This window comes from Silene latifolia, chromosome 2 (assembly GCF_048544455.1).
Source record: "Silene latifolia isolate original U9 population chromosome 2, ASM4854445v1, whole genome shotgun sequence".
Classification (NCBI taxonomy): domain Eukaryota; kingdom Viridiplantae; phylum Streptophyta; class Magnoliopsida; order Caryophyllales; family Caryophyllaceae; genus Silene; species Silene latifolia.
The window spans coordinates 185,593,690-185,737,119 of record NC_133527.1 but is presented as its reverse complement, the minus strand read 5'-3'; the positions used below and the strand labels follow the sequence as shown (position 1 = coordinate 185,737,119).

Below are 143,430 nucleotides of genomic sequence, written 5' to 3'. Positions count from 1 at the left end.
AAAATTGAAAAAAACCTAAGCCATCAGCCTTCCTCCGGCACCCATCCCTGACCACCCTAACTACCCCTCCCTCAGCCCCATTGGCCATTCCCCCTTGCTAAACCCAGCGCCGCCGATTCGTCGACCGCACCTCCTTCTACATCTCCCGCGCATCTACCCTACTCCACTCCCCAATTCCTGCGCATCGAACCTGTGGTATACGGGCTCGATTCGTTGCCGGTGGTAACCGTCACCGTCATTGTCGTGCGTCGAACCCACCACTGTCCCAGCCCTTGCAAGCTGACTTAACTCCCTCTCCAGTCCCCGCGTGTCAAGCCGGTGGTGGTTTGCGGCCTAGAGGTTATTGGCCCTAAGTCATCGTCACTGGTGAATCATTTGGGACCGCTCAGTCGTCGGTGTCCTGTTGGCCGCGATGTCGCCGGTGTACTGTGGGCCTGCGCTGTTGTCGGTGGTCAGTGGCCCTACGTTTTTTGCCATCGCACTGCTAGTTTATCTCTCTCTCTCTCTCTCTTCTAAATTATTCTGGTATTGTGTGTTTGAATGGGAGGGGTAAAGTCGGGAAAGTCGGGAAATTTCTGCGGGATTTAGTAAAAGTATGTGTAGGAAATAGCATATCCCTTTAACAATACATATAGTAATTTCTAAATCAGTTTTTCAAACGTGTGTATTAAAAGACACGCGATAAAAAGTCATTTAAGTAAATATTTTTAAGATTTTTTCATAAGAAATTGAAAGATACTCATTGTTACCATCTCTTTATGTGGGAAAACAAATGTCATTATGAAAGAGCAAAGGACCATGGAGGACATTGGAGGTTATAAATTTTCAAACATACACCACCACATCCTAAAAGGGCGATAATGCAAACTCGTACTCCCTCCCATCCAGACCAAAGGTTACAGTTGCTTTATCACACTTGTCGAGACACGTTTTGTAACGTGCATATCTTTAGTTACACATTATTAAAAATTATAAAAATTTGATATTCTTATAAAGATTAATTTATAAATCAAACAAGATCTCACATGACTATATTTTGTCTTATAGATTAAGAATAATATCAAAGATTCCCTACGACCATGAATAGTGCCAAAAAGCAACTGTAACCTTTGGTCTGGATGGGAGGAAGTATCTGCCTAATTTACCAACCAACTCATTACATCATAATTTTTTTCGATATTTTTTTCAATAAAATGTAGTTTAATCACTATAAATTTTAAAAAAAAATCATTAAATCTTTCTAATTTAAGATTTTCAACAAAAAAATTATTAAAAAAACTCTATAAATAATCATAATGATTTTTTTTTTTTAATAATTAGTGGGTGAGCGGATATGAGATGGATATGACTCACATATGACGCAAAATCCACCCCTATCCCACCAGTCCACCACCCACGGCGTGTGGGGTTTTTATACCAATGCCCGCCAAGTGTGACGATCCGCACACTTGAACCCTTAGATTTATTTATACTTATGTAATTTCATTTCCCTTGTACATTTGTAGTAAGTATTTTCTTAGTAGTTTTAGAATAGGTTTCCATAAATAGGTATATCGCTATTCTGAACTAAACTTGTAAATTCAATGTTTCCTGCTAACCAGACCAAACTATCAAATTTGCCTCTTTGAGAGGTGCTAGTCAATGAAAAACCGCTTCTCATCCAAAAGCTTGTTGTTGCTTGTTGCTTGCTTTCAATAATCGTATTGCTTACTTTTATTGCTTTCGTGTTCCGGACTTGATAATCGTGACTATGATTCCCGACACACACCGACCCGAGACCCGAGTATCGTGCTAGTGGGCGATCCCTCACTAGTACGAAGATCCTTGTCGCTTGCATCTTGCCTTGAGACGGGCAAGGGTGCGCGCCACGGTCCGACAAAAGTAGCGGACCGTGACATTTGGTATCAGAGCCCGGTCTTCGGACGGGTTTCTGCAAGCCGCATTTGTTCATCGATATCGAGAAAATGGGCGAAACAATCGAGGACCGAGTGGATGCCTTAGAGGACACAATCGATGTCAAGCTTCCCAAACTCGAGGACATCGTTATGCGGATGGCTGCGAGCCTTGATGAGTTGCAAAAGACGGTTTGTGACCTTGAGACGAAGGTGGACGGGATGGACACCCGCATCCAAGCGATCAGTGGTGCGATCCCCGACGATCGGGAGGAAGAGATCAATCATCTGCATCGAAAGGTCGAGATGTTAGAGAACACTTGCGCCACGCTCGTGAAAGCGGTGACCAATGACGGGAAATCTGTGGGGAGCCATAAGGTGAAGGCACCTCCACCTCGTGCCTACGATGGGGCGAGGGATTCGAAAGCGGTCGATAACTTTATCTTCGATATGGAGCAATACTTCCGAGTAAGTGGGCTCGACGAAGACGCGGAAGTTGTCACGGCAAGTATGTATCTAGTCGACGATGCCAAGATGTGGTGGAGGGCTAGGTACAAGGAAATCGATGCGGGCACGATTACGGTAACATCGTGGGCCGACTTCAAGAGGATCTTGAAGGATCACTTCTACCCCGAGAACACGGAGTTTGTTGCTCGGAAGAAGTTGAAGGAAATCAAGCACACCAAATCAATCCGAGATTATGTGAGGGAATTCTCTGCATGCATGCTCGAGATTACCGAAATGTCCGAGACGGATAGGACATTCGAATTCATTGATGGGTTGAAGAGGTGGGCACAACAGGAGGTCATGAGGCAGAACCCCAAAACTCTGTCTTCGGCCATATCAGCTGCGGAGCGCCTGCTCGACTTTCACGGGGAGCGAGAGGCACCAAGAGTGGTGACACCAACGGGGAATACCGGTGCGCGTCACGAGTGGGTACAATGGACAAAGGCCACAAAAAATGCCATTTCGGTTGGGAACGGTCGATTCCGCTCGCAAGGAAGTCAAGCCCAATCGGCGAGCACTACAAACTCGCCCTCAAGCTCGTCTTCGAAGGTGGGAAACTCTCTCTGCGCTCCACAACGAAGAGACCGTTCGCGTGTTTTGTGTGCAAGGGTCCTCACAAGATGGCCGATTGTCCGAACCAAGCGGAGTTCAATGCCATGTTCAAGAAGATGCCGAAAGGGGCTCAAGAACGTCTTGATGGGGCGTTGGCCGACTATCACCAAGAGTGTAACGAAGACTCGAGTGATGGTGAAGACCAACCACAGATGGGCTCACTCCAACGGATCAACGCGATGGGGAAATACGAAGAGTCCTCCGCCAAGAAATCCAACGGGCTCATGTACGTGGACTTGATGGTGAATGGGAAGAAAGCACGAGCCTTGATCGACTCGGGCGCCTCCCATAACTTTGTTACGAAAGAGGAAGCGGATCGGTTGGGGCTAGTTCTGCGGGATGCTAACAGCTGCCTGAAGCCGGTCAATGGGAAAATGAGACGCGTCCAAGGAGTGGCTAAGAAGGTCGCGGTCCAAGTGGGTGAGTGGGCAGGGGAGCTCGACTTCACCACCGTTCCGCTGGATGACTTCAAGTTAGTACTCGGGATGCGCTTCTTTCGAAGGCATTGGTGGTATTGAAACCGAGTGACGGATCAATGCTACTAATGGGGTCTATCGTAGTGAATACGGTAGACAGCGACGAAGACAAGGGGCAGCATCGAATTTCGGCTATGAGGGTGATCACGACGCCGAAACAAGGGATGCGACCTTGGAGAATGCCTAAAGGTTCGGTGGAGCCAAGGGCGAACAAGACCCAGGCTAACTACGATGCTAAGTGGCCTGGGGGACGAAAGAAGAGTCTAGCCCTCACCGAGGAGTAGACAATGAGGGCCGAGATGCCCAAAGAAGTAGGCCTCGTACCATCAGGGGGCCGCGTCGATGTGCTGAATCGACGTCCTGGTTTGCGGGTCGGTCGACCCAAGAGATAAGGCCTCGTACCATCGAGGGCCACGTCGATGTCTTTGAATCGACGTCCTGGTTTGCGGGTCGGTCGACCCAAGAGATAAGGCCTCGTACCATCGGGGGCCGCGTCGATGTCTGTCGAATCGACGTTACGGTTTGCGGGTCGGTCGACCCAAGAGAAAAGGCCTCGTACCATCGGGGGCCGCGCCAAAATGCCGATTCGGCGTCCGGAGAACTCACTTACCCTCGAATGCGAGTGCGAAGTGGTGATGGACAAGGTGAAGGTGCGATGGAGCAAGCACCTTGAACGATCTCGTAAAATTTCCGCTCGAGCAACGAGGACGTGGACTTTCCAGAATGATCAGAGGCGAGTGATAAACTTGGAGGACATGATGTTCGGGAGTCTCGCCGTCAAGGAAATGCACTCTATTCTTGAAGGGACGATGAATCCGATCATGGTGTGGACCGAGAAGTATCTACAAGCCGGACTCAAGAGAAAGCCAAACCACAATGCGGCATGGACGGCCACACTCACCGAGGATGTCTCATCAAGCGCCGTTCGAGATTTTTGTGTTGCCGAGGGCGGCAACAGATTAGGTGGGGGAGAGTGTGACAATCCGCACACTTGAACCCTTAGATTTATTTATACTTATGTAATTTCATTTCCCTTGTACATTTGTAGTAAGTATTTTCTTAGTAGTTTTAGAATAGGTTTCCATAAATAGGTATATCGCTATTCTGAACTAAACTTGTAAATTCAATGTTTCCTGCTACCAGGACCAAACTATCAAATTTGCCTCTTTGAGAGGTGCTAGTCAATGAAAAACCGCTTCTCATCCAAAAGCTTGTTGTTGCTTGTTGCTTGCTTTCAATAATCGTATTGCTTACTTTTATTGCTTTCGTGTGCCGGACTTGATAATCGTGACTATGATTCCCGACACACACCGACCCGAGACCCGAGTATCGTGCTAGTGGGCGATCCCTCACTAGTACGAAGATCCTTGTCGCTTGCATCTTGCCTTGAGACGGGCAAGGGTGCGCGCCACGGTCCGGCAAAAGTAGCGGACCGTGACACCAAGGCACCACCTACTCACAAGAGCTCTATTCATTACCTTGTAGTATAACTTCTTATTGTGTGCTCTCAGAATGACACACCTTAACAAATCCGTTCTTACCTTTTGAAAAATTATTAGCACTAAAAATTCGAAAGCCCAATCAAATTCAACAAATCAATTAACCTTCAGTCGTTCCTTCTTCAACAATTTGCCGCCAAAAATTCAACAACTCTCACTTTAAAAACTACACTCCTTAATTTCTCTCTAACCCCACTTCTTCATTGTTCTGCGTAATATCTTCATTAATCAACAATGGCGGAGACATTATCATCATCAACATCTTTATCAGATGATGAACAATCTCTCGTTTCTCTTTCCGACGATGAGGATTTCGCCGTCGAAGAAGTACAAGACGGCGGTGTAATTGATGTTGATGAAGATTTATCGTCGCAAGAAGAGAACAAATCACAAAATGTCGCCTCTTTAGTTAGGTAATGTTTGATTATTCTCTAATTTAGTCGATTTTTCAACTTTTCTAGGGTTTTCAGATAAAATTGATTGATTCGTTCTAACCTAACATTGTGAATTTTCGGTGTATCTAACAATTAACCAATTATTAGCTGTAATTTAGCTGTTAGAGGCTGATTATGATTGTTTTCTAGGTAATTGTTTGGTTTAATTAGGTTTTGCGCTAGTGATTAGCAATTATTTGAATTTGATTTGGAAGCTTGGGAAATGAACGATGATGCAAATGTTTCTCTAGGAATGTGATTTTTGGTACGAGACATTTTGCTAAGATGTCTTTCCGGATTTGTGTTTGATATCAGGAAAAATTGTGGATTTTTGCCTAAATTTAGGCGGAAATCAAATTCTAGGGTTTAATTAAGAATGTTTAATACATTGAAGAGCTTGCTTCAGTCCCGTTACTCGTCAAGTTGTCTGGCTTGATTGGAGAGATACTGTTTTTTGGGAGTGTTTCTGAGCTATTCTTAACTTGTACTGTATCCATCTATTTAAGTGAGGTTTGTGATGAAGGCGACTAACGAGGAATAATCTTGCTTGTTAGTCTTCTTTCAAAAGCAAGCGTTAGGGGTCTTGTTGTTTTCCTTGATAGTTGTTGCTTGTACGAACAAGCAAAATTGTTGAGATGGAACTTTAATATATTAAGCGGTTATACAAAGAGCATTTTGCTAGCAGCTATGCTAAGTTGATATTTTTGCCCTTTGTTTGGATGGGGAATTTGAAGGGAAAGGGACGGGAATAATTTCCTTTGTTTTGTTAGTAAATTTGAGTTGGAAGGGAATGTAAATGGATCTTCCTGTTTCCCTCCTACACAACAAATTAAGTTCCTTCCAATATAGGAAATACAGATTTGGAAGGTAAATGAGATTGTTCCATTGTCCCTCTCTTTCCCTCTATTTTACATCCAAACAAAGAGCTAGCAAACAAGTTTTGTACTAGATGGTCTTATGGTAGCACATGGAGAGATTTTCAGGATTTGGGATGAGTTCACTTTAAAAGCCCACCCCTTAACATTAAGGGTCCGTTTGGATTGAAGGGATTGGAGAGAAGGGGAGGGGAGAGAAAGGGAGGGATTTAATTTCCTTTGTTTGGATAAAAAATATGGGAGAAAGGAAATGGAAGGGGAGAAAAATGAGAGGACTTATTTTCCCTCCTATAGAACAAACTATAATCTTTCCAAGGGTGGTAAGATTTGGAAAGAAAACGTTATTTGGACTCTAATTATACCACCAGCATCCTTCAATCCTCCATCCATTCTTCATCTCCCTCCTTCCTCCCCTTCCACTTCCCTTCATAATTTTTGTTATCCAAACACCCACATCCCATTTGCCCTCCCCTTCTCTCCCCTCCCTTCACCTCCCCTCACCACCCCTCCCCTCCCCTTCCCTCCTAAAATTGTATCCAAACGGACCCTAAATCCTTGTCTTAGAAGAACGGTCTTACTATGTTTTTGCCTTACAGCAATTAGTCTGATTATTGACTCTGTTCGCAGAGGAGACCTTGTTGTGAGACGACAGTCATTGCTTCCACGGGTTCTTTCAGTATCAGAAGGGGCAGCAGTGGCAAGAAAACCATTCAAACCACCATTTGCTAAAGACTTCAGCACTAGCACTGTGGAGCAACTCCAAGCACGGCTTTTGGCTCGGAAGAGGTTTGTCCCATGGGGCTCAGCAAGTCCGTTTGTGGTTCAGGTTCCAGAAATGAATACTTTGGAGCTCTCTACAGTGGACGAGAAAGATCAGCCCAAGGAAAATGTACCATTACCAACTGGTATTGAGCCGTTGATTTTATGGCAATCTGATGAGTTGTTGCAAGGCGCTGCATCTTCTTGCCTGGCGCTGATAATGGTTGATGACTTGCTTGTTCGTTTCCTTCGACCACATCAAAGGTATACATTCAAACCTATAACATTTTCTGGTAGCCATGAGCTATCTTAGTCAGCATATACTAAATGATAGTTTATTACGAGTTAGCATTGTTTATCACGTTCCATCACGTTAATATTTTTAGAAGTTTGCTAACACAATTGCAGTTTGAATAGGTGAGAGAGAATACGAGAGAGATTTTTCATTTTTTATTACTATTTTTTTTTTATGTTTTGTAAGGAGCAGCATGTTGAACCTTTGTTATTCATTTTGACAGAGAGGGTGTGCAGTTCATGTTTGAATGCGTCTCTGGATTGCAAAGTGCAGCTGGTATTCATGGATGCATTTTGGCAGATGATATGGGGTACGCATCTTACTTTTACCAAGGTAATGAACTTCTTATGTCAGTCCTATTAAATTCGTTTTCGCTGTTGAATGAACCCTTTTGCAGTTTGGGAAAGACTCTTCAGTCAATCACTTTGCTTTACACTCTTCTTCGCCAAGGATTTGATGGAAAACCAATGGTTAATAAAGCAATTATCGTCACTCCTACAAGTCTTGTGAGTAATTGGGAGGCAGAAATAAAAAAGTGGGTTGGGGACAGGGTTCAGTTAATTGCCCTATGTGAAAGTAGTCGAGATGAAGTTGTATCCGGAATTGACAGATTCATAAATCCACGCAGCAAAATACAGGTAAAACTTAATGCGGATGTTTGCATTATGTGATTGACATATGTTCTGAATACTTCCGATAACTATATATTGTTTCAGGTACTTATAGTTTCATATGAAACGTTTAGAATCCATGCTCCAAAATTCAGCCAAAGTGGATCTTGTGATCTTGTCATATGTGATGAAGCCCACAGGCTTAAGAATGACCAGACAATAACGAACAAGGTAAGTGGACATATGAATGGCAATCAGTGCTAGCCTTTTTAATGACTATAAAATACTTATTCTGATTCGTATTCGAATGTCTTGTCACACTAGGCATTAGCGTCACTGGAATGTAAGCGCCGCATCTTGCTGTCAGGTACACCCATGCAGGTAAGGCATTTTTCTGATGATTCCGTAGTCCATACCTATTCCGTGCTTAGTCTTTCCCCTTTTTCCTCTTAACACTTTGTCATGGCATGCCTTTTTTACCTGCAGAATGACCTTGAAGAGTTTTATGCTATGGTAAACTTCACCAATCCAGGAATTTTAGGCAATGCAGGTCATTTTCGACGGTATTATGAGGTGTGCTTCCCATCTGATTATATCTTTGGCCAAGAGTCAATAGCTTTTGTAGTTGCAATGTGCATTTACTTGTTTTGAAATTACCAGTGATTAGTTTTGAGTCATTTCATCGAGATATTCTCAATTCAATATAGTGTAAGTGCACTATTGCCTTTTTTTAACTAGGTGATTATATCCTTTTTTTCCCCCTATATCTCACCATCTTAAGTTTCCCATTTGGTTATTGGAAGAATCTGGCAACAGTTGGTAATGTTTACAAAGTAATTGCATCTGTCTAGTCCAGTTGTCCCCTGATCGCATTCGCCTGGCCCAAGGATATTTACTTCACATATGTTTTCTTTCATTGTTTGATAAAATGTTGGCCCCGCAACTTTAATTTTAGTTATCCTACGAATGTAATATGTTTTTGATGTTCTATAATGAAGATGCCAATTCTATCTGGACGGGAACCCTCTGCTACCGAGGACCAAAAAAATCTCGGGATGAAACGATCAGAGGAGTTGAGTGCCAAAGTAAATCAGGTGTGTATATTCTCTCAAAAGAAATGCTATCACATAAATAGCCTGGTTCGCGGTTCTAAGAGCCGCTCACTGTCCAGCATATGCAAGCACCTGTTACCTACATAACTACATGTCAAAACTCAAGTCGTGCTAATCTTCAGTTAAGCTAGCCAAAGCTTCGAAGAATAAACTTTTGGTGCTGATGTGCTTCTTTTATCTTCAGTTTATACTAAGGAGGACGAATGCATTGCTATCAAATCACCTACCACCAAAGGTATTATGATTCCCCAATCTGGCTAAGGACTTAAAATATGTTGCAGAATGACCTTTGTATGATATAGTGATATGGCTGTCACAGATTGTTGAAGTTGTCTGTTGCAAACTGACTCCGTTGCAGTCGGAACTTTACAATCATTTTATACAGTCAAAAAATGTGGGTGATCTTTCTTCATATTTGTATACTGCTGAGTGCATTATTTTCAGGTTACTGGTTCATAGAACAAATAGTTTTTTTCTCCTGTTTCAGGTTAAAAGGGTGTTAAATGAACAAGCAAAGCATTCAAAAATTTTAGCATACATTACAGCTCTGAAGAAGCTCTGTAATCACCCAAAGGTACGTTTGTAGTATGTAGAATAAGTAAAATGCGAATTTTTTAGCACATGACTAAGGTAATTGTTGTACATTGAAAACCCAGTACTCTAGTAATGCTGGTGAAAGCTGTTTGTATAAATGTTAGGGAGAATCTGTCCTGCTAAGTTGTCCACATGACAGTCTTAATCCAATGATATATCATACTTTTATCTCTATTGAGGCTTGACTCCAATATTTTAATTATGTTGATCGAAATTGAAGCTTATCACCTATTCAGTGCTTCAATTACACAATGGCCTCTCACCCTTCTATAGCGAGCGCGATGTAGGAAGTTGGGTATGACACTATGACCGTTTACGAGATTGTTCAGTGTTCACAGTTTCTATTTACATGGAACTATTTCAGAGAAAAAGTGGCAGTGGAATGTATCTGATTTCCTGAGTGTTATACCTATGTGTCAGCTGGTATTTCTTATTTGCCTTGAGGCTTGTTTGCTGGCTTGTACTGCGTGGGGATATTTGAATGAGGAAGTTCAATGTTCAGATTATGTTTTATTGGGAGTTCACAATAAATTCATTTGCTCAAGTTGGTAATAGAAAGAATCACACCTGATTTGAAGTTCAGGGTTTAATGTGCTACCAACTTCAGAGAGTCACACAACTGTTTCAGGCCATCCTATCATATGAATGTATCTAGCAAACCTCAAGCACATTTCTACTAGCTGGACATCCTTCCATTTTTTTTTGTTGAATATTAGGAAGATATTTTGCAGTCTAATAAGACAAGTATAAGTTGATCAATAGAAAATTAGCAATGATGTCAGTATTTGTTTAAGCATATCTTAGAATAAGCTCTCTGTATAGTGTATACTGATAAATGACCAGCTCATGAAAATTTATTGGAAAGTTACAAATGTTCGATAGGATGGCCAAGTTTCATTTCAATGGAGCTATAAGTCGCTATTGTTTGTCTTTGGAATATGATAGAATTATGTATAACGGCACATTAAACTATTTGCGATTCTTGTATTGTCAAATGTCAATCTGTTTTTTGCAATTCTTGACACAATTTTTTCATTTTTGCTCATCCGTGAAGAAGCTTTGTGTGCAAGAATCAACATAAGAGTAATGTAGCTACATCGGCATAGGTGAGAGTCTTAAGGGATTGGGTAGGGACAATAGGGTAGTATTGTTGTTCGTAGTTGCTCTTTCATGGACACATTTTACTTAATCATGGTCTTTTTCTCATAATATTTCCATAGAATACCCTTTCCTTGAAAAAAAAAAAATCTCTCTAATCCTTCCCCAAAACCTCATCAAATTCCCCCACATTATAATTATGGATCTCAAATCTCATATTAACCAACAAATACATAAATTTTGTTTAAGTCAAGTTGATTTACGTGTTATTACTTTCATTAGAGTGTTAATTTTTTCCAATTAGGGTTTGTAGGAAGGGATGGTGGTGACGCAGGGGAGGGGATGGTAGGGGGTCGTGGCTGGTGGTCGGTGGTGGTCCGGTGCAACAGTCTGATCTTGATCCATTGAGGGCGCCGCAGTGGGGAATTCATGGGGGAATCATTGAAAATATCGTATGAAATTCCCAGAATTAAGTGGGATTCATTTTCATTGTTCGTCATTGAATGGAATTCATTTAGTCATAAGATATCGTATTTCGGAGCTATGATTCATGCCATACAACTTTCTGAATCAGTGATTGCCAAAAAAAAATTTGGATGTGGTGGATACTGATGATAGACATAAATTCAACATGATGATAACTTTTTTGAAAGGGAAAAGAGGGAAAGTCTAAGTTTAGTGAGAATAATATGTAAAACAAATAAGAGGGGTAATATTGGAAAACATGTACATGATTGAGTAAATCATGTACATGAAAGAGCATAACCCGTGTTGTTTTATCTTGCTTGAGAGAATGGCCAAAAAATGGTGGCTACTTGAACACTCATCTTCACCGAGACATGGCTAAGAGATTCTCTGTTTTCTTTCTCCTCTTTCTCACGACATGGTACTTGTTGTTGCAGCTCATATATGATACCATGAAGGGTGGAAATTCAGGGATATCAGGCTTCGAGGACTGCATGCGATTTTTTCCCCCTGAAGTTTTCTCAGGGAGGTAAGATCATTACATGTTTCATGGCTTTGTTTCCTTCTTTTTTATTAGTATGAATTTTATATTAGAGACCCATCAATTGTGCTCCCAGGTCTGGTGTATGGACCGGCGGTGATGGCATCTGGGTCGAATTATCAGGAAAAATGCATGTTTTAGCACGTTTACTAGCTCAGCTACGACAAAAGACTGATGATAGAATTGTTCTGGTCTCAAACTATACTCAGGTGATCGCTTTTGTTTATAGACAGCCTAAGTCGAGTGTCTGATTCACAATGGTTGGGTTTGCATGCAATGTAATTTATCACTGTTCTGCCTGGATCATTTTTTGTCAATAATTAATTGCTTTTTGATGGCCTAGTGCATATGTGCTTGGCACAAAACCTAGTTTCCCTTGTGTCTCCTCCATTTCCTGCTTTTTTTTTGATGAATTCTATTTAACTGATCATCGAGCTATGTTTCAGACACTTGACCTCTTTGCTCAACTCTGTCGTGAGAGAAGATATCCATTTTTGAGACTTGATGGGGCCACATCTATCAGCAAACGGCAAAAGCTCGTCAATTGTTTTAATGATCCTTCAAAGGTTCGTGTCCCTTAGACCTTTTATTTTCTGTAATATGGCATCATTTTCTAAATAATGCCTTGCAGGACGAGTTTGCCTTTCTCTTGAGCAGTAAAGCTGGTGGTTGTGGACTAAATTTGATAGGTGGAAATCGCCTGGTCTTGTTTGATCCTGACTGGAACCCTGCCAATGATAAACAAGTAACTTCTTAGATATTTAATCGTTAGTTTCATTCAAATTTGCTTAGTATCACTTGTCCAGATGTCCTGGGTCTGACTTAGATGCATTGTACGCTGCTTTTGAAGGCTGCTGCAAGAGTTTGGAGGGATGGTCAAAAGAAGAGAGTATACATATACAGATTTCTCAGTACAGGAACCATTGAAGAGAAGGTTGTGATTTGATCTATCATTATGTCATCTTTAAGCACTACATTGTAGGACATTAAAAACTTACCATGTAAAAACCAAGTATTGGGTGATACGATATATGAGTTTTAAAACAATGCAATATGCTGCGCACTTGCGCAGGGGATTTTGACATATTGGCTTAGTATTTTATTTTCCAAGTAAAATTCCACTGCTGTATTCTGTGATATTCCTAGTGATAGAACTTTTTCCATTCTTTCGTATGTGAAGGTGTACCAGCGTCAGATGTCAAAAGAAGGGTTACAGAAAGTTCTTCAACAAGAGCAAACCGACTATAATAAGGTATTTCAGTTTACTTGGGTATAAATTCAGTTTTTCCCCCTTTAAATATTCTTTTTTTGGCTATTTGTGTGGTTAGTCTATTGACAATTTTAAGTTCAGGGCAACTTTTTCTCGATGGAAGATTTACGTGATTTGTTTACATACCGTGCCGATGTGAGGTAATTGCTTATATGCTAATTGTCAAGAGGTATCCATACTTAGTTCCGCTTCTGTGAAGTTTTTTGAGTTCTAGTCTTTTATCTTATACAGTTCTGAGATCCATGAAAAGATGAACTGTATCCGTTGTACAAAGAACGATATCTCAGGAGATGCCTTGGGTGCAAGCAAGATAGAAGCCTATGAAGCTGGATCGTCTGAAGAATGTGAAATGTCATATCAAAATGATGCTGATATTGGTGGATTTGCCGAAATGTCTGGGTGCTTCCATAGCTTAAAGTATTCGGAAAGACAGGTGATTTTTTTATCATATAAAATAGTACTCCATTTTTTCCATTCAGCCCCCCCATCCAAATTTCCCCCTGCGAAAATGACAAATGTGACTAAATGGAAAAAAGATGAAAGGGGCAACCAGCTTAGGGGTTGTTAATAATCTGGCCGGGAACTTATTCTTAGGTTGGCATTCCTCTTGAGGAGGATTTACTCAACTGGGGTCATCATTTCAAACCTACTTCAGTGCCGGATGTGCTTTTTCAGGATTCAGCTGGTGATGATGTAAGTGTACTATTCTAACTTTTAATTACAGCATACTTTATTGGTGTCCGGTTATATGCGGTCTGAGTATAGAAATTTTACGCTCTTAGAAGTTGAATTGTATCTCTCTTATAAACATACTGTTCCAGCCTTCCGCATTTAATCCTCCGTCCATTGGAATCAGTTCATATAGACTTCAACTCAGATTTTATTTTCCAATGTCCACGCTTTTGCACGAGATCAAGTAATGTACCCAAAAATGGTTAAAGGGATACAAAAAAGATTAGCAAATTGGGTGTATTTTGATAGCAACAGTATGATAAAGCAATGGCATAAAGATTTGCTACTACAGAACTGTTGCTATAACAATACCCAGTGCTGCAAAGGTAAGGAGGGATCAGACGTACATAGCCTTCTATTTTAGAAACACAAATTTTGCTTCTGGATGATCTATAATGAGATTCGCTTGTCATTGAATCGCATGCATTGTAGAGAACACCAGAACAATCCTCTTTGTCTGCTAGTGATGAAAGGAGATTAAAAATTAAAACTAGAGAACACAATGAGCAAGCAAAATTGGGAGCTTATGCTTTGCAGAACATAATATAACAGTGTTGTCTTTTTACCCATCTGCTTGTGCAGGTTACATTTGTATTTACAAACCAAATAGACGGAAAACTCGTTCCAATCGAATCAATGCGCCCAAAGAAGCCTGATATTAAGGCCGCGGGGCCATCATACCAAATATCATCACTCCACGGAACTTCTCTGCGTACCCCAGAAGCAACACCTACCAAATCGCTGAGAGGTTCTCTAAGGGACGTGACTAATTTATCTTGGAGACCTAAGATCTCTTTCAAAAAGCAGCTACCTCTGAAAAGATCATATCCCTCTGTGCAACGTGATCATGTGGCAAGCTAACAACTCTTCATAATCGCAATTGGAATTCAGAGGTGCAGTGACCACTGACAAAGAACTTTTACTTTGTGTATTGGTCTGTTAAATCAACGTGTGCTAATTTGTATATTATTCCCTTTATAAGGGAGATATCTAGTGTTACAGGCTCTTCTATGAACGTCACGAGTCATGCCTGCTTCATATACATTCGCGAGGAACAAGGTCGTTCTCGGCTTGGGCTCAGATGGTTTTACATTTGTAGAGGATTTTATGTACTCGTGATGAACTTTGGAGAGCTGTACGCCTAAAGCATGAAAGCTGAGCATAAACTGGTAAATTCCTCCACCATCTGCACATTGTAAGAGTCTGCATTACGGCTGGCATTATGAATTACTTACACAATTGAATGCAAAAAAATTAGGTTAGATCTACTGATGAGAGTTTGAGACCCCAGATGAATTCGAAGGTTAAGTTGTAAATTTACTTCCAAAAACCTTAACGCCTACCCATATCATACTATAGAACCGTTTTACACAAGACTAGTACAAGAGTGCTGTTCGCTGTCTATCACAAGAAATACTAACAATTCACACATAAGTCGGTGGGTTTCATTTAGGACAAGATGGGCTTTCTATAAACACGCCTTCCCGGCTTTTCCTGACAGTAGTCAAAAACTCAAAATGTTTAGAGTGTTATAATGATTGTTCATGAATTGATCAACTAGCTACCATGTTTATTAGCAAGATATATTTATTTTGGCATTCCAGTTTCATTTGCTTCCTATGATGTTTTGTTTGGTTGTTATTTCCATTTACTCTTACGGTTTCGGATATTACGAAATCAGGTCAGGACAGCATAGCACAAAATATTCCAGAAATAATGACAGTCAAATTCCAATGACCAAATTCATGGGTTTTCACCTTATATGTTTTGGTCATTGGTCATGACTTATGATCTAGAAAGCTGAAAAATCAAGTGTTTGGGAGATAATATGAAATCTTGACAAATCTAATGGAATATATACAAACCTAGCTAGTTTATTGACAACAAAATGTGTCATTTACAAGAATGGCAATATAGCATATGATGCTATACAATAGTCTATTTCCCATGTTTGACAACATGATAATCTTAATTTAATGATACGTGAACTATAAGAACACAAATATGTGCTACATTTAGCATTTAGATGCACTATAGAGTGAGCTAGCAAAAGTATGTTGTGGAAGTCTCCTCTTAGTCTACTTCTTGGAGATAACGTACATTGATGAAAGACACAATCCTTATCCTTCCGCACCAATCCTTATGCAGCTTAGTTTAGTTCAGTTTAGCTTCATTTAGTTCATTTCAGCTCATCTGTTCATAAGTTAACTCTTACTTCAGTTGTATTTAGTTTAATTCAGTTCAGCTCATTTGTTTATAAGCTAGCTCTTACTCAGTTTTATTCCGTTCAACTCTTCAATTCAATTTAGTTCAGCTCTTATTAGATGAAACAAAAAAACAAGGCCTTAATGTAGCCTATTCTCTTAAAATGATAAAATAGGTTTGAACAAAGAATATATTTAGTCTAAGCTTTATTGCTTCCTCAAAAGTAGCCATATGTATTATTGTAACATATTCTGTGAAATGTACTACCCAAAAAAAAAAGGAACTTAGATTGAACAAGTGGATCAACTCCTCTGAAAGCACCACAGATTTTACAAATAAAAAGTTATGTTATCTGAAAAAAATCTTAGTTTGTTACTATACTTTATTCTTAAATGATTTTTGGTCCTGAACTATTGCGAAGTTCTCTCCTCAAATTCTCTTTTCACCTTGTGACCTCAATATGCTCAGAATAAAATGGTTTTGGTACTCGACTGTATACGTGTCTTATACTTTGAAAGCGCAAATATCATCTAGTTTAGTTGCGAAAGTTATTCGGCGATGGTATAAAAATCCCGAGTTTAAAACTCCTCAGCATTAAACCGTCTTTATAACTCTCTTAAGCTAAACAATGAAGTAGATGTTTAGCTGACCAATTTAATTCTGAACATTAATGATAATTGATAGGGCGTCACCAGGTGATACTCAATCTCGATACCACCCTTTCACTGTTTCACATGCTCTTATATAGGCCCATCATTTTAGTGGTCCCCCTATATATTACATGTGAGAGAGTAATACCGAGATTAAATACCACCGGGTGATACATCTCATTTTCCCTCTTTTCATATATAGCCATCACAAAATGATCAGTTACATGTATACCCTCTTACGATACTATGTGAGATAACCATCTCAATCAAAAGTTTAATCTGATGGTTAGAGCTCAATTAATTAATGAGGTCTTCATTGTGACGATAAGTCCCAATTATCAGGGAAAATAATGGTATGACAGTAAAGCAACAATTATCCACATTGTTAAAATTCCATAGTCAAGTCACTATAAATAGGCATAGTCCCAACTCTAAGAAAACATACAAAAACATCCTACAAAAAATAAAAAACACAAAACAGAGAAAACGTAAAAAGACATGGATTCACAAAACAAACGTAGAGGTTTCATAAAAGGGAAGCTAATCGCCTTCTCTAAAACTCAAAAATCTCCAAAAAGTGTCGAAAACACGAGGCCAAACCCGAATCCCTCCATTACTTATCTGGTGGATCATCAAGATGTGCAACCTCAAACAAGGCAAAACGTAGCATTCTTTGTACCAGACTATGGGTACAAATACGGTCCGGGTCATGGGTATGATAGCTACTTCAGTACATTTGCTGATGAAAATGTAAACATGAAAGCTACACTGTACATATCTTCTGTTCGAGAACGGTTTATCTCGAATGATCATTAGTAAGTTAGTTAGTTTGTTAATTACTGAGAAGTTCACTACTATCATAAGTTCTCTAAGCTAGAATTATTGTCTTAACTCTTAACTTATCATTTGAATAGTTCTGCTCCAATTTAATTACATGGTTTGGAGTTATAATTGTATGTATATGGTGGTGTGTGTACAACTATGTTAAGAAATTGTCTCAATCGTCTAAGACTTTGTTAAAGTAATTTCTACGTTTGTCATATTATATATGAACGTGAATTCCATCTTGTTATTTCGACTTGATACATATCCCGTTTTTATAACAATTTTTTTTAAAAAAAAAACCGTCTTTATGATACCTACAAAAGTACAAAGGATTCCATTTTTTTTTAATGAAATCCAAAACCATTTACAAGTAAATCAAGAAGCATAAATAGCCATGTTCGACACTTCAATTTAGTAACAGTTTTTGAGTTCATATCATAATTCATAAATATGTGTTGTGTACTCCTAGTTAGTTATAAAGGAAATCATGATAGAGTGATCGATTTTGTAAATCTGCACTCGAAGATTGAAACTTCAGAGAGCTTGTATCGCGTCTCACTATGTCACGTCCAACACTTGCAGTTGAGTTGAAGTAAAACCCTAGTTCTTATCTAGAGCTCCCATCAATAATGTTGGTGAAGTTGTGGAACTTAATTCAAATATTCCATGGAGCTAACATACGTATAAATGCAGGTAGTACGTATTTGACTTTATTCTTTGACAGTAAAATGATGAGAATAAGGCTAAAAGAATCTAGGCTACGTATAAGGATTTGAGAGGGATCTAAGAAATATTATTCTTAGAATTTTCCGACATGAATACATTTTAGTCGACTGTAGACAAAATTTTAATTTTTAATTATTTGAAGAAATACTGAAATATACGTATATCTTAGTTTGTACCTTGTACCTTGTACCTACGTGCATTGACTATATTATGACGGAATTTCCTTCGCGTATTGGAAATAAGTAACTTCCCTTGCATATACGGGTAGCAATTATCGAATCCCAAAAGATATAGAATACATCTAGGTAGGAAGTAAACTCTTAACCGATTGAAGGATTGAACACATAACCTTTTACCTTATCTCAAACAAGGATGTAGTCGTAAGGGTTAAGTACTAGCGAGTGATTGCCCTCTAGCACTCTTCAAAGGGCCACCAATATGGTGTCGGAATCCTAATATGGTTCTCATTGTCAATGTTCGGTACATGAGAGCAATAAAAGAAACAATGTCAACAATTAAGTTCAGCAAAATTAAGTTCAGATATGTTTTCTAAAAGCCTGTAAATTCTTTAAAAACGTCACGACCAATAATTCAGCATACAAGAATTAACCTTAGCTTATAAATTACAAGTGTCCCTACTATTTTAGGCTTTTAGCTCCTTAGCTTAGTTAGTTACAATGGATCCAAGGAAATGGATAGAACAACATATATTTGGATTTTGGAACAACAATAATATACCAAGGACGGGGCAGCATAAGAGCATCTTACTAGCTTACATTTGTCACATCAATTGTTAAGCTACAATAATTTTAAGCTACAATTTACTCTAATGGTTTAGTCAGCTTACTAATAGCTTGATTGTACCCATTTAACACACTTATTTATTTATTTATTCAATTTTCAAATTTTCGACATAAAATTAAAACTTTATTAATATGACCACTATTTTCCTATGAAAAATTCTAAGGTCCACCGGGTGTATAATAATATCGTACACCTTAACCAATAAGATGCCTTAGTTTTTGTTTTGGTAGGGTGTATGATGACATGCTACACCCGGTGTACCTAAGAATTTCTCATTCTCCTATTGGATACATTTATGTAGTGGGTCCATTTAAGCAAGTAGCTCCATGAAGCTACTAGCTCAAATTTTTTTGAGCAAAGCTAATTTATTTGGTTAACTCCAATAGTTAAGCTACCAGCTTACAATTTTATAAAATTGCAAGCAAGTTCTCAAGTTAAACCATTGGAGATGATCTAATGTGTTCGTTCTTAAAAAGTTGAAGTAGAATCACTTAAACTTCAAGTCCCATTATTATATGAATAAAGGACCATAGGCATCACACTCCTTTTTATCTAACACTTGTCCTTAAAAGGCAGTAAGGTCCTCACAACCTCAACTCTTTTACTTCATAAAATACTCTTTACAATTAAAAAATCCAATATAGGTAAAAAAAAAATACTCGATACATGAACATTTGTACAGAATTTATTTACCTTGCCAAAATTGAATATTGGGTAGTTCTAGGAAGAAGAATCCCTAATATTTTCTCTGGTAAAGTCATTTATTTAACTTTAATCAAGAAAATCTCATACTCCGTACATTCATACAAAGAATAGAAAAAGTAAACAAGTACTGGGGCTGAAGAAATATTTGTCTAAATTTACTTGTGATATTCTAGCCCCAAATTTCAAAAAATAGTTAAAATTACCGATTTTTGTTATTCCAAAATTTTTAAATATGGACCTTAGAAAATATATAAAATAATATGAGTAAAATTCGCTACCTCAAAATTTTATTTCTAGGTTCGCCCCTTATAATCCGTGTTATTATTCCAATATTTATAAAAAAAGGTAACATGATGCAAGATTAGAAGGCTAAGAATAGCTAAACAAGACGACAAGATAAAGTGAAGTAGGAGGGTAAATTGTGAAAAAATCAAGTTAGATCGAAGGATGCTAAATAAAGAGATTCGAATATAAATAAATTAGACCCATTATATTGCTTTACAAAATTCTTCATATAATGCATGCAGAACGTAAACCCTAGTTGTGGACGTCGACCTATACTATTCGCTACCACATCTTTCTTTTGCCAATCCTTTTTTCGCAAGTCTATGTGAATATCTGATAAGTGATACCGATAATTAAACTTATATAGGTATTCACAGAAATTTGCGAAAGAGGACTTTACCCACAATTTAAAGTCAGTAAAATAGAACTTTTTAAATACTACGGAGTAATTTCTAACTTATTTTCACCTTGTTGAGTTGTTATACTACCAAGTAGCCCTTGTAAAATTCAACGGGAGAGTAAAAGTGACAGTAATTTTGAACATTAGATAGCTTCTATAGTTCTATATTAGACTTTGTTTAAAAAGAAACCTAAATTATTTTCGCAATACACATTTTACTCCTTATAGTACTTTTTGCACCCATGACCCATCTTTCCATTTCTTTACCCTTGACTAAAAATCATCAAACTTAATTCTCTCTTCCTTCTCTCTATTGTTAAATCCTTAACTTCTTTTAACTCCTTTTAAATTCTTCAATTATGTATGATTATTCGATTATAGAGCATGTATTTAATTCATTAATCCATTATTAATAATTAAACTGGCTATTTATTAAATTTTTTTATCTTTTTAATTAGGGTTTATATTCAAATTAATTGGGAATGTCCCTATTCACTTTGCAAGATATTCTAGTTTTCATTTACTTGAAAACCTACTTTCCAAGAGATAGGTGTAACCTTCAAATTATCACTTCCCCTCAAAGGCACAAACCAATTTCACTCTCGCACTTGCAGCAAGGAGAGCAGCGTAAATGCGTAATACGGAGTACTTAGTTTAATTAGTTTTTGTTTTCTCTTTTTTTTTTCAATGAAGTATGTAGACAATGTAGTAATGGGTTAGATTTATTTTTCAAGGTAGCATATAATCGTATTATAAATTCAATAGATGCGTTTGTAAAAATAATTTATCAATACTGTAGATGTATTTGTGAAAATTAATTTTCAATGAAATACATATTTTATTAATGCAGTACATAATTTATCAATGGTGAATTGGTGTGCTTAATTGGAGAGAATACATTAGAGAGAGATTAGAGAGAAAATAAAAAGGGAAATGAAAAGGGTATAATTGTCAACAGTGTATTGTACTCCCTCCATTCAACTCCAAATGGTAGGTTTCTCTTTTGTACACTATTCACAAGTAAGAAGAATCTTCTCATTTTCTCCCAATATATAAGATAAAATATATTCATGCGGGATCTTGTTTTATTCGTCTTTAGGAGTACATTAAAAATATCAATTTTTTATAATTTTTAAAACAGTGTAGTTAAAGATATTTACGGTATATAACGTGCGTTGACAAACGTGAAAAAAAAATGTACCATTTGGAGTTGAATGAAGGGAGTAATAAGTAAAATGTCTACTGCAAACAACACCCAAAAAAAAAGTAAAAGTAAATATTCAGGGAAATGGAAGGAGTGGGTAAGGATGAGTGTAATTGTTTTCTTGTTGAAAGATATGTCATCCCCTGCTACTAAGAGAATAAAAATTCTCTTAGTTTTCCCGCCTAAAGAAACTTCTTAATTGGGCCTATTTTTCTGGATACTACTAACACAACAAGATTTGATGAATTGTAAATTGTGTACCTTATACGTAGCCCACTTTTTCTATCTCATCTATCAAAGTAAAAGTTATTAATAGCCCATAATTTTGGACTCTACAAGTTATATTATAAGCTAGATGAGTGAACTTGATTTCGTATAAATTTAAATTTATATTATATTTATATGTTATCTCTTTTGTAAGAAATCATCATTATTTATTATGTAAATTTTTGTCTTAGTAATATGGACTATTTTTTGAAGGATGTAAAAACACTTATGTATTTTCTATTAGAAATAAAAAAATGAAAACATTATTTTAATAATTCGTAAATTGTCTTTTTCGACGCGAGGAATAGTTTTTACTGCTTTTCGTTTAAAGGTCAATACGCTTTTTAATAAAATTATACAACTAACTTAATAATTGTGGTATTAATGTCATACATTAGTTGCATGTAACGGTATAAAATTATTGTGTTATTTTTAATAGTAAAAAAATAACTTAACTTAAAATGTCTTCTTATGGTAGTAAACTTTTTTTTCAACCTCTTATTAATATTATAGAACATAATGTATATACTGCCATTGTAAAAGTTATTTTTTTCTAAATTTGCCATTGTAAACTTTTTGTTTCTATTACTGCCACTATGAAATTGAAATTGTTTCATCTATTACCATCGCTTACAATATTGACCTGCTATAGCAGGTAAATATACATTTTCTTTTTTTTTTCTTTTTTTTGTAAATAATATTGTTTCATTTATTTACATTTACATGTCTAATCTAATTACGTCTAATATTCGCCAATCTAATAGTTGTGTACCTTTCAAATTATTTATTTTATCAAACGCATGTCTTCTGATTATTTTGAAAAATATTATTTGACTATCAAAAGTATTAAAAAGATAATAACTGAATCACGTTATAATACATTGTAAAAAAAAAAAAAAAAACTAAATTCAAAACAAAATTCGATATTTTAAAAGATATTAACCAAGTATGATTTAATTTTCATCAATTTGATATTCATTTTAACGGTTTGTCTACTATGTTTTTCTTTTGTTTGGAACCGTAAGCGAGTTAACATTCAAGAACATGAAAAAAAAATGAATTTTTTCCATTATTCTGTCTTTTATTTTAGGGTTTTTCTATGTGATACTCTTGTGTTTTGTTTTTACTAATCAGAAGTTATGCGTTTGATGCGATAAATAATTTGAAAGGTACGCAAAAAATAAATTGTAAGCACTTCAGTATTCTCGAAAAATAATCATTTGATAGAAAATGTTAAAGTATAAAAATACTATTAACTTGAGACTCGATCTAATATTACTATGGAACTCCATCAAAAATTGGAGAGCATACTAAGTAATTATATTTTGCAAAAAAAAAAAAAAAAAAAAAAAAAACACAAATTAGATTGAGTCGTAGATGTAAAGCAATAAATTAAATGAAATAATAGTATTTAGATAAATTAAGAAGAAGTAAATAGAAAAGTAAGTTTAATTAGTATAGCAGGTTAGTAATTTAAGCAATGGCAATAGATGAAACAATTTCAAATATATAGTGGCAGTAATAGAAACAAAAAGTTTACAATGGCAAATTTAGAAAAAAATATCTTTTACAATGGCAGTGTATGCTTTTATCTCTAATATTATATTTAGTAGATTATAACATTAAATTAAAGGTATACTTCATTTATGCAAATAATTTAATTGATAATATCTCTTTATAAAATAAATCTAAAAAGTACCGTACTATAGCACGGGAACTACACTAGTAAGATACTAATCATGAATTTAGGCTTCAGACAGAGTTGGCAAAGTTATATTGGACACATCAGATGACCGATACCGGTTAAAATGGGCCTAATTAGGTAAGGCTAAGCTGAGATATGAAATTGGATAACTCGAACTAATTGTAAATTAATTTGGCATTACCTAGACCTGACCCGAAACTTGCTAAACCATACTTGACCTAGTTTGAAATTATTCTCAATCTTGAAATGTATCCAATCCGAGTGTCCCCAAACTAACCCCAATTCCGGTCACAGAATCAAGTAAATTACCGACAAAATCAAAACGCGAAAATGTAGCGGCTGTTATGCAGTTTTATTGGGCCAGGCCGGTTTTTAATTGAAGCCCAAAATCAGAATGAAAAAAGCCCAATTGTATGATTTGCACAATTGCACCGGAAAAGAGCGCCAAAAGTAGATAGTTATTGCGTTTTACGACAACATAATGACCTCTATCGCTCTCTGTGATTTTCTTCTTGTTATTTATCTCACTTTTTATTTTACTCTATTAATTAATACTGTAATACACTTATCATTCATCATTCATCATTCACAAAATATTCTGTTTACGATGACATATAGTGATATAGCCATATAAGGACATTCTACTATGACAACATACTATACGAGAGCAGATTTTCTATTTCGTTTTGTGTCTCATTATTCCTTCTTGTGACACATCATTAGTTTAATAGAAATTATTAATTCATAAGAATAATCCAAACTATTACCCATCTTCTAATAATAATCCGAACTCTATTTTAACTCACAATAAACCTAAGTTTAACTATCCTTACCTCAAAATAAACCAGGTCATTTTTTACCTATAATACCAAGTAAACCACCGGTAATTCTATTGGTTTTTTCAAACCTCCTCCCTCTTTCATCAACAACCTCCCACTTTATGATGTTCATTAGCCTTTCCCAGAAAATATTGACGTAACCCTGGAATTATAACACCAAAAAACAAAAGGAAGTGTCTTAAATCTAATGATTCTCTTTAAAAGATTGGATTTTAAAGCAAATCAAGAACTTGGGTTGGCAGTGACTTTTTTGTAAATTTAGAATAATAAAGGATGAGGGGGAAGAACCTAATCAAATGAGGGATTCATTGTAGTAATTAATACCAACGCACAATTTATCCTCAATTTGTGATATGAAGAACGCAATCGAATGAGGGACTACTTGTCGGTTTTACTTTCCAGTAATATTGTCTTATTAAAAATGTACTTGTTCTCATCAGATCTCAATTGTGGAGGAGGTTTTTATTCTGGTGGGGTGGCTAATTGTGGAAGTGCGCAGGCTTTGAAGGAGAGAAAGAAGAGAGTAATTCATGTCTGAAGAGGCTTTTATTTTGGTTTCGAAACCGACGACCAACACATCCACCCACTATTGCGGATGAGGAAGAGGAGTGGAGGGCTGGTAGTGGAAGCAAGTGGAGATGAGGTCGAGAAAGAGTGTTATGGTGGCGGCAGCGGTGGTGGTCTGTTGAGGTGATAATCGAGTGAGAGGTGGTTGATGAGCTCGGGAAGCCGAAGGTCTGGTGACAATGGTTGGGTGAATTATAGAGGCATTGAAACTGGTGTTTGGTGGGATAGGGTAATTGTTAAAATGATTTTTTTTTTTTTACATAATGTGACCTAGTTAACAGGTAGCAGGTCATTCAGTGCATTATTAGAAGGTGAAGTTAATAGTTCGGTTTATTATGAGATTAAATGTAGTTGGGATTATTATAAGAAGACCACCCATAGGATGGATTATTCTAATTAAATAACCCTTTTTATTATGTGATTGATGATATGTCATAAGAATAAGATAAAGACAGGTTGATAGGAGATATGATAAAAAAGTGGGACAGAAAATCTCTATACAAGATTGTTTTAATTCATCAATCTTAAATGTAAGCATTAATTTAGGTAACAATTAGTCGCCTTATAACCGGATATATGCGTCTAATGTAAATCACAACCAAGAAGTCGATTGTATAAAGGTAACGACTTAGCCACACCGATCACAACCAAACACCCTGCATAGACATTAGACAGTGCAACAACATAGCTTCTGTTGGATTTAGAGTAATTGGGTTTTAGTTTAGTGAGTTTTGGTTTGTTATAAAAAGGATATATGGTCAGGAGTGCGTGGCTGTTTGTGTCTTTTGGGTCGTTTTTGGTGATCCCTCATTTTCCCCCACCATTTGGACCTGGTTGGTTTGTGTCGGTTGTGTGTGACGTATGAGCGGTTTTTGTTGTTTCCTCCGGTTCGTGGTGAGTCTTTGTCTATGGTGAGTCTTTGATATCTTGGGCTCTTACTTGGGGTGAATCATTGGATCGTGTCGAAATAAGCATAGTGTGGAGTTGGTGGTCTTACAGTGGTGGTTTTCTTTCTCATGAAAGGACTTTGTTGGAATGTAAGGGGTTTAAATAACCCTCTTGCTCCTACGATTGCGAAGACTAGAGCAATTCTTTCTAGTTCTTATTTTGATTTTTTGTTTTTAGCTGAAACAAAGTGTAATGTAGAATTAGTTGATCCTATCTTTCGTTCTTTTGGGTTCTCTCAGAGTTTTGGTGTAGATGCTCACGAAACCAAAGGAGACCTCTGGTTTGGTTTTAGATCTGATGCTCAGTTTGAGTGTATTTTTGCTTGTCAAAATTTCATTATCATCAAAGTCAAGCAATGCAATGATAACTTTTGGTACTTGTGCCTTATTTATGGCGAACCAGACACTCATAAGCGAGAAGCTGTGTGGAATAATCTGAGTCAATGGATCCGCTCTTTTGAAAACCCTTTCCTTCTTATAGGGGACTTTAACCAAGTTGACTATCAAGAAGATAAATGGGGAGGTAGTAAAGGTAGGATCCCAGGAGCCTCATGTTATAATAAATGGAAGGCTGGGCATTTTTTGATGGATATTCCGTATAAGGGGCCAAGATTTACATGGTGTAACAAGAGGGAAGATCACAGTATAGTGTTGGAACGGCTTGATAAAGGCTATGGATCGTGGGATTGGAATGATATTTTTCCGAATTCTGGTATTACTCATCTTCTTATTCAAGTTTCAGATCATGCGCCTATCATCTTTGAAACAGATTTAATTACTTGTAATGGTAGAAGACCTTATCGTATGGAGGCTTGGAACCTGGATTATGAGGAATGTATTCGCTTGGTACATAACGAATGGACTGAGCCTGTCTTAGGCGCTGCCACCGTCAGAATGATACGTAAGTTATCAAGAGCTAGAAATTGTATGCGTCTTTTGTCTATTTCCAAGAGGAAAGAATGGAATAAGAAATGGAGTGATTTTGATGACAATTTGGTTGAAGGTGTAATACTCCGTATTTATAAGTCTTTGGGTACTCTATCGAGTAGGCCTTACTCTGTCGAGTAAGGGTAAGTTGCGTTTTAGAAAAGTTTCTGACCTGTTGGGTACTCGATCGAGTAGCTGGGATACTCGATCGAGTAAGGGGGTACTCGATCGAGTACCTTGGGTACTCGATCGAGTAGCTGGTTTTACGGGGAGTTTTCTCGGGTTTTGTTAATTATGCGATTAAGGTATTTAAGCTTTGTCGTCATTATTCTAAATCACTTTTGCAAAACCTAAATTACTGTTTAAGAGAGAAAGCAAGCAAGTTCTTCATCCTAATCGCATTATTAGCAATACCCGGAGTTTGGAAGGTCAGTTCTTAGCGTTGATTATACCGTTGAGTTCCTTGCGTCGAGGGTAAGATCTATGTACCCTTTTTATTGTCTTTCCTTTGATTTGGTTAAACCCTAATTTAGAGATTTGGGGGTTTTATGTGTAGTATGTGATTTGGTAGCCTTTATGTGTTGTATGATAGGAGGAGGGTTCATAGAGGAAGCTTTTGATTCAAAAGAGAGACCGTCGATTGTGTGCTTACCGGTAGGATTTCTACTCGGTATTAGTCCCATAATGGGATATTGGTTGATATATTGTGTTTGGTTGTTTGATATAGTAATTGTATTGTGATTGTGGTTGTGATCGTTGTTTGTGGTTCTCGAGGCGTGTCCTCGGCTGAGTGGGGTCACTTGCGGGAGTGGCTTCACGCCCTAGTTTCGCCTTCATGGAACCCGCCGCGAAGGGATGTGCACATTAATGGACGGGGTTATCGCTCACTATGTGGAGCGGGGATTTGGTGGGTACGGCTGCGGTCCCCCATCGGGCGGGTCCGGTCCAAAGGGGACGATCGATGATTGAGATGATTGGATTTGGCGTGATTGTGTGTGTGTGACAGTTAAGCTGTCTGTTTATCTTATTGTTGCTATGTATATAAATTGTGTGATTAGTACTGACCCCGTTTAAATGTTTTAAAAACTGTGGTGATCCATTCGGGGTGGTGAGCGATTTAGCTTGGTATATCTTGGATACGCGTGGGATCTAGCTGGGGATGGAGTCATCACATATCAGAGTCTTTAGTCTTCCGCTGTGTTTGTTAGGACATTTCCTTTCAGTTGGTTTATAGTTTGAGAGCAGTTGTATTTTGCTTACAGTTGGTTTTGTTATGTAATCATTTAACTTGTTTAATAAAGTATGTTTCTTCATTGTCTTATGATTATCATGCCTCGGGTAACCGAGATAGTAGCATCTTTATACCTGAGTGGTCCTGGTAAGGCACTTGGAGTATGGGGTGTTACAAATGGTATCAGAGAGACGATCCTGAAACCTGTAACCAATGAATCCAATGAATATAAGGAGTCAATTAAAATGAACCTGGGGTAAAGGTTGTAGGAGCTAATGCAAAAGCTTGGGAGACGTCCTGAAGTCGCAAACTCGCCCTACAATTTTGAACCGGTCACATGGGGGTAGTATGTCAAGGTCGTATGTGTTGCTTGTTAGCTTGTATGTGAATGTGATGATATATGTTGTAATTGTTGGATGTTTGGAGTAGAAGATCGAGTTTGTGAATGAAAGGTTGGTGAAGTATATAGAACTGTTGTTGATTGAAAGCATGTTGCATGATAGTTGGTTTACATGTTGGTTGGAATCGTTGGAAAAGTATATGAGAATGATGAATGATATGGTAGAAAAAGAAAGTAGTTCGTATATGATGATGTGTGATGAATAATGATGTTGCAGGACGAATGATTTATAATGAGGCAATCCTAATAACATGTGGTTAGGGGGTGTGATAAGATTTGTTTTCGTAGTTTTGTTTGCGTAGAGCTATATATTAAGTTCGTATAATTGTCTACTATCGTATCATATGCGCTTGTTAGATGAAGTATGTGATTGAACTAGATGAATTGATTGGAAAAGATGAAGTGGCAATTTCGTAAGGATATGAATTTCTTGATTATGGAAGTGTTTATGTGATGAGGTGGATTTGTAATGTTGTTGTATTAGCAACATGGAAATAGGATTTGTAGTGTATGGGTGTGGTTTGTGTTATGAAAAGTTATGAAAGTTTAAAACATGCGGGTAATACATGATTGAAAGTTGAATGTTATATGAGCATGATAGATGGTAATGTTTGGCTTTTGGTAAGTAGTAACATGAAGAATAGAGGTTCAATGATATGTGTTTTGTATAACGAATTGGATGAAAAGCATGATGGTTGTTTATAACGTGGCACTTGATAACACGAAGTAGATTATTTTGTTGATTGTATGAGGAGTCGCGCAGATTTGAATGCGTAGTTGTAATCATAATATTGAAATAATAATGAATGCATAGTACGTTGGGGTATGTGAGATAACATGCGGGTAGTATTCACGAGTCTGCATGTCTCGATCGAGTGGGTTTGATTCGATCGAGTGGGTATTTGTCGTTATTTTGACCAGAATCGTGATTTTGAGCACTCGATCGAGTACATCGGGCACTCGATCGAGTAGCCGGGCTACTCGGTCGAGTAAGTTAGAGATCAGAAGGTCTGTTTGGGTTCTGGAGTCGGGGCACTCGATCGAGCATGTTGGGCACTCGATCGAGTAGCCTCAACTCGATCGAGTAGGTTCCGTACTCGATCGAGTGGGGTCCGTGCAGTCATATGCGTGTTTCAGGTCATATGTTTATCTTTTGACATTCGTTGCATATTATGTTTAATTCAAAGGTGTTGTATTACTTCTTTATGCATTGTTTTACGTATGTGTTGGTCCTGAAGCGTAAGTTACCCAATCTTATGATGTAAAGAGTGGCACTTATGATGAGTATGAGTTCGGTGGGGAGGACATGAGTTATATGTGATTATGATAGATGGTGGAAAAAGAAAAGGAAGATTGGTATAGTTTATTGAGGCATGGCGCACGTTTTGCGAGACGGGATGAGTGATATGATTGGGTGTTGAGTAATGTAAAAGTAAGTGAATATGGGCAAGGGATGATGTGAGTATAATGAACGTGAGAATAAAAAAGATTGGAAGTAAGGATGTAGATAGTGGCAGCTTGAGATGTGTAAAGAATTATGGAGAGAAATGGTTAGGAGTCGTGTGGGTTATGGATATATGTAGTGAAAGTTCGTTTAAAGAGGTTGAGAAGAGTAATATATAGTAAACTTTGTGGAGACATGTCGCGAGGTGTATTTGTAGACATGGGTGAGTTTGGGAGGTTTGGTTTATTAAAAGATGAAACTACTGTGTGATTTCCTTGGGTAATTAACGGTATTAAATGAATTCTGATTTCTAGAGATGTAAAAAGGGAGATGCAATTGTTTGAACATTAAACGTTGGTTCTATGGATAGAGTAGTGGCAAGTGTGAGTGATAGCATAATAAGAGAAGATCCATGGTAAGAAAGAGTGAGATGATGTCGGTAGAAAAAAAAAAAAATGGAATTTGAGTTTTGGAGCAGCGAAGGGGTAACTGGATTTCTAAAGAGTTAGCTAGAAGGAATAAGGAGTTGAACTATTAATTGGTATTATCGAGTGTAAAGAGAAAAGAAGGATAAAAGTAAGCTGGGGAAAATGTTCACCGGAGCTAGGTGATATAAAGGTAAGGAATCATCGAAATGTGTGATAGTATCACGAGGATGTTAGCTAAAGGTTATATAGGAGTTTCAGGACAACATGATTGATAATGAGTTTCGAGAAATTAAGGGAGTAAGAAGTTGGTGTAGTATTGGCACGATACGAGATATTTGGTGGAGAGTTGGATGACAATACAAATAAGATGGTATTGGAAATAATGTTGAGGTAATTTTGTGGATGGGTTTGATGTTCGTTATTTGGAATGTTAACCAAAAATAGGAGAGAAACCATGTTATTTTGATATGAGTGTAAGAGGTTTGATATACGAGCAGTGGTGGCATGGTGGTGTTACCACTAGTGGTTAAGATTGATGGTATATTAGAAAGGTAGCAATTCTAAAGAGGTTGATTTGGTAGGGACCTGATTGTTGTCTATGATTGTGAGAGGGTATAAGATGTGGTTAGATGAGGCGGATGCTATTAGTTGAATAGTAAAGGTATGGTTATATTTGGCAGGAAGTGATGGTTGTGCGAATGGGGGAATATGTTATGAGGGGCATATGAGTTAAACTCGAGCGGCAGGTAACCTTTATCGAGTGGTAACTTACGTGGTCATGATTGACTAGTTGGTTGTGATTACGGGTCTATGTTATGTGTAAATGTTTGTGTGAGGTTCTGACCTCACAAGAAGTGGTATGGTGTGATAATTATAAAGTTGTTTTATGAATGTTCGGTAATATATATATGTTGGGCACGATAATTTAATCGAACGATATCCAAAAAGGTAATAATTTGATTGATTTGACATGGCTAGTTATAATTTTATGTGTATTGATACACTACTACAAATCCAGGCAACTACAACGCCCCTTTAACAACTATTATTCACGAAAATCACAATAGACGTTGTAGAATGTATGGCGCGAATTTTACTAAAATAAATTACAACGGGTATGGTTATAAAAACCGTTGTTATTAGTTTTAACAACGGGTCACACATGCACAACCGTTGTTAATAATTTGGCGCAAAATTGGCGCAAAGTTAGTGAAAAGTAATCACAACGGTTATTTTTGAAACCCGTTGTTAAAACTTATTTAACGACGGGTGTTTTTTACAACCGTTGTTAAAACATATTTCACAACGGTTGTTGTTTAATAACCGTTGTCAATACCTTCCATACTATAAACCACACAAACAAAGTCTCTGCGACCACAAAACACAACCCTTAATACACAAACACAAACACAGCAGACAAACAAACACAAAACACACACTCTCTTTCTCTCTTTCTCTCTTTCTCATCGTCGCTTTATCTTCTCGCCGTCACTTTGTTGATTTCATCGTCTATTACGTTCTGTATTTATCGGTAAATCTCGCCACCCTTTTTAGTTTCATCGTCATTATTTTCTTTTTCTATTTATTTCTTTTGCATGTATGTATTTTTATCGACCATTATGTTATTTGTTTAAGTATTGTTCGCATAATTAGTTAGTAAAACAATGAAGAAGCAAGATGAAGAAGTAAGATAAACATAATTAATATATATATATATATATTTATAAATACATAAATTAAAAAAAAAATTACATATGTAAAAATGCAATTCTTATATTTTCATAGAGGATCTTATTCCGCTCTATCGTATCCGTCCTCTCCTCCTTGGCTATTTGGAGGTTCCGTTCAGCATTGCTATATCGTCATATAGCCGCAATCGCCTTTGCTCCCGTCAAGCCATCTTCTTTGGCGTGCTTGATGCGGATCGAGCATCTGCAAGGTAGCTCCTGAAACTTTCCTCAATATGGAGGAACCGGCGGATGAAGTTGTTGTTGTTCTCGATCATGGTAAGAGTCTTAAAGATGAAATCATTCATTTTGTTGGAGTTTTTTGAGTTTGTTTTGAAAGATTAAGTAGAGTTTGTTTTAGCAGTTAGGGTTTGGAGATGAATATATTGAGATAATAGAAATGTTAGTTGAGATAATGCAATGTATTTATACTAAGCAATGTGTGGGTTGAGTTGCTTTTTAATTAATATATATGTTAGGAAGTTGTGCCATAATCATCATCATATCTCTCAATAATGCTGCTACAAATCTTATTACTAACCCTTCTCATTCCATATTATCCGTTCATATGTACAGTGATGTCAGTAATAATGCATGCATCGGAATTCTAACGGGCCGTAATTATGCATGCATCTAGTAATATTTAATTTAATTTTTTTTTATTTTTTAAGAACAAACAACAACGGTATTTACAAACAACCCGTTGTCTTTAGTTATAACAACGGTTTTGTATATTAAAACCCGTTGTTATAACTTTCCCCCCAAAATTGAGTCACACTTTCCACAACGGGTTTTTATACATAAAACCGTGGTTAATAGTTTTAACAACGGTTTCCTTAAGTAAACCAACCGTTGTTAAAACCTTCTACAACGGACGCTTTAACAACGTCCGCTTTTTTATATAACAACGGTTTTTGACCGTTGTTATAGCCTGTATCTGTAGTAGTGATAACACATGTGTATTCCGTGAAATGGTAGAGATGATGTTCATGAGATGCTTATCTGTTTATCCATATAATATGTTGCGTGGTGATTTAATAAAGTGGATTTGAGTAAGTTTTTCTTGTCTGAGAAGTTATGCTGAGTCAGTGTTTATGGGAATGGTATGCAGTTGAGATGTCTATCGGTGTGGTTGTGGTGCCTCGGGTGGTGATCCGGGCACGGTACATAGTGCTGTGATGCGGGTATTTTCGCACTACGGTGTAGCTGTTGGTGGCGGTGTTGTGATGCCGTCACCGGTTGTGGTGGAGTAGGCGGGATGATTATGATTCGAGCTTCGAAAGTACATACCAGTTATACATAGATTGTTGTTTTGTTTGATGTTGCTCCCTGCGAGTTTCTGTTTGTGCAGATAGACAGTTGTCTTGTTTATTGATGTTTTCTTTACCAGGTTAAGTTGGGAATGAGGTAGAGTATGATATGAAATAGAGTTGTGTATGTTTTCGTTGTTGTCATGGTATAGTGATATTCTGTTGATGGGACACGGTTGTGAGAGGTTATTACTGATAATTTTGATCTTGTTTTCAGATGAGACATCGGTAGACATGGTAATGGAAAATGATTCGTGGAACATGTGTTGTAATGATCTGAAAGCGGCAGGTAGTTCATAATCTTTTGTTGAGACAGTGAGTGTAGGGTGTTGGGGGAATTAGTGTCATGTTAAGTTGTGTATGAGTTTTGCGGTAATGAAAGAAATAACTTGAGGATCTAGTGTGCGTGTACGTAACGAGTGCGGATCGTGAGTTATGCTTTTGGGAGATAGGTGTCTTACATAGAGAGGTATGTTGTTTGGCAGTAATAATGAAGAGTGGGTATGGTGATTTGCTACGAGTCTATGGTATAGGTTAGGTGCTATGCCGAATGAGTTGAGGAATGAGAAATGTTTATGTATGGGAGCCTTGGATATAAGAATGGTGAGTGTTCGGTTTATAGACGGTTATCTTCGACATGTGGTGGTACAGAGTGTAATGAGATATAGATATGGTTTGGTATTAGTGAGTTACAAGGACGTAACATTTGTCTTAAGAGGAGTAGGATGCGATAAAACAGATTTTGATGGTTGTACATATGGTAATATATTCGGAAGTTGAGTCTTGATGTAGAATAAAAGATCGATTCGTTTTAGGGGTGATTTTATTAAAGGTCATGACCGTGCTTGTAGTAGCGTGATGTTTAGGAGTGTGAGAATATTTCACTAGTGTTGACAGTTGGATGATGAGGTTACGAGTGTGAGTAAACTTCGAGGACGAAGTTCCTTTTAAGGGTGGTAGAATGTAACATTCCGTTTGATGTCTATGAGTGTCTTGATTTTGGATTTGATAGTGGATGATATTATGGAGCTAGCAGTGTTAGTGGATGGTGGTTGGTTATGTATGAAGTTGGTGTCGTGAGAGATATATATGTGGTGGATACGATATCGTGAGTCATGTTAAGGAAGTAAACATAGTTGGTGGAGTGGGTGTTAAGAGTTCATGTTTTATGTTTGGTCGAGTTTTTGAGTTCTTACTTATGTTGTTGTGTCTTGGTCGAGTTAGTATGGTTGTTTTTAGAGTATGGGTTGAACTTCGGGGATGAAGTTCTTTTTAAGGAGGGAAGACTGTAATACTTCGTATTTATAAGTCTTTGGGTACTCTATCGAGTAGGCCTTACTCTGTCGAGTAAGGGTAAGTTGCGTTTTAGAAAAGTTTCTGACCTTTTGGGTACTCGATCGAGTAGCTGGGATACTCGATCGAGTAAGGGGGTACTCGATCGAGTACCTTGGGTACTCGATCGAGTAGCTGGTTTTACGGGGAGTTTTCTCGGGTTTTGTTAATTATGCGATTAAGGTATTTAAGCTTTGTCGTCATTATTCTAAATCACTTTTGCAAAACCTAAATTACTGTTTAAGAGAGAAAGCAAGCAAGTTCTTCATCCTAATCGCATTATTAGCAATACCCGGAGTTTGGAAGGTCAGTTCTTAGCGTTGATTATACCGTTGAGTTCCTTGCGTCGAGGGTAAGATCTATAAACCCTTTTTATTGTCTTTCCTTTGATTTGGTTAAACCCTAATTTAGAGATTTGGGGGTTTTATGTGTAGTATGTGATTTGGTAGCCTTTATGTGTTGTATGATAGGAGGAGGGTTCATAGAGGAAGCTTTTGATTCAAAGAGAGAGACCGTCTGATTGTGTGCTTACCAGGTAGGATTTCCTACTCAGTATTAGTCCCATAATGGGATATTGGTTGATATATTGTGTTTGGTTGTTTGATATAGTAATTGTATTGTGATTGTGGTTGTGATCGTTGTTTGTGGTTCTCGAGGCGTGTCCTCGGCTGAGTGGGGTCACTTGCGGGAGTGGCTTCACGCCCTAGTTTCGCCTTCTGTGGAACCCGCCGCAGAAGGGATGTGCACATTAATGGACAGGGTTATCGCTCACTATGTGGAGCGGGGATTTGGTGGGTACGGCTGCGGTCCCCCACCGGGCGGGTCGGTCCAAAGAACGATCGATGATTGAGATGATTGGATTTGGCGTGATTGTGTGTGTGTGATAGTTAAGCTGTCTGTTTATCTTATTGTTGCTATGTATATAAATTGTGTGATTAGTACTGACCCCGTTTAAATGTTTTAAAAACTATGGTGATCCATTCGGGGGTGGTGAGCAGTTGCTTGGCAGGTATATCTTGGATACGCGTGGGATCTAGCTGGCGATGGAGTCATCACATATCAGAGTCTTTAGTCTTCCGCTGTGTTTGTTAGCACAGTTCCTTTCAGTTGGTTTATAGTTTGAGATCATTTGTATTTTGCTTACAGTTGGTTTTGTTATGTAATCATTTAACTTGTTTAATAAAGTATGTTTCTTCATTGTCTTATGATTATCATGCCTCGGGTAACCGAGATGGTAGCATCTTTATACCTGAGTGGTCCTGGTAAGGCACTTGGAGTATGGGGGTGTTACAGAAGGGCTCCATGAAATTGAGACGAAGGGAGTTACTCGAACTTTCACCACTGCATTTGCTAGTCAAGTGGAGTATGCTAAAGTCTCGGCTAAATATTGGAAACAGAGGGCCAAGATGAAATGGAACACCGAGGGAGATATATGCTCCAAGTACCTCTTTAATTGGGTTAAGGGTAGGGCAGGCAGGAACTACGTTGCTGGGATTAAAATGAATAATGGGGAGTGGAATTTTGAGAGGGAGGGAATTAAGGGATTATTTGTCCAATTCTACTCTAGACTCTTTCAAGAAGGAGCAAATCAGATCACTTTTGATGAGTACCGCCCTACTGTGAAAAATTTGTTTAGTATTAATAAAGAGTTCCTTTCTCCTGATGACAGAGATGCACTTTGCATTCGTTTTACCCCTAAGGAGGTTCGTACGGCTGTGTTTAAACTTGGTCCGTTAAAATCTCCGGGACCTGATGGTATTCCTGCTATCTTCTTCCATAAGTGTTGGCATTTTATTAAGCATGATGTTGTTGGGACTGTCTTGGCTATCCTCAATGGTAATAGCTCACCGGAATTTCTGAATAAGACTTTCTTAGTTCTTATCCCGAAATCTAGTGCCCCTGAAACAGTTGATAACTTCCGACCGATTAGCTTATGCAATGTTATAATGAAAGTCATTACTAGATGTATCACTAACCGATTGAAAAAGTACATGGGAAAGCTAGTGGGTGACTTTCAAAATGCTTTTGTTCCTGAGAGGAATATTGGTGATAATATTTTAATTACAAATGAAATATTACACAAAATTTCTTCATCTAGAAGTGGTAGGATGGGTAGGATGGCCTTTAAAGCTGACATGAGTAAAGCCTATGATCGGTTGGACTCGAACTTTATCAGAGGCACCCTTATCTTGATGGGATTCCCTCCTAATTTCATTCAGCTGATTATGAAGTGTATCACGACGGTATCTTATGAAATTCTGGTAAATGGAGTTCCTTCAAGACGTATCCACCCGAGTTGCGGCCTTCGTCAGGGCGATCCTCTTTCCCCTTATATTTTTGTTATGTACACGGAAATTATCTCGTTAAACATTCTACGTATGGAGAAGGAGGGGATTTTACGAGGAATAAAGATCAGCAGAAATAGTATCCCTATCTCCCATATGCTTTTTGCGGATGATTCTATGTTTTTTATTGAAGGTAATTCTAAGAGTTGCAAAAGCCTTGACAAAGTTATTGTTGGGTTCCTTATGTTGATGATAACATGCCCATTTGATTTGTGTTATCTTAGTTTACCTTTTCAGGATTAATGATGTAATCAAGCTTGGATTAAGAAGTGTTGAAGTTGTTATTTATCCCATTGTATTTAGTCAAGTGTCATCTAATGTACAAGCAAGAAAGTAGAGTATACTAGAGTAATAGAAACAGTCCAGACGACTGTTGCTTTCACACGCAAACAGCTGTTTGGATTATGCCACAACTCGTAAAAACTTGAAGCTCCCTTTTTATCTTTCAAAAGCTTCTCACGTGACCCATATCTTTCAAAGATAAAAAAATCAGATTTTTATTAAAGAGATGGTCTTCATTAAAGAGTGGTTTGATTTATTATTTTCAAAATGTTTCCTCTTTATGCAAATTCAATCCTTTGGTCTTTAAGAAAACAAGAAATGCTTTTTGCCATATTTGTGTTTACTTGTCATCATGTGACTTGTCTCACATCCTTTGTTTTCTGATTTTGCATGAGCATTTAAGGTTATCTTTCAAACCTTCTTTCTCTATTCTTACCTTTGCAAAAGACCCCTTTTTGGTGCAAGCTTTGGGTGGTTGCTATTTCCCTTCACATGTGAGGTCTTTGACCCTTCAAAACCCTAGCAACTCCTTCACTCACCTCCTCTATATAAACCGTGTCCCTCTTCATTAAATCCTCAAGACTTTTCTGAAATAATTCTTCCATCTTTGCAAACTAATTTTAAGAGCTTAAAATCGTGTTCTATTTGCAAAATCCCTTAAAAGTCTTCAAGTGTCTTCAAGTTTCTACAATGTGGCTAGCTCTTTTTTTTCTATACTAAACTCTCTTGCTTATGAATTGTTGATCTTGTAAAAGTTGTCCACCTCTATTCTTTGTTAAGAATGTGTTAGTGGAAACTTGATCCTATAACATTCTAAGTGTGTTAGTAGAGTTTAGGACGGAGTAGTCTTTAACTCTTGGCAATCGGAGTAGATTGCGAGTTGGCGTGTCATAAGAACGGAGTAGTTCTTGTACTAGCTTTGCAACCGGAGTAGGTTGACGTCTTTTATTACAAGGGTCTTTTAGTTGTCGGAGTAGATCACTAAAGGAAAGTAATAAAATGGTAGATTGGACGTAGGCACTTGAGTTTCTTGCCGAACCAATTCAAAAATCTCGTGTTCATTGTTTTTACTTTATTTCCGCTGCTTTTTACTTTGTTTGTTTTGTTTTGCTTTGCTTAACCTTAGAAGTAATGATTCATCATATCTTTATCGCATTTGGTCTGCAGTAATATTCCACAAACTGAGACAAATAGATACAGTCAGAACGATTGTTGCTTTCATACTTCAGCAAACATTCATCGTGATACTTGTTCAATCTTTCAATATTATTCAAAGTATCCTCTCATCTCTTTTGTTCTCGTAACTCACTTTAATTCAATAACGTTGAAGTTATAATTTTTTAAAAAAAGAGTACCTAATTCACCCCCTCCCCCTCTTAGGTACTTGAATCCATAAACTCAACAATTGGTATCAGAGCCTCGTGCTCTTGATCGAGGCTAACCGCCTTAGAGTTTGATTCGTGGGTAATGGATTCCGAGAAACACTCCAAGATCCCGGTCTTTACCGGTTCGAATTTTGGATGGTGGAAACTCAAAATGGAACATTACATCAAAAGTATCGATTATCAATGTTGGAACATCATCCAAAATGGACCTCTTGCCATTGAGGAAACCGATATTCTTAACGGTTTCACCAAGACAAAAGAGGAAAGAAATTACAATGAGAACGACTTCAAGCTTGCCGAAAAGAATTCCAAAGCAATGTCGATTCTTCAACGTTGTGTTGGTGAGGGGAAGTTAGTCGAATCTCCGGTGTCCTACTAAGGCAAAATCTATTTGGGATTCCCTTGTACTTGCATATGAAGGAACGTCCCAAGTAAGAAAACACCGTATTGACCTTCTCATGCAACAATATGAAATGTTTAGAATGTCAAAGGACGAGTCTTTAAATAGTTTCTCTTCACGTTTTTCTTGCATTATTAATGAGCTTCAAAGTCTAGGAAGGAATTTCGAGTCCGAGGACATTATTCGAAAAATCCTTCGTAGTCTAACCCCTAAATGGCAACCGAAAGTCACCGCCATAGAGGAAGCTAAAGACTTATCAACCCTATCTCTTCATGAACTAATGGGATCACTAATGGCTCACGAGTTTAACCTCGATAAGCACTCTAGTGAGTCATCAAAGGGAAAGAGTCTCGCCCTCACATCTTCTCCAAGTGATGAAGAAGATGAGGAGGAAGACGAGTTTGCTATGTTCACAAGGAACTTAGCCGGGTTGGTCAATGGACAAGGTAACAAAAGGTTCACTAATAATTACTCGAAAAAACGCTTTCCTAAGAAACGACCCACTTCCACCGTGGGATGCTTTAAATGTGGTGATAAAACTCATCAAATTAAAGAATGTCCCAAGTGGGAAGAAATCAAATCTAAGGAAAGAAGAGAAAAGGTTAAAAAGGACTATAAACATAGAGTCATAAGTGCTATATGGGGAATGTCCGACTCCGAGGAAGATGAGGAACTCATCGAGGAGGAACTTGAGGCTAAAATGTGTCTTGCAAATCATGGTAAAGAAAAAGTCTCAAAAAACCCAAAACTTGAACACTTAAGATGCCTCACGGCTAACCCCGACGATTCTGACTCCGATTCCGACAACGAGGTAAATCATCTAAAGGCCAAGGCTAGAACTTACTCCAAAGAGAAAGTATGTAAGCTTCTTGACCAACTTTTTGATAAATGTCGGTCTCAAACTAATAAGCTTGATATAATGCAAAATGAGATTGAGAAAATTGCTCAAGAGAACTTTAATCTGAAAAATGAACTAAAAGCAACAGATCATGCATTCTGTCACTTCGAGGCATATAATGAAGTCAAAAGAGTCAACAAGTTAAACAAACATTTGACTAAAGAACTAGAGCGTCTTAGGTTGACCCCCACGGACGTCTCTGACCTTGAAAATGTCAACACAACTTTGGTGATGCAAGTTTCCCAACTAACCAAGGAACGTGATGATCTTTTGAAGGTCAAAGATGATCTTGAAAATGAGATCTATGACCTTGTAGTTGAAGTTGTAGACTTAAGAGAAACAGTATCTAAGACTGTTGCTTCTGACCACGATTTAGACAAGTTTAAAAGAAAGAGTGAATGGTTGGAAAATGAAAATGAGTGTCTTAAGAGTGAGGTTGTCTGTCTCAAGAATGAAATAGAAGATCTCCATGATAGGCTTACTTTCTTTCAAAAAGGTATGCCCGAGTGTAGCACTTCTAGATCTTCTCCTCACCATAGATCCGATGAAGTCGTTGATCTAAGCAAGAGACTTGACGAGATAACATCTAAATATGAAGAGTCCAAAGAAAGAATCATTTATCTCGTGTCTAAACTCAACAATCACACCCATGACTTCATTGTTGAGAAAAGATTGTCAATAGAAAGTGATAACGATGATGAACTCAAAAGAGAAAAAGAAAAGAATTTGCATCTACTCTCACGTGTCAAAGACTTGACTAATGAACTTGTTAATGCTAAGAACATCACTGAAAAATGGGAAGGAAGTCAAACCGTGTTGAACTTCCTCACGAATCAAACCGAGAAATGTGATAAAGTTGCTGGTTTGGGGTTCAAATGGAACAGTCGACCGATCACGTTGCATCCGTCGCCTAAAAACGATTTTAGAGGAAGGAAGTATGTAGGTCTTCCCGAATACATCATTTGCAATTATTGTGGTGACAATGGTCATGTTTTTAATGGATGTACAAAACGATTTGATGACATTGACAAGAACACCAAAACATTAAAAGAAATGAACATTAAGAAAGACACCACAAGTTATGTTGATCACAAAAAGGGACCCAAATTCATTTGGGTTCCTAAACTCAAAAACTAATCTTGTGTAGGGCTTGGTGAGAGGCGGCCGCAATTGGTACTTGGATAGTGGATGCTCTCGTCACATGACGGGTGATAGAAGCCAATTCCTCTCACTTAAAGCGTATGATGGTGGCACGGTAAGGTTTGGTGACAACAAGAAAGGTGAAGTAATTGGTATTGGAAAAGTTGGTAAGTCATCCTTACTTTGTGTCGAAAATGTGCGGCTTGTCAAAGGTTTGAAACATAATCTCCTTAGCATTTCTCAACTTTGTGATAAGGGTAATGTTGTTGAATTTCGTGCCAACATGTGTCGAATTTTTGATGCCACCACTAATGATCTAATACTCGAAGGAAGACGTGTCAAAGATGTTTACTTAACTAATTTGAACTCTCTATCCGGTCACACCATGTCTTTCATGAGTGTAATGAACAATGATCCTTGGTTATGGCATAAAAGGTTTGGTCATGTTAGTACAAAAACTCTTAATACCCTTAAAAGACTTGACTTAGTTGAAGGCATTCCTAATATAAAGTTTGATTTTGATAAAGTATGTGATGAATGTGCTAGAGGTAAACATGTTAAAAGTTCCTTTAAATCCAAAAGAATTATGAGTACATCTCAACCTTTGCAACTCTTACATATCGACTTATGTGGTCCAATGAGAACTAGAAGTAGAGGTGGTAGTCGTTATGTGTGTGTCATTGTTGATGATTACTCTAGGTTTGTTTGGGCACTCTTCCTAAGCTCTAAGGATGAGACATTTGATGAGTTTCTAATTTGGTTAAAGAAAATTCAAAATAAACTTGGTTTAAAACTTGTTTCAATGAGAACCGATCATGGAACCGAATTCGAAAACTCATCATTTGGTGCTTATTGTGATGACAATGGTGTAGACCATAACTTCTCGGCTCCTAGAACCCCACAACAAAATGGTGTGGTTGAAAGGATGAATAGAACCCTTGAAGGAATGGCTAGAACAATGTTATTAACTAGTAAGTTGCCTAAGAACTTTTGGGCCGAAGCGGTAAATACCGCTTGCTACATTCATAATCGTGTCATGATAAGGAGTATATTAAATAAAACTCCCTATGAATCGTTACGTGGAAGAAAACCCAACATTTCATATTTTAGATGTTTTGGAAGCAAATGCTTTGTTCACAACAATGGTAAAAACAACTTGGGTAAGTTCGATCCACGTAGTGATGAAGGAGTATTTATTGGGTACTCCGATCATAGCAAGGCCTATAAAGTTTACAATAAATGAACCTTGTTAATTGAAGAAAGCATCCATGTCATTTTTGATGAATCTAGTGTGCTTGGACAGGTACAAAACATGGATGATGATGATGAGGACGAGGATGATGAGTTTGAGATTGGCCTTGTTCGAAAAGACTTCGTGTTCACGGATGAAGAAGCTCCCAACACCGAATTGCAACAGACACGAGACTGTCACCTTCAAAGGAGAGCAAAGAACTCGGGGGAACACGTAGTACTTCTGATTCCTCTTTGGAAGCAACAGACCCAACGACTGTTGCATCCACCTCCAGAACTGAAGTAACCCAAAACAGTGAGGATGAAGAACCTTCCAGGCCAATAGAAACATCCACTGGATCGATCTTTGTTGAGGGGGAACAAGAAACCATTGTTCCAAAGAAGTGGAAACATCAAAGCTCTCATCCACTCACTAATCTCACAAGTGATCTCAACTCGGGAATTCGAACAAGATCATCCGTCAACAATCTTGCTCACCTCAATGAGTATTGTGCCCATAATGCCTTCCTATCTCAAATTGAGCCTTTAAATGTAACAGTCGCCTTGACTGATGCAGATTGGGTGCTCGCCATGCAAGATGAGCTCAATCAATTCAAAAGAAATGAGGTATGGCACTTAGTCCCTAGACCGCCTAATCGTACCGTCATTGGTACTAGGTGGGTCTTTCGCAACAAGCTTGATGACTCGGGAGAAATTGTAAGGAACAAGGCTAGACTAGTGGTGCAAGGTTATAACCAACAAGAGGGTATTGATTACGATGAAACCTATGCACCAGTAGCTAGACTTGAGGCCATATGATTGCTTATAGCTTTTGCGGCTCACAAAGGCATTAAACTCTTCCAAATGGATGTCAAAACCGCTTTCTTAAATAGATATTTGGAAGAAGATGTCTTTGTAGAGCAACCACCGGGTTTTGAGAACAATGATTTGCCTAACCATGTTTTCAAATTAGACAAGGCTCTTTATGGTTTAAAACAAGCACCAAGATGTTGGTATGATAGATTGTCTAAATTTCTTATTGAAAATGGTTTTAAAAGAGGCTCCGTTGACAAAACATTGTTCTTGAAGCAACGATCAACCTGTTGGTTGTACAAGTATATGTTGATGACATTATATTTGGTGCAACAAATGAACTCCTTTACTTATACTTTTCGGAACTAATGAAATCGGAGTTTGAAATGAGCATGATGGGTGAGCTAGGATTCTTCCTTGGGCTCCAAATTAAGCAATCAAAGGATGGAATCATGATCCATCAACAAAAGTATATTAAGGAAATGCTTAAGAAATTTGGGATGACTAATGGTAAGCCTCATGATACACCTATGGTAGCCGGGTCCAAATTGGACAAAGATGAACTCGGTAAGAATGTTAGTGATAAGGTGTATAGAGGTATGATAGGCTCACTTCTTTACTTGACCGCAAGTCATCCCGACATTCTCTTTAGTGTTTGTTTATGTGCTAGGTTTCAAGCAAATCCGAAAGAATCACATTTCAAAGCCGTTAAACGAATTCTTCGGTATTTGATTGGAACACAAAATCTTTACCTATGGTACCCCTTATATTGTCCTTTTGATCTTATAGGTTTTTCGGATGCGGACTATGCGGGGTGCACGGTGGATAGAAAGAGTACCTCCGGAATTGCGACGTTCTTGGGTCCTTGCTTGACTTCTTGGGCCTCAAAGAAACAAAACACGGCAGCTCTTTCTACGGCCGAAAGTGAGTACGTTAGCGCGGCACATTGTTGTTCTCAACTCCTTTGGGTAAAACAACAACTCTTGGATTTTGGTATTATTTTTGACTCCATTCCTTTAATGTGTGATAATACGAGTGCAATAAATATTTCCAAAAATCCTATTCAACACTCTAAAACCAAACATATTGATATTCGTCACCATTTTATTCGTGATCATGTGGAAAAAGGGCATATTAAACTTATCTTTTGCAAAACCGAAAATCAAATTGCCGATATTTTTACTAAGCCACTTGCAAGAGAACATTTTGAGAAATTTAGACTAGAAATTGGGTTAATTAATAGCTTGTGATTTTTAGTGTGAGTTTTACAAAATTCCTTAATTGACGAAATTAAAATTGGATATATGTTATTAAGTGTTCTAAGTGCATTGACATCATGTTTAGACCAAAAATTGACACCGTATTTGTGAGTCGGTAATCACTCAACCTCATATCTAAATTTACGTTTATTATATGCTACCTTGCGTTCTTTTATTTCGAGTGAGTAAATTTGTCTAGTTGGGCCAACCACCTCACTCACCTCATTAAATGGGCCATTAACTACCCCAACACTCTTTCTCTCCTACCCGTCCAAACTCACTACCCAAGTCCATCTCTTCATCTCACTAAACTCACCATATCACCTACCCTAACCCACCATGGTAAAAACATCCCTTAACACAATTATACCCATTAAACCCACAAAAATTACCTCACCACCTGTCACATCAAATCCTCCAACCTCAACAACTCCAACCATGACTCCAGTTAAAACATCCTATGCATTCCCACCTCAAACCTCAAACACGACCCCTTCAACAAACCCAGATCCATCAAACCCTCAACCAACACCTAACCCCACTGACCCTCCATCATCCGACGACATTCCCATCTCCACAATGGTAGGACGGCGCACACGTGGTGGTCGGAAGAAAAGCTCTTCTGTTCCAAGCTCTTCCACTGAACCGGTATTGGTAAATATTGAAGATGTTGAAGAAGAAACCGAGTTTGATTTGAATGAGAATCCCTCTAAGTCCGGCGAGTCTGACCCGACTCCGGCGAAAAAGAACAACAAAAGAAAAGAAAAAGCCTCTTCCTCCCAATTACCCCCAATTTCAGAAACTCTCGAGCAAAGTAATGTTGATAACCCCATTGTTGATGCTCCAATTGAAAATCCAAGTGAACCTCCTCAGAAAAAATCGAAACCATTAAAGAAAAAGCTTGTATACCTTTCTCCCTCCGATCCGGTCTCCCTAACCTCGAAATGGGATTTGGCCATCGTTTGGGATCACCTTGAAAGTATTGACCTCCCTACTTCCATTTACAAAAATTGTGAGAGGTTAATGAACATCAAAGCAATTCACTCTCCTCGGGTTTACAACCAAACATGGTTTGAGCCGCCTGCATTTCATCCTGTCCGAGACATGGTCTTAGCTCAAGGTTGGGAAAAATTATTGGAAAAACGTGAGCCGGTCTTTGTGAGCGAAGTGATTCAGTTCTTTGCAACGGTACGGGTTGATAAATCTGGTGAATTTGTTACGGCTAAGGTGAACGGTAAGCCTCTAAAACTGACTCAATCTGATTTTGCTACCGCCCTTGATATTCCAGTCGGAGGTTTTGATAAACTCCCTTCCGAAACTTGGGTTGCTTTACCTTATGCCTCACCCCTTAATATTGCTCAAACCGTGTGTCCCAAAACGGTTTCTCCTGGACCCGTGAGCAACACCCAAATACCCCCTCCTCTCCGCATCATTTTTAATATGCTTTGTCGCTCTATTTATCCCTCGGGTGATAGGGGAAAACTCACCATAGCCCAACAATACTTAATCTATCATATTGCTACCCATAAGAAGGTGAACCTAGTCGGGTTAATGTTTAAACGTTTTCAACTCATTTCGACCAAGCTTCGTCGACCTTCTTCTAGCTTGATTCACTTACCCTATGGAATGTGGTTATCGGTTGTGCTCAAGGCACAAGGGGTGTTAGTGAATACTAGCTTGGGTTCGTTGGATATGTGTGATGTTATGAGTGATGGGCAAATGGGGAAGATGCTTATCAAAATTGAAAATGATGAATTAATTTCTGTGAAAATTAAGAAGGACCCGGAGGTTGGGTCTTCAAGTCAAGTGAATACGGGTGGTATGCGGGAAGTGCTTAATGCCGTGGCTGAGTTGGGTGCGTGGCTTAAGGAAGATGCTCGTCAAAGGGACTTGGCAATCTCGGCCCTTGCTTCTACTATGGACCTCATCCGTGGTGAGGTGGATATCATTTCCACCCTTGTGTCTACAAAAGAAGTTGGCGATGATGCTCATGTGGATGATGACCCGTTGGGTAGTGGCTCGGATGGTGAACAAGCCTCCTCTCCTTAGCCTTTCCCTTTCCTCTCGGCCTATTAACCTTTACCCGTACCCCTTCATTTTGTTCCACCTTGGTTGTGCCCCTCTAAAACAATATTTTCTTTGCTTGTTTTTTTGACAATTGGTGGTGTATTTTAAACCTTGTTTAGCTATGTTGAACTTTGGTTAGCTTATGCTTAATCCTTGTTTATGTTGACTTTGTTACCTTGTCACAATTCCTTGTGTCTTTTTGTGTTTTCTTATGAAATATCTGCACTCTAATGCTTGTGACATCCCTATCCGTTTGATGATGTCAAGAGGGGGAAAAGGTAAACTCATGCTTTAAATCTCTTTGCTTATTGATTAAACTAATGGCTTGTTTAACCTTCTTAGCTTGATTCTTGTTTGGGGCAATGTAAAATTGTCACGATAGTTTGATTCTAGCTGTAACACCCCGGTTTATAAAAGAAGTCCTCGTCAAGACATTCTCTAATAAAACGGATTGTTACCATCTCGGTTTCCCGAGGTAGTGAATAACAAATTAAACTCCAAGGCAATTTATATAATATTTTAACTTAATTATTACAAATCCTCTTTTCAACTCAAATTACAAGAACTGACATAAATAAAAGTGAAAGTCTTCTAGATGATGATCTAGCTACTAAGTCGTCTGATCCAATGTCTCACGCCCATCCAGCTCCCGTTCTATCTCTTAAACCTGTCAAGTCTGCTCCCCATAAAACGGTTCATCACAGGTGTTCACGAATACACAGGGTCAACCACGAGGTTGAGTAGGGAAAACAATAAAACAATAAAATATGATATGCATGATACTCCGTCACCTCCATCTCCATCTCAACTCATCACACACAACTCATACCCCGGAACGCCCAGCCATACCGATCCCCGGTAGACTATATATCGACCGAAACCGATCCGCCACTCAACAATGAGGACACCAGGGCAAGTCCTGCAGAACCCGCCTGGGCCTTATCACAACATCACATCGTATCTCAACATCGTCACTACCACATCATCCTCCAACTCTAATGCATATGAAATGCTCAACAAAATTAATGCAATGCAATATGTATATAAATCAACTGAATCGATAAATCATAAAGTCATGCCAGTTACCCGATGTTGTGATATCATACTCAATACGATCAAATCAGTCAATCACCTTTCCGAATATAAATGATAACGTAAATCAACAACCAGGAATCAAGTCAACACAATTCAACTATGACGATAATAGGACAAGTGTATTTCCCTACCTCAAAGTGCCGCAATTCCAATTAAGCGATTAAGAAATCCGAAATAAAGCAACGAATCTGATTATCGATCCTTCACGAATCCGTCACCTAAAACAATTATAATATTTATAATTACTAACTACTAAATATAGAAATCTCCCAAAATAGAAACTTTCCCGATATAGTAACTTTCCACTTTAACCAGTCCCGACTCAAAATCCATCTCTAATTATTTTAATCAACTCGGGAATTAAATAAATTTTTTAATTGACTCGGGAATAAATTAAATGACTAATGTGATAATAAAATATTAAACGAATTAAACGTTTTAAGAAAACTCGAATCAAACATAAAACAATTCGACAACCCGACTTAAACCCGTCTTTAATTAATTAACAACTCGGAATTAAATTAATTAATTAAGCATGCGATAACTTAACGGATTCTAAAGATTAAACAATGACAAAAACCCGATTCAATCACTAAAGTAACCCGTCATCAACACCGGCCCTTCACACGCGCACACACCCCTCACGCACCACCTACACCACCACGACAACCACCTGACCTGCTGCCCACTTCGTCCCCACCACCAACCACCGACCCCAAGGTGGTCGATCGCCGCCGAGTCGACCGTGGCCTTCTTTTGGCCTGGTTCCACGACGTGCCTCACCAAACACCTCCTTTTCTCTCCCGACCACCACCGCAACCAACAACTACCACCGCCAACTCACCACCTGTCCCGCTCTCCGTCAACCCGTGAACCCGGACGCTACAAAGACCACCGTTTCGACCTCCCCCTAGTCCACGGTGGTGCCACCCAAATCCTAACCACCTAAACTCGCCTTTGAACAACATACATAACCCGTTTGTTACACCCCCAGTCACTGCCGCCTATTTCAGCCACCACCACCACCTAAAGCCACCATAACCACCACCAAAAGGGGCGACTCAGACCACCCATTACTAATACCCCGACACCAACCACCCATATCCCCTCCCTAAGACACGAAATTACAACCAACAACCCACGACATAAACGAAACAGAGGAACAAGGGGTTGAGTTCTTACCTTTACCGCCACCAAAACAGCCACCTATAGCCGCCTATGAACGTCGACAAGCTTCCCTAGCTCTTCCTTGCTGCGTGGTACCTACTCACGGTCACTCACTCTCTTTCTCTATGCGGGAAGGCTGCCATTTCACCGAGGAAAGGAGGGAGGCGGGTTGAGGTGTGAGAAATGAGGGAGGCGGGTTGAGGAGGGGCGATTAGGGTAGTGTACCATTAGGGTTAGGGTTATTAGGGTTTAGGGTTAATTGGGCTTTAGGTTTAATGGGCTGAACATATATTGGGCCAACTTAAATGGGTCAGTTCACAATTCGTATTTCTTATAAAACCGTCACAATTAACTTATATCGATACAACGCGGTTAAATAACTTAACGAAATTATCGACTCAATATTAATTCGACTTAATTAACAATATAATCTGTATAATAAATAATATTTAATAATATCCGTTTAAATTATTATATAAAAAATACGGGTATTACAGTCTTCCCCCTTAAAATGAACTTCGTCCCGAAGTTCGCTCCCGTACCCAAACCTCAGAAGGGTATTGCATATCGTACATACGGACGTCACGCGTTTCTAACACGGTTAACACACACTTTTGACACATCAATTAGACATAACAAATACGAAATGTTACATTCTGCCCTCCTAAAAATAAACTTCGTCCCGAAGTTTAACTCATCATTACTTAACCAACTAATTATAATTAATAACTACCTGAGAACACAATTGTATAACAACTAAATAATCACCTGAGAACACCGTCATCTTCCATCTAAATCCCGATCTCAAACTCAAGTAACTCAATAATCATGGTCTCACTGGACCGCAAACGTAACTCGGCACAAAGGCCCCACAACTCATAACTCAATACGAGTAGTTTAATTATACTCTCCTTTTTCACATCAACCAATCTAATGTATAGGAACCAAAACATATAGAACTCATTTGCATAGGTACCCCACAACTAACATCAACTTGATCAAACTACAATCTACAAACAAGTGCAATTTAAGCATTAAGATTTTACAATCCTACCCAACTAAAAACATGGTTACGTCCTCGTAACCTTCATTATTATAACAAAAGTTCTCAAACTATCGCTATCGATCAAAGAGAATAAAAGATTCACAACTCACGTTCAAGTTAACTAATCCTTACCAAAGACAACCAATATATAAACTCTCTCAAGGAGCTACCGTTACCAAGAAAAATCATTAGTAATTATTTATTTTACCAATCATTGAAATCTCGTACGTTAGAAACATAGGGGATCAATCACATAAGAAAAGAATTAGGGTCAAAACTTAATAAATCGATTTATGAAAATTTATAACCTAATAGGTCCATCGACTTTCCTTTACATAATTGTACGATTTAGGTCAAGACACGAATCCTTGATAAAATGAAGACAACCAACCTTCGCAGACTTATCGTCCCAAAGAATATTTTTAGTCCTTATAACAAAGGGTTTGGGATTTATTCACGAATGACGAATGCACATTGATTGGCAAATTTTATAAACTTATTGGTCTAGTCAACCAACGATTAAACAAATGATATTGGAAAGTTAACATGCAAGACTATCATACATAAAATTTCGTTCTTGGTGTAATTATATTTAGACCAACACCAGCCCAACACCATGACATAAAAGATTAGATGTATTTAACTATACCAATTTTACAATATTCATTACATGTTATATATCAACCTACCATGTTAACACATAACTCCTTTAAATCACCACATTCATTTCCCGTTCGGACATTCGTAACTAACCACAACCCACTGATTCACTACATGAACGAATAACATGACTAAATTATCCCGCTACTTATGACTCCGTTATAGTTTCATTCCTCCAGACTAGCAATTATCATGGAACCATACAATCAGATATTGGCTGGAAATCTCATCCCGAATTTATACTCATACGACAAAATTTAACTTTGTTTTCAAAACTTTTACTTTCATACTGGACGGTGAATAAATTTCTTAACATAAATCTTATAACAGGGCCGTCATAGAATCCATTTACAGCTTACTACGAAACTCAAAATCAGATAAACTTAATTCAATTCCTTCAAACAAACAAGTTTAGGTGTTGACTCATATATCGTAATTTACAGGTTCATCTTATTCATTTCAAATCCTATCTTTACTAATGAACGACTATTACTTCCACATCGATTTTAGTTGCACTTCTTTACTCGCTTATATTCATGGCTCAATTAAGCGTAACTTTAACGACTATCCTTTAAACCGACGCGTATCATGTGAATCATCAAAGGGTTATCCCATTATAATATTGCCAACATAGTTATCATAAACAATCTTTATTAGAATATAATTGATAGTGATGACTCGAGAATATAGATATGCTAAATGTCGTATTATATCAAACAGTTTCCTTTATATCATGCTCCTACAATTGCAAGAATCCCTTTAGTATTTTATGACGATATAATGATGAACATATCCACTAAGAATTAACAACACTGTTTATTATCATGTCCTAGGTTTAGGTCCACTGAAATAGATTAATGCAATGTAAGTAATAAATATACTTTAGGCACACCGACTCACATAAAAGGCATTAGAACTCAAATGACATCCTACACGTGTGAACATTTAGACACAATCATTACTACCATCCATGTGTAAATATTTAAACATAATTATTATAATATTCATGCGAGTATATTTAGAACAATCAATTAACTTTTAACGCCATCAACTTACGAAAATATGACACTATGGTTTTATGTTTATATATATATATATCCGACCACCATGCAATACCATGAACAAACCAGACTTATTACAACATGCCAAATGTATATAACGTATGCAAACAACTGGACTCTTATAAACATTTCACCCGTTATGAAATATTGTTATATGGATGTCCATATCTTGGAATATTCTAGAGTGTATTATTTTATGGAAACCCTACCTCATTGTATATGTATATATACCCCCTCATAATGGAATAAGAATACAGTTTTGTCTCCCTTACTTTCGCTCTAACTCCTCTCTACAATTCTCTCTAATTCTCTCCCCTATTTATTTCACAACACGTTATCAGCACCAGTCTCTAACCATCCTTATTATTATTTCTACATCGGATATGACTTACTTATTATTATCTCGTACAATCAATTAGATCTGATAATCTGGAGGTTCATATCAGATCTCATTATTTCATTCCGCTAATTGAGGTATGTTTCCGTTATACTATATTGTTTTTATATTGTTATGATAATAATCTGTTAAACCTACCAACTTTTCGTTACTCAGGGACCGTCTCACGATTAAATCTATTATTTATTTTTACTAGTAGACAATAGATATATTATTAATCCAACGTGTATAGCAGTGGTAGTAAAGTCACAAACGTTTGATTGTTTACTATTGATTTTCAATTTTTATACTGTATATTTTTCGCATGGTTGAATAGTTGGTGTAAATACTACTTTTGGATTTGATCAAATCTAGAATTCAAATTTATTCGTAACTATATTTTTTTTTGTGAACTTGAAATTCTATACATCTAATAAAGAAGGACATATCATATATTTTGGACCCGAAGTTCCAAAGATTTATTTTATAAAGATGAGAAGATATGTCCATATTATAACTTTGGCCTGAAGTTCAAAGTTTTAAAGGTGTGTAATAATTTAACACCGTCTCATCAGTACAATATTTTCATATTGTATAAGTGTAAGTGGCCAGAAGTCCACGTCTATGAGTATATGAACCGCTGTTCAATTTAAAGCGGTCTTTGTGAAAAGGCAAATTTATTTGCGAATTGATACTTGTTCACCTGAAAAAGTTGAAAAAGTTGAACAGTATAATGAGATATGAAATTTCCGTCTGTAGGAGAGATCAGGAATATGGCGTTATGATAAGCCTAATATTGCGGCCTTAATTGAGCCTAATAATGTGGCATTTGATAAGACAAGTAAATAAGCCTTAATTGAGCTTAATAATGTGGCCTTATTGAGCCAAATTTGTTCATTGAAAGAAATGACAATATCGCATAAAAGTGAATATCTCATGAAAAAGTCGTTTGAGACTCATATAGACTGGAAATTCGATATGAGAAAGGAAAGAAAAATATATACAAATGGAAATTTTAATAAGCTCATTATGCCCCCAAGTTAGTATTTACAGAGATACATAAGTTTGATGTCCGTTTAGCCGAAGGTAATTAGTGTATGTAGAATAAATTGGTGTCAATTTGGCTGAGTCTGTACGTATAAATAATTGCTTAGTGTGTACCTAAAACAAATTAGTGTACTTAGTTGAAACAACCTTAAGGTACGTACATTTTTTTTCTCTCTTTCACTGTGCAGTGTGATAACCACATCAATATAAAGTTGTTATTAATCCAAAATTTCGATTTTTTTTTACAGTTAAATATTGCTATAGAACTTATTTTTTTTGTATTACAATTAACTTTTCTATAAAGTCAACCTATCTATAAAAGTCAACTTCAATTAGTGTATATCACTGTATGTTGTCTATGTTATCATTAATGTGTGGCAAGTGTTATATATCACATGTCTTACTTTTGGTTAACTGTTTTGGTTTAATTAATTGCGTGCTCTTCATAGCGGTCAATTGAAAATTTGTCATTTAGCCCATACACAATATTGTATATTATCTTTTATAAATGTGGCGCATTATATAAGTTGTATTAAATGTATTGCATATTTAATATTTCATTGTCAATGTCTAATATGGAAACGTTATTATTATTATTATTATTGAAAGAAAAGAAATTCATGTTCCCTGAATGAATATTAATAAGTCTTGCCTAAATATTGAGACACATGTTGTGTCCAATGTCACATCATTTATCTGGCCGGATTCTTAGAAAGTTGACATGAAATAATTCAGATGTGACATAGTAAGGCCATCCGGGTTCTTATTATACCCGTTTTGATAAACCTGAAGTTTATCCTGAGGAAAACATAAGTGCTGAAAACTCTCTCGTGTAAATTTATTAAAGGCAAGACATTACACAGAGACTGAGTATATATATTTGATATTGGAGATCACATTTTGATTATTATATGAAATCGTTGATCTCCCGAATTTGGCATTATGGTTCAGCACTTGAAAAACCAACTGCATAAGACAATTAAGGTGGATATAATGATCTATTGCCCTTTAAATCTATCTGGTATAGATAGTTTTTACCACCTTAGGGGGAGAATGATAAGGAAAAGCTGGTAAAAAACAAACATTTATATCATCCCCGACTGAACCTGAAGTTCAGTGGTTTGTTTTCAATATGAAATACATCAAAGTAGAGGTTCATGGAATTAGAAATTATGGTATTCATTTGGTTATGAAGATGTATTATGATACCAGTTTTATCACCTTATCAAAATGTGATATGTTACATTAAAATCTATGATTTAATTATAGACAGTTTCGCCCTATATGTGGTATAGCGAGCTATACATTAGTCATAGAAAAATATGTAATGAAAAATTAGATTCTTGCCAAATTGAACAATAAAGCACACGTGAAATATAGTGTGAGAGTCATATCGGTTCACATATTTCTAGTAATAAGAAAATGGCAAGTTATGGCAGTTGGTACTCCTATGGAGTAAAGAAATTTGGATGTCCTGAAAGTGACATAAATATCTGAATGATAATAGATGGCCTATATGGAAACGGAATGGTACCATATCTATTCAGATATCACTGATCAGTACTGACAATATCACGAGATGTTAAAATTATATCGATATATTTAAGGAACCGATATGCATTTGCGCGCGGAGTTTAATGGACTAGAAAATGGGGATTTTATATTTAAGTCCATAATTGATTGTCGACATATAATCATGATTATAAATGAGCTCATGGACTAGATGTCCAGTTATTGACTTGAAGTCAATTTAAATTATGAATATTGGAAAAGGAAACTGTACAGTTTGCATTATCGAGTCATCATCATGTGCATTTAGAGATTATGTTCATCATTTGCATCTTAGTTTTAATATATATACATTATTGCATTGTTTTATTTTGTTGTTTAGAATAATTTACATATCATATGCATGCACATGTTTCATAATATATAATTTTGAATGGATAATGATGGAAAGGAGAAATATATTTTACTCCTATGAAGATATCTCCCTGTAGGAGCCTCTTATAAATGATCATCAATTTTTAATGGTTGATCATTTGAGTTATTGAAAACTCATGATATATAAACCTCTACTATACGATTGAAAGATATCGTGATTAATTCCAAAATGGAACATCAAAACTCCTATAGAGTTTATTTGAAAAGTTATTGTCTCAACCTGAAGTTTGAGATATTGAATGAGCTTTTTGCTAAGCATGTGAAATTAGTTTATGGTCCAAAAAGTACCAGAACGATTAGAATAATGTAGTGAAAATCTACAATGGAAAATGTCAATCCATACATATATGGTTTAGCAAAGAAAATCGCTCAAAAGTATTGGATGTTTTATTCAATAATTATCGGATTGATTCTCCTTAAGATAAGGAATTAAGGAATGATGGCTACACTCTTTTTCCCTTTGACTAGGTTTTTTTTTTATCCCAACGGGTTTTTCCTAGCAAGGTTTTTAACGAGGTAGCACTATAAGCGCATTATTACGCTATAGTCATGATTGTCATTATTGTTGCGATGACAATTATTTTGGGCATATAATGTTATGTCATATATTGAGGAGAAACTCCATCATAACTATAGAGATATTATTTGAAATGAAGATTCAAGAGTTATTATGAAATGATCATATCCAGATTGTGACTTCGGATGAAATATGATGATTGAAGTTATCCAGAATTTCTACAAATTGAAGATATCAAGTTATCAACGAAGATAAATTATATTTCAACAATCGAGAAGTTATATCAAAGCATGGATCATTTCAAGATACATCAAGTTATGTAATTATCAGGGGGAGTTGACACGCGCTGTACTCTTTTTCCTTATCTATGGTTTTGTCCCACTGGGTTTTCCATGGAAAGGTTTTAACGAGGCAGCTATTATTATGCGTGTTTGAAGATTATTGTACTATTTTCCTTTCTAGCATTTTTCCCGTAGGGTTTTTCTAGTAAGGTTTTTAACGAGGAATCTTTTTCAGTAATGGACATCCAAGGGGGAGTGTTATGAAATATTGTTATATGGATGTCCATATCTTGGAATATTCTAGAGTGTATTATTTTATGGAAACCCTACCTCATTGTATATGTATATATACCCCCTCATAATGGAATAAGAATACAGTTTTGTCTCCCTTACTTTCGCTCTAACTCCTCTCTACAATTCTCTCTAATTCTCTCCCCTATTTATTTCACAACATCACCCTTGATTAAAATCAAATTAAACTATCCAATTTTACTCATACTATCATGCCAACCATGTTATCAACTAAGTTTTAAATTTTTGTCACTTGTTAAGATACATAATTACTGAACATGCGTGCTACTATCGCCATATGAAACATTATAAATTTACATTACTAAAGCTCATGAATTAACCAAACAATTGTGTGACACAATTGTTTGGTTAATTGGGCTTTAGGTTTAAAGCACAGGAATTAAATTTTTAACGAATTTTACAACTCAGTTGGTCCAACAAACATGTGACAGCAATTGGTCCAAAACTTGGGTCAGTTTGCAAAACTTATTATTTAATATAGAGACATCAAGATTTTTCGTGGCTTATCACTTTGAAATCATATGCGAATTTTATGATCGATGGAGTTGGAATTATGCGAAAATTAATTATACCATTTAAATGAGGATTTTTTTACGAAATCGTTGGTCAAACATCACTGCACAGGGACTTCCTAACCACAGCTCACTAAAGTATTTATTACTCCTAATCCGTATATCATATAAGCATGAAACAAACGCCAAACGATCACTAACTCCCAAGACTATCTCTCATCAAATTTTCATCCATAGGCAATAAACAGAAAAGAGATGGTAGTAAGGTCAATTAAAGAGTAACATCAACCAAAACAAGTTTTTATCACTAAGTCATTCATTTTCTATGGTTCAAATTCTTACAATTATACTATCGATACTAATCTATCCTAACTTAAATCTCACACTGTACAATTCGTGACATCTACTCCATAGAATCCCTTCGCATCTCGATCTACTCATTATATCTAAATCACGATTGCGATGACTAAAGATATGAAATTCTATCGTGTTTCTTATTACTAACACAATACTATACTAGCATGGCTTTGGGATCACATAACCGCATATTACTAGACCTAATAGTATTATCAGCACATCATTCATACAAAATACTTACCGTAGCGTTGTCCTGCATAATGGTTAGATTATATGGGCCTCAAAGTATACATCAACTCGATTATGCAAGAATCAATGTATCAATCGATTAATACTTAGGTAATGATATATGAATTTCCTGTTCATCCTCAAGCAACTTTTCTACCCTTTCTCTCATATACACTCGGGGTTTCCGGTTCAACCGAGAGGACCGTTCGGTGTGAGGGGGCCCCTAACTCATACCTTACCTTAGTGTGCTCCTAACGCTTCTATCCCGGGTTCATTTTATTTAGACACATCCTAGGTTCATTGGGCTCATTGGTTTAGGCCTGAGGATCGTTCGCTCTGATACCACTTTGTAACACCCCGGTTTATAAAAGAAGTCCTCGTCAAGACATTCTCTAATAAAACGGATTGTTACCATCTCGGTTTCCCGAGGTAGTGAATAACAAATTAAACTCCAAGGCAATTTATATAATATTTTAACTTAATTATTACAAATCCTCTTTTCAACTCAAATTACAAGAACTGACATAAATAAAAGTGAAAGTCTTCTAGATGATGATCTAGCTACTAAGTCGTCTGATCCAATGTCTCACGCCCATCAAGCTCCCGTCCTATCTCTTAAACCCGTCAAGTCTGCTCCCCATAAAACGGTTCATCACAGGTGTTCACGAATACACACGGTCAACCACGAGGTTGAGTAGGGAAAACAATAAAACAATAAAATATGATATGCATGATACTCCGTCACCTCCATCTCCATCTCAACTCATCACACACAACTCATACCCCGGACGCCCAACCATACCGATCCCCTAGACTATATATCGACCGAAACCGATCTGCCACTCAATAACAATGAGGACACCAGGGCAAGTCCTGCAGAACCCGCCTGGGCCTTATCACAACATCACATCGTATCTCAACATCGTCACTACCACATCATCCTCCAACTCTAATGCATATGAAATGCTCAACAAGAATTAATGCAATGCAATATGTATATAAATCACCGAACGATAAATCATAAAGTCATGCCGCTTACCCGATGTTGTGATATCATACTCAATACGATCAAATCAGTCAATCACCTTTCCGAATATAAATGATAACGTAAATCAACAACCAGGAATCAAGTCAACACAATTCAACTATGACGATAATAGGACAAGTGTATTTCCCTACCTCAAAGTGCCAACAATTCCAATTAAGCGATTAAGAAATCCGAGAAATAAAGCAACGAATCTGATTATCGATCCTTCACGAATCCGTCACCTAAAACAATTATAATATTTATAATTACTAACTACTAAATATAGAAATCTCCCAAAATAGAAACTTTCCCGATATAGTAACTTTCCACTTTAACCAGTCCCGACTCAAAATCCATCTCTAATTATTTTAATCAACTCGGGAATTAAATAAATTTTTTAATTGACTCGGGAATAAATTAAATGACTAATGTGATAATAAAATATTAAACGAATTAAACGTTTTAAGAAAACTCGAATCAAACATAAAACAATTCGACAACCCGACTTAAACCCGTCTTTAATTAATTAACAACTCGGAATTAAATTAATTAATTAAGCATGCGATAACTTAACGGATTCTAAAGATTAAACAATGACAAAAACCCGATTCAATCACTAAAGTAACCCGTCATCAACACCGGCCCTTCACACGCGCACACACCCCTCACGCACCACCTACACCACCACGACAACCACCTGACCTGCTGCCCACTTCGTCCCCACCACCAACCACCGACCCCAAGGTGGTCGACTGCCGCCGGCGAGTCAGACCGTGGCCTTCTTTTGGCCTGGTTCCACGACGTGCCTCACCAAACACCTCCTTTTCTCTCCTGACCACCACCGCAACCAACAACTACCACCTGCCAACTCACCACTGTCCTGCTCTCCGTCAACCCGTGAACCCAGACGCCACAGCACCACCGTTTCGACCTCCCCCTAGTCCACGGTGGTGCCACCCAAATCCTAACCACCTAAACTCGCCTGAACAACATACATAACCCGTTTGTTACACCCCCCCACACCGCGCCTATTTCACCACCACCACCACCTAAAGCCACCATAACCACCACCAAAAGGGGCGACTCAGACCACCCATTACTAATACCCCGACACCAACCACCCATATCCCCTCCCTAAGACACGAAATTACAACCAACAACCCACGACATAAACGAAACAGAGGAACAAGGGGTTGAGTTCTTACCTTTACCGCCACCAAAACAGCCACCTATAGCCGCCTATGAACGTCGACAAGCTTCCCTAGCTCTTCCTTGCTGCGTGGTCCCTACTCACGGTCACTCACTCTCTTTCTCTATGCGGGAAGGCTGCCATTTCAGCTGAGGAAAGGAGGGAGGCGGGTTGAGGGTGTGAGAAATGAGGGAGGCGGGTTGAGGGAGGCTGATTAGGGTAGTGTACCATTAGGGTTAGGGTTATTAGGGTTTAGGGTTAATTGGGCTTTAGGTTTAATGGGCTGAACATATATTGGGCCAACTTAAATGGGTCAGTTCACAATTCGTATTTCTTATAAAACCGTCACAATTAACTTATATCGATACAATGCGGTTAAATAACTTAACGAAATTATCGACTCAATATTAATTCGACTTAATTAACAATATAATATGTATAATAAATAATATTTAATAATATCCGTTTAAATTATTATATAAAAAATACGGGGTATTACACTAGCTTTTGCCCTTGGTAAGGTAATATTGTCCCTTCTCTATCATTTGATCTTGCTTGCTTAAAAATCTTGAATCAAGGTGTTTACATTGCTTATTCATTCGTTTGGGGCTTGTCATCATCAAAGGGGGAATTTGTTGGGTTCCTTATGTTGATGATAACATGCCCATTTGATTTGTGTTATCTTAGTTTACCTTTTCAGGATTAATGATGTAATCAAGCTTGGATTAAGAAGTGTTGAAGTTGTTATTAATCCCATTGTATTTAGTCAAGTGTCATCTAATGTACAAGCAAGAAAGTAGAGTATACTAGAGTAATAGAAACAGTCCAGACGACTGTTGCTTTCACACGCAAACAGCTGTTTGGATTATGCCACAACTCGTAAAAACTTGAAGCTCCCTTTTTATCTTTCAAAAGCTTCTCACGTGACCCATATCTTTCAAAGATAAAAAAATCAGATTTTTATTAAAGAGATGGTCTTCATTAAAGAGTGGTTTGATTTATTATTTTCAAAATGTTTCCTCTTTATGCAAATTCAATCCTTTGGTCTTTAAGAAAACAAGAAATGCTTTTTGCCATATTTGTGTTTACTTGTCATCATGTGACTTGTCTCACATCCTTTGTTTTCTGATTTTGCATGAGCATTTAAGGTTATCTTTCAAACCTTCTTTCTCTATTCTTACCTTTGCAAAAGACCCCTTTTTGGTGCAAGCTTTGGGTGGTTGCTATTTCCCTTCACATGTGAGGTCTTTGACCCTTCAAAACCCTAGCAACCCCTTCACTCACCTCCTCTATATAAACCGTGTCCCTCTTCATTAAATCCTCAAGACTTTTCTGAAATAATTCTTCCATCTTTGCAAACTAATTTTAAGAGCTTAAAATCGTGTTCTATTTGCAAAATCCCTTAAAAGTCTTCAAGTGTCTTCAAGTTTCTACAGTCGTGGCTACTGTTGCTTTTCTATACTAAACTCTCTTGCTTATGAATTATTGATCTTGTAAAAGTTGTCCACTTCTATTCTTTGTTGAGAATGTGTTAGTGGAAACTTGATCCTATAACATTCTAAGTGTGTTAGTAGAGTTTAGGACGGAGTAGTCTTTAACTCTTGGCAATCGGAGTAGATTGCGAGTTGGCGTGTCATAAGAACGGAGTAGTTCTTGTACTAGCTTTGCAACCGGAGTAGGTTGGCGTCTTTTATTACAAGGGTCTTTTAGTTGTCGGAGTAGATCACTAAAGGAAAGTAATAAAATGGTAGATTGGACGTAGGCACTTGAGTTTCTTGCCGAACCAATTCAAAAATCTCGTGTTCATTGTTTTTACTTTATTTCCGCTGCTTTTTACTTTGTTTGTTTTGTTTTGCTTTGCTTAACCTTAGAAGTAACAGTTCATCATACTGTCGCATTTGGTCTGCAGTAATATTCCACAAACTGAGACAAATAGATACAGTCAGAACGATTGTTGCTTTCATACTTCAGCAAACATTCATCGTGATACTTGTTCAATCTTTCAATATTATTCAAAGTATCCTCTCATCTCTTTTGTTCTCGTAACTCACTTTAATTCAATAAAGTTGAAGTTATAATTTTTTTAAAAAAAGAGTACCTAATTCACCCCCTCCCCCTCTTAGGTACTTGAATCCATAAACTCAACAGTTATTAAGGGTTATTGTCATGCCCCCGGCCAGGTTATTAATGATAATAAGTCCTCTATGATGTTAAGTTCAAGCTCTAATCTGTCCTTTGCTCGAAAATGCTTGAAAACCTTCAACATTCCGTGTGGCACTAATTTGGGATCTTACTTGGGTATTCCTACGGACGTGGGACTCTCAGGTGGGAATAAAAGTAAAAGGGAAATTTTTGAGTTTATCATTGATAAGGTTAGGAAGCGTTTATCTTCATGGAATTGCATTCTTCTATCGCCGGCGGGTAGATTGGCTTTGATTTCTTCTGTCTTGTCCTCCCTCTCAGTTTACTTTCTATCGGTATTCAAAATACCGGTAAGTGTGACAAAAAGATTCGATGCTATTTTGTCACATTTTTGGTGGGCGGGTCATAAGAAATCTCCCTCTATTAGCTGGTGTAGTAGGCTTTTCCTAAGTCAACCCAAAAGGAATGGTGGTCTGGGTATTAGACGTATGAAGGAGTTCAATCAAGCACTTCTAGCAAAGTTAGGATGGAGAATGATCACTCACCCAGATTCTATTCTCTGTAAGTCTATTGGTGCTAAATATGGCCTAAAGTGGCGGGATGGTGATCTGCTTTTTAACGATGGCAAGAGTAATTCTTCGTGGGGATGGAAAGGTATTGTTTGGGGCCTTCAACTCATCAAACCTCATTTAGCGTGGAACTTCTCCCCATTTTCTGACCTTGTTGTTTGGAATACTAAATGGGTTCATGGAACGGTGCCGAGACCACGATGTGTTGAGCTTCTTACTGATTCACCCAACTTGTGTAATTTGAGAATCAAAGATCTTATTTGTAACAGCAACAGTTGGGACTATAGACTTGTGTCTATGTCTTTTGATGAAACTTCCACTAAGGACATTCTTGCTATTCCAATTCGATGCTCTGATGGCAGCGACAACTTCTATTGGTCTGCCTCGTCATCTGGGAATTACTCAGTTAATATTGGCTATCACATTGCTCTTCAAAATTTATGGAACATTTCAGCTTCCCCGAAGGACCGATCAAGAGTTCCTGCTACATGTATGGGTGTTTTTCAAAAAATCCTTTGGAACCTGCCAGGGCCGAAAAGATGGATCATTCTCTTATGGAAACTTCTCACGGAATCGTTGCCCACTGGGGAAGGATTCCTAAGGAGGGGCTTTGATGGTCCTTTTACTTGTGTGCTTTGTGATTCACAAGAAACGGAATCACCGGACCACCTGTTCCGGGACTGTTCTTTTGCTAACAGAGTTTGGGCTGGAAGTCTCCTGGGGATTAGGGCACATCATGGGATAATTTGAGTCTTCGGTCTTGGGTTTGCAATTGGCTCTCTGTTCTTTTTAAGACTGATAATAAGCTTGAGGCTTGTCTCTCCTTTTTGTGTACCTTTTGGACTATTTGGGTGGTAAGGTGCAGAAAGATTTTTGATAGTACCGAGTACTCCCCTATTGGTGCTATCTTACTTTATCAAGACTCTCTTAACTTAGCTCTTTCTGCTGAAGATGGGAAACCGGGGTTCATAGCTTTCCAAACATCGATGGAGGAGGACTTGACTAATCTTAGGAATGAAGTACCCTTTCCTCTGATTCAGATCGAGTTCTGTGAGTTGCTCTCAGTCTCATATTTATGTGGATGCGGCGTGGTCTAAGGAGTTTGCTGCTGGGTTTGGCGGATGCTTCCTTTTTTATAATGATATTGTTTCTGAATTCTGTATCAAAGGAATGGCTGAGAATGCTGAACAAGCGGAAGCTTTGGCAATTAGGGAAGCCTTAAAGTGGGCGCTCTCGCGCAACATCCTCCATATTAACATTTTCTCTGATTGTTTACAGGTTCTTGCCCAAGTCCTACGGTTCTCTCAACTCAAACATTGGACAAGGAACACTATTGACGATATAACCGATCTAGCGGCAAACTTTCATTGTATTTCTTTTGCTTATATTCCTAGAATTTGTAATAAAGCCGCTCATAGGATAGCTAAGCGTGCCATTAATATGTAGGTCTCGTTAACCCGACAAAAAAACATAAGTTATGACTTGAGTAGACTCCATAAAAGTTAAGTCACTACTTACATGTACAAGTACTCCGTATTACTTACACACGGACCATCAATATCAATCTGATCGATTTGAATTAATTACTCAGTACTTGTACCTAATTAAGCTCAACTACAACAATTCAGCCTGGACCCGTCTATTAATACACTAAGTCTTTCTAACAATATCCGTCTTAAGATGAACAAGTTAAATACTTAAATATGGTCTCATTTGTATATACAGCACAAACAGTTTGTAGTGTTTAGGTATTCTCATTTTGGCGGAGTCAAGATAAGGGGGGGGGGGGGGAGGGGACGCCAAATCTCGTGAAATGAAAACGAGTAATTTTATAAAGCAAATTTGAAAACAGCTCAAAAATTTAACTAAAAACTTCGGATTTTTTCAACTTCAGCGGGGGCGCCCGCACTTGACCATTTTAAGATTATTAAAAGGAATATTGTCATCGTGGTCAATTTTATTTCTGTTTCACTTCTTTAGGTGTCTCGATGATTTCTTTACGTTTTCATTTTAGGAATATAAAAGTCAATTTTTTGTCTCTTGTGTATGTTACTTATTCCCTTTTTATTTTTCTTATTTCTTAATACTTCTTCGTCATTGTATCACAAGTAAATGCTGATAATAGATCGAACTGAATTAATAGTACGAAGAATAAAAAAAAGCACTTAAAACAGCAAATTATGTGGATGGGACCCGATATAACATGAATAATGAGACATTTAGCTTTGCACTTAAAATTTTATTTCTAGGTTCACCCCTGATTATAATTCGTGTTATTCCGAATATTTTAAAAAAGGGTAACATGATGCAAGAATAGAAGGCTAAGAATAACTAAACAAGACGACAAGATAAAGTAAAGTAGGAGGGTAAATTGTGAAAAAACAAGTTAGAAGGATGCTAGCTAAATAAAGAGATTCGAATATAAATAAATTTGACCCATTATATTGCTTTACAAAATACTTCATATAATGCATGCAGAACGTAAATCCTAGTTGTGGACGTCGACCACTACTACCACTACCACATTTTTCTTTTGCCAAGCCTTTTTTCGGAATATCCGTTTATAGCTAAAAACGGGTCAAATAGCTTGAAAATGGTGATATTTTTAGCCCCATCATCCACTTGCATTGTTGCTTGTCCTATTAGAAATGTGGTATTGTATTTAGCCGTCTTTTTTTTTTTACGAGAAAAAGGAGGCCGAAGCCGATTATATAGCTATGGATCGAGTAACACTCATTCCTTGAACATCCCAAGCCATCACGTATTGTATTTGGCCCGTCTTTAGTTATAGACGGATATGTGCCGTCTATAATGAGATTTTGTGATTTACGAAAGGGGACTTTACATACAGCAAATTGAAGTCTGTAAAATGGAACTTTTTTAAATACTACATACGGAGTAACTACTAATTTATTTTCACCTTGTTGAGCTGTTATACTACCAAATAACCCTTGTGAAACTCAACAGGAGATAAAGAGTGACAGTAATTTTGTACATTAGATAGCTTCTATATTAGACTTAGATAAAAAAAAGAAAAAAAAAAAGAATTTAGGGAAATAAAAGGAGTATGTAATTGCAATTTGCAAAGCGTCTTGAAAGATAACTTCAGCTCACAAATGAGAAATTTTCTTGTTGAAAAATACTCTCTTTATTCAACTTCACACTATCACTTTTATTTTTCATGTTTACTAATGCGTATTTTATGCGCTAAATATCGTTAACTACGTATTTGTAAAAAATATAAAAGTTAGATATTTTTAATGTACTTGTAAAGAGGAATCAAACAAGATTCCACATGAATATATTTCCACTTTATGTATTAAGAGAAAATTAAAATTGAATACTTAATTGTGAATATTGTACAAAATAGAAGTGCTAGTGTGGAGTTAAATTGAGGAAGTACCTCATAGCATACCAATCATGAATTTAGGCTTCAGATAGAGTTACAGTTAAGTCATACTAGTTTTAAGCCCATGCAAATTTACACGGTTTGCTTATTTAGCTACTGTTATTATTAGAATTGACAAAATAGAAAAATATCAAAATTTAAATATACAAAATATAGTGTAAAAACCAATCATGTACATCAATACTATATATTAAATCCAGAAACCAAGGGACTTCAATGTAATTAAAGAAAGTTATACAAATTAATTATATTGTATAGTTTTAAATCAATAGCACCGTGTGATGGACCCGATTAAGGGATCTCAATGCAAATATTATATAGTTTGAGTTAAAATTAAATTATATAGAAGCTTGGTAATTTTCCTAAACATATCAGTTTCCTTAAAATAAAATAATTAATTAAGATGGTCAATTTGTAGGAGGCTAAAAGAAAAAAGATGTCTGGTAATTTTCCTAATATTTATAGAAGACTAGAAGATGGTCAATTTCCTAAAAATAAAATAATTAATTAGTATAAACATGCACACTTATGGTATTAATTATTATCATCATAAAATTATATATTAAATTTAAAATCTATGCAATTTTATTAAAATTTATAGTTTATTAGATGTATACAAATGTTAATTATTTAACCTACAAAAATATAATAAGTAGGTTATAAATAATTCAAGTTAAATTCCATAATATATAATATTGCATAATTCTTTCAATTTGATTTAATGCATATATGTAATATCTTTATATAAATATATAATTCTCTTAAAATTGCATGCCTAAGTAGTAAAAATAATTTCGTCAGTAAAGAAAAGAATTATAGTAACATTGGATATAGTTATATAATAGTAATCACTCATTTGAATAGTAAAAGTAACAATATTATCAACGAGATTAGTGAGAGTGGTAGAAACAACAACGGAAGTAGTGAAATAATCAATATTAATGCAGCAATAGTGAAAGTAACAATAATTAGGGCGGGAGTAATGAAATTATCAATACTAATGCGGCAGTAGTACAGTAACAATAATTACGGCGGGAGTAGTGAAAGTAACAATGATTACGGGCAAGTAGTGAAATGTTATTACTATTATTTCATTAATAAGAGTAAATATTAATAGCGGGAGTAGTGAATTTGTCTCAAAATTTAGTTCATCGTAATTTTAGGATATGTTATAAAAAAAAAGCTGATTTTCGCAGTACGCGTTTTACTCATCTCAGTACGCGGTTGACAATTATACCCCTCTCAGTTCTCTTGTCATTTTCCCTCTCTAATCTCTCTCTAATATATTCTCTAATTTCAAATATCCATTCCCCCAATTTCACAAATAATTATGTACTGCGTTGATAAACTCAAACGATTATATATTGTGTTGATAAATTATGTAATTCGTTCATAAATTAATTCAAGCTTTGTGCGTACTACATTCACAGAAAAACATTGAGTAAAAAGAACAGACAAATCAAAGACATTGCAATACATTACATTGAGAAAAAGAAATGCAACAATTTACTATGTTGACCAAGAACACTACATACAGATAACAGACCTACAATACATTGAAATAAAGGAGATGCAATAATGTTCAGTCCTACGTTCTATGGACTACGCCAGCCAAGTGAACTAACACCACAACTATCGTCAAACTTCCCCTCCGTTGTGCCTTAACACTGCTCCTCCGTTTACCAACGTAAAACAAACACCATAAACCACCACCCTCCATCACCACGGTTACTACCGTCTCCGATGGACCACCATCAAACGTCACCGTCGACGCCATATGCTGAACCCTAATTAAATTTTGGGTATCTATCTAAATCCGACGAGTCAATTAAATTATTAATATCGGATTTAATGATTTAAATACCTGTTAAGCATTCGAATAATACGTTCATAATTGAAGTTTTGAAGAATTTAAGGAGATTGAAAAGGTTGAGGTTTTAACAGTAGAATTATAGTAAAGAGAAGGTAGGGAGAATTAGGTTTGATGTGTTTCTTAGTTAAGGGTAGCAAATGGAAAATTTGGTGTAAAAAGTACTATAATGGGTAAAAATCGTACTGCGAAAATAAACTACGATTATTAATTGCTTTGTTATGGAAATTTAAAATTGTAATTAATTAGGAGTTAAGTTTGAGAAAAGGAGTTAATAGTGGCTTCATAAATTACACCGTTTAAAGTAACAATTAACATGGGAAATATAGTTGTCAAGAGAAAAGGCATTTAATGAGGGATTAATGGTGTAGAAAAACCCTATTTTCTCATGCATTTTTTTAGTATGGTGTAGCAATTGCCACACTAAGCTATAACGTGGGTCCGCCCCTGAATCTATCCAAAGTTTAATTTGCTCTTCGTATGGCAATATTTGTCGTCAGTTATCAAAAGTAATTCATTATGATAAAGTAGATGAAACCGTTTTTTTCTAAAACAACTTATAAAACAAATGGTTAGAAAAACAAATATACTATATGGTTTGTATAATTCCTATAAATCATTTCTATAAATTTAGGGATCATATGAGTGTAACAATAAAATGATAGAAAAGTAATTAAATAAGGTTAAAGAACATGGATATCCAACACACACACACAAATTAATCCTAAAAAGAAGCAACCAATCAGAACAGCCTAAATAACTCGGCTTTTATACGATTTAGATTTAAACTAGTATGGATCCCGCGCATACATGCGCGGTATTCATAGATCTTTTACTTACTTTATAATGTATTATTTAAGATTTAAAATTGACGTATTATTAATTTTTCATATTTTAATATGAGGATAAAAAATTGAAATGGAAAATTAATTAAAAGAATTAAGTAAATTCATGAAATGTATATTTTAATGAAATTTTTCATCACAAACTAATGATTTCAATTTATAAATTATCTCAAATAATTTTAAAGTTTTTTTTTTGTCAAGAAATTAATAATATAAGTTCCTAATTTTTTTATACGAACTAAATACTCGTACTTGGTAAAAAAAATTATGCGAAACTAATAATATCAAATTTTTCGGTTTTTCATATACGAATTTTAAATTTATACCAGTTTTGTTTTATTTTTAAATTAAAAGATTATAATTTAATTAAAAAAAATTATAATATTGTATTGTATTTAGCTCAAAGACCAATGAAATGCAAGTGAATGTCTAACAAAGTAATATAATATTAACATTTCGTCCACTTGCACACTACCTTTTACATATAAAACTTATCAAAAGTAGAAATAGATAACAATTCACTGATACATCTTAAAATGAAAATAGATAACAAATGACCGAGACGGATAGAGTATATCTTAACTAAAAGATAATAATTTAATGAAGCCCAAAGCCCAATATAGAGCAACTCATTTAGGCGGGAAAACTTGAGAATCTCTTATTCTTTTAGTTTAAGGGGATTGGACACATCAGACCAAATGACTGATACCGGTTAAAATTAACCTGATTAAATAAGGTTAAGCTGAGATATGAAATTGGATAACTCGAACTAATTCTAAATTGATTTGACGTTACCTAGACCCGACGCGAACCTTGCTAAACCGTACTTGACCTAGTTTGAAATTATTCTCAATCTTGAAATTTACCCAATCCGAGTGTCCCCAAACTAACCGCAATCCCGGTCACATAATCAAGTAAATTATCGACAAAATCAAAACGCGAAAATGTAGCGGCTATTATGCAGTTTTATTGGGCCAGGCCGGTTTTTAATTGAAGCCCAAAAGCAGAATGAAAAAAGCCCAATTGTATGATTTGCACAATTTTGCACCGTAAAAGAGCGCGAAAAGTAGATAGTTATTGCGTGTTACGACAACATAATGACCTACATGATTTTCTTCTTGTTATTTATCTCACTTTTTATTTTACTCTATTAATATACTGTAATACACTTATCATTCATCATTCACAAAATATTCTGTTTACGATGACATATAGCCATATAGGGACACGAGAGCGAATTCTCTGTCTCGTTTTGTGTTTCATTATTCCTTCTTATGACACATCATTAGTTTAATAGAAATTATTACCATTTTTATTATGCGATGGATGATGTATCGTAAGATAAAGACAGTGGGATAGGAGATATGACACAAAAGTGGGACAGAAAATCTCTATACACGATTGATTTAATTCAATCTTAAATGTAAGCATTACTTTAGGTAATAATTAGTCTTCTCATAGCCGGATATATCGATTTAAAGTAAAAGACGAGTCAAATATGCTTAAAGTGGTGACATTTTTTTGCCCCATCATACAACTTATTGTTTGTCTTATGCTTAAAGTGGGTGAATATTTGACCCGTCTATAACTATAGACGGATATCTCGCGTTTAGTTAAAAGGCAAGTCTAACATTCCATTTTGTCTTCATTAATAATGGCTTTTCGCGATCTAGCTGATTGTGAACCTAAGCTTCACCGTTGGGTTGTACAATTCTTATGTTAATAAGAATTGAATTAATTACTCAGTACTTGTACAGTTGTACCTAATTAGATGTGTGCAAATTCTTGTTTGTGACGGCATATATCTGTCACTCTTGAGTGACGGATACCATTTTACCTCACAAAGTATCCACTTTTTCTCTCTCTGCAACACTATTTATGTGGTCCTCTTTCTCCACTAACCCATTTTGTTACCATTTTATCTCACAAAATATCCGCCACAAATGATAACCCGTCACAAGGGAGACCAATTGTTAGATGTGCGCCTGTGGCTGTGGCCTGTGCTCACAAAAGTTAGTTCTGCACTTCTTCTATGAAAACTGAAAAGGGAACACTAAACAGGTAAAAAGAATGGAGAATAGAAATAAGTCAATAACTAAAATACAATACTCCGCACATGATACATGATGTATACAGTATACTCTGTAATAATCTGTATATGGTTGGTGTACACGAAAGAAAATTACGAAAAAGACGCACATATTTTCATAATTGAATGCTCATCCGTACTAGACTACTTTCATGTACAAGTAAGTAACTAAGTACTCCTATTACTTATACACGGATCATCAATATCAATCTGATCGATTTGAATTAATTACTCAGTACTTTTACCTAATTAAGCTCAACTACAACAATTCAGTGTGGACCCGTCTATTAATATACTTAGGGTGTGTTTAAATTGAGGAATTTGGAGGGAAAGGGAGGTGAGAGAATTAGAAGGATGAGAAATTCATTATTTGGTTAGCAAGATGAAGGTAGAGAGATTTGGAGGGGAGGAAAATTAGATCCCTCCATTTTCCTCTTACAAGGCAAATTATTTCCCCACCAACATAGGCAAGATTTAGAGGGAAAATCATCTCCTCTATTCTCCCTTCCCTCCCCTCCCCTTCCTTTCTCTTCCCTCCTTCCCCCTCCCCTTCCTTTCCCTCCTTTTTTTCTATCCAAACAAGGCCTAAGGGTGTATTTGAATAGTAAAAATGGAGGGAAAGGAAAAGAAGGGGGATGGAGCGGAGGGAAAGGGAGAGAAGGGAAGGGGAGGGAGAATGAAGAGGTGGAGTTTTCCCTCCAAATCTTGCCTATATTGGAGGGGAAACATTTTCGCTTGGAGGAAGGAAATGGACGGATCCATTATCCTTCCCCTCCAAATCCCTCCACCCCTATTTTGTTATCCAAACAATGGATATTGCCTCCTTCCAAATCCCTCCCCTTTCTTTCCTTCCAAATCCTTCTATCCAAACAAGGCCTAAGTCTTTCTAACCATATCTGTCTTAAGATGAACATGTTAAATACTTAAATATGGTCTCATTTGTGTATACAGCAAATCTCAGCGGGGGCGAACAAGTAATTTTATAAAGCAAATTTGAAAACAGCTCGAAAATTTAACTAAAAACTTCGGATTTTTTCAACTTCAGCGAGAGCGCCCGTCCCTGCTAGCCTCCCTCCCCCTTGCTCCACTACCGCACTTGACCGTTTTAAGATTATTAAAACGAATATTGTCATCCAAAACAAGAAATTGTGTGCTAATAACCTGATTTAAAAGCGAACTTTTAATTAATCCATCTTGGTCAACTTTATTTCTGTTTTACTTATTTAGATATCTCGATCATTTCTTTACATTTTCGTCTTAAGTATTTCATATAAAAGTCAATTTTTCTTCTCGTGTTCATGTTATTTCTTCACTTCTTTTGTTTTTCTTAATTCTTTTCTCGTCATTGTGTCACAAGTAAACGTTGATAACAGATCGGACCAGATAGTATTACAAAGAATAAAAAAAAGCACTTAAAACAGCAAATTATGTCTATGGGACCCTATATAACATGAATAATGAGACATTTAGCTTTGCTCTTTCTTCTTTGACAACGGTTAATGCATCACAGTTTGCATAATTTGGAGGATGCATCCTTTTCATACTTGACCTTTTGTGACCATCGCAACGGGCATACGACAATCTAATCAGCCAATTTGTTGTTATTACCAACGATCATGTTGTTATACTCATTCCATTAATTTTGTTTTCATATGAACGAACTAGAATCATGAGTTCATTATAAATTTGGAGGTAAAATCGCCCTCATAATTTTATTGTTTAGAGGTTATATATGCAAATTTAAAACGGGGTTAAATACTCTAAATAAGATAAATTTAAAATGTCGGAATATTAGCAAAAAATATCGTCTTATATATATATAAATGAAATGTTATTTAACATATTTATGTTCTTCTTAAAATAGACTAATTGACCCACCCTTAGTTAGGTATTTAGGTCCCTTCTATTCAAAAGATTGTTTTTATTTATCTTTTTGCAATTTTCGATGTGATATTGTGACATATTTTTATTTACCTACGTATATAATTATTTTTATTGAAAATAGCATCTTATGAATTAAAAAAAATTAGAACGATGTAAGCATTTAAATATTATATTATATTTTCTTACATTTTCCAAAATATTTATGAGCAAAATAATGAGTAAGTCTTTTGACATAGGAGGTTGTATTTGTGTTGCATATGGATGAAAGAAGGTAAACTATATTGGGACTAGGGTCTTAGCGAGCTGAGCCGAGCTCGAGCTTGGCCTTACTCGACTTGTCTCAAGAACCAAAACTCAGGTTCGAGCAAATCTCGAGCTAGCTTACTCGATCTTGAAAAATATGTGCTCGTTATTAAGTTTGAGAGCTTTAATGCAAGCTCGAGCTCAAATCGAGCCTATATATAATTGCTAATTTTTTGATTTTTTCCTTCCGATATTTTTAATAAGAAGGCTCGAAGGTTATATGTAAAAATATTTGGCAAATCAATGAGACGTTTGATATGTGTGATACAAATATATAATCATAATAAAATATTTTTAGAACATATGAGCAATATCTTATCTAACCACACAAGTTCAAGCCGCTCGCGAGCTTTTCGAGTCGAGCCAGTGCTTGCTCGACTTAACTCGTTAAGCTCTCAAGTCGAGCACGATCCCGAGTCGAGCTCGCACGAGCCAAGCCTTGACCGAGCCGATCTCAAGTTTCTCGCGAGCTGTCTCGTCTCATTAATAACCCTATTTGGGACAAGACGGTTACAAACCTATAAATACCCTTATAGATAGACTCATTGACCTGGACAACAGTGCAGGCCAGCAGCTGACCCATACTAGCCGTCCCACCCATCGAGCCTCACCCCTCCTCAATCCGCCAGCCCGCAAAAATCACGATCTCCATTGAGTTCGGCTCAAATTGTGAATGGTATAGTAGCCCGACCTGCAAAAACCCGAGCCCGCATGGCCTGCTTTGGTCACCATACTCACCAACCCCATGTCTATCTGGAACGTTCAAAGCCATGAGACCTCCGACCGGTCCCTAACCCGCACACCTCTAGCTAGTGGTGTCGGCTCAGGCTCATTCCCTTCCAAACTGACCCGCTCCCTAGCCCGGACCACTGTCCAGGTCAAGCACAAACACATAAGTACGAAACCATAGTTTGAGTTGCTCGCGATCTCTTCGAGCCAAGCCAACATAGCTCATCTTAACTCGTTAAATTCTCTAACCGAGCTAGAATTCAAGTCAAACTTTAATCGAGTCGAACTCATATTACTCACATACTGTCTTGTCGTATTATCACCCCGAATTATCACTGATTAAAATTGGATACTAGACAATCCAATCACAAGAAAGGACCCCCAAATCACCCAAATACCAAAGCCACATAGCTCATTGTAACATTGTAAACAACACTAAAAAACCAATATAAAAATGCCACACAAAAACTTTTTTCAAGGTATATGAAGACCAAAGTGGTATAAATGGGGACCTTGATAATGAAAGATATTGAACGCATGACAAAAAGAAGCAAATAACCGCCCCACTTCTAATAACAACATTTCCACTCTCTTCTTTCTCCCAATTTCTTCCCTTTTCACTCTCACAGTCTCACTAAAACTTCACTCTGTAATCTGCACTTATTTATTGCACATAAGTCAGAAATCATAACCACCACCATTATATTTTTTAATTTATCCAAATTTATTAAAAATCCGTCACAAAGAATAAAAAACGTAAATAAATGATTGAGATTTGAGACGGAGGGAGTATTTTTAATCTCCTTTTAATCCCTTCACATTCTACCCTTTTCCTTCTTTCACAAATCTCCACAAAACCCTCACATTTTCTCACAAAGTTGCCTCCTTTTTCTACCAAATCTTACTCATTTTTCATGGGGTTTGCTTCTTTCTACTCCTTGACTGCTTAATAATGGTGGGCATTGCTTCTTTTTAACTAATTTCACCAAAGTTTCATTTTTTTTTTGCTAATTTAAATAAATGGGGTTGAAGAAGGAGAAGAATGAGCTTAATTTTATTCATATATTGTTTTTATTAGCATCATTTGTTTGTATAATATTGTGCCAAGATGAAGACACTGGTGTTTATATTGTTACTCTTAAGCAAGCTCCAGCTGCTCATTTCTACTTTACCCAGCTCACCAAAAAACACCCTTCTAAGAACACTAGTTTAAGCACTTTTCATAATCCAAGGTACATTCTTCTCTTATGTTTTTACTCGTTCTGTCTCAATTATTTGTTTACCTCTTTTATTCTGTGTGACGGGTATTTTTATTAAAGTTAAGCAAATAATTGAAACGAAGGGGTATATGTTTCTTCAATTTGGTTACTCCCTAGTCCCTATGGCTCATTCATTTGTTTATGTTCTATATTATGTATGACGGGTATTTTAATCAAAGGTAAACAAATGATTTAGACTGTAATGTGGTCAGAGCCTCGGTCTAAACTTCTAGGATAAGTATCTATCTATTTCTGGTTAAGTTTAGTTGCATGATTTTGTAATTGGAAATGATTTAGTAGTATAGTTTCTTTATTTAGTGTGAATTATTGTAGTGCATTGGATCCACTTACCTAAATTGGGTTAATTATATGGATTTTGGTCCAAATGTGTATGTTGGTATGATGTAGTCTTCATTAAGTAGTTATTTTGTTGGATTTTTGCGAGAATTAATCATTTTAAGGTGATTAATTTCATGATTTTTTTTTGGGTTTTATAATTGCTTTAATTTTTATTAGGAGTTTGATGATAATTTGGTTGGAATGATGAATCCAACGGTAATAAACATATTTCTTGTCTGTATTACACCTCGTGAAGAAACTTGATTTTGGAGTACTAGCTTTCATTGATTATTTTGTGGATTTATTTGATTTTTTTATATTTGGTAGTTTTGTGTCTCATTCATGAGAAACCTAGGCTTGCCCTCTTTTACTAATTTGTCATTTTTCGCGTAAATGAATTGATGGATTTGTTTTTGGCTTGTTAGAGTTATGCACCTGATGTTCATGTTCTGAAATCTGAATCAAACTTTCGTCGTATTTGTGCTTCGCGTTTGTCATGATTGACCTTCTAATGGTTTTATGATGCTTATGAGGTGTATATAATTTATCTGGCCGTAAATGTTCAATCTTTCAGAAATGTCTCAAGATCGGATCCTCACTATGGTTCATATGTCGCGAGAGTCCATGATTCTTTGTTGAAGAAGGTGTTGAAAGGGCAAAAATATCTAAAATTGTACAGTTATCACTACTTGATCAATGGTTTTGCTGTTCTTGTTACGCCCGGGCAGGTACTTACACTTACCCATGTTCTGTCATGAGTTTCTACATACTCTTTAATTATGATTTTGAGTTTTATTGGACAACTTTTCCTGTTTCACTTTAGGTTTAGAATGAATGTGTTCCTAACATTGCTTTTTCTTTATCGTTTTTTTCCACAAATTCTACTTCTTGTATCCGCTTTTAAGGATTTTGTTGTGACACATCGAGTTGCTATATTATTTTTTTTTGCCTATGTTCATAGTGCTTATCAGTATAATTTATTGAAGTTGAGGATTTGCAAAGTTTACGATTTCTTGTGCTGATTCAAGTGCTTCCGTCTATTTAGTTAAGGTATATCATGAACAAATTTGACTCGGTGAACTACTCTTGTGTCAGAAGGAACTGTAGTATAACAGAGGCAATGCAAATTTTAATATTTTGGTGAGCTAACTAGTGACGAATATTCTAGGGAGGCGTAGTTGTACCCATACTCTTTTGTAATGTACTCCGCAGTATTTTAAATAGACAGCTAGATTCCAAGAGAAAGAACAGAAATCAAATGCAAGTATGCGACTCTAATAAATTTTCATCAGGGTACTATTAATATGAGTTTTAAAGAAATCTGTCTTGTTTATATCGTGGAACTTGCCTTTTCTCCTTCCGTTCAGGAGGCTGCTGTCTTCATATCAAGGAAGTAAACTTCAATACTTAATGATTTTAGTCTCTGATTTTCAGCACATTATATTTGTTGTACATAAGAGCTTGTAATTATCTGATAAACTCAATATGTCGATATGAAGGCATCCAGGCTTTCAGGAAGAAAAGAAGTGGCAAATGTGGTACTAGACTACTCTGTTAGGACCACCACTACACACACTCCTCAATTTCTAGGACTGCCTCAAGGGGCATGGCCTCTGGAAGGAGGATTTGATTCTGCTGGAGAAGGGATAGTGATTGGGTTTATAGACACGGGGATAGATCCAACACACCCCAGCTTCTCTGATAATCTGGACAAGAATGCATACCCAGTTCCACAACATTTCTCGGGTATATGTGAGGTTACTAGGGATTTTCCGTCAGGTTCTTGCAACAGAAAGCTTGTTGGAGCTAGGCATTTTGCGGCATCGGCAATAACAAGAGGGATATTTAATGCTAGTCAGGACTATGCATCTCCGTTTGATGGTGATGGACATGGGACGTAAGTTAATTCTTCTTGATGATGTGTTCAAGACTTGAGGTCTTTTCCTTGCTAGTTTACACATACAGTCATACAGATGTACATGTGGTTGGCTGAATGTAAATTTATCTGAAAATTTTGGCACATTATATAACATCATGGACTAGTTCTAGTTTGGTTTACTGAGGCATGTGTTGAAGCCACATTAAGAATCACTAGTTATGAATGACAAGTTAAAACTTAAGATTTCACCGTGGTGATTAATTAGTAAACAATGCCTGGTATTGAACTTTTGGCTGGGGAAAAACTTGTATTATTACTTTATTCAGGACTCTTGGTGTCTTTTTATTCCAGAGGTCAAGTATCCTCTTTTGGCACTTCTTTTCAACACGCGGTAGCATTTTTATATATGCACGAAGGAGCCTAAACAAATTATTACTATCAATTTTTTATCCTGAAAAATAATTGTGTAAACTCTAAAGCCTGAAACTTTTGATGAGACATATTTGGCAATGATTTATGGGTTAATATACAGTCATATTTATTGCTGCCCGTAGATAATATACAGAAGTAGCATAAAACCATTACATTTTTTAACCAGATGATCTGGGTCTTGTTAAGATTAATTTCGATCTTTAAGTTTGGATGGTATATTCTTTTCTGTCAACTTGTGTGGGTCCTTTTGTTGTTTTTGCAAAATCTGTGTTGAGTTAAATCATCAAATTTTCGAATAAATAGAATGAATGGTGTTTGACAAGTCTATTTTCCTGATCTTGAGACTTGTCTAAAATCTAAATCTTTCTTGACAGACATACGGCTTCGATAGCATCAGGAAACCATGGAATACCGGTTTGTGTAGCTGGACAGCTCTTTGGTAATGCAAGTGGAATGGCTCCTCGCTCACAGTAATGCATCTGAACTCATTATATTTTTATCAAGATAATGTTTTATACCTCTGCTTGATTACTTGCCAACAAAGAGGTTCTCCATCACTTATTTTTTGAAATCATGGCATTGTCACCTTACTCCTATCATTTCAAAATGCCTAGTCACCAGTTAAGCCGATTGTAGTGAATTAGTGAAAACAACTTTTCTGTGCCTGCATGCAAGAAAAGTTTGTGGAAGTAGAGTGCTGCTATCCAGTTTTTTGCTGTCAGTCAGTTCAACTTGGACGTATTTTGTTATGCATCCAGATATAATCAAACTGCGGAGAAACAAGCTTCATGTTATTTATTTATCTAAAGCCTTATTTGTTATGTCAACCCTTGTGCTCACAAATTCCACTTAAATATCCTTATTGCTGATAAAACACCATTTAGTTCATCTTGAGGTGCTTCTAAGTTACTTAAAATCTTCAATATTTGGTACAAGTACCAATCCTTATCTCTGTCAAAAGCATTCTGACTTTTCAGTTTGTTAACATTTATTTAGATGTTATTCTGGGTTGCTGTGGCTAATGTTTGCTTTGTGACTCTTGTAGTCGTTTATGGACTTGGGAACATCGTTTGGCCAATTTCAAAACTTCTCGTGCTTTACTTTGTTGTGATCGTGCATAGTCCGTATTCTGTTTCTGTGTGTACTTATAATGTTGTGTTTGTACTAATTTATTTTACTATGCTTCAGCATTGCAGTATACAAGGCATTATACAAGAGTTTTGGGGGCTTTGCTGCGGATGTAGTTGCAGCCATAGACCAGGTAATGGTCACTTTATATCTGTTGAGAACCCAAAGCAAAATGTGCATTACATTCACTGAGTCATCAACGGGAGGATGGGTCAGTTACTAGCTAGCTAGTCTAAGTATTATTCCCTCCTTTCACTTGAATTCACGGCATTTGCTTTTGAACCAATTTCTTAGGAGAAGAAAAATAGCCGAGAGAAGAATGAGGACCACACCCACATCAGTCACATGGGAGCGTGTTTGTGGGTTATGTCTTACCCAAAGTCGAATCTATGTAAATTGATTTGAAGTGAATCCAAATGATTAAAGGAGTAATTGTTATTTTTTTTTTTTGCATGAAGAGGGAGTAATTGTTAATTAGACAATCAAACTGTATATTTGACCGCATCTTTTTCATCTGGTTGTTTCTACTCTTTCTGTCTCTTCTTTCCCAGCTTCTCTATGAGACTCTGAAAGCATTTTCTGCTAGATGCTGCCGTGTATAATCATTGATGTCTTGCTCAACTTGATGCTTATTGTCAGTCAGTTCTGAAGTTCACTAAAAATAATCAATTCTTGTTTTTCGGGTCCTTCCTCTTTAAAAATAATTTTATCAAGATTTTATAGCAAAAGAAAGTGAATGTTGTATATTCATTTACACAGGCAGCCCAAGACGGTGTTGACATCATAAGCTTATCAATTACTCCCAATAGGCGTCCTCCCGGAGTAGCTACATTTTTCAACCCTATAGATATGGCGTTATTGACAGCTGTAAAGGCTGGCATATTTGTTGTCCAAGCAGCTGGAAACACTGGTCCAGGTCCCGGAAGTGTCTCTTCCTTCAGTCCATGGATCTTCACTGTGGGGGCTGCTTCCCACGACAGGGTCTATAATAACTCAATATGTCTTGGCAATAATTTGAACATATCTGGTGTTGGACTTGCACGTAAGTCTTTGAAAGATTTCCATTTGCTTTGCTTGTCTAGTTTTGCAAATTAGGCTTTTCCTTTTTTCGACGTTGTGGGTAAGGTAGGATTACAAGGCACTAGACTCGTTCTTTCTGCCTCGTTCTAATTATCTTATTATGCCTCGTTCTAATTGTCTTATTATGCCTCGTTCTTTCTAAAAATAAGATTTTACTTTTTACCATGCTTGTGAACTGTAAATAAATATTTATTAGGTTTTCTATTTTTTGTTCTTGTTTGTCCAACAGCGGGATCAAATGATACTGCTTATACTCTGGTCTCTGCTACACATGCTTTATCCAATGACACTGCTGCTAAAGATGACATGTACCTTGGAGAATGCCAAGACGCCAGTCTTTTGAACCAGGATCTTATTGCAGGAAACCTTTTGATCTGTAGCTATTCCGTACGTTTTGTGCTCGGAGTTTCCACCATCAAACAGGCACTAGAGACGGCCAAGAACCTTAGTGCAGCTGGAGTTGTGTTTTACATGGACCCTTTTGTAATAGGGTTTCAGCTAAATCCTACTCCTATGGATATACCTGGAATCATTATTCCATCAGCAAACGACTCTAAGGTGAAGCATTTTTTTTTTCAGGAGGGTGGGATTCCAAGGGAAGTTTTAGGATAGAAGAGAAAAACACGCTACCAGTCATAAATGTTCACATCCAACTCAGTAATGATTCTAGCATATGACTGGTCATTAGCTAAAACACGCTGCCAGTTGATGTTTACTTGTTTATTGTTGTGTCTTCTACCCATACAAGATTAACCCTGTGCCTTGAGGGCTCCCTTCCTTGGTGAGGTAGGGGGACGATGTATGCAACCTTAACCCTATGCTTAAAAAGAGGTGGTTTCGTAATGAAGATTGTGTCGCTATTTGCATTGACTGACTGCTAATTCTGGCCATCCTTATTATTACTTTTTATTTTGTTTTACAGGTTTTTCTTCAATATTACAATTCGTCTTTGTTGAGGGATCCAATCACAAATAATATTGTAAAATTTGGAGCAGTAGCTAGCATTACTGGTGGAGTAAAGCCAAGTTACACTGCCTCTGCTCCGAAAGTAATGTATTACTCTGCTCGAGGTCCAGATCCAGAGGATAACTCTCTGAATGCTGCAGACATACTAAAACCAAACGTGGTTGCTCCTGGAAATTCAATTTGGGCTGCTTGGAGTTCACTTGGCACTCAATCTATCGAATTCCAAGGTACATGTTTGTTAACATGCTGACAATCTTACTCCTTCACTCGTGAATTTCAACCATTAACACCCGCAATGAAATGTAAATTTTACAGGTGAGGAGTTTGCCATGATGTCTGGAACAAGCATGGCTGCTCCTCATATTGCAGGGCTGGCAGCTTTAATAAAAAAGAAATTCCCGGGTTTCAGTCCAGCAGCTATCGCATCTGCTCTTTCGACTACAGCATCACTTCGTGATAAGAATGGCGGGCCCATAATGGCCCAACGTGCGTATTCTAATCCAGATGTGAATCAATCTCCTGCAACTCCATTTGACATGGGAAGTGGGTTCGTGAATGCTACCGCAGCTCTTGACCCTGGACTCATTTTTGATACAAGTATGTTAAAAACTTTTTTGTTTTGATATTGGTTTCGGTTTCTGGATGCTTCATCAATGGATGAAGGCGGTGAAGCAAGATTTGTAGGAACTTGCATAGTTTTGCTCCTATATCTTTTTCGAATTTTTTTAAAAAAGCAAAGTCAATGTTAAATTCACCAACCTGAGAGCAGCTGTTATGTAAGGTTTGTTTCTTTGTTATATAAATAAGTAGTCGTAGATGTGAGGTATGTCTCCTTTAGGTTTTAGAAGGGTGGGGGATCAAAGGAAGATCACGTATCCTGTGTCAGATTTGTGATACGGAATTACGGAGTACTTAATGAGTGGTCCTTCCCTTCTGATTGTATCCTGAATTCCTGGTTTGTGGTGGCTGGCCTAGATTTTCAGAAAAAGGCTTCTACTTTAGTCAGAATAGAGAGGCAGTTCTGGCTGACCATTAACCGAAAATGGTTAGACCATCCGCGATATCATGAAAGAAACCGCAGATGGTGTAAAAGCCATTTTGACCCAAGTCCATCAACCTAATGAATAATAATCCTTTTGCTCCATCCGTAATGCACAACGCATGTGCGTAGTGCATTTAATTTGGGTTTTTAGGTGAACTATATTGTCGATAATTTGATACCTGTCTCATCACATCTATTTCTTTCTCCCGCCTTTTTTTGTTGCTCTTTTGTGGAATTTGACGAGTATTTTAATTTTGCCAATGCAGGCTATGATGACTACTTCTCATTCCTTTGTGGCATCAATGGGTCAGCTCCAGTGGTTTTAAACTACACAAGTCAAAGTTGCGGAGTTTCTACCCTCGATGGCCCTGACTTGAATTTACCGTCTATTACATTGGGGAAACTTAACCAGACGAGATCAGTCAATCGAACTGTTTTAAACATTGGTCCAAACGAGACCTTTGCTGTTGGTTGGAGCGCTCCTTATGGTGTTTCCGTGAAAGTTTCCCCTACACGCTTCTTCATTACAACCGGAGATAGGCAGGTTCTGACTGTTCATTTAAATGCTACTCTGAACAATACTGCCGCTACCTATGGCAGGATAGGGCTTTTCGGGGATCAAGGTCATATAGTAAACATCCCCATATCAGTCGTCTTAAAGAGAACTTACAATGCAAGTTACTGAGCACCAATTGAGAATGGTGCTTTCGGAATCTAATGCTTGACTGCTGATCTATTTTTTTGATTCAATACATGTAAAGTTTGGATTCTGGTTAGAATGTAGATAATCGCGTGTATAATAACAGGTAAAGAAGTGAATCTGTTTGTTACCGAGTAATTTCTATGTTGTATCTTAAGCTCATCTAATCGATTTGAAATACCAAATTTGGGTGTTACAGTAGACTAATTATTGCTAGCTAAAGTACTCTGAGGAATTTATTCAACATACATTATTTTTCGACATAAAGTTAGGACGAATTTTAAGGGCTAGTTCGAGTTCCTGGAGCGTTCTCTATCAGTTTGGCCGATGGTTCAGGGAAAACAGGTGGTATGTTTCCTGAAGTCACTGTTGTGGCTGGTAGAGTGGGCGTTGAAGGAAAGGCGGGATCTGAAGGTTGTGAAGGGAAAGCCGGCACTGAAGGGACGGTGGGCCCTATTGGCTCAGAGGGCACTGAAATCTCTGAAGGCAGTGAAGAGAAGGCGGGTCCTGATGGTTCAGAGGGCACTGAAGAAAAGGTGGGTCCTGATGGCTCAGAGGGCACTGCAGTCTCTGTTGGCATTGAAGAGAAGGCGGGCCCTGAAGGCGTAGAGGGCACTGCAGGCATGGAAGGCATAGACGGCATAGTTGGCATACTAGGCATGCTAGGGAATGGAAAAAGGGGAAGAAAGTGAGGCGGAACAACTGGTTCTTGATAAATCGGGAAGGGATTATGAATAGCCGGTATTGTCCAACCCGGTTTTCCCATTAGTGGGAGGTGGGCTGTTGCTTGGTATGCCATGGTGGCGGAAATTATTATTAGAACAACGAAGAAAGCTGAGTCGTTAACAAAAAGACGATTTGCGCAAGCCATTGTATGTATGTGAAGGAGATAGTGAAGTTTTGATGAAGTGGGTTTAGAGGTGAAGAGGGTTTAAATAGTGTTTTAGAGAATGATTAATGATTTAATTACACATTGCATGCATGGTAGCTCTAATTCAGACCTAATGCCAAAAATTGAGGTTTGATTTGCATGTTGGTTGTGTAATAGTCAGAAGTTAAGTAAAGACTTGAGAGAGTTCATATGTTGTGATTTTGACCAGTCATTAGACGAGGTGAATACTATGAAGTGAGATCGTTTGTGTGACTTTTATTTTAAGTAATTTCATGGCACTTGTTATTTTTGGGTTGTACCGAGTTGGATTCGAAATGGTGTACAAACATGTTTGGTTCGTGACTCGTATTGTTACACGACTTTAACATTTTAATTTAAATAGAATCAAAAGAATAAGAAAATTGACCCTCTTATTAGTGGCGTCTCACATAGTCACACTACACGAGAACGGCCTAAAAAAGCTAAAAAATCACCTACTATGAGCATGTTAAGGTTTTATATGAAGTTTATGCTTAAGCTCATGAATGAAAATACTCAGACGATTTTCAAAGAAAAAGGGAAATTAGTTTTCAACAAGGATCAAATTTGAGATCTACAAGTCACAAAGACTCCTCAGTCCTCACTAGTTGAATCACTAAGCACATATGCGTTTGAACTTTGATGTAAATTACACGTTTTTTTAAAAGAGCGATGCGGTGGTGAGGGGTTTTGAGCGTGGGGGAATGGATCTTGTGGAGGCGTTGAACGAGAGTGCTGCGGAGTTACAGGCCTGGAAACGTGTAAGCATCGGCAAAATTGTGAAGTCTATAGCGTCGAAGAGGAGCCATATTGCGAGACTTAATGAGGGTGGTCGGTCTATTGAGGAGGTGCGTAGGAGGCGGAAATTGGTGAAGGAAGTTGCTGATTTGTGTCGGCAGGAGGAGCAGTTTTGGAGGCAAAGATCACGGGCTTTGTGGCTTAAAGATGGGGATAAGAACACGAGTTTCTTCCACAAACAAGCGGGCGTGGCGAAGAATTTCATTAGTAAACTAGTGGATGATGAGGGAGTGGTACGAAATGGGGATGAAGCTGTCTCAAGAGTTGCGACGAGCTACTTCACTGAGCTCTTTACGGCTTCACCTCAGCGTGATTTTGATGGGATTTTTGAGGGCTTGGAGGGGCGGGTAACGGAGGAAATGAATCTACAGCTGTCGCGAAGTTATAGCGAAGAGGACGTGATCGAAGCCCTAAATCAGATGCACCCCCTCAAGGCTCCTGGACCGGATGGTATGAATTGTCTCTTCTATCAGACATATTGGCATGTGGTGGGACCGTTAGTTACGAGTACGGTGTTGAGCGTCTTGAATGGAGCACCAATGCCGTCCGCTCTTAACCATACTCATATTGTTTTGATCCCAAAGAAGAAGGCGCCCGACAAAATTCGTGATTTCAGGCCGATTAGTTTATGCAATGTGGTGTATAAGTTGATTGCGAAAATTCTTGCTAACCGGCTCAAATTATTTTTAAATGATATTGTGTCGGAGAATCAAAGTGCTTTTACACACGGACGGCTTATCACGGATAATGTCTTTGATCGCTTTTGAGATGTTTCATTTTATGAAGAATTCGAGACATAAGGAGGGGCATATGGCGGTTAAGTTAGACATGGCAAAGGCATATGATCGGGTCGAATGGGATTTCTTGGAGCAAATTGTTTCGGGTTATGGGGTTCCATGAAGGATGGGTGGGGAGAGTAATGACATGTGTTACGACGGTCTCTTCAAATTGTCCTTATAAATGGTAATGTGAAGGAGGTTTTCCGGCCGGCAAAGACGGGTTGAGACAAGGTGACCCACTATCCCCATATTTATTTATCTTATGTGCGGAGGCCTTGTCTAATTTGATGCGTAGAGCGGTCGTGGCGGGATCACTTCATGGGTTGCGGGTTGCAAAGACACGGGCCCGGTTATCTCGCATTTATTATTTGCCGATGATAGCATTTTCTTCGTTAAAGCGAGTGAGGATGAGGCAGTCGAGGTAAGGAATATTTTGGAGCGCTATGAAGTGGCTTCGGGCGGAAGGTCAATTTGGATAAGACGACAGTTTCCTTTAGCCGTGGGGTCTCGGAGGAGAGGAAGAATAGCATTGCCGTGAGATTGGGTGTCCGTGTTGTGGAGGAACAAGAACGTTACCTTGGTTTACCAACTGTTGTGGGAAGGTCGAAGAAGCCAATCACGGATATTGTTCGCAATAAGCTCTATAAACGTTTGCAAGGGTGGCGTGGGAAAATATTGTCTAAGGCGGGTAAGGAGGTTCTTATAAAGGCGGTTGCCAATTCACTCCCTACCTATGTGATGAGTGTGTTTAAACTCCCTGCTTCTTTTTGCGATGAACTTAGAGCGATTGTGTCGAGGTTTTGGTGGGGTCAAGAGGAGGGTAAGAAGAAGAAGATCTCATGGGTGTCATGGAAACGCATGTGTACACCGAAATGCATGGGGGTATGGGTTTCCGGGATTTCAATGCTTGAACAGGGCTCTGGGGAAGCAAGCTTGGCGGTTGTTGATGGAACCGGAGGGGCTTGTGGGCTCGGGTTATGCGTGGTAAGTATTATGGAGAGGGTGGTTTCCTAGCTGCGGGGTGTGGCAATAACCCGAGCTATACGTGGCGTGGGATTTTAGGAGCTCGGGATGTGGTGATGCGAGGCTTGCGTCGGTGTATTGGTAATGGGCAAGGTACTATGGTGTGGAGGGATGCGTGGATAGGAGGCACTCAGACTGGGAAGGTCCTTTCACCGCGGCTTGAAGGAAGGGAGGAGATGAGGGTGGCGGAGCTGATGACGGATGATGGGAGGGCTTGGAATATGGAAAAATTGGAGGAGTGTTTGTTGCCTTTTGAGCAGGAGCGAGTTTCTAACATCCGGTTGGGTCGGCAGGGGTATGAGGATTCGTGGTATTGGAGCTTGGAAAGGGATGGCGAGTACACGGTTCGTTCGGCTTATAAGCTGCTCGTAGGGGAGGATGTGGAGACTATGGAGACCTCGGATTGGGAGAAGAGCAAATGGCTTTGGAATAATTTGTGGAAGGTCCAAGTGTGGCCCCGGATCAAGCTATTCTTTTGGCAATTGTGCAACGACGCTCTAGCTACAAAGGTAAACTTACATAATCGAGTCGGTCATGATGATGTCTTGTGTCCGTTGTGTCAGTGTCATGTCGAGTCGGGTCTTCATTTGTTTCGGGATTGTGGGGTAACAAGGGGTGTGTGGGAGGAGGTAGAGCTGCTGGGTGAAGAGGGACGGGGAGCTAGCACGGTGCGAGATTGGGTGGAGGGGTGTTGGCGTGAGTTAGGGAAGAGGGAGTACGGGTTTATGATGGTCTTGTTGGGCGGTATGGGAGGCGAGGAATAGGGTTGTTTTTGAGGGAGGACGGGTTGAGGTGGCTGAGGTGGTGAAAAGAATACATCGAGTCGTGGAGGAGATAGAAGGGGAGTTGATGGTGCGGACTACGAGGAGTGGTGGGCAGCAGCTGGTTGAGGGGATGTCGGGGGGCGGCTGGAAAGGTCCTGATACGGGATGGGTGAAGCTTAATGTCGACGCGGGAGTGAAGGATGGCGTGGGTGTGGGCATTGGAGCTGTATGCCGTGACAGTGAAGGGAAGGTGCTTTGGGGCATGGCGCATAGTCGGAGGGAAGTGTGGGAGGTACATGTGGCGGAAGCTGTTGCAATCTTGGAAGGACTAGAGCTCGCGGTGGAGAAGGGTCATGACCGGATCGTGGTGGAAAGTGACTGCTCGCAAGTGATCGAAGCTTTGAGACAACGCAAGAAGGGCCGTAGTTTGTTTTCTTTTATTATTAACGATATTTTACGTTTGTGTATTTCTTTCATTTCTGTTTCTTGGTCTTTTACGAGTAGGCGGAACAATGCGGTGGCTCATGAGTTAGCACATGTAGCGCCGGTAGGGTCTGGTAGAATTGTTTGGGTCGATAAGCTACCTGAGCTTGTTGATCGGCTTATTAATTCGAATTAATGCATGTACCCAGTTGGGTTTCAAAAAAAAAAAAAAAAAAAAAGAGCGATGCAAATTATAAGCCCGGTTTGTAAACATTGTCGACGTTTTAGTAAATATCGTCGACGTTTTAATTTCAAAAGACGATAATGCCCTTTGTACATTTACACTCATTTATTTCTCTAGACACTTTTCTCTCAAATTCTACTAAAAATCAACTACATTTCGATCTCCCATCTGCATTAAACCAATTAAAAAATGTTAGAAATTAACGCACATTGACCAGAAAACTTAAATAATTTTAAAAAATCGGCAAATAAACGTATTAAACACGGTTTAAAAAAAAAATTAGCTCATGGACTAAATGTTGAGATTCAACAATCGACTATGGACCAAACATGAAAACCCAACATTGGTCATGGTCAAAACGTGGGAATCCAAAGTTTGGCCATGGTGAACTTTTTTTTTTTTTTTTTTTTTTTTTGAAAAAAAAAATTGTTCACCATGGCCAAACGTGGGAATAACGTTGGATTCCCACGTTTGGACCATGGCAAACGTTGGTTTCCAACGTTTGGTCCATGGCTGAACGTTGGATCTCAATGTTTGGTCCATGGTTCAACCTTGGGGGCACAAATCTCGGATTTGCGCAGAAAAATCGCAATGTTTGCTATTACTAAGTCAATACGTGACGTAAATCAATTATCGAATAGATTTTAACGGTGCGCAAAAAAAATAAAAATTACCAAATAATGTAGCTATTAAGTTGTTTAAGTACCGGTGATTCAGGATCCGTCATGTTACTTAATCTTGTTAATTGTTTTTTTTTTTTTTTTTTTTTTTTTTTTTAAAAAAAATTTAGTTGATTTTTAGTAGAATTTGAGAGGAAATTTTTTAGAGAGAGAAAGTGGTGTGTGAGTGCAAGGGTAGTATCGTCTTTTTTTTTTTAAAAACGTCGTCAATATTTACTAAAACGTCGTCGATGAAAATCAGCTCTCATGATGTAAGTTACAACCGGCACATTTGCTTACTTGATCAGTAGTTTTTTCTTTCTCAAATTACCAATTTCGCGTAAAATTTACTTTTGTGCATAATTTTTATTCATTAAAAAAAAAAATCAATTATTCAACTCTTCTTCTAAACTTTTGATTTCTTTCCACTTCTATATTTTTTGGGTGCTGATTTTCGCAGTACACATTTTAGTCATTGCAGTACGCTTTTGACCATAATACCCTTCTCATTTCTCCAAACAAAATGTACTACATTGAAAGGAAAAAAAAAAAATCAACACCACCAGGCAACCACCATCACCTCCACCGGACCCACCTATCCTCTACCATTACCAGCCGCCGCCCACACACATGCCACAGCCGTCGCTCAACTCCTCGGAACCCTACCGTGACATCCACGCCCAACCGCCGCTCAAATTCCCCTCACACCCTGACCCACCGCGACTTGACTCATCACCACCCCTTGACTCGCGCAATTCAGACCTCTTACCCACCGTGACCCGCATCCCCTACCTCAGTCTCCCACCACCAGCGTCGTTCCTTCACCCGCCCCCATTGCCGGCACCACCACCAACCACTACTATCAAACCCTAAATCGAAAACCCAAAAAATTGATTATAAAACAAAAAACTTCTAAAATTATTAAAATAAAACCATAAATTTGTTCTCTAGTTTGCAATTGACAAATTAAACACCTTTTTACATTCAAAATTTCATCTACTATTGAAGAAATTGATTGAATTGAGAGATTGAATAAATAAGAATTGAAAAGGAGAGGTTTGGTGTTGTTTTTTGGTAGAAGGGTATGAAATGGAAATTTCGGTGTGAAATGTACTGAAATGAGTAAAATTTGTACTACGAAAATAAATTGCGTATTTTTTTTAGGGTAATGATAAATACAACCCACTGGGTTGTATTTAAGAAACCAAAAGAGGAAATAAATTCTTGATATATGCATTAAATGTATTGGTTAATGTGTAATTTAGTTCTTAATTCCTAAATTAATACCAAAATTAGTAGATATTTAATGCCTAAATACAACCTAGCATTACCCTTTTTTTTAACCTTAGAAAATAAAAACCTTGAATCCCAAGTAACCCAAAATTCATAACAGACACATTGGCGCCTAACGATATATACCGCCTATTTTTTAACCGTCTTAACAATTCACCGCCTTTCCCCCTTTTGTTCTCTATATATTCAATTTTCTTCCAACAATTACCTAAAATTAAACTTCCGTGCTTCAATTCCCCAATTTTTTCTTACATCAATTACCCGATTTTACTCCTACTCGATTAATTCGTCTACTTGAAACCCTAATTTCTGATTTTAACTAAAATTAACATGGATAAATTAGCCCTTCCATTAAAGAAGCGCCCCGTTAATAATCTAATTTGTTCCCAAGTTGAGGATGAAGAAAATCAGGATTGTGTCGGGTTTGTTTCGACAAGTATAAGCAAGAAAATCATCCCGATATTTAACCCTGAATCGAGCCACATTAATCTTCAACTCTATCCTCCCAAGAAAAGATTTCGTCGTGTTGAGATTCTTTATGTTGATCGTCACCACCAGGGAAAAGATATTGAGACTGACTTCCAGTTCCGTTTGGTTATATTAACTCGACTCGGAAATTTGAGGAGATCTTGAAGCATCAAAAATATCTTCTTGTTTATAAAGATTGTAGTTGTTTAGTTAATTTGTACTTAATTAATTTTGGAACTGAACAAATTTGTAATATAATTGAAATTATAGTGTTGATTGATTATTTAGTCTTTGTGATATATTGTTCAATTTTGTCTAACATGAAATATACGGAAAGTAACTCGTTACAGATTTGAAATATGATGGAATAAAACAAACGGATTCACTTATCGAATATGGGATTAGATACAGATATTAAAATTACTCGAATTCAGATATCTCTGTTATAAAGAAGGGTTATTTGATGGGAATAATCCCAACTATTACCGACCTGCTCAAAGTAATCCATACTATTCATAATCCCATATTAATCTAACGTATTCCTTCATTTAACTTTTATCGCCTTAAGTGAAGGGCAACCTATTGAGCAGGTTACTCCTTCATCTTTAAGTCACTTTAACCCTTCGCCCTTCTATTACTCTTCATCTCCATCGCCATTCACCTCCATTGTTCATTCTTCACTGTTCTTCATCATCCAGTATTTCTTTCATCGTCAGTTTTCTTGTTTCGTCGCCATTGTTAGAGTCTCAATGGATAAATTAAATTTTGGGATTTTTATTATCAATTGTTATGTAGTATTTTCTACTCCATTTCATGAATGTGTTGTCATTAAGTTTTTGATTTGGATTCAACTATTATCAATTGTTATTTTCAATTGTTATGTAGTATATCATCATCATCCAGTATTCTTTTGCTTCCTCCATTGTTCATTCTTCACTATTCCCTGGAAATTAATTTTATCAAAACTGGGCATATTCATCCTTCTGACACGGATCATGGATGCCAATTACAATCAGGTACCTAGAGAAGCTAGTACCTATCATGCTAAATTGCTAATAATGAGGAGGCTAATTGTTGTTTATTAACTTGCAATTGGTCTCCCTTGTGACGGGTTACCATTTGTGGCGGATATTTTGTGAGATAAAATGGTAACAAAATGGGTTAGTGGAGAAAGGGGACCACATAAATAGTGTTGCAGAAAGAGAAAAAGTGGGTACATTGTGAGGTAAAGTGGTATCCGTCACAAGCTTGTGACGGATATGTCATGTCTTCAATGAGATTTTGTAATTAACTTGTAACTTCCTATTTCATTTTGCATAAAAAATAGGAGGATAAGAATATACGGAAGAAAATAAAAGTTTACGAAAGATAAAAGATCAGAAACTAAAATTAAGATACAAAAAGGAAAGATTCCATGTCGGAATTTAGTAATTAATTGAAAGCTTGTAAAACATAGAGCAAATTGGAGGAAGGAACAGAAAAAACAGATCTGGTTAAATTAAATGGAGGAAGAAAAAATGGAGATTGTAGTTGGGAAGGAGAAGAACAGGAAAGCAAATAAAGGTAGAAGAAGAAGATTAATTAAAGAAAGGAAAGGTAAAAGAAGAAGATTATATAAAGGAAGGGAAAGTAACCTACAAAAATCAAAACGTACCGGTTGCAGCAGGTAGGTAGGAAGGAGATAACATTGAAAGTTAAATGAATGAATAAGTTAGATTATTATCGGATAATGAATAATATGGATTATTTTGAGCAGATCAGTAATAGTTGAGATTATTCTTATCAAATAACCCTATAAAGGGTTCACATCAAACAAATGAAAATTCAAAAAATATTAACTTCACCAACAAAAAAAATATTTACAAGACGAACTCTCAAACAACATTAATTAACCATAGAACCTCACAACTATATAATGTCATAATCCAACGTCCCAGTTACTCCCTCTGACTCAACAGATTCTTTACATTTTATCAAAATACTCCTCACACAAGAATAAAAGTGTAAAAAATCTGTCATTTTTTAAATCACAAAATTCATAATCATTTACTTATAATAAAGATAAAGATGCATATATGATGTATCTTCCAAGAACTTGCAGAACCAGTGTAATCAGTTCCTTACTTTTGGCCGCTGTCTCGGCGCTTTAGCTGCGATTTATTCCCCATTTGCTCCATATAAATCGTCTGAAAACCAAACCCATTATTAAAATCATCATAATTTTGATAGTTACCTCTCTGATACATATGTGAGTTGTGAGCAGAGAGGGCATAGGCTCTGCCACCTTCTGCGTAGGCCTTTTTACTCGTCATACGTTTCACGATCATGCCCGCCTGACGAAAGAGGGACATAGTGGGCCCATCCCCTGTCACCCCTGCATAAGACTGTATCACACTTTCTTGTCTTCTTTCGAGTATGGACCGTGCTCCATCTAGCTCCCCTTTCTCCGCCAACTCCTGTGCTTCTGCAATTCCTTCTACAATCGATATTCTATTTTTCTCCCTGTCCACCTCTAGGCACACCTGCTTTTCTTTTTCTGTTAACGCGTATTTAGGCCTCCCAATCTCAGCTCTAGCTGTATTAGACTCGATTTTTTCATTCGATAATGGGCTCTTATAGGAGCATTTCGCCTCCAATAGCATTGTTGTTGGCGTGTAATATTTATCTTTGATTTCCGGGACAGACACATACACGAGGAATTGCTTCTGTTCGTCTGCATAAATATCGCCAACATATACCACACCATGTTGACTACCAGAACTATCAGTAATAATAGTGTTCTTATACCTTCCAGACGGAATAGACTTGATTCGGACCTGAGGACACCCCGAGTGAACCTGAATTTCAACTTCCTGAGCCACAACACTCAATAGTCCACCTAGGCATTGAGCAAACCCGTCTTGGATAACTTCAACGGCCTCAATGTAAGAAAAGGTCCCACCTGATACGTCTGATATTGCGTGGAGTGCTTTAGCATCATGGTCAGATCCGAATCCAAATGTGTAGACCGGGACTTTGTCAATTGGTGACGGACTATGACCCGATTCTATATCAGTTGACATGATTGCAGATGATATGAATAGCTGAAGAAGCTGGTGAAGACATGACATGTAGACAGGGACTTTGTCACTTGGTGTCGGGGAATGACCCAATCCTACATCGTTTGACCTGATTGATATGGGAAGCCGGCTAAGGCATGACATGAAATCGGGATTTTCACTTTCTTTACCATCTGATAGTAGAATGATACTAGTAACAGGGTTCTTTTCACGTCGTTGGTCTAAGACTTTGACTGCGGTTTGCAGTCCTGAAATGATGTTAGTATAGCCACCTGCCCGAATGGAGTCAACGGCTTTTAAGCTATCATCTTGGCCTGCTTGAGTCATTCTTTTTAGAGGGGTTAGCCTAGTTGAATAGTTTGAGAATGTGATGATTGAAAGTCGGTCTTTAGGGCCGAGGTTTTTAATGACAAAATTGACAGCTTGCTTCACGAGCGTGAGCTTGTTGTCAACACCCATACTGCCACTGACATCTAGCACAGCCACCAGATCAAGAGGTGCACGCGTGTTAGCCATGTCATCAGTTTCAGGGGCCAGCATAGGGGCGCGGATGGATACAAGGACCGCAAATGGGTCAAATTTGTCTGACTTGATTACAGCCGGGTACTCAGGCAGGGCCTTGACTGTCATTGCCATGTCTTGCCCTTCTTGTGGCTGAGATGGGGCCTCACTATCCGACAAGGGCTCATCGTCGTTGGAATTACCATAGAAATTGTCTGGGATTAAGGGAATTAGTAGTGGGTCAGTGGATTGCGTGTCGAAGATTTTATTAATCCATTTAGCATAGCAAGTACGGCAGACACGATTGGCGTTGCCATTTTGAAGATTGTAGTAAAGGCAATCAGAGTGGAATATATGGGAGCAGTATTCTGCTATGAATAATTTTCCTGTCTTCTTGTCCTTCTTGCAGATGTAGCATTCGCTCTGAAAGTAGCAATAAAAATACTATAAATTTGTAAGTTTCGCAGAATTTCGATCTCCATTTAACAAGTACTTAGTCAAATTGTATGAAGCTAACAAAATCAGAAAATCAAAAAGTAAAATTACATGACTGGTAAGTTGAACAATTTTTGGCTCCTTTGATCTTTGACATACATCATTGCATTCTTTGGTCATTAACTTTTTCGTCTTCCTGTTTCCTTTGCCAATGTATACATCATTGCGTTCTTCTGTGATTAATTTTTTTGTCCTCCTGTTTCCTTCGCCAAAGTATACATCATTGCATTCTTCTGTTAATAATTTTCCGCCGATATAGTTTTTGCTCTGCAAAACAAGTAATAAAATTCGATAAATCGTTAGTTTTCTGGTGCGAATGATTTTCCTGTCTTTAACTTCTTTCGACTTTCTTTGCGATTTTAATATTTCTCCTTCAAGCATCCTCTTGTTCTAATCTGTATCATTTGAGCATCAACGAAAATCGAGCGATAAATCACGCACTGACATAACTACGGCTTACGCTCATTCTTGAGGCGATGACTCCAAGTTGTCGAGTTTACGACAAGACAACTTACAGATTTAAACGTTAAACAAGCCTCCTTCCATTTTAGAGTTTCACTGCTAATTCAACAACACACACTCACATAAAAACCTTTCTTTATATTTATTTAACAATAAAAAAAAAAAAAAAAGTAAATTTGTTCATAATAATTTTTGAAATTGTCATTACAAAACTGATCAATTGTGTGATAGATTAACCAACTCAACCAAAACCTTAAGGTGATGGTTGAGGCCCAACTATTATAAATATTCCACCGGCTCCCCCGTACCGTGTGCTGAGTAGAGGTGGCAATTATTGACACGACACGAAAACACGACACGAACCCGACACGAAGTTAGTGGGTTAGGGTTAGGACTTTGTGACCCATTTAAGTAATTGGGTCGACACGGACACGACACGAAATATAAATGGGTCGGGTTAGGGTTGAGCTCTTTTGACACGAACCCGACACGAATAACCCGTTTATTTAAAAGTGTCATAATATATTTGGATTGAATCAATAATTCAAACAAACAACTTAAAAATATGCAATTTCATTCATCATTTTTGGGATAATAGGGCTATAAAGCTTAATTTAGTTTATTAGTTTATTGGGTTAAATGGGTTAAGTGGATTAAAAATGACCTGCTAAAAGATAAACGGGTTAAACAGGTCGGGTTGGGTTATGGAAAAATTAAATGGGTTGGGTTAGGGTTGAGACAAATGACCCGTTTATGTAATTGGGTCGGGTTAGGGTTGGGGTGGTGATGACCCGTTTAAAGTTGACACGAACACGAACACGACACGACCTGATCTGTTTGCCAGGTCTAGTGCTGAGTTTCCACTTCGAGTTTTTGAGGGGTGTTGAGGTTGCCAGGATTTGAACCCGTAACCTTCGGTCACACTGGCTCTGATACCATGATAGATGAACCAACTCAACCATGATTGAGGCCCAACTATTATAAATATTCCTATTATTGTGTTATTATAATTTGAACTTATTACATAATTGTTTGTAAGGCTTAGTTACGAAAACCGTTTGACGACATAACATATCCGGTTCTGTGCATTCAAATACAACAAGGCTATAATACTCGATAATACCGAAATAAATAGAGAAATCAAATCTTTGAACTCTAATCCGATGAACAAAAGTAAGCACATATGCATAATATCTAGCGCAATCCGTCAAGATATTACAGAAGACTACCACTGTTGTTAGAATGTTTCTTCTAACTTCTAATCGGTCATTTATCTTTGATTAAAATACTAATAATAAAAAGCGAGCAAAAAATAATTGAGACATAAATAGTACCTTTGAATTACCCATAACTCAGAAACGAATTACCAATAACTCAAAACTTCGTCGTTTTTCTCCTCAAAGTTGACTTGGTCTCATTCTATGAATGTTCAACTTGTAAGCGTTAATCAACTGACTAAAACAACATAATGGGGATGAGAATGAGAATGAAAATAAGAACACATTTTATACTCGTAGATGTTGGGTAATAATTACGAAGTACGTACTAATTAAAAGCCATTGTTGTATTATTATATTTGTTTTATCAAGTCAACACTCAAATTTACGCCTCAGCTCTCAAGGGAATGTTTCCATAATTATTCGACGACTCTTCTATACGGTGTCTAAGAAAGAGTCTAATAAATAAAGAAATAAATTCAGAAACAGTGTTATTTTTTAAAGCAAAGATTTCATATAGACGGTGAATTTGAAAAGAAAAATCACTTTATATATCAACTGAAATGAAGTGTAGCCGATATTAATCAGAAATCAGAATGAAGGTAGGCCAGAATGCCAGATTAATAATAACAAGGTGAAAGAAAATAAAAACCTTGAATGATTAACCTAGTGTTCAATTTCCCCGATACTTAGTCCTGAATCAAGCCGTATATCTTTTAAATTACGATAAAAATTGGAACGTGCTATGATATTGTAATTGGAGTCGAGTTCACAAAGCATAGCAAGAACAGCAGGTGTGTTCGGCGTTGCCATTTTGAAGATTGTAGGCAATGCAAATGTAGTGGAAATTATGGGAGCATTCTGCTGTGAATAATTCTTCTGTCTTTTCTTTTTTACAGATGTAGCATTTGCTCTGCAAATAGCAGTAAAAATACGATAAATTCGTTAATTTTACAGATTTTTGATCTCCATTTAACAAGAGCCACATTCTATACCGTCTGACAGGAGCATGATACCAACAAGAACTGATTAAAAGCCATTGCTGTATTATTTAATTTTCTTTTATCAAGTCAACACTCAACTTAATACGTGAATGTTTCAACGGTTTGTCGACGACTCTTCTAAGAGAGGCATTCAAGAAAAAGTCTAATAAACTCGGAAATACTTGGTTTGTAGGTTTGCTCGAGCCCCTTAATTTTACTCATTTGTGTGCAATCAAGCCCCTAAAATTTAAAGTATAGTAATTAGACCCTTAAACAAGGCAAATCAAATTAAATTTCAAAACATGTAACTTCACCCACAAATATGTTTTACTGTACAATAATGCATTGACAAACTCTCAAACAGCTAACAAAGGAACCTCAAAGCTTGCATATGTCTTTAAGGGCTTGCAGAGCCATTCCCATCAGTGCCTTGGTCTTGACCACTGCCTTGGCGCTCTTGCTGAGATTTCTTCACCATTTGCTCCATATACGACGTACGAAAACCAAACTCATCACCAACAGGATCACCACTCGCAGGAACTGGCTGGAGCATTTGAGCAGCAGCTCTTTGATACTGGTGTGAACTCTGAGCAGACAGTGCAAAGGCTCTGCCACCTCCTCTATACGATTCTTCAGTCCTCATACTCTGCACGACCCTACCCGCCTGACCAAATAAGGACATAGTGACACTATCCTCTACCTCCCCTGCATATGAGTGTCTCACACTACACCTACTAAGCTCGAGTATTTCTCGGGCCTCATCTAGATCCCCTCTCTCCGCCATCTCCTGTGCTTGTGTAATTCCTTCTGCTATCGTGATTCTATTCTTCTCCCTGTCCACCTCTAGGCACACCCGCTTGTCTTCCTCTGATAACTCCTCTTTTAACGGCCTCCTAATCTCAGCTCTTTCTGTATTGGACTCGATTTTTTCATTAGACACCGGGTTCTTATAGGAACATTTCACCTCCAATAACTTGGTCGTCAAGGGTGGGACTGAAAGATACACCAGGAATTGCTTCTCTTCATCTGCATAAACATCGCCAACATAGATCACCCCATGTTGACCGTTAAAGCTGTCAATAGTATTCTTATACCCTCCAGATGGAATAGACTTGATTTTAACATCAGGACGCCCCGAGATTCCAGAGTGAACTTGAATTTCAACTTCCTGAGCAACAACACTCAATAGACCGCCAAGGCATTGAGCAAACGCGTCCTGTATTACCTCAATTGCCTCAATGTAGGAAAACGTCCCACCCGACCCATCTGATATTGCGTGGAGTGCGCTCGCATCATGGTCAGACCCGAACCCAAATGTGTAGACAGGAATTTTGTCACTTGGTAATGTTGGGTTGAGATCTGAGCCTACAGCATTCGACCTAATTGACTGTGGAAGTCGGTTAAGGCACGACATAAAATTGCGATTGTCAGTGTCTTGACCATCTGACAAGAGAATGATACTAGTAACAGGATTCTTTTGACGCCGTTGGTCCAAGACTTGGACCGCGGTTTGTAGTCCTGCAATGATGTTAGTCGATCCATCTGCTCGAATGGAGTGAACAGCTCTTAAGGTATCAGCTTGGCCTGCTTGTGTCATCCTTGTTAGAGGGGTTAGCCTATGAGAATAGGTTGAGAATGTAATGATTGAAAGACGGTCTGTGGGACCGAGGTTTCTGATGACAAAATTAACAGCTTGCTTCAAGAGTGCAATTTTGTTTCCATACATACTGCCACTGACATCCAGGACAGCCACAAGATCAAGAGGTGCGCGACTGTTAGCCACGTCAGCAGTTTCAGGGGACAGCATGGGGGCCCGGATGGATACAAGAACCGCAAATGAGTCAGATTGGTCTGACTTGGACAAAGCAGGGTACTCCGGCAGGGCCTTGACTGTCATGGGCTGGGCTCCGCTTTGTTGTGGTTGAGGTGGGGCCTCGCTAGACGATAGGGGCTCATCGTCATTGAAATTATTCAACTGAACAATTAAACAGTTATTGACTACTTCAAATCTTCAATGTTCCACAATTTCTAACATACGGATTATATTATAACAACAAAAGAGTTATAAACGAAATCTTTGTTGGATCCTTGGAATTCATGGCAACAACATAATTAGGCACTTGTTAATTGTAGAGATTTAAGAACTCCGAAGGTCATTGAAGAAATATTCTGCAATTATCAAACCGAAATCCCATTCTTCTCTTGCTAATCAAATTTCATAATCTGGTTAACGTTCAGCCATTATTTTACCATTAAAACGGATACTGTGTTGTTAAGAAAGACTAGCTTAAAAAAATAAAAACTGTTTATTATCCAAAATGGGTCCATGTGGAATGAGGTATTTGAAAAATTACTTCGGAAACAAGTTGCTCGGCTTAGATTCAAAGGTCAGCCTCTAAGTCACTTGTTTACCTTTTATATCCAGCGAGAACACGGGGACCTAGCAAGTCAACGTCTCAGTCATTGAGTACCCCAAATTTTCAAAAAATGATTAGGATTATTGATCTTTACTTTACTAAAATTCTTAAATATGGACCTTAACATAAGTATAAAACAGTATGAGAAAAATTAGCTAATTTAAACTAAACATTTTACCTGTGAATTATACATAACTCGAAACTTTTGATGATTTTTGCTGAATGTTCAACCTTGAACCCTTAAGCAACTGATTAAGCCTAAATATTGTGGATGAGAATGGAAATAAGACTGAGAGCACATTATATAGATAGAGAATTAGAGACGGTGTGTATTGCGCTGATTAAACGCCATTGTTGTATTGTTTACTTTTGTTTTATCAAGTCAACAGACTCAATCGTATTACCGCCTTAGCTCTTAAGTTAATGTTTTAAAGGTAGACGGAGTATACATTTCGTTCTATCTACCCTCCATCCATCCGTTTCAATTATTTATTTATCTTTAGTTTTTGATGAAAATAACTGAGAAAATCACTTGTGGAGTTGTGGGTGATCTATTAAAAGTTGACTAAGATGGAGGGAATATATATTTCGATTAACATATTTACGTTTTAATGTCCTATCTATTAAAAAAATAGGCATTCTCATGATTTTTCCCTCCAAAAAGCATTTTTAAAATAAGGAAGCTAATCCCCCCTACTACTAAGAGAATAAAAATTCTCTTAGTTTTCCCGCCTAAATAAAATATCCTCTTAATTGGGTCTTTTTTTAGATACTCTAAATAGCTTGACAAATGGGCTATAAATTGACATCTTAAATAATATTTCCTTCTCTATTTTAAAACTACCTCAAATAACATTTTCTTTTCTATTCATTTTTATTATACTATCAAAATTTCTCTCTTTTTTACTCATTGAAAATAAACGTGTCTTTTATAATTTCCCCACAAACAGAGAAGATGAAATACGTTCAATTGGAATATTAATTACGGTGCTGAAAAGATTTAACTTCCGTGTACGTTCAATTGGAATATTAATTACGGTGTTGAAAAGATTTAACTTTATCACATAATAACGATTATAACCCTAATTAAATATATTGCGTTTCTAGAGTTCTATTTGCTCGATTGAAAAATTCAATACCTTTTGTTTTAAGAAAGTTGTCTGTTTGAAGACCGTTATTATTCATGATTAAAGATTCGAACTTTCAACCACCTTAAATATTTGTTTGTCCTCTTTAAAATTATAATTTGTCCGTACTCTTTTGTTGCATTGCAAAAATAAATGTGTGAAGAATATGAGTTTTCTAAACTTTTATTGTTCCTATTACTCCCGAGCTATTATTATTTGAATTCTCCGCTTCCCTTTAAACTAAAAGAATAAAAAAACTGAAAATTTTCCCGCCTAAATGCTTTTAACTAGAAATTGGGCCTAACTTTATCTAGATATGTATTGGACCTAATATAAGGTCTTTATGTGTCAAAGTATCTTATCAAACACCGCAGCTTTTATAGTTGGGCCAAGTTTATTTTTTTATTCATTATTATCTCATTAGTCAAATATATGTATTTTAAATGTCGTAAATTTTCTATTTAAAACATATGCAGATTTACTCATATTATTAAAATGAGTGTGTGCTTTCACTTCTTTATTCTTTACATTTTTTACTCCGTTTAAATTGTTACTCCGTATATTGTAACAAATTACAAAATTGGTTAAATGTTTCAAATGCGTAAAAATAAGCATAAGTTTTTGTAATTAAACTAACAATCTTCTTTTTTTAATCATAAACTTATTCCGAGTAAAAATGTAAAATTCGTTCTATTTTAATTCTTAGTATTTTTACACATTAACAATTGTAGATAATTACAAATAAAATTCAAAGTTCATTTTTATATTATTATTATTAGCTCCTAATTGTTAAGTTCTTTTCACATGACATTCTAAAATACCGTGCATTCGCACGGACTCTGTACTAGTTACAATTAAGTGCATTCTATAAATAAGGAACTAATAATTATTTTCACCGACTTCTAAATTATAATTTCTTAATTAAAATATAAATAAAATTTATATAAAACTATAAATTGTTAAATTTGCTATTATTTGAGTATGACTATACTAAAAAAAAAACAAAACTATCGTCATTATTACCATCGTGATAAAAAATATTGAGAGAATTGAAAAATTGAAATCATTAGCTTTTTGGTATAAAAAAAATATTTTGTTTAAAATACATTTCAGCACATTACTCAATTTTATTTATTTTATTGACTATTTTGTTCATTAGACATTAGTTGAGATTTTTCTTTGATTAAGATACCACTCACAAATAATATAAAAGATAATGAAATGACGGAGATAAATCTACTAGTTATGAAGGCTTGCAGTTTTTTACTGGTGTTTGTGCATTCTTCTGATTCACTCTGACTCTATGCTTCACCTACCGTCTCCTTGTTTTCAAGGTCAAGAGTACGATTTCTATTTACGCGAAGTAATTCATTGTAAATCTGTAACATAATGAACTCGGACTATTTGCTCCAAAATTTTCAGGCAAAACAACTCGAAATTGAAAACAATGTAAACATCACCAACAGTAAGATTTCTGGAAGTATATAACCAACAATTGACAAACTCTCCAACACCATTAACCACGGAACATCACAGTCACATAATCAAATTCCAATTTATTTATCACCAAAGAACTATTTCCATCAGTGATCAGTACCTTGGTTTTGATCACTGGCTTGGCGCTCTTGCTGTGATTTGGTCACCATTTGCTGTATAAACGACGTCTGAAAACCAGACTCATTGCCACCGGGAGCACCACTTGTAAGTGCGGCACCAAACACGGTAGAGTGACCAGCTGGCAGGAGAATTTGAGCAGCAGCTCTTTGATTCTGGTGTGAGCTCTGAGCAGAGAATGCCAAGGTTCTGCCACCTCCTACGTAAGTATGTGAACTACTCTTACACTGTGCAACCATGCCGGCCTGACCAAAAAGGGACATAGTGGCCCCGTCTTCCACCTCCTCTGCATCTGACTGTCCCACACTACGCCTCTTCATCTCGAGCATTGTTCGGGCCCCATCTAGTTCCTCTCTCTCTGCCATCTTTTTTGCTTCTGCAATTCCTTGTGCTGTCAAGATTCTATTCTTCTCCCTGTCCACCTCAGGACATACCGAGTGTACTTGAATCTCAACTTCCTTAGCCACAACATTCAATAGACCACCAAGGCATTGAGCAAACGCGTCCTGAATGACCTCAACAGCCTCAATGTAGGAAAAGGACCCACCCGACCCATCTGATATTGCATGGAGGGCAATGTCATCATGGTCAGACCCGAACCCAAATGTGTAGACCGGGATTTGATATCTTGGTGCTCTAGCAGTTAAACTGTTTGACAAGGCATTCTGGATAAGGGATGACATTATAAATGGATTTTCAGTGTCGTGACCATCTGACAGGAGAATTATACTAGAATCAGGATTCATTTCACGTCGTAAGGCCAAGACTTTGCGCGCGCTTTTCAGTCCTGCGATGATGTTAGTAGACCCGTCTGCCTGAATGGAGTCAACGGCTCTTAAGGTTTCAGCTTGGCCGGCTTGAGTCATCCTTTTTAGAGGGGTTAGCCTGTGAGAAGAGGTTGAAAATGTAATGATTGAAAGTCGGTCTAGTGGGCCGAGGTTTTTAATGACAAAATTAACAGCTTTCTTCAAAAGCGCAATCTTCTGACCACGCATACTGCCACCCATACTCGAAGGCAAATGAAATACCAAAGGAGATTATGCGCAATTCAGAGCTGATTAAAAGCCATTGCTGTATTATTTTATCAAGTCAACACTCAATTAAATACGTGAATGTTTCCATAATTTTTCGACGACACTTCTAAGAGGCAATCAAGAACGAGTCTAATAAACTTGGAAGTACTTAGTGCCAATTTCAACTATCGAATTTATCGTATTTAGTGCCACCTCTTTTGTACGATTGAGTCTAATAAACTTGGAAGTACTTAGTAGACCACCAAGGCATCGAGCAAACGCTTAAGCAGCTGATTAAAGCAAAATACAATACATTGCGGATGAGAGAATGAGAACGAAAGCACATTTTATAATTTGGAGAATGGAGATATGGTCTGTATTGTGCAGATTAAACGTCATTCTTGTATTGTTTACTTTTGTTTTATCAAGTCAACAAACTCAATCGTACTATACATTTTATTATTTGACTCGGCTTGGACTCGATTTTCATAATACGAGTCAAGGTGAGCTCAAACTCGACTCGCTTATGCCTGGTTATACTAACTCGCCTCGCGAATTTGAGGAAATAATGAAAGATGTTATGTTAGCAGTAAATGTCGTTATTTTATTTCTTGTCTACATAGATACGGAGTAATTAGTTAGCAGTAACTGTAAATATTTATCGATGTGAATAAGTTTGTAATTCGAAGTGAATGTTTACCTTTGATTAAGATCTCGCTCAATAAAAAAACAAAAAAAAAAATAACCAGATGACGGAGATGAATAAAAAGTACGATTCTTATTGACATGACATAATTCATTATAAATTTATGAAGTACTCGTATAACACATTGACAAACTCTCCAAAACTATTAAGCACGGAACCTCACAGCCACATAATCCAACACCAATTTATTTACCAAACATCTTAAAAGGATTTTCAGAAGTATTTCCATCAGTAGCTTGGTTTTGACCACTGCCTTGGCGCTCTTGCTGTGATTTTTTCACCATTTGCTCCATAGCCGACGTCTGAAAACCACCAAACCCAAAGCCACCAGGAGCAGCACAGCTAGGTGCGGCACCAACATACATAGATTGTTGCTGAAACATTTGAGCATTAGCTCTTTGATACTGGTGTGAGCTCTGAGCTGATAATCCATAGGCTCTGCCACCTCCTACGTACGCCTCTGTACTACTCATACACTGAGCAACCATGCCCGCCTGACCAAAGAAGGACATAGTGGGCCCGTCCCCCACGTTCCCTGCATATGACTGTTTCACCTTCAGCCTCTTACACTCGAGTAATGATCGGGCCCCAAATAGCTCCCCTCTCTCAGCCATCTTCTGTGCTTCAGCAATTCCTTCTGCTATCGAGATTCTATTCTTCTCCCTGTCCACCTCTAGGCACACTTGCTTGTCTTCTTCTGATAACTCCTCTTTTAAGGGTCTCCTGATCTCAGCTCTAGCCGTATTAGACTCGATTTTTTCATCAGACAATGGGTTTTTATAGGAGCACTTCACCTCCAATAATTTTGTTGTCGAGGTTTCTCCTTCTTTTTCTTCAGCTTTAGGGACTGAGAGATAAACCAAGAATTGCTTCTCTTCATCTGCATAAATATCGCCAACATATACCACACCATGTTGACTACCAAAGCTGTCAATGGTGTTCTTATACCTTCCAGATGCAATAGACTTGATTCGAACCTCAGGACACCCCGAATGAACTTGAATCTCAACTTGCTGAGCCACAACACTCAATAGCCCACCAAGACATTGAGCAAATGCGTCCTGAATGACTTCAATTGCCTCAATGTAGGAAAAGGTTCCACCCGACCCATCTGATATTGCATGGAGCGCACTGGCATCATGGTCAGACCCGAACCCAAATGTGTGGACAGGGAATTTGTCACTTGCGGTTGGGTTGAGATCTGAGCCTGTAGCATTCGACCTAATTGACTGTGGAAGTTGATTAAGGCATGACATGAAATTGTGATTGTAATTGTCTTGACCATCAGAAAGGAGAATGATGCTAGTAACAGGGTTCTTTTCACGTCGTTGTTCCAAGACTTTGACTGCGGTTTGCAGCCCTGCAATTATGTTAGTAGATCCTCCTTCCTTTATGGAGCCGACAACTCTCAACGTATCAGCTTGGCCTGCTTGTGTCATCCTTGTTAGAGGAGTTAGCCTTTTAGAATTGGATGAAAAAGTAATGATTGAAAGACGGTCTGTGGGGCCGAGGTTTTTGATGACAAAATTGACAGCTTGCTTCAAGAGTATGATCTTCTGACCACCCATACTTCCACTGACATCTAGCACAGCCACTAGATCAAGAGGTGCACGTGAGTTAGCCATATCGACAGAAGACAGGCTGGGGGCCTTGATGGATGCAAGGACTGCGAACGAGTCAGATTGATCTGACTTGCTAAGAGCCGGATACTCAGGTACTGCCTTGACAGTCATGGGCATGGGACTCCCTTGCTGAGGTGGCAGTGGAGCCTCGCTCGATGACAGGGGATCATCGTCATTGAAATTAACATTACCGAGATTAGCATCAATAGGGCGTACTGCGGAAAAGTTAAATGAGGGATATACTACGGGGTGGTTGAAGAAAGGGTGGTTGGTTGGTGTATTAAATAGCGGAGGCGGAGCCTGAGGAGGTACTTGAGTACAAGTAGGATAGCAAGTAGGGCAGATATGACTGCCGTTTTGAAGATTATAGTAAATACAGTTGTAGTGAAACTTGTGAGAGCATTCTGCTGTGAATAATGCTCCTGTGTTCATGCATCTGTTGCAGATCTTGCATATTTCCTGCAAAAAGAAATAGATTTAAATAAATCTGTTAGATTTTGTAGATTTTTTTTCTCTTCAATGAAAAATTATATAGCCAGATTATACAAATTTACGATACTAGAAAATTAAACAATGAACTATCTCATCTTCGACACAGGGTAATCTTCCTGCTAATACAGCAACAGAGTATCTATACGCGAAATCTAGGGTTCGATCATGAAATTATAGAAATAATCTAACAACTGTAAAATTATTGAAAAAGTACTAAAATCAGCGAAACCAAATCTGATCCTTCTCTTTTAAATCAAACTTCATAATCTAATTAACTGTCAACAGAATTTGTACGTCAAACTTAATTATTCTAGCAAGCAATTACGAAATTCTTGTTAGAAAGACAATCTATGAAATAAAAGTCTTTTAATCTCTTACCTAAAATAGTTTTCTTACAATTTAGGATCTCAATTCGATATAAAAATCGATGCGTCTCGAATTCAATAGAGTAATAGACGACAGTTAAGTGAGCGATTTACATAACCTAACACTATAAAAGCTTTAAACGACAGATGTAAACTAACTTAGTTGGTAAAATCATGAGAGATGGTGTTCATGAAGTAACGAAGATAATACGGAGTATTATAGTACCGAAATAGACGTAAATCTAGAGAAAGAAAAGCAAAGAATATAGGAAGTAACAAATATAAACGACATATTAACGTAAAATAGTTAAGGAGCAAGAAGTTTACCATTGAATAATGCATGACTTGAAATCTTGGAGAACGTTGAGTCGTTGAACCTCTAAACTCTTAAGAAAACTGTTAAAATAAATACGAAGGTTGAGAATAATAAAAGCAGATGATTTAACTTATATATTTATAGATGGAGATGGTGTGTAATTTAGCGCTGATTAAACGCCAATTGTTATTTGTTAATCTAGCGCTGAGTAAACGCTATCCTTGTGTGTAAGTCGGTCAAGAAATAGTCCACAATAATATATTTGAGTCGGTCAATTCCGCGTGGATTGTTTGGATTTGTTAAAATTTGGACCCGACTGTTATTTTGGGTTTGGGTGAGTTCGTATGTTGTTGTTGAAGCTGTTTGTGGAAAACGGCTAGTATAGTATGCGATAATAAACATTCAGGTTGAATTGAATAGAGTCGATTAATTCTGGTTTTGAGTCAAACTCGGGTCTTTAATTCGGGTGTGGGTTAGATTTAGGCCGGGTCATTTTTATCAGGTCTAATCAAATGTAATTGACCAAATAAAGTTACTTCATTTTGTTTTTATCATTTATTTACCTTAAAATATGCATCATAAATAATTACTCGGTAGTAATTAATAATTATGTTGTCTATACCCGGTTACCCACCGACTAAAAAATTATTTCCTGGTAGACCTGGCCAAAGCAAGGAGCCCGACCGACCAAACCTGGCTCACGGGCAACATTAAGCCCGACCTGTGTAGCCCGCCCCATACACGGGCCGGGTACAGATTACATATTTCGAATTCGGCCCCTGCCGTTTTAAGCAAAAAAAAATTGGCCCGCCTGCCCACAACCCACAACACACCAAAGCCCATCACGGGTTGGGTTCGGGTCACATCTCCCTTAGCCCGGCCTGACAAACCTGCCTTATTCACACCTCACGGGCGGTTAAGGGCTGGGTGTAGTGAGCCCGGTTCAGCCAGGCCCGAATGTGGCCCATAGCCAGCTTTATTTCCACGTATTTTTTACTCTTTCTTACTAGGTGAGATCACTTATTCATTTTTATGTCCTATCATTTAAGATCTTGACACATCACATGTACAGAACAAATCTTCTATCCTATTTTATGTCCATCTTATGTCCTATTACTCTCAAATGAGACAGAAGATCTACACTGCTTTCTTACGGGACTTATTATATACGAGTCTTTGAGAAAAATAGAAAACTGTAGAAACATTAACTTAACAGCCAAGTCGCAAAGAAATACATATTTTAATACAACAATGGCGTTTAATCATAGCTAAAACTCCATCATCGCCAACTATATAATTTGTGCACTCATTCTCATTCTCATTCTCATTCTCATTCTCATCCCCTATATTTTTACTTTGGCAAAAAACAACCAAGTTTCTCGTTATGATGAACGATGGCGTAGAGGTAAAATACTTATTCATCTCGATATTTATTTGCCTTAGGCTTTTATGATCATTATGAAATTTATTTTAATCATGGTAAATAAATAATTGCGAACGATAAACATTTGATTATTTGAATTTTATGGAGTCTTTTATGTGAGTTTTTTTATGGATAATATATATATCCATTTAGTTAGTTGATGTGATCTGCGTGGTAGCTATCTCTTAAATAAGTAATCAGAAGTTCGATTTACTTTTGTGAATGAAAAAACCAAGGTCTGCCCACCAAAGAAAATATAATCAGAGACCATAGAATTGTACATTTGTACATGGTGATTGTTCAAGAATTTGGAGAATTAGGGTGTGTTTGGATTGAGCGATTTGGAGGGAAAGTAAAGGGAGGGAATTGGAAGGACGGGAAATTCATTGTTTGGTTAGCAAAATGAAGGTAGAGGGATTTGGAGGGGAGGGAAAATGGATCTCTTCATTTTCCTCCTGCAAGGCAAATTATTTCCCCACCAACATAAGCAACATTTGGAGGGAAAATCATCTCCTCCATTCTCCCTCCCCTCCCCTTCCCTTCCTTTCTCTTCCCTCCTCTTTCCTCCCCTTCTTTTCCCTCCTTTTTTTCCATCCAAACAAGGCCTTAATGTCAAAATGAGAACAAATGCGTTGACCTATGGATGAAGTGTTTCCCCATTAATATTTCAAGTTGTTAGATTTATATTCCATCCCTTTCGGTCAATGGTTTATATATTCCAAGTTTGGTGTATCTAGACTTGATAAAGCCAACCCGATCAGAATGACTCGACTTGATAAGGTTGACCCGAGATCAGAAAATGACGCGAACTTACCGGACCCGATATGACCCGAAACCCGAATTGACCCCGACCCGATCCAGACTCGACCCGAAACTTGATTGACCCAATGTTGACCCGACCGAAGATGACCCAACCCGAAATGACCCGACCCATAATTGACCCGATCCAAAATAACTTAAAGTGACCCAAAATAACCCGAAAGCGACCCGACCCAAAATGACTCATACCCGAAAGTGACCCGACAAAAGTCACCCGAAAATGACCCAAAACCCGAAATGACCCGACCCAAAATGTATGACAAACCCGAAATGACCTGACCCATACCCGACCCAAATGGATCCATTTGCCACCTCTACTTGTATCATCGTTTATTTATCTTTTTATTTTGAGAACAGAACACTTTGAAATAGACTAATCATTACCTTGCATTTTAGTCCAGCAATCACTGTGATGAAAATAATTACAATTAATCCGTTCCGCTTTCCTTAGTCTTTGTGTCATATTGTTCGCCGGAGACGATAAATCTGAAAGCTAGTGAATTTCATGTATCTTGATTCAATTTGTAGGGAAAATGCAACATCTGCAATAGAGACATGACAGTAGGACCATTATACACAGCACCTTGCTCCCACACCACCCACTACAACTGCTATCGCTACATGCTCCAAAATGACGGTCCTGACTGCATTACTTGCTCTGATAAAGCAAGGCAAGCACCTCCCCCCTCTGCTACTGGCTTGACCTCCAACATTGTCGATCCTAAGTTTAACAACAACGAGCCCCTCTCCTCGTCAACACAGACTCCACCTCGTCGCAAGTCGTACCATATGGATGGCATGGAGGTAAAATATTTATTCAATGACAGTTTTCTAACAGTCTAGTTTGTTTCCTATAAAACCACAGCTTGAGGTGACTGTCATATATATCATAACTAGGTTTGGTGCCCGGCTTCGCCCGGGCTACCTCTGTTTACCGTTAAATTTTATTTTCAATGAAATAAATTATGTTGGAGTTGTCTAACTCACACGTTTACTATTTATAATATATTTAACTACGGCATATCTTATAATTATGATGAAATGTAAAATTTATTTTCAAATTATGAGACACGTTCACTACCCCGCTATTAATATTATTACTTTCACGACATTCTTTCTGAATATCATTACGTTCACTATTCCCGTGGTTACTATTGTTTCTTTTACTAATTCCTCTATTTTTTTTCGTTAAATTCATTATTCCCGTTAATTTTATCCGGCCTATATTTAAATTTTAAATAAATAAAATATTTCCTTGAGTCAATTGATTATTTAATTGTTCATACTTTTTCTCATTGATACCATTGTTACTTTCACTACATTCGTAGTTACTTTCACTACTCTCACAATCATTATTATAACTGTCACTACTCCCACATTACTACCGCTAATTTTATTAATCTCGTTGCTACTACTATTACTTTTACTACATTTATTTAATGTATAATTCTATGATGATACTAATTAATTCCATAAGTGGGGCATGTTAATTTTAAGGAAAATCACTATATTCTTGTATTTTCTAAATATAATTACTTTAATTTAATGTAATTTCCATAAATATTTTTTATCAAGGAATCTGTATATTATACTTTTAACCAAAACTATATAATATTTACATTGAGATCCCTTTATCAGGTCCATCACACGGTGCTATCGATTTAAAACTATATAGTATAATTAATTTGTATAGATTTCTTTAATTACATTGAAGTCCCTTGGTTTCTGGAATTAATATATAGTATTGATTAGGGTGATTTGTATAATGTGGCTATAAAAATGTTCATTGGAGATTAAATTGAATGTATTTTAATGTAATTGTAGGGAAAATGTAACATCTGTAATAGAGACATGACAGTTGGACCGTTGTACACTGCACCTTGCTCCCACACCACCCACTACGACTGCTATCGCTACATGCTCCAGAATGACGGTCCTGACTGCACTACTTGCTCTGATGAAGCCAGGCAAGCACCTCGTCCGCAACTAGCTTGACCTTTACCTTTGTCAATGCAAATTTCAACCACAGGAGCACCTCTCTTCACTGACTCATACACCGTCCGTCTCCTTTTGGCATTTACATTGTGTCTGTTCATTTGCTGTACTGTCGTTATGCTTGTGTCGTCTGTTGTAAAAACATGTAAACTCTCATAATGTTTTTATTTAAGCAATTCATTCACCCAATAATAATAAACTTTGTTTTATCAATTTATCATTTATCAAATTCTATCAGTCACTAATTCCACCCTGACAAGGCTGAGCGATGCTCATGACCGTCAAGCTCCTGCCCAATTACCTCGCTCTCTGCAAGCCAGATCAGTCAACTGTATACTCAGTTCGACAAATATGTACTGTCCTCATCCGATGTATTTGTCAGTGTATTTGCTGTACGGCAAATATGTCCTCTTCCGAAAATGAACAAGTTACAGAATGTTTAGTTTATCAACAGTGAAGTAAAAATTTGACGAAACAACTATCTTTATCAACTTCCCAACATCTATGTACCTAACAAGCAAAATAATGAAATTTGATGCTTCAACATTTTTCTGAATGACTAACTTCACATCTGTTTTTATCTCCTCACATTTCCAAGCCGGGTTAATGTAACCAAGCGGAACTGGAAGTCAGTCTCAACATCTTTTCTCTGGTGGTGACGATCAACATAGAAAATCTCAACACTTTCGCTGACAATTTCGCTGGGCAACAAAGGTCTGATTGTCCAAGTCAAGAAAGAATAGGGGTAGTATTCAATGCTTTAAAAGCATACTAAAATGGAAAGGATGATAAATGACTGAGACACCAAAAAAAAAAAAAAACAACAAATGATCGTGACGGAGGGAGTATATATTTATTATTCTCAAATTTAGAAGCTTTTTATTTTATTTCTATGTTAATATTCTTATTCCAAACAGTTACATAATCGAAGTCCCATTTTCATCCTAAAGATTTCGAGATAGTTTATAAGCCTTCTCTTCATTTATTCAATTGATTCTTCTCTAAAATAACAAAGGTGCATCTATCTTCAAAGGATTGAAGGACCATCCCCACCAAAATATTGGTTTTGATCTGTGAATTGTTGCAAAGGTCGCTGTTGACGTTGCTGTTGATATTCCAGTATCGGTCCCAGTTGCAGTGGCTGTTGCAGTAGCTGTTGTAGTTGCTGTTTCTGTTGCTGTGATTTCACCATCATTTGCTGCATATAAGTTGTCTGAAAGTTGGCGTCAACACCATCAGGAGGACCACTCATAGGGGGAAATTGGCCAACAATATTCTTAGACTGTAGCATTTGAGCCGCAGCTCTCTGATAATTGTGTGAGCTCTGAGCCGATAATCCAAAGGCTCTACCGCCTTCCATGTATGCCTTTCTACTACTCATAGACTCTGAAACAATCTGTGCCTGTCGAGACAGTAATTCAGTGCGTTCATCTCCTGCTATCCCGGAACTTGACTCCATTACCATCTTCCTCTTTCTCTCTAGTGTTGACCGCGCCCCAGATAGCTCCCCTCTCTCCGCCATCTCCTGTGCTTCCGCTATTCCTTCTGCTATTATTATCCGGTTTTTCTCCCTGTCCACCTCTAGGCACACCCTCTTGTCTTCTTCTGATAGCTCCTCTTTTAAAGGCCTTCTAATCTCGGCTCTAGCTGTATCAGACTCGATCTTCTCATTTGATATTGGGTTCTTATACAAACACTTAACCTCCAGTAACTTTGTTGTCGAGGTTTCTCCTTCATTTTCTTCAGCTTTAGGGACTGAGAGATAAACCAAGAATTGCTTCTCTTCATCTGCATAAACATCGCCAACATACACCACCCCATGTTGACCACCAAAGCTATCGATAGTATTCTTATACCTCCCAGACGGAATAGACTTGATTCGAACCTCAGGACACCTCGAGCGAACCTGGATTTCAACTTCCTGAGCCACAACACTCAACAGCCCACCCAGGCATTGAGCAAACGCGTCCTGAAGAACCTCGATTGCCTCAATGTAGGAAAATGTTCCAACCGACCCATCTGATATTGCGTGGAGTGCTTTGGCATCATGGTCAGACCCAAACCCAAATGTGTAGACCGGGACTTTTTCAGTTGGTGTTAGACTCAATCCTACCGCATTTGATCTAATTGTCTGGGGGAGCTGGCTAAGGCATGACGTGAAATTGCGATTGTCAGTGTCTTTACCATCAGAAAGGAGAATGATACTAGTAACAGGGTTCTTTTCACGTCGTTGGTCCAAGACTTTGACAGCGGTTTGCAGACCTGCAATGATGTTAGTAGATCCTTCTGCCCTAATGGAGTCAACGACTCTTATGGTATCAGCTTGACCTGCTTGTGTCATCCTTTTTAGAGGTGTTAGCCTTTGAGAGCTGGTTGAGAATGTGATGACTGAAAGACGGTCTGCAGGGCCGAGGTTTTGGATGACAAAATTGAGAGCTTGCTTCAAGAGTGCAATTTTCTGACCAAACATACTGCCACTGACATCTAGCACAGCCACCAGATCAAGAGGTGCACGCGAGTTACCCTCATCAGTAGCTTCAGGGGGAAAAAGTGGTGCTCGGATGGATACAAGCACCGCAAATGAGTCTGACTGATCTGACTTGCTTAGAGCAGTGTACTCGGTCAAGGCCTTGACTGTCATGGGCCCACCGTCTTGTTGAGTCGCAGGTGGGGTCTGCCTTGATGATGGTAGGGCCTCATCATCATTGAAATTTGGATCGACATTGGTGGGGACAGCGGGAGTAGCCTTAAGATTTCCTTGTAAGGGGAGTTTACTGGTGCCATGTGGGAATGTAGGAATAAATTGAGGCACTTGTAGTGGCCGTCTCGCAAAAGGCGAATGGAGTTGGGTCCAAGTAGCATGGCAAGTAGGGCAGGTATGGCTGCTATTTTGAAGGTTGGAGAAAATGCAGTTGTAGTGGAATTTGTGGGAGCATTCTGCTATGAACAATGGTCCTGTGTTCATGTATCTGTTGCAGATGTTGCATATTTCCTGCAAAAAGCAACAAATTACAGTACTCGTCAGTTTCGCAGATTTCCGATCCCAATCTAACAATTATATTATACCCAGATTGGACAAATCTAACAAACACAGAAGATCAAGAAACAAATTACATATAAGTCTTGAACCCTTTTAATCTCCGAAACAGTAGAATATAGAAAAAAGTAAAATCAACTTGATATTACCTTCATCTCATTTTTATTGTCTCAAAAGATTAAAATTAATTATTACTATCAAATCAAATAATTATAAGCAAGTATAGTACAATGTTCTAATTCCAATCTATGCTATCACACCACTTTTTAATCCATTCCAATACTTTGAATCGAACAATCCCTTAATAATACTTAAGGCATTGTCAGATTATAAAAATAACAAATCAAATACGTATGAATTATTTGTTAGTCTTGATCACTGTAATATACAATTATTCGTCATAGTATTATTTATCTCACATGAATCTCGATTCCATACCCTACGAAAGCGTACTATACTTCAATACAGAATTCCCTAACGGATTGAGCGGATTAGATAACCCTAATATCAACACGATAATCACTGCATTGTACTTAATCGATGAAGATAGACCAAAATTAACTGAAAATACAACATATACACATAAAAATCAAATAATTTTATTTAATCGTCTTAATCATTTGTTTAACTTTAATTAAAATACAATAAAAATATTACTAGCACAATAACTTACAAATATTACCGTCAAAGTGTCAATTAAAATGGGATAATTAAATATGAGCACAAGTTACAAAAACCGATATGTATTACCTCAGAAACATACATGATGCAAAATTTTGTTTGATTTTTTTGTTGAAACGAAAAACTAAGTTGAAATTCGTTTTGATGTAATTGAGGATGAAAGTCCTGGTGCTTTTATAACCGGAAATGGTGTATTTTTTATATTATTTTATTTAGTCAATTGCACCGCCTTAGCTATTAAGATTAAGATATTTTTTTCCTGCATTTGGGTTTTTCATGGGTATCTTGTATCTTGTTTAAGAAACAGCCCAATGAGATAAAATATTGAAATTTGCCCATGGTGGTAAAAGTTATTTTGATTAAAGAAATTCGACCCTGAGAATTAACCGATCATATTTTATTAAGGACTAGACTTGGTAGACGGCTCAATTGTGTCGGGTCAAAATTGGGTTAATTTGGGTTCAGATTGTTCAAGTTTGTGACAAGTCAGGTCGGGTTATTTTAGATTTAGGCCATTTTTGGATGAGTTTTATCAAGTTATTTGGGAATAACTGTTCAGTATGCAATAATAAACATTTGGGTCAAGTCAATTCGGCTCGAGCTATTCAGGCCGAGTCGTTCGGGTAGAGTTAGTTTTTTCAGGTCTAAATGTTTAATCGAGACTAAAGAATCGTATTAACTTAACATTGAACATTAATATATTGGTTTTGTTTAAAATTAAAACAACGTAATCAAAATTGGAATTACTTTTTCATATACGGAATAGTTTTTCCACTTATCCCTAAACCTAGATTTTGTTGTGTTTCTTAGTTAACGGAGCACTTGCTTGTCCAATAATGCTAACTGTCATGGCATCGCATTTGGGCCACAATCAATATTAATGTTTTACTGTTATTGGATTAAATCTGAGTTTTGTCCCTAGATTTAGAACTGATATTCATATTGATGATCAATAGTACATGTTCACAATTGATTAATATTCATAATCGATATTGATTGCGAAAGTAGCAAAGGTTCAAGTCTCCAATTGAGTTTCTTCATCTCCTTGCGTGCTTGTTTTAGGGAAATTTGGCTGGTCAGTCGAGGTGGATAGGGTACGGTCGGCCAGAGCATGATCGGCCGGAGGGTAGGTTGTCGTGGGGGCTGTTGGTGGTGAAGGAAATGGAGATTAAGAAAAATCAATCGAGTAAGGGAGGAAAAAATTAAGAAGGATAAAATTGTAAAAGATGTATCTGAAAGAGTAAAATTCGTACAGATAACTTTATTAAAACGGAAATAAAATACGATTACATCAATATCGAATTCCAAAACTAAACAAGCAGAAGTTAAGTGAAACCAATGTCTAAAGTAAAACCTACTTTCGTCTTTGAGGTGTCCTCTGCTCGAAACGACAGCGTTTATCACAATTTTTTTAACAGTTTGAGGCCCCTTCTTACAAGGTTCGTCCCACTAAAACCATGGTTTTGAGCTTTGAATTGTGACATAAATCGCTGTTGCTGATGCTGTTGCAGTTGTTGTTGTTGTTTCTGTTGCTGTGATTTCTTCATCATTTGCTTCATATAAGTCGTCTGAAACTTGACGTCATCACCACCACCAGGAATATTCTTATTCTGAGGCTGCAGCATTTGAGCCGCAGCTCTCTGATAATTGTGTGAGCTCTGAGCCGATAATGTAAAGGCTCTACCGCCTCCCTGGTACGCCTGTGTACTACTCATACCGAATGAAACATTGTCTGCTTGTCGAGACAGTGATTCAGTGGCTTCATCCCCTGCCATCCCACAAAATGACTTCATTACCATCTCCCTCTTTCTCCTCAGTGTTGACCGCGCCCCAAATAAATCCCCTCTTTCCGCCATCTCATGTGCTTCCGCTATTCCTTCTGCTATTATTATCCGGTTTTTCTCCCTGTCCACCTCTAGGCACACCCTCTTGTCTTCTTCTGTTAGCTCCTCTTTTAAAGGCCTCCTTATCTCAGCAATAGCTGTATCAGACTCGATTTTCTCATTCGTTAATGGGTTCTTATACAAACACTTCACCTCCAATAACTTTGTTGTCGACGTTTCTCCTTCTTTTTCTTCAGCTTTAGGGACTGAGAGATAAACCAAGAATTGCTTCTCTTCATCTGCATAGACATCGCCAACATACACCACCCCATGCTGACCACCAAAGCTATCGATAGTATTCTTATACCTCCCAGACGGAATAGACTTGATTTGAACATCAGGACACCCCGAGCGAAGCTGGATTTCAACATCCTGAGCCACAACACTCAACAGCCCACCCAGGCATTGAGCAAACGCGTCCTGAAGAACCTCGACTGCCTCAATGTAGGAAAATGTCCCACCCGATCCATCTGATATTGCGTGGAGTGCTTTGGCATCATGGTCAGACCCAAACCCAAATGTGTAGACCGGGATTTTGTCACTTAGTGTCAGACCCGATCCTACAGCATTTGACCGAATTGACTGTGGAAGTCGGTTAAGGCATGACATGAAATTGGGATTGGCATTGTCTTGACCATCTGAAAGGAGAATGATACTAGTAACAGGGTTCTTTTCACGTCGTTCTTCCAAGACTTTAACAGCGGTTTGCAGCCCTGCAATTATGTTAGTAGTTCCTTTTGCCGTAATGGAGTCAACGACTCTTAAGGTATCAGCTTGACCTGCATGTGTCATCCTTGTTAGAGGGGTTAGCCTTTGAGAGTTGGTTGAGAATGTGATGATTGAAAGACGGTCTGCAGGGCCGAGGTTTTGGATGACAAAATTGAGAGATTGCTTCAAGAGTGCGATCTTGTGACCGTACATACTGCTACTAACATCAAGTATAGCCACAAGATCAAGAGGTGCACGCGAGTTAGCCTCAACAGTGGGTTCAGGGGGTAAAAGAGGTGCTCGGATGGATACAAGCGCCGCAAATGAGTCAGACTGATCAGACTTGCTTAAAGCAGGGTACTCAGGCAAGGCCTTGACGGTCATGGGTCCACCATCTTGTTGAGGCGGAGGTGGGGTCTGGTTCGATGAGGGAAAAGGCGAATGCAGTTGAGTCCAAGTAGCATAGCAAGTAGGGCAGGTATGGTTGTTATTTTGAAGATTGGAGAAAATGCAGTTGTAGTGAAACTTGTGAGAGCATTCTGCTGTGAATAATGCTCCTGTGTTCATGCATCTGTAGCAGATGTTGCATATTTCCTGCAAAATACCAACAAATTACAATACTCGTCAGTTTCAATAAATACTCATCCGATCCCCAATCTAATAAGTACATACTCCTCGAGTCGCAATTTTTATGTTTCCATTCCAGAATAAAACCAAACAATTACACGCAAGTATAATGATACTAGCGTCATAGTATATTCATCTCACAAAATTCCGTAAAAGGTTGAGTGAATTAGATAACCCTAATAATCTAATATCGACATGATAATTATTGCATTGTAATCTACAATAATACACGAACGTAAATAAATAACAGTCAAATAATGTCTATCCTTATTCCTTATGTGTTTACGTTTGATTGAAAACCATTACGGAAAATATTATTACTAGCGGAATAACGTGTAACACTGGGACAATTAAAGACGGAGTATATGATATATTACCTCAGGAACATACATAATGCAGAAAAAATGGATTTTTTTGATATAATAATTGAGATTATTTGTGAATGAAGAGTCCTGGTGCTTTTATAGCAGGAAATGGTGTATCTTTTGTAGCAGGAAATGGTAAACAGCATCGCCCTAGCGATTATGATGTTTAAGATATTTTTTATGTATTTGAGTTTCTTGATGGGCCTCTTGTTTGTATCTTGTTTAAGAAAGAGCACAGTGGTCATTTATTGAACTTGGCCCATGGTCAAGAGATGGTAAAAGTTTTTTTTTTTTTTTTTTTTTGACAACGATAAAATGTATTGGAAATAAACCCTTTTACAATACAAACATGGGAATACTAGAGTTCCTAAAACTACTAGAAAACCAACTAACTGAGCTAAAATTACTAGTACATCTAGCCGAAATAAAAAGACGACATTTTTTGAATGGAGGGTGATAATGGTCATCGAACAAGATCGTGTGAGCCTCCTCTCTTTTCAAATCGTAGTTCTCGGAAAAAGACGATTTATTTGAAAAAAAAATTGTCATATTCCGATCTCGTAAACAGGAGTTATGACCTCTTAAAGTTTTCCGGATCAGAAATTTGGACATTTCATGCAAAATGACTAATCTCAAGGGCATCATTTGCATTTTCCCTACTTATAACCACAAAAAAATTTGGAGATCCCATTGTCGTTAACTTATTGAGAGACAATTCTCCCGGATCTCGTTATGTACTTTTCGTGTTTGACTCTCTAATTATAAATCCCGATTCCGCAAAATCGTATAATGACATAGGTTATTAATAACAGGGGAAGAATATGCGTTAGCTCAAGTGGTAAGAGCACTCTTACTCCAACCATAAGTGAGGTTCAATTCTTACCCATAACATAGTAAGCTCATCTGAGACAAAACAAATAATAATGAGGGAAAAATAAAAAGCTTGATTACCAAGCACCCTAATTCTTAAATTCATAAGGTATACATACATTGGCGCCCAAAACCGTGTTTGTTGAACTTATTTCCATAATTTGTCTATATAATCACAAAACAGTAATTAAATTTCTTCCAACAATTACCAGCTTAAACCTTTCTCCAATTTTCTTACATCAATTTTCACAATTTCTTGTTTCTATTCCACATACAATTATTCAATTAACATGGATAAATTGACACTTCCGCTAAAGAAACGCCCCTTTGATCTTTCTTTCGAGGTTGCGAAACAAAACAATCAACCAGAACAGAATTTTCTCGGCTTTGTTTCGACAAATTTGAGCAAGAAAGTTGTACCGGTATTCAATCCGAAGTCAAGCCACAGTAATCTTCAACTCTACCCTCCAAAGAAACGCTTTCGTCGTCTCGAGATTATCTATGTTCCAACTGATGATTCCGGAACTCAAATCCGCCTGATTGTATTAAGACGTCTTACAAGCTTGAAGCTAGAAAGATAGTCACTAATATTTCGTAATTGTTTCTTGAAATTGTAATTTTGTAGTTGTTGATGAACTAAACTTTAGGCACATTGTTAATTTTTCGAAAGATAGCGATTTTCTGTTTCTTGGCAACAAAAATCTGTTATGAAAAGTATATTGTTTCTGTTGAGTAATTGTTATGAAATATGAATGGAATATTTGAGATTCACCTATTAATTTTCTTTATTTCTTATGCGATTTTCTGTTTCTTGGCAACAAAAAACGGTTAGCATTGTCGCTCAGAAGTACAAGAACACAGGATGATTCATATAGCATAATACTTATACATGAATACACTTTTCTCGACTCTGGCGCATACAGCAGAAGGCTAATTAACGCGAAAAGATCAGACAACATTTATGGTACTTTTAGAAACTTACATCTAACATAACTGTTATTTATATCAATCATAATCTTCTAGAAAGCGGCGTCTCCTCTGAAGAATGTAATTAGCGGCCTTCAAGTCAGCGAAGTCATCAGCAGCAGCACCAAAGTAGTTATCTGTTGTTTCGTCTTGAGGGGTTGGCTTAAAATTGTCTGCTGCTATAAATGACACCTTTCGCGCAGCCTGGTTTCTTGGGCCCCTGTTGACAACATAGTCGATTAAGGCAGCAGTCGGGAATGTCTGATTCGGCCTCACATATCGGACTGTGACTGATGGTTCTGCTGCGCGGGAATAGGATTTTCTCATGTTTTGGATTAGCTTATCTGAAATTTGTTTAGTTTAAGTGGAATGCTATGCAGTATCAGTAAGAGGATAGCTCTATATGTAGTGGTTTGTTATTGGTGCATAATTGCATCTCTTTATGCTCCATAATGATATTCCTTCATATCTATGAAAAGTACTGTTGAGATGTTATTTTTAACTAATTTGGAGAATCATAAAAAGTTAAATGTATAGATTTAACCAAATCTGATTTAGTATTTGATTAATGTTATACAGGTATCAACTAGGTTGATTTATCAGATTATGCTTATCTAATTAATTGCAGACGGGTTTAATTGAAGGTGCTCTTATATGGATAATCTTAAAAAGTCCGAAACTAGTAGAAATACTATACAATATCAATTGGTCTCCCTTGTGACGGGTTATCATTTGTGACGGATATTTTGTGAGATAAAATGGTAACAAAATGGGTTAGTGGAGAAAGGGGACCACATGAATAGTGTTGCAGAGAGAGAAAAAGTGGGTACTTTGTGACTTGTGAGGTAAAATGGTATTCGTCACTCAAGAGTGACGGATATGTGCCGTCACAAACAAGAATTTGTGATACAATATATGTTTTGTGTGGATTTTGCGCAAGGCGAAATCAGGTCAGGGTTGAATTTTGTATGTGGAAAACCCTTGAATGGAAAAAAACCACGGGCACCAAGCCAGGAGAGGATTTCACTATGTAATCCCCCTACTACTAAGAGAATAAAAATTCTCTTAGTTTTCCCTTCAAAAGGCATCTAACTAAATAAGGTAACAAGTAAAAAAAAATTCATTACATTATTATCTTTTCAATTAATACATTCTTATAATTAAACTCTAATCTTTTAATTAAAATTCATATTTGTGACAATTTCATTAAAATCCATAATTTATTATGCACTCATTTTTATTTTCATAGATATTATTCTTCATCAGTTACACCCTAAAATTACGCAAATCTGCTTCTTATGCAGTCTTTAACATAATTATTGTCATCACTTACACCCTAAAATTACGTAAATCTGTTTCTTATATTATTCTTCATCAGTTACACTCTAAATATGGTGTATATTTTAAAGGACGTAACAATTTTTATGTATTTTTTTGATGAAAAATAAAAAAGTTTTAGTCTAATTATTCGTAAATCGCCTTTTTAAGTGTGTGGTATACTGTTTTTACCTGTTTTTGTTATAAGGTTTATACGCGTTTTAATTAGATTTTACATTTTTACATCACTTAATTGTAATTTAATGTCATAAATTAGTTTCATGCAATGATATAGCATTCTAGAGTTAATTTTTATAGTAAAGTAAAAATGGTTTAAGACAAAAATAACTTAACTTAAAGTATCTTTTTATGGTAATAAACTTTCATTTTCTACGTTTTACCAAAGATTATATTAGTACATTATAACATTAAAGGTACAATTAATTTATGCAATTAATTTAATGAGAATGTTTCTTTATAAAATAAAACTAATAAATACCGTGCTATAGCACGGGGATCTACACTAGTTGGGAGAGTAAAAGTATAATAATGACAATCCCCCTATATACTAAATGAATAGGTGATTTCTATTATTTTCCCGCCAAAAAGCATATTCTCAAAAAAGGAAACTAATGATAATTATGTTCATTCACTAAATAAGGAAGCTAACAATTACAATTTAATTCATCTATTATATTTTCATTAAAATTAATCTTTGCATCAAATTATATTATTTTCACTAAACTCTAAATTATGATATTTTAATTAAAACAAAATAAAATTGATAGAAAATTATAAATTGCTAAATCTTTTTGTTCCGGGTGTAATTCCAGAGCAAGTATCGTTACCACCCGTGGCTTGTAGAGTAATGTCTTTGGTTGGATTCTTCTTGTCCTTATCGTTCCTCTCGGCCTCTCCTGCAACAATGAACGAACTGAGGGCTTGGCTTTGTGCCAAGCGTACTCACTCCGACGCTCAAGTCAGCAAACTCAAAGGATTAAATTGTGTTGCTTGGCTAGGTATGTATTGTAGAGAGATGAGGGAGATATTACCAGATGAATAGTGTATTTAGGTTAAGTTGTGGGATCCTTTCCTCAATGAAGGTTGAGGAGTATATATAGGCTTTCACCTTTTGTCACGTAGTGACCAAGTGGCCAAGTGGCTGATCAGGTGGAAAGACCGTTCTACCCTCAGCCGATGGACCTACGGCAGGCCGGCCGAGGGTCTTGGATGTGAGTACGCGGATATGTGCCCCGGGCAAGCGGGTTGCCATGCCGATACCAACTAGCGGTAGCCGATGGGCTGCATCGGCTAGGCGGTCTAAGTCATTGACTTGCTGTGGATATCTTTGACCTCGTTCAATATGTTGACTTGGTCAGCGGTGCAGAATATGCCCCATCAATTTGCCCCCAGCGTAGTCTATGCCGTGGTATAGGCTCCGATGTATACTGAGCGTATATTCTGCGGAGTAAGTTTCGAAAATCTCTCACGTCTCGGCGTCTTCTTGTGTACCGGCGTGGCTCTTGCTAGGCCGTACCATATACCATATCCCCCCTCCGCATGGATGCGTGAAGGGTATCCGATGTGGAAAAGAATCAAGACGCTGGCCGAGATCAGGGCTGAGGGTGCCGGTTGACTTTGATATGCCACCGGCCGGTGCTCCCTGGCTTGGTTGATCGGTGGCCGGCGGAGACTAGGTACCTACATATTTGTTTGCGGGAGATGAACAGTCGAAGAGATGTGGATAGGCGTGTTGAAGACGTTTGGTCACTGTTGCATTGATTGACATTCAACTGTTGCGACGATTGACATTCCGCGGTTGCATGCTTGACACGTGTGTGTTCGCTGATTGGTTGACGCTTCATGGGCTGTGCCCTGATTGGTCCTTCTTCATGGGCTTTTCTCTATAAATAGGGTAGTTATTCCGTGATTTTGGCCTCCATTTTATTTTCGAAAATTTTTCTCTAAAATCTTCATCTCTCCAAACTTTCAAGGGTTTTCTTCTTCTTAATCTTCGGAGTATTTGATCCGGCGTGTGTTTTTCTTTAAGGTAAACAAGCAAACTTTTTATTTTTTTCTTGCTAGTAATCTCTGTGAATCATGTCTTCTGCTGATGCTGGGGTTGGTACTTCTGCGGCGGGGAGTTCCCCGTCGCGTTTTGATGAGGAGGAGGTACTGGAGGCCGTTCCGCTAAGGTTTGGGGGCCCTAGGTCTCCTTCCCCCGCAGCTGAGATGCCTCTCCTGGAGGAGTTGGTAGATGGGGATGAGGATGAGGGGGCTCCTGGTGACGGTGGGAGGAGGGCTACTCCGGATCGTGGTGAGGGGCTCCCGTTGGTGGTGGGAGGAGGGCTATTCCGGACCATGGTGAGGCTGCACGACCGCCTTGACCGTGCCTGGACAAATAAATTCGCAAGCGACTCAGGGGAAACTCTTTTCGGAGATCACTTCTTCCTTGGTGAGGGGTATAAAATTGTTTACCCTCGGGAGGGTCGGGCGGTCTCATTGTCCTCCCCGGGTCATATCGGCGTGTACATTAGGCAATTGGAGTACGGGCTCCGGTTTCCTTTGAACGAACACGTCGTGCCCATCATCAGAGCGATGAATCTTGCCGTGGCCCAACTGCATCCGTTGGCCGTGAGGACAATAATCGGCTTTGTGTGGCTCTGTCTCTATAAAGGGGAGGTCCCTACGGTCGACTTATTCCGCCGACTTCATAGTCTTCGGCCGTCGTTTGCCCGACGGGTGGGGTGGTACGAGCGTGCGAGACGGAGCGGGATATGTCTCCGTAAACAAGCTTACTTCTTGTAAGGACCGGCAAGAGCGATGGGTGTATGTCAAAGTGCTTGGATGACTACCCGTTGCCTCGGTCTTTTCGGGGCCCGTTCATTTACGGTGTGAGACCCGGGAAGAGTATGAGAAATACGTCTCCCGGGGTAGCAAGGTTAAGATGGACGTCACTTTTGTCCCTCTTTCGGCGGATGAGAAGCGGGCAATGCAGCTATTTGATGCTGAGGAGGGATGGCTGCCCCCGACTCAGATTATTCTTCAAGACGAGATGCTGTGCCGCGTCGGCCTCATACCGGCCCTCAACTGGGGTGAGTGGGGTCGGTGTGAGGCCCACCTTTGCTCGTTATGTTCCTTTTTCTGAGCTTTGTTTTTCCCTTTTTTTGTGTAACTCTTGCTCGGTTTCTTGCAGATCGGTTTGGCCGGGATCTGTCTGAGAAGGACCTGAAGAGGCTGGGGCTTGATAAGGACGGGAAGGTTCTTATCCGTCATCCTACGGCTGAAGCGAAGGATCGCCGATTGTCCCCTAACGAACTCATGGAAAGACAGACGAAGGCGTTGGATCAGGAGACGGCTCAGGCACGGGTTCTTGGTGGCGTGCCGAAGAGATCAAAGAGGGCGGCGTCCAAGTCGGGGGCTGCATCAATGGCAACTCCTTCTTCGGCCCCAGTGGCCGAAAAGGTTCATGTGGAGGTGATCAACATTTCTGAGGGGGAGGTGACCGTTGCTAAGGTCCCTTCTCCGAGGAAGAGGAAAGACCCACCGTCTGCTCCCACCATTGCCGGGGAGGAGCCTGCTTCCACCAGCACTCCAACTAAGAGGGTTCGAACTGGTACGGATTTAACCTGTGGTTCGGATTTAGCCGGCTCGTTGGGTATTCCCGACGACAGGCTTTCTGACGTGCCAACGCAAGGTGACATGGATGCTCTGTGTAAATTTTTTGTAGATCCATCGTCGGCGGCTGTCGTTCCCACTGAACGGCAAGCAGGGAAGCAGCCTGAGAAGGCAACTGGGAAGGCGACTGAGATGGCTGGTGACCAGAACGTCGTCGTGGACTCCTCTCCCCAGAAGGTTACTCCCGCCGAGCTCGTGGCGGAGGGCGAGAAGATATATGAGAGGCTGGGGAGATGGAGTCGTCTGGCCGTGTCTCTTATCCAGGAGCAAGAAAAGGCTGCGGCCCAGTCTGGACCGGTGATTGCACGGCTCAAGCTCGATCTCTCCGCTGCGAGGGGGGAAGCTGGGAAGGCCCAACTGGATCTTCGTGTTGCTGTGAGGCGTGCGGAGGAGGCTGAGAAGCTGCTGAGGGCCGAGAGGGCCAAAGTTGAGGATGCTGATGGCGCCACGGCCAAGATGACGGAGGAGCGGGATAGGTATAAAGGTGCCTATGACGCTGTGGTTGCCAAGAGGGACGAGTGGGAGGAGCGGTTTCACAAGCAGGCGGAGATGCTCAGCGACGTGCAGGCTATCCTTGCTCAAAAAGAGAAGGATATTGAAATGCTCCAAGATGATCTCCTTCCAAAAATGTGCGTCAAATTCCGTGACCAGGCCGAGGAGGCGGCCAGGGAGGCGATCAAAAGGTCTGTCCCCGACGGCTCCTTCCCGTGGGATAAATATGACCAGTTCATGGATGAGATAGCTGAGGCTGCGGAGGCAGCGGCTGCTGAGAAGGCGGAGACGGCGAAGGCGGCTCAGACAGCTGAGGCCAAGGAGTTGCTTGGAGATGGTCAGCCTTCCTCAACGCCGGCATAGGGAGACGGGCGGTCGTCACCAGACTCACCCGGCGTCTCGGATAGCTTTAGCTGTTCGGGGGCCAATTATTGAGCCTTCTCTCCCTGCCATCCTTTTGGCGCTTCAAATCCTAAGTCTGTAATCTTTTGCTTTTTTGTTTCTTTGCTTTTTGTAAAGCTTTGGTAGGTAGAGTTTAGGCTACCCTTACGGGGACGGCCGTCGTTTGTACTCTCCTTGCGATCATCCTTAATAGAGCTATTTTGTCGGCCTTTGGCTTGGCCGGGCTTTGATCACGCTTCTTCGTTCGTCTTTTCGCGTTACTAATTGAGTGCGTTCGTTCTTACATCCGGCCTGACCGAGGCAGTTTGAATGCATGTCCCAACCGTGTTCAACGCCTTTAGCGTTCGTAACTGTGCAGGCATATTGACCGCTAGATTGGCGTCTCAATTGCACTGAGTATACGTTTCTTGTTTTAGCGTATCGGCCGTCGTGTTCCCCGTCGCTCTCGGTTTTGACCGAGGTAATCGGGGTTGCGGCTTTGATAGCGTTCGTAACTGTGTAGGCATATTGACCGCTAGATTTGCGTCTCAATTGCACTGAGTATACGTTTCTTTTTTAGCGTATCGGCCGTCGTGTTCCCCGTCGCTCTCGGTTTTGACCGAGGTAATCGGGGTTGCGGCTTTGATAGCGTTAAGAATCGTGTAGGCATATTGACCGCTAGATTTGCGTCTCAATTGCGACCGAGTATACGTTTCTTTTTCAGCGTATCGGCCGTCGTGTTCCCCGTCGCTCTCGGTTTTGACCGAGGTAATCGGGGTTGCGGCTTTGATAGCGTTAAATATCGTGTGTAGGCATATTGATCGCTAGATTTGCGTCTCAATTGCACCGAGTATACGTTTCTTTTTCAGCGTATCGGTAGTCGTGTTCCCCGTCGCTCTCGGTTTTGACCGAGGTAATCGGGGTTGCGGCTTCGATAGCGTTAAATAATCTGTGTAGGCATATTGACCGCTAGATTTGCGTCTCAATTGCGCTGAGTATACGTCTCTCTTTTAGCGTATCGGCCGTCGTGTTCCCCGTCGCTCTCGGTTTTGACCGAGGTAATCGGGGTTGCGGCTTCGATAGCGTTCGTAACTGTGTAGGCATATTGACCGCTAGATTTGCGTCTCAATTGCGCTGAGTATACGTCTCTCTTTTAGCGTATCGGCCGTCGTGTTCCCCGTCGCTCTCGGTTTTGACCGAGGTAATCGGGGTTGCGGCTTCGATAAGCGTCCGTGAATCGTGTAGGCATATTGACCGCTAGATTGGCGTCTCAATTGCGGCCGAGTATACGTCTCTCTTTTAGCGTATCGGCCGTCGTGTTCCCCGTCGCTCTCGGTTTTGACCGAGGTAATCGGGGTTGCGGCTTCGATAGCGTTTCTTTCCTCGTCTGGTGGCAAATTTCGGAGGAGGACAGACACTTCGATGGAGAACTTGGGCGCTTCATTTATATGTTATGATTGTGCGTTGGGGTGTCCACAATGGGTTTGGATACCTCCGCCGCTATACAAAGTATTTTCTCAAGTTGTCGGTGTTCCAATGGCTCATCAAGGGCACACCTCCCATGTCTGTCGGCCCGGTATGTACCCGGCCTCATCTCCTCAACCACTCTGTAGGGACCTTCCCGATTGGCCGTCGGTTTGCCGTGAATATTTCCTTTGTTGGTGGCCGCTGACTTCCTTAGGACTAGGTCTCCTATTTTTAAGTCCCTTTTGTGGACTCTTCGGTTGTAGGCTCTCTTCATCCGGTTCTGATATACGGCCAAGTTCAGGCGTGCTGTGTCGCGGCTTTCTTCGACCAGTCCGGGGAAGCCCTTAGGCCTTCCTCGTTTTCAATTGGGTCGAAGGTGGTCGTTCGAATGTCGGACCTTGTTGCTTCGATCGGCGGGGCGCCGGAGCCGTAGACTAGGTGGAAGGGGGTGTATCCCGTTGCTTCTTTTACGTGGTTCGAAGGGACCACAAGACGCCGGGTAGTTCATCGGCCCACCTTCCCTTAAGGTCTTCAACCTGTCTTCTTCAAGCCGTTGAGGATGGTTTTGTTAGGTCGCCTCCGCTTTGCCCGTTACTCTGTGGATGGCGGGACGGAGGAGTACGCAAACTTGATGCCTCTCCTCTAACCGATTCATTATCAGGTCGCTCCAAAATTCTCGACCGTGGTCAAATACCATAACTTGGGGCAATCCGAAGCGCGGGTTATAACGTTTTCCCAGTTACCTTTCGACGCGACCGTCTTTGTGGTCTTTGCTTTGGTATCTTGCTACGGCCTCAACCCATTTGGTGAAGTAGTCAACGGCGACGATTAAGAATTTCCTTCCTCCGGAGGCTGTTGGGAACGGTCCTAGCATGTCCATCCCCCATTGCGCGAAGGGAAGGGGACTAAGCACCGGCTGTAAGTCTCTGGAGGGAGCGTGTATCACCGGGGCGTGCATCGACGATTCGTGCACTTCTTGGTCTTCGTTACGGAATCTTGAAGCATGGTGGGCCGAGTAGCCAGCTCGGAGAGCTTTGTGGGCTAGTGTTCTTGCCCCCATGTGATGTCCACAGATGCCCTCGTGAATTTACAAGTGGTTAGTTCTGCGTCGGTCGGACCGACACACTTCAAGAGTGGTCTTATTACGGATCTCCTATACAGCTCCCCTTCGAATACCAGGTACCTTGCGGCGATCCTTTTTATTTTGGCCGAGGGATTGCGGCCCTCCGGCAATTCACCTGTAAGCTTGTATCTCATTATAGGGGTCATCCACGTTGTCTCGGTCTCTACGTTACCCACCATGCCGACGGTCTCGGTGATGCTTTTCGCATTCACGATATCTACCAAAGACGGTTCGGTGACATTCTTGATGGTTGAGTGGCCGTTTTAGAGAGAGCGTCGGCCCGGTTGTTTTCGGATCTGGGAACACACTGGATTTGGAAGGATTTCAATTTTGCTACGTCGGCTTTTACCCTCTCCAGGTACCTTACCATTCCGTCGTCCCGAGCCTCATACTCCCCTCTGATTTGGTTGGTAACCAACAGCGAGTCAGTCTTCAACACGATGTGTTCTGCTCCGGCAGCCCTAGCTAGCTCGACTCCGGTTATCACCGCCTCGTATTCGGACTCATTGTTCGAGGCCGAGAAGGTGAATTTCGGGCGTACTCAAACTCGTCCCGTTTGGGCTGATGATAAGGATGCCGCTCCCCGAGCTATTCGTCGTGGAGGAGCCGTCGGTGTAGACCTCCCATATGCCTGGGTTTGGCTCTTCCTGATATGTGCACTCGGCCAGGAAATCTGCGAGCGCTTGCCCCTTTATCGAAGGCCTTGGTTTGTCTTGAATGCCGAAGCCGAAAGTTCCACTTGCCCATTTGATGAGCTGCTTGGGATTGCTCGAATTTTTCCAAGGCTTTCTCCAACGGTGATCGGTCGGGACCGTCACGGGGTGTGCGTCGAAGTAGGGTTTTAACTTCCTTGTGGCAATGACAACGGCAAAAAGGTCGCTTTTTCAATTAGTGGGTAATTTTTCTCGGCGGGCAACAGTGTATGGTCGACGAAGTAGATTGGGTGTTGCTTTGTTTGTCTTCTTCCCGATGATCACGGCGGCGGCCGTGGCCGATGATCTTTGCTATGTATAGGTATAGCGTCTCCCCAGATGTCGGCACAGACAGAGTTGGGAGAGTCTGAAGGTGAGCTTTTAGTTGTTTGAAAGCCGTGCTCTGTTCCTCCCCAGTGAAGTCTTTATTCCCCTTCAACACTTTGAAGAATGGGGTGCTCTTGTCGGGTGACCGGGAGATGAAACGGGCGAGAGCCGCCATCCTCCCGGTCAAGCATCATAACCTCTTTTCGATTCCTTGGTTCCGGCGGTCTAGGATTGCTCGGACTTTGTCCGGTTGGCATCTATGCCTCGCACGACAAGTACACCAAGAAATTTACCTGCCCGGACACCGAAGTTGCATTTCATCGGGTTGAGCTTCATCTTGTATTTCCTTAGCGAACAAAATGTTTCGTGTAAGTCGGCCGGATGCTCATTGTCGGATTTGCTTTTTACAATAGCATCGTCGACGTAAGCCTCAATGTTTCGCCCTTTTTGGTTTTGGAACACTTTGTCCACCAGCCTCGTGTACGTTGCTCCGGCGTTCTTCAAACCAAACGGCATCATTTTGTACATGTATGTGCCGTTGGCGGTGATAAATGCACATTTAGGCATGTCTTCTTCGACCATAAACACTTGGTGATATCCCGAGAAGGCGTCCGGTGGGCTCGAAGATGGTGTAGCCCGCCGTGGCGTCGATCAAACTATCTATTCGAGGCAAGGGATAACAATCTTTGGGGCATGCTTTATTAAGGTTTGTAAAGTCCACACACATTCTCCATGCCCCCGATGACTTCTTCACCATTACAACGTTGGCTAACCACTCGGGATAGGTACAAGGCATGATAAAACCTGCCTCTAGTAATTTATCTACTTCGGCTTTGATGGCGTCGTCCTTCTCGGCGGAGGAGTTCCTCATTCTTTGCTTGATCGGGCGGCGGCGGGGAGCACGTTCAGCTTGTGAACAATCACCTCCCGGCTCACGCCCGGCATTTCGGCCGAGTATGCGAAAACATCTTTATTTTTCCTTAGCGAGATCCGGAGGTCGGTTCTGAATTTTGGTTCCAGGTTGACACCGATGGTTATGGTGCGGCCTGGGTCAATCTCTACCTCCTCGGTCTCTGCTTTTCGACCATGCCGATGGTCTGGTCGTTCCCGGATCCGGGGTGTCTCGTGTCCGGAAGGTTTTTAGTTACGGCGACGGCTCTCACCCTCACCGATATACTGATTGTTGCCCCATAGTCCTGGGCTTCGCACTCGCCCTTGATCTGGTTGGTCACTAAAAGTGAGTCCGTCATCACTACGATACGCTCTGCTCCGGCGGCTTTAGCTAGCTTAACTCCGGTTATTACCGCCTCGTATTTGGATTCACTGTTCGAGGCCAATGAGGTAAGCTTCAGGGCGTGCTCAAACACGTCTCCGTTTGGGCTGATAATAACGATGTCGCCCTTCGAGCTATTAGCGTGAACCTCCCATAAATCGGGGTCTTCGTTTTTCGAGGTGAGCTTCTGCGCTTCCCCCCGGTCCGAGACATATATCAGTGTTAGGGCCCTGATGGATACCACAGCGTCGATCTCGCTCAAAGTGATCCGGCCTACGAGAACGTTGTGGGCGGACACGCCGTCGATGACTATGAATTCAGACATAACGCTTTTGGCTGTATTCCCCTCGCCAAACTTCACCGGCAATCTAACCGACCCCGGGGTACCCGGACCGTCCCCAGAAAAGCTGTACAATGGGTCGGTGCAGGGGTTCAGATCTTCGATCCTCAGTCCGAGGCCGAGAAAGCATTCTCTGTACATAACGTTTGTGTAGGCGCCCGTGTCAATCAGGCATCGCTTCACCAAATGGTTGGCTATGTCCAGGCGGACTGTAAGTGGGCTGCTATGAAAAGCGGCGACTCCATCGTAATCTGCTTGTCCAATGGTCATGTCTGGGATGCTGGAAGCGGGGGTTGCTGTGTTGGGCACAAAGTTGATGGCCGGATGAGGCTCATCCGGGGGCCGTTTGTGCTCATGAGCGGACCCGCTGCTTTTGCTGTCGCTGATGACGACGTTGACTACTCCTAACCGCTCAGCGGTGGACTTGCTGTTCGGTCCGCCGGTGTCTGGTTTTCGGCCTTTGGCAACATATTTGCCGAGGCTCCCCTTTCGGATCAATTCCTCAATGGCATCCTTCAGGTGTCGGCAATCGTTGGTAAGGTGTCCGGTGTGGCCGTGGTACTTGCAGTACTGGCTCGTGTCACCGTCATTCCTCGGCCTAGGGGGTCTCTCCCATTTCTGGCCCTCGTTCTTACTCAAAGCGAAAACTTCGGCGGCTGATATAACCAGAGGGGTGTGATTTTCGTACTGTTTTTTGTAGTACGTTCCCGAGCTCCCCCGGGTATCCGCCGGGCTGTGTTTCCAGGCAGGCTTGTCTGACCGTGTCCTATCATTCTTCCGGCGTCTTTCATCGGACCGTGACCTGTTGTTGCCACGGCGTCTTTCCCCTGGGCGCTCGGCTTCGCTGGGGCCTACCCAGGCCTTGTGATAGTCTTCTACTTTGATGGCCTGGTCGGCCAACTTCCTGGCGGCGTCCATGCTCAGGCCTCCGCACTTGATGAGCTCATTTTTTAAATCTCCCTTCGGGAGGCCCTTCATCAGCGCGAAGGCCGCCAGCTCGGGATTGATTTCTCGAATCTGCTGGACCTTTTCGTCAAACCTCTTCACGTAGCTCCGGAGAGACTCGCCCCCCTCCTGTCGGATAGTCAGGAGGTCAGATGTCTCTACGGCCCTTCTCTTGTTGCGAGAGTCTTGGGCTAGGAAAGCGTCCTTTAGGTCGGCGTAATAGTACACCGAGCCGTCAGGAAGCCCTTTGTACCAACTCTGAGCCATCCCATGCAAAGTTGTTGGGAAAATTCGGCACCAGACCTCGTCGGGCTGCTCCCATACCGACATGTAAGACTCGAAAGCCTCAGCGTGGTCGACTGGGTCACCATCTCCCTTGTATGACGAGGTGGCGGCTTGAGCTTGTTCGGCACCGGACTTCTAGGACGTAGGCGCCGAGGGGTCTGTCTAACCATATGTCGAACGACACGCGGCGATCGGCTCCTTGCGTCCCTAACCTGGCTTCTTCCCACGTGACGGGAGGGGCTCCTTCTTCGACTCGGGCTTCTTCTCCAACTCTGCCGAGTTGGACTTCTCTGCTCCTCCGGGTGAGCCTCGTTCGTGTGGCGGGGACGCCGTCCTCCCACGAGTGCGGGAAGGACTTAGGTCTACCGCGCCCACTTTGGGCTCCCCGGCGTCTTGACCGGGCGGCTTCTCCTAGTGCTCCGTTCAAATTTTTCGAGTCACATTTTGGGCCCTGTCTCCCGGACGCTTTCCGCCGCTCTTGTCGGCGTGACAGTGTGAGCGGGCGTATTACTAATTAGGTCCAGGAGCATTTTCAGCTTTGCTATGTCAACCATACGTCCCATGATGGTGACCTGGTTGGCTGGCAGCGGCGTGTCGGGTATTGGTGGCATCCCGAACTCCGGTTGGATTACACCGCCGGTGGCGGGCTGTATGACTCCAGAGTTGTTGAAAGTATCATCTTGGTAAAATGCGGTTTCGTCAGTTACGACTGCATCTTGTTGTTTCGACATTTTCTTAGCTTTTTGGGTGGGTTCTTGTTGGTTTTTTTTTTTTTTTTTTTTTTTTTTTTTTTTTTTTTTGGGAATGAATGTGACTAGCTTCTAGTGTCGTTTCCCACAGACGGCGCCAATTGTTCCGGGTGTAATTCCAGAGCAAGTATCGTTACCACCCGTGGCTTGTAGAGTAATGTCTTTGGTTGGATTCTTCTTGTCCTTATCGTTCCTCTCGGCCTCTCCTGCAACAATGAACGAACTGAGGGCTTGGCTTTGTGCCAAGCGTACTCACTCCGACGCTCAAGTCAGCAAACTCAAAGGATTAAATTGTGTTGCTTGGCTAGGTATGTATTGTAGAGAGATGAGGAGATATTACTGGATGAATAGTGTATTTAGGTTAAGTTGTGGGATCCTTTCCTCAATGAAGGTTGAGGAGTATATATAGGCTTTCACCTTTTGTCACGTAGTGACCAAGTGGCCAAGTGGCTGATCAGGTGGAAAGACCGTTCTACCCTCAGCCGATGGACCTACGGCAGGCCGGCCGAGGGTCTTGGATGTGAGTACGCGGATATGTGCCCCGGCTGGCGGGTTGCCATGCCGATACCACAGCTAGCGGTAGATGGGCTGCATCGGCTAGGCGGTCTAAGTCATTGACTTGCTGTGGATATCTTTGACCTCGTTCAATATGTTGACTTGGTCAGCGGTGCAGAATATGCCCCATCACTTTTATTAATCCTATTATTAGATGATATGTTGACCCATATTCGATATAAAACAAAAACTAGAAATAGTTGTTATTACTTTCATAACAAAACAAAAAAACTGAAAAAAAAAAATATAAATTGAAACTCATTAACTTTATGCTATTGATGGGGCATATTCTGCACCGCTGACCAAGTCAACATATTGAACAAGGTCAAAGATATCCACAGCAAGTCAACAACTCAGACTGCTTAGCCGATGCAGCCCATCGGCCTGTTAGCCTGGGTCTCGGCGTGACAACCTGCCAACCGGGACACATACCCGCGTACTCATATCCAAGACCCCTCGGCGGTGAGTCAACTTGGCCCGCCGGCCTGCCATAGGTCCCTCGGCCGAGGGGTAGATCAGTCTTTCCACCTGCTAGCCACTTGGCCACTACGTGACAAAAGGTGAAAGCCTATAAATACTCCTCAACCTTCATTGAGGAAAGGATCCCGCAACTTAACCTAAATACACTGTTCATCTGGTAATATCTTCCTTATCTCTCTACAATACATACCTAGCCAAGTAATACAACTTAATCCTTTAGGTTTACTGACTTGAGCGTCGGAGTGAGTACGCTTGGCACAAAGCCAAGCCCTCAGTTCGTTCATTGTTGCAGGAGAGGCCGAGAGGAACGATAAAGGCAAGAAGGGTTCAGCTCAAGACATTATTCTACAAGCCACGGGTGGTAACGATACTTGCTCTGGAATTACACCCGGAACATAGGCATGCCGAAAAGCCTGTCATCGGCAGCGCCTGATGAACCGGCTAAATCTGAGCCACCGGATAGATCAATACCGTGCTTGGCCTTCTTGGCCGAAGGGCGCATTTCCTCGTCAGCAGCAGAAGCAACGGCAGCGGTAAAGGCTGTCTGCTTTCTTTTACGGACAAGGGGAGACCCCTCCTCCTCACCGGAATCATCGCCAGTAGAGACATAAACGACTTCCGCCGTATCCTTCTGAACAGGGGGGGTGGAAGGCGGAGCCGATGTCGACGCCATCATCGCCGAAGGACTTGTTTTTCGCGTATGGCGCGGCATATTACTAACAACCTTCGCCTGGGCCTCCACCACATTCAAGCGTTTCAGCTGCTGGCCCATAAGATCATTCGGCGACGCCCTGCGGTCGTGGGTCAGAGCCTTGGGATGCAAGTTAGCAACGGTTTTGTCTTTGTGCAGCCCCATTCTCCGGAGGATATCCTCAGACAAATCCGGTCCAAAATGGTCTGCGAAGGAAACAAAGCAAGAATTAAATAGAGGAATTAAATCGGAGTTCGAAGAACAGGAACATTGACAGCGGTGATAGGCCTCATACCGACCCTACTCACCCTGTGCTAAGGCCGGTATGAGGCCGACATGGCAGAGCGGCTCATCCTGAAGAATGATCTGCGTTGGGGGAATCCATCTTTTCGGCACCCCACCCTTGTCCGCCTCAAAGAGCCTCATCGCCAGCCTCTCATCCTCCTTAAGAGGGACCCTGCTGGCATCCATCTTGAGTTTTTTCCGGGAGACCCATCTGTCATGTTCCGCCTTAGTCTCACACCGCAAGTTAACTTGGTGCTGAAAGCAGCGGGGCAGCGGATAGTCGTCCGGCACCTTAACGTACACCCACCGATCTCTCCAGTCTTTGCAAGAAGTAAGTTTGTCAACAGAGACATAACCCTTCTCCATGTGCACACTGTACCTACCAACGCGGCCAGCGACTGACGGCTGGAGATAATGCAGCCGGCGGAATAAATTCACCGTCGGGGCCTCTCCCTTGAAGAGACAAAGCCACACAAAGCCGACTATCGTCCTAATGGCCAACGGATGCAGTTGGGCCACAGCGACGTTCATAGCTTTGATGATAGCCATGACGTACTCGTTCAGCGGAAATCGGAGCTCGTACTCCAAGTGTCGCATATATACACCGGTATGGCCCGGTGGAGGGCAACAGACGGCCTGACCCTCCTCAGGGATGACAATCTCGTATCCCCTGCCGAAGAAAAAGTGGCCCTCAAAAAACTTCTCACCAGAACAACTGGCCAACTCATGGGTCCAAGCTCGGTCAACGCTTGCCTTACAGACGTCACCGTGATCCATAACGTACCGCCTCCTCTCTTTGGGACGAGCACTTTCCTCCTCCTCACCGAAATCATCACCGAAATCACCATAAGAATCATCATCCTCCCATTCCTCCAGAATTTGAGGATCAACTTCGGGAGAAGGAGACCTAGGGCCCTCCGACGCAGGTTTACTAGGTCCGGCATCAGCAGAAGACATGGTCACAACAAAATACTAGCAAGATAAAAGAAAAATTTATCTGTTTACCTCGAAGAAAAACACTCGCCGGATCAAAGACTCTGAAGATTGGAAGAAAAGGAAGCCCTTGAAAGTTTAGAAAGATGAAGATTTTGGAGAAAAATTTGAGAAACTGAAATTGGTGGCCAATTTCACGGAATAACTGCCCTATTTATAGGGCAAAGCCCATAAAGAAGGACCAATCAGCGAACAGCCCATGAAGCGTCATCCAATCAGCGTGCAGACACGTGTCGGACATGCAACCACGGGATGTCAATCGTTGCAACAGTTAGACGTCAATCAATGCAATAGTGACCAAGCGTCTTCAACACGCCCATTCATATCTCTCCGCCTATTCACCTCCCCCAACAAATTCCCAAGTATCTGTTCTCCGCCGGCCACTCGATCAACCAAGCTAGGTAGCGCCGGCCGGAGGCAATCAAAAACAACCGGCACTCTCAACCCTGGTCTCGGCCAGCGTCACTTTATTTTCCACATCGGATACCCTTTACGCATCCATGTGGAGGGGGGATATGGTACGGCCTAGGATAGACTAGGCCGAGGAAAAAGAAGCCGCCGCAGAAGAAGCCGATGCAGAACATTTGTTACAAATTATTTGCGCAGAATATACGCTCAAACGTACATCGGAGCCCATGCCACGGCATAGACTACGCTGGGGGCAAATTGATGGGGCATATTCTGCACCGCTGACCAAGTCAACATATTGAACAAGGTCAAAGATATCCACAAAGAAGTCAACAACTCGGGCATCGCTTAGCCGATGCAGCCCATCGGCCTGTTAGCCTGGGTCTCGGCGTGACAACCTGCCAGCCGGGACACATACCCGCGTACTCATATCCAAGACCCCTCGGCGGTGAGTCAACTTGGCCCGCCGGCCTGCCATAGGTCCCTCGGCCGAGGGGTAGATCAGTCTTTCCACCTGCTAGCCACTTGGCCACTTGGCCACTACGTGACAAAAGGTGAAAGCCTATAAATACTCCTCAACCTTCATTGAGGAAAGGATCCCACAACTTAACCTAAGTACACTGTTCATCTGGTAATATCTTCCTTATCTCTCTACAATACATACCTAGCCAAGTAATACAACTTAATCCTTTAGGTTTACTGACTTGAGCGTCGGAGTGAGTACGCTTGGCACAAAGCCAAGCCCTCAGTTCGTTCATTGTTGCAGGAGAGGCCGAGAGGAACGATAAAGGCAAGAAGGGTTCAGCTCAAGACATTATTCTACAAGCCACGGGTGGTAACGATACTTGCTCTGGAATTACACCCGGAACAGCTATAAAAATATTTTCATTAAAATATATTTCAACTAATTACTTAACTCTCTTAACTAATATTCAGTTCTAGCTTTTATTTATCAAAGCAAAATAAAATGATAAGAAATGTAAATAACTATAAGGTACCAATATTATATAAATAAGTTTATAAAAATATTAAACTATAAGTACCGTGCATATAATGCACGGGGTCTAAACTAGTATTTGTAATATTTCTCTAAGTATAGTATACGTAGAAATATGCCTTGTCTTGTGATGATGATCTCCAAAATGTTTCCCAAATATTTCTTATATAAGCTCTAGTTGAACGGCTGCCTGATGCTGGAATTAATGCGGATTATTCTCCTTAATTGCCCTAAATAATTGACAATATTATTCCCTTAATTGTTGCATTTACTGCGAGATCTTCCCATTCAATGTTGCGTGCATATTCCTTTTATAACATGAGTTCCTGGTCTGATATCGTCCAGATATTTTGACCGTTCTCTCCATGGCATGGCGCCTATCTTCATGTGTCGGCCTGACGTCCTGACAGCCTGATAGTCAGGTTAAGATGAGATACTGATCAGGGACGTCTGCGGATTTCCAGGCCTAACAATTACCCCTTATCTCCTTATTTTCAGTGTGTCAGAACGAAAATGAGGAGATAACCTTAATCTCAGAAAAATTACCCAACGGTTAAGTTATGCCTATTCAGTTCCTGTAACGGCTACTTACTGCAGTTTATGACACATGTGGCTTTTACTGCAACTTTCTTAACGATTATCCATTTTCTTGCGGTTGAAACCCTAATTTACTCCACTATAAATACCTGTTTGCTTCATTAAGTTGAACTCCACCAAAATAATCTTTCTTACTTCTCTCTTAATAATCTTCCTCTCTAATTTCCTTAATTCTCAGTTCTTCAATCTTCAATTAATTTTCATAATCTCTCAAATATGGCCGCAAAAAAGAAATCTACTTTATTTATTTAATCAACTGCAATGCCTTGGCGATTAAGATATTTAAGATATTTTTTTGTGTATTTAGGTTTCTTGATGGGCCTCTTGTTTGTATCTTGTTTAAGAAAGAGCCCAATAGGCATTTATTGAACTTGGCCCATGGTCAAGAGATGGTAAAAGTTTATTTTTTCTTTTCTTTTATTTTTTTTTTTTTTTTTGACAACGATAAAATGTACCTCCTCAATCTAAATCATTTGTTATCTATTGTATTTAGCACATATACCAAGAAAATGTAATTGGATGTCTAACAAAGTAATCTAATATTATTATTTCATTCACTTACACACTATCTTTTACATATAATAAAACTTATCAAAAGTAGAAATAGATAACAATTCACTGATATACCCCAAAATGGAAATGGATAACAAATGACCGGGATGGAGGGAGTATTGGAAATAAAACATGTTACAATACAACCATGGGAATACTAGAGTTCCTAAAACTACTAGAAAACCAACTAACCGAGCTAAAATTACTAGTACATTTAGCCGAAATAAAAAGACGACATTTTTTGAACGGAGGGTGATAATGGTCATCGAACAAGATAAGGTGAGCCTCCTTTCTTTTCAAATCGTAGTTCTCGAAAAAAAACGATTTATTTGAAAAAAAAAAATATTGTCACATTACGATCTCGTAAACACGATTTATGACCTCTTAAAGTTTTCCGGATCAGAAATTTGGATATTTCGTGCAAAATGACAAATCTCAAGGGCATCATGTCTATTTATAACCACAAAAAAAATTGGGAGATACCATTCTCATTAAGTTAATTAGAGACAATTCTCCCGTATCTCGTTATCGTTATGTACTTTTCGTATTTGACTCTCTAATTATAAATCCCAATTCCGCAAAATCATATAATGGCAATATGACATAGGTTAATAAAAACGGGGGAAGAATATACATTAGCTAAAATGGTAAGAGCGCTCTTAGAGCATCTCCAATGGACGGCTACAATACGTTGTAGCCTGATTTGCCAAGTCGGTTTTTTAAGTTGTTTTGCTTTTCAGCTACACATCGCTCCAATGGAAAGCTACAACATTTTGTAGCTTATACGGGCCCCACCTTATTAATTTCATCCGATAAAAAAATTTACCTTTTCTTTTTTTCATGTCAAGCATGTAGCTTGACAAAGCTACAATGCTTTCAAGCTACATTTGTTCATTCCCTCTCCAATGGTAAGCTACTTGCTTGAAATTTTACAAAAATTGCAAGCAAGTCCCTTAAAGCAACCATTGGAGTTGCTCTTAGAGCATCTCCAATGGTTACCTAAAAGGACTTGCTTGCAAATAAAAAAAAAATTCAAGCTACTTGCTTAACCATTGGAGCACTCCACATCAACTAGCTTAAATTGAGCTAGTAGCTCCATGGAGCTAGTAGCTCAAATGGTCCCACAAGAAAATATAACCAATAGAAAAATAATTGTCTCATTTATTTTTTATTTAGTAATTAAGAATTAAATAAATTAATAAAAAAGTGTATTAGTTAGGTCTCATCAAGCTAATACTAAATAGGATTCACCATCGAGTAAATTGAAATCAAAATTGTTGTTCTTCAAAAAATGATGTGTGAAAGGTAAACAAATGTCTAACTACCTTTGCTATCATGGATCTTTCTTATACTCCCAACTATAGGGGAGATTCGATTCTTACCCACAAATAATAATGAGGGAAAACAAATAATAATGAGGGGAAAATAGAAAGCTTGATTGCCAAGCACCCTAATTCCTAAATTCATAAGGTATACATACATTGGCGCCCAAAACCGTGTTTGTTGAACTTATTTCCATAATTTGTCTATATAATCACAAAACAGTAATTAAATTTCTCCCAACAATTACCAGCTTAAACCTTTCTCCAATTTCCTTACATCAATTCCCCAATTTCTTGTTTCTATTCCCACATACAATAATATTATTCAATTAATATGTATAAATTGACACTTCCGCTAAAGAAACGCCCCTTTGATCTTTCTTTCGAGGTTGCGAAACAAAACAATCAACAAGAACAGAATTCTCTCGGCTTTGTTTCGACAAATTTGAGCAAGAAAATTGTGCCGGTATTCAATCCCAAGTCTAGCCACAGTAATCTTCAACTCTACCCTCCAAAGAAACGCTTTCGTCGTCTCGAGATTATCTATGTTCCAACTGATGATTCCGGAACTCAAATCCGCCTCATTGTATTACGACGTCTTACAAGCTTGAAGCTACAAAGATAGTCACTGATATTTCATAATTGTTTCTTGAAATTGTAATTTTGTAGTTGTTGATGAACTAAACTTTAGGCACATTGTTAATTTTTCGAAAGATAGCGGTTTTTGACCGTGGTAGCGGAAATTTTCTGTTTCTTGGCAATAAAAATCTGTTATGAAAACTATATTGTTTCTGTTGAGTAATTATTATGAATTATGAATGGAATATGTGAGATTCACCTATTAGTTTTCGTTAATTCTTATGCGTTTATTACAAATTTTTGTGTAAGGCGGACTTAAAAACCAATCTAAATACGTTAGTGAATAACTAAAACATTAGTCCATAGTTAAAATAACAACAATTATGACGACCTTATTACCAGTGTCTCAAACGCACCCGCCTATTATGAAATAAAGGTCCTGTGTAGATTCATCCTGCAAAGTTTGTTTCTAGATGATGCATAATATAATGCATGATAGGAAAAAAACGGTTTGCATTGTCGCTCAGAAGTACAAGAACACAGGATTCATATAGCATAATACTTATACATGAATACATTTTTCTCGACTCTGGCGCATACAGCAGAAGGCTAACGCGAAAAGATCAGACAACATTTATGGTACTTTTAGAAACTTACATCTAACATAACTGTTATAATATCATTCATAATCTTCTAGAAAGCGGCGTCTCCTCTGCAGAATGTAATTAGCGGCCTTCAAGTCAGCGCAGTCATCAGCAGCTGCACCAAAGTAGTTATCTGTTGTTTCGTCTTGAGGGGTTGGCTTAAAATTGTCTGCTGCTATAAATGACACCTTTCGCGCAGCCTGGTTTCTTGGGCCCCTGTTGACAACATAGTCGATTAAGGCAGCAGTCGGGAATGTCTGATTCGGCCTCACATATCGGACTGTGACTGATGGTTCTGTTGCGCGGAAATAGGATTTTCTCATGTTTTGGATTAGCTTATCTGAAATTTGTTTAGTTTATGTGGAATGCTATGCAGTATCAGTAAGAGGATAGCTCTATATGTAGTGGTTTGTTATTGGTGCATAATTGCATCTCTTTATGCTCCATAATGTTCTTTCAGATAGAAATGAAATATATTCCTTCATATCTATGAAAACTACTGTTGAGATGTTATTTTTTACTAATTTGGAGAATCATAAAAAGTTAAATGTATAGATTTAATCAAATCTGATTTAGTATTTGATTAATGTTATACAGGTATCAACTAGGTTTGATTTATCCGATTATGCTTATATTATTTATTGCAGTCGGATTTAATTTAAGGTGCTTTTATATGGATAATCTTAAAAAGTCCGAAACTATTAGAAATGCTATACAGTATACATTGCTGTTTGAAGGATGCAGTTCTTTTTCTGCAGATGATCCACTCTAGAATCATAAGCGGCCTTTCAACGGCATTCATACAAAGAGGAAACCCACCATGACTAGGTACCACTCGATGGAACCATCTCATTTTCCGTAAAACATTAGATAGTGTTCTCCACTTCATGCTCATTCTGCTCAATAGACTGAATATGACACTGAAAACTGAAAAGTACTTCTTTTTCAAATTGCAGGTGATGTGAGTCATGTGATTTAGAGATAAGAAATTCTTATGCTGCTTAGATCTTTGCTGAAAATACAAAGAAACCGAGTATGAAAATTGCGTCAATAATTGCATCAAACCCAAATAAATGCGAATGACCAAAGTGATTATGAACATGATGAACCTAGATGCGATGAAGGGAGTAATCACCTTTGACTCTTATTGTGACATCAGTTCAGTAGGTTCTGTCAGTTGCATAACGGTACAGAAGTACTGTACATGATAAGGAAGAGATCCTCCAACAATGCCAAAGACAATTTGATGCTGATACTGCATTATAAAATTTAATATTCTTGATGAATATGCTTGAAGAGAATTTGGTTGGCTAATTATATGTTTTAAGTAAGGAAATTGAGTTTGTACAAATCGGAACTTGATGGTGCTAAACTCAGTAGGACTGTATTCAATATTACTTCGTATATTTAGTATATTATGGCAGTATTTAAACTGCTAGCAGAAATAGAGAGTCAGATGCTGCAAAGAATAAAACAGAATGTGCTGCTTCAACAAACAGATGCTTGCATTTCTCAACAACAGTCATATATGGTGTACAAATTTATTAAAATTCTCGTAGCAAAGCCACGAGGAATATAGCTGACAGACGATACATAAACTCAGAGTGCATGTACTGCAACGGTGCTACCTAGCTTATTGTAAATCAAAAGAGACTAGAAAAACATTCTGTGGCGGCTTGGCTGGTAAGCGCCTAAGCCAACACTTGTTTATCAATCTGAACGAGTAACTTCATGCCTAAAGCGCGCTTTTACTGAAGATATGTAGTTTGACGCCTTCATGTCGACTGTTTCATCACCAAAATAGCTGTCGAAATGAACATGAGGTTTATCAGGTACTATGTTGTATGAAACTGAGTGCTTTGACAGAGGTTTTCGGTCTTGATTCACAGCATAATTAACTGAGGTAGTTGACATGTGCTTTGTTTTTCGGTAGAAGAATGGCTTCAATTTCACCTTCATTTGAAACTGAACTTCTGAAGGGTTAGCAAAGTTTAGACTTAAGAAGTGAGTATGTTTTGTTTTAAGGAAGCTTTACTTATATATAGTGGTAATTCAGCTAAAGATTAAGATGAATCCTGAGGATTAGGGGATACTTTATTCCTTTTACACTGAAAATAACTCTCATATATAGCATTCACATTATGGATCAACCGGAAACAATTCCTCTACCGTGTTAGCACAAAGATAATGTTGCTTACATCCGACTCCCCTTACCCAGCCATTAGGAGTGGTCATTTGCCTGATGGGTCAATGCATCAAAACCCTCCCGATTTACTAGGACAAATGTTGTGCCCATATCCGACCTTTACTAGCACGCTGCAACCTGCAGGCTACCCATTGGCCGAGCCCTTAAGTCACAAAACCCTTCGAAAGCAGGTCCGACCCATCTTAAAACTGCTAGAATAATATCTGAATTCCTGTTGCTGGTAGGGAATTAACTCCAAATCTTACTGTTTCACAGAATTTAAAAAAGATTTATTCTTTTTTTCTGTTGCCTGATGTTGTTGATAAGGTGCCTGTACAATCCTATTTCATGGACTTGATTTTGTTAGTCCTGTACATCAGATGTGTCCTAATCCTATAAGGAAGTCAAAAGAGAAAAAATTGTGTTTTATGACTTGTATCATTCTGTCTCTATTTGGAATTTGTTCTTCAAATAATGTTATCTTTGATTTCAATGTCGAAATTTCTGCAGGAACAAAGAAAAAATCCTCTTATTCTCGATTTCAAGTTCCCACTATCTATAACAACATATCCCTAATAACTCAATAGCTCCCACAAATTGCGGTGTAAGAGGGGTTGGACATACGTAACCTTATAGAGACGTTTCCGAATGATCCAGGATGAAAATTGCGTCAGGAAATGCATCGTGTTGATCATACACTAGAATTTCAATAATCTTATGTTTTGGAATAATAACTAAAATAACATTAGTTGTAATATAGCTTTTGAAAGTTGTTCTTGAACTGTTTACTAAGACATTATCTAAGTATCTATTAACCATGTTGTGTATTAGTTTAAACTAAGGATAATAGGAAGATTAATCATGAGATTCTCAAATCCCGATGCGATAACAAATCAACTTACTACACTCAAAATAAATTCTAATGAACTACTTCTACTAATTAAAAC

The 143,430-nt window shown here is 38.8% G+C and overlaps 9 protein-coding genes across 9 annotated transcripts; 3 read left to right on the top strand and 6 right to left on the bottom strand.

Annotated features, from left to right (window-relative positions):
• The first annotated feature begins 5,100 nt into the window (after window positions 1-5,100).
• Window positions 5,101-15,395, top strand: LOC141643749 (protein CHROMATIN REMODELING 25). Its single transcript, XM_074453044.1, has 22 exons — window positions 5,101-5,399; window positions 6,923-7,318; window positions 7,573-7,659; window positions 7,747-7,987; window positions 8,066-8,191; window positions 8,285-8,341; window positions 8,447-8,533; window positions 8,959-9,054; window positions 9,257-9,307; window positions 9,392-9,466; window positions 9,560-9,646; window positions 11,667-11,758; window positions 11,847-11,979; window positions 12,217-12,336; window positions 12,402-12,515; window positions 12,621-12,704; window positions 12,951-13,022; window positions 13,122-13,180; window positions 13,272-13,473; window positions 13,635-13,733; window positions 14,355-14,665; window positions 14,755-15,395. Exons 1-21 carry the CDS (start codon window positions 5,221-5,223, stop codon window positions 14,631-14,633), a joined length of 2,736 nt encoding a protein of 911 aa, XP_074309145.1. The 5' UTR covers window positions 5,101-5,220; the 3' UTR covers window positions 14,634-14,665; window positions 14,755-15,395.
• Window positions 15,396-73,748: 58,353 nt separating this feature from the next.
• On the top strand, window positions 73,749-82,171 carry LOC141643748 (subtilisin-like protease SBT2.3). The gene is made up of 10 exons (XM_074453043.1): window positions 73,749-74,409; window positions 75,350-75,503; window positions 76,275-76,672; window positions 77,461-77,556; window positions 78,275-78,347; window positions 78,974-79,256; window positions 79,524-79,852; window positions 80,217-80,487; window positions 80,576-80,857; window positions 81,569-82,171. The coding sequence occupies exons 1-10, from the start codon at window positions 74,198-74,200 to the stop codon at window positions 81,985-81,987; spliced, it is 2,517 nt and encodes an 838-aa protein (XP_074309144.1). The 5' UTR covers window positions 73,749-74,197; the 3' UTR covers window positions 81,988-82,171.
• Window positions 82,172-85,610: 3,439 nt separating this feature from the next.
• LOC141641785 (uncharacterized) lies at window positions 85,611-86,895 on the top strand. Its single transcript, XM_074450433.1, has 2 exons — window positions 85,611-86,021; window positions 86,266-86,895. The coding sequence occupies exons 1-2, from the start codon at window positions 85,611-85,613 to the stop codon at window positions 86,893-86,895; spliced, it is 1,041 nt and encodes a 346-aa protein (XP_074306534.1).
• A 4,588-nt stretch (window positions 86,896-91,483) lies between these two features.
• Window positions 91,484-96,137, bottom strand: LOC141641784 (E3 ubiquitin-protein ligase WAV3-like). The gene is made up of 5 exons (XM_074450432.1): window positions 96,118-96,137; window positions 95,887-96,010; window positions 93,518-93,685; window positions 92,494-93,346; window positions 91,484-92,376 (listed from the first exon to the last, which is right to left on the bottom strand). The coding sequence occupies exons 1-5, from the start codon at window positions 96,135-96,137 to the stop codon at window positions 91,484-91,486; spliced, it is 2,058 nt and encodes a 685-aa protein (XP_074306533.1).
• A 259-nt stretch (window positions 96,138-96,396) lies between these two features.
• LOC141631652 (E3 ubiquitin-protein ligase WAV3-like) lies at window positions 96,397-98,869 on the bottom strand. Its single transcript, XM_074444292.1, has 2 exons — window positions 98,676-98,869; window positions 96,397-98,055 (listed from the first exon to the last, which is right to left on the bottom strand). Exons 1-2 carry the CDS (start codon window positions 98,688-98,690, stop codon window positions 96,478-96,480), a joined length of 1,593 nt encoding a protein of 530 aa, XP_074300393.1. The 5' UTR covers window positions 98,691-98,869; the 3' UTR covers window positions 96,397-96,477.
• Window positions 98,870-101,207: 2,338 nt separating this feature from the next.
• On the bottom strand, window positions 101,208-102,245 carry LOC141641782 (uncharacterized). Its single transcript, XM_074450431.1, has one exon. It carries the CDS (start codon window positions 102,243-102,245, stop codon window positions 101,208-101,210), a length of 1,038 nt encoding a protein of 345 aa, XP_074306532.1.
• A 755-nt stretch (window positions 102,246-103,000) lies between these two features.
• Window positions 103,001-105,966, bottom strand: LOC141631647 (E3 ubiquitin-protein ligase WAV3-like). The gene is made up of 2 exons (XM_074444289.1): window positions 105,764-105,966; window positions 103,001-105,038 (listed from the first exon to the last, which is right to left on the bottom strand). The coding sequence occupies exons 1-2, from the start codon at window positions 105,776-105,778 to the stop codon at window positions 103,143-103,145; spliced, it is 1,911 nt and encodes a 636-aa protein (XP_074300390.1). The 5' UTR covers window positions 105,779-105,966; the 3' UTR covers window positions 103,001-103,142.
• Window positions 105,967-110,841: 4,875 nt separating this feature from the next.
• On the bottom strand, window positions 110,842-113,869 carry LOC141631639 (E3 ubiquitin-protein ligase WAV3-like). The gene is made up of 2 exons (XM_074444282.1): window positions 113,777-113,869; window positions 110,842-112,981 (listed from the first exon to the last, which is right to left on the bottom strand). The coding sequence occupies exons 1-2, from the start codon at window positions 113,789-113,791 to the stop codon at window positions 111,017-111,019; spliced, it is 1,980 nt and encodes a 659-aa protein (XP_074300383.1). The 5' UTR covers window positions 113,792-113,869; the 3' UTR covers window positions 110,842-111,016.
• A 1,091-nt stretch (window positions 113,870-114,960) lies between these two features.
• LOC141631632 (E3 ubiquitin-protein ligase WAV3-like) lies at window positions 114,961-117,403 on the bottom strand. The gene is made up of 2 exons (XM_074444277.1): window positions 117,303-117,403; window positions 114,961-116,892 (listed from the first exon to the last, which is right to left on the bottom strand). Exons 1-2 carry the CDS (start codon window positions 117,315-117,317, stop codon window positions 115,108-115,110), a joined length of 1,800 nt encoding a protein of 599 aa, XP_074300378.1. The 5' UTR covers window positions 117,318-117,403; the 3' UTR covers window positions 114,961-115,107.
• Between the last annotated feature and the right edge of the window lie 26,027 nt (window positions 117,404-143,430).

What these genes read in the sequence shown, in the direction of transcription:
- LOC141643748 (XM_074453043.1), top strand. Translation starts at nt 74,198, where the DNA reads ATGGGGTTGAAGAAGGAGAAGAATGAGCTTAATTTTATTCATATATTG. An exon ending in GGAATGGCTCCTCGCTCACA is followed by an intron (nt 77,557 to 78,274) that starts GTAATGCATCTG and finishes ACTATGCTTCAG; the next exon opens with CATTGCAGTATACAAGGCAT. An exon ending in TCAATCTATCGAATTCCAAG is followed by an intron (nt 80,488 to 80,575) that starts GTACATGTTTGT and finishes TAAATTTTACAG; the next exon opens with GTGAGGAGTTTGCCATGATG.
- LOC141643749 (XM_074453044.1), top strand. Translation starts at nt 5,221, where the DNA reads ATGGCGGAGACATTATCATCATCAACATCTTTATCAGATGATGAACAA. An exon ending in ATTTTCGACGGTATTATGAG is followed by an intron (nt 8,534 to 8,958) that starts GTGTGCTTCCCA and finishes TCTATAATGAAG; the next exon opens with ATGCCAATTCTATCTGGACG. An exon ending in ACATACCGTGCCGATGTGAG is followed by an intron (nt 13,181 to 13,271) that starts GTAATTGCTTAT and finishes TATCTTATACAG; the next exon opens with TTCTGAGATCCATGAAAAGA.
- LOC141641784 (XM_074450432.1), bottom strand. Translation starts at nt 96,137, where the DNA reads ATGGCTTTTAATCAGTTCTT. An exon ending in ATGGCTTTTAATCAGTTCTT is followed by an intron (nt 96,011 to 96,117) that starts GTTGGTATCATG and finishes TGCTATTTGCAG; the next exon opens with AGCAAATGCTACATCTGTAA. An exon ending in CAACGCCGAACACACCTGCT is followed by an intron (nt 93,686 to 95,886) that starts GTTCTTGCTATG and finishes CTTGTTTTGCAG; the next exon opens with AGCAAAAACTATATCGGCGG.
- LOC141641782 (XM_074450431.1), bottom strand. Translation starts at nt 102,245, where the DNA reads ATGGGTGGCAGTATGCGTGGTCAGAAGATTGCGCTTTTGAAGAAAGCT.
- LOC141641785 (XM_074450433.1), top strand. Translation starts at nt 85,611, where the DNA reads ATGGTGTGGAGGGATGCGTGGATAGGAGGCACTCAGACTGGGAAGGTC. An exon ending in ACGACGCTCTAGCTACAAAG is followed by an intron (nt 86,022 to 86,265) that starts GTAAACTTACAT and finishes GCGGTATGGGAG; the next exon opens with GCGAGGAATAGGGTTGTTTT.